This window comes from Xenopus tropicalis, chromosome 1 (assembly GCF_000004195.4).
Source record: "Xenopus tropicalis strain Nigerian chromosome 1, UCB_Xtro_10.0, whole genome shotgun sequence".
NCBI classification, from domain to species: Eukaryota; Metazoa; Chordata; class Amphibia; order Anura; family Pipidae; genus Xenopus; species Xenopus tropicalis.
In genome coordinates, this window is record NC_030677.2 from 112,920,718 (window position 1) to 113,039,222 (window position 118,505).

The 118,505-nt window shown below is 38.2% G+C and overlaps 4 protein-coding genes and 2 long non-coding RNA genes across 9 annotated transcripts; 3 read left to right on the forward strand and 3 right to left on the reverse strand.

Annotated features, from left to right (window-relative positions):
- Positions 1-22,882: 22,882 nt before the first annotated feature.
- Positions 22,883-39,682, forward strand: srp72 (signal recognition particle 72kDa). 2 transcript variants are annotated; one of them, NM_001122787.1, is given in 19 exon segments: positions 22,883-23,247; positions 26,616-26,736; positions 27,201-27,324; positions 27,424-27,567; positions 28,494-28,605; positions 30,773-30,804; positions 32,068-32,192; positions 32,273-32,330; positions 33,134-33,265; positions 34,133-34,261; positions 34,486-34,558; positions 34,856-34,920; positions 35,229-35,324; positions 36,440-36,543; positions 36,629-36,706; positions 36,915-37,049; positions 37,540-37,580; positions 38,601-38,760; positions 39,384-39,682. In NM_001122787.1, coding segments are annotated over 19 exon segments (2,025 nt in total). In that variant the 5' UTR covers positions 22,883-23,135; the 3' UTR covers positions 39,568-39,682.
- Positions 39,683-40,275: 593 nt separating this feature from the next.
- On the reverse strand, positions 40,276-47,408 carry LOC105945472. Of its 2 annotated transcripts, XR_004219448.1 has the most exons (4): positions 47,310-47,408; positions 42,527-42,602; positions 40,948-41,025; positions 40,276-40,757 (listed from the first exon to the last, which is right to left on the reverse strand). It is a non-coding gene; the product is annotated as an uncharacterized LOC105945472 (long non-coding RNA). The 2 variants fall into 2 exon arrangements; XR_004219450.1 differs by lacking the exon at positions 40,276-40,757 and having other exon boundaries at positions 40,947-41,025.
- Positions 47,409-47,543: 135 nt separating this feature from the next.
- On the forward strand, positions 47,544-55,391 carry arl9 (ADP ribosylation factor like GTPase 9). The gene is made up of 4 exons (NM_001016174.2): positions 47,544-47,816; positions 51,413-51,587; positions 53,181-53,356; positions 54,583-55,391. Exons 1-4 carry the CDS (start codon positions 47,559-47,561, stop codon positions 54,760-54,762), a joined length of 789 nt encoding a protein of 262 aa, NP_001016174.1. The 5' UTR covers positions 47,544-47,558; the 3' UTR covers positions 54,763-55,391.
- A 5,901-nt stretch (positions 55,392-61,292) lies between these two features.
- On the reverse strand, positions 61,293-76,597 carry hopx (HOP homeobox). Of its 2 annotated transcripts, none has more exons than XM_012966368.3 (3): positions 76,410-76,513; positions 66,686-66,859; positions 61,293-63,024 (listed from the first exon to the last, which is right to left on the reverse strand). In XM_012966368.3, exons 2-3 carry the CDS (start codon positions 66,848-66,850, stop codon positions 62,947-62,949), a joined length of 243 nt encoding a protein of 80 aa, XP_012821822.1. In that variant the 5' UTR covers positions 66,851-66,859; positions 76,410-76,513; the 3' UTR covers positions 61,293-62,946. The 2 variants fall into 2 exon arrangements, with proteins under 2 accessions (XP_012821822.1, NP_001090626.1); NM_001097157.1 differs by lacking the exon at positions 76,410-76,513 and adding an exon at positions 76,567-76,597 and having other exon boundaries at positions 62,134-63,024.
- A 142-nt stretch (positions 76,598-76,739) lies between these two features.
- LOC116406520 lies at positions 76,740-82,788 on the forward strand. Its single transcript, XR_004219464.1, has 2 exons — positions 76,740-76,999; positions 82,517-82,788. It is a non-coding gene; the product is annotated as an uncharacterized LOC116406520 (long non-coding RNA).
- A 10,326-nt stretch (positions 82,789-93,114) lies between these two features.
- spink2 (serine peptidase inhibitor Kazal type 2) lies at positions 93,115-116,914 on the reverse strand. Its single transcript, XM_002940600.5, has 4 exons — positions 116,674-116,914; positions 108,295-108,332; positions 95,886-95,995; positions 93,115-93,386 (listed from the first exon to the last, which is right to left on the reverse strand). Exons 1-4 carry the CDS (start codon positions 116,720-116,722, stop codon positions 93,341-93,343), a joined length of 243 nt encoding a protein of 80 aa, XP_002940646.1. The 5' UTR covers positions 116,723-116,914; the 3' UTR covers positions 93,115-93,340.
- Positions 116,915-118,505: the final 1,591 nt, after the last annotated feature.

Here is a 118,505-nt window from a genome sequence, read left to right on the forward strand (position 1 = left end):
CTCATTTGGCGATGTCACCAAGCGAGCGGATCTTCTCCCGATATCCCCCACCTACAGGGTAATTCAATCGTTTGGCCCTGGGGCCAAACAATCAAATTATAACGGCAGGTATAGGAAAAGTCGGTCCGGGGACCGCATCAACGAGCCGATGTGGTCCCCGATCTGACTAGATTTTCTAACCTGCCCAATCGAGATCTGCCCGATTTCAGGCCAGATATCGGTCGGGCAGGCCCGTCGGGAGTGCCCAAACAGGGGCGATTAGCTGCCGAATCGGTCTAAGGGACCAATATCAGCAGCTACTATTGGCCCATGTATCCCCATTAGTACAAAGTACTGTTTTATTTTTACAGAGGATAGGGAAATCATTTTTAAAAATTAGAATTATTTTCTAATAATGGAGTCTATCGGAGATGGCCTTTTTGCAATTCTGAACTTTCTGGATAATGGGTTTCCAGATAACGGATACCATACCTGTAATATTTTGAAAAGAAAAGAATCACACATTTTCAGCATTGCTCTGTCGTGCCCCTCCTTTGGTTAAAATGACACATTGTTTGCAGGTTCTGTGCAACTACAACACCATAACATATTATTTTTTTTAGTATCTATTTAGTGTGTTTGTAGCACATCCGGTTACAGAGCGCTGCAATGCAGCATGTAATTATGATTTAGAGGGGGCAGAAGAAGAGTATATAGAATACCTTCTGGCGACTAGGCAGTTTTGTGCTCAATAACACTTATATGGTTTTAGAGCAGCTCTCCTTTCAGAAGGAAAAAAAATCTTTTGCCTACTGTATTTGATTTAAAGAGTTCCTGATTCTTTGCAGGTATGTGTGTGTTTATGTGCAAAACATACACAGGAGCCAGGACACAGCGGCAACAAAGTCTAATAAATGTCCGATTCCTTATAAATAAGTGTCCTATTCCTTATAAATAAGTGTCCTATTCTCTAAAAATAAGTGCTCTATTAGAAATAGCTAGAAAAAAATAGTGCAATAAAAGCCACAAAACCAAATCCAAAGAAACTAGCCACCATATTGAAAAACCCATGACTATATCACAGCGTGTATAAAATATGAATATTACAAAAACATCATGCAGTCATTAATTCAGTAATCGATGAATTGACTTGATTCCTTTTAGAAGTGTAGCATATTGTGTAGAAAAGGCTTTTATTTACGTATGTCTCATTTTTACAGATGTCACTGTTACCCGGGAGACCAATGTCAGCATTCTTAATACTTGCATCACTAACTGCTATTGCCTGCTCTTTCCTTTCTGCAGATTTCAAGTGCTTCTTTTGTGACCTATTCCAATTAGACATAATACAATTGCACTTTTAATACCCCAAGCAGGTTTTCCAGTGATATTTCCTTTTATTTTTAGTGACAATGTCTACAGCACATGAGTGCACATAATGCATCTAAAAGATCACTGCATTAAACAGGCAAGGATATCAGTGGCATTGCATATACATTCCTTATACAATAATATCCTGCTGTTTGTCCTGCTGATATTAATTCAAAAAAATAAAGTAGCTAAGATTCCCCCAAGCCAAATAAAACAATCTCTCTACCCAATTGTGTCACATAAAATGGTAAATAAAGTGGTTAGTTTATAAAAATATAATGAACTGGTGTAATAAAAGATGAACAGCACATTTTCTTTGGAATAACTTGAAAATACAGCATCAATGCAACACACCAGAAACTGTAGAAAGGGGTTAATAACACATTTCTGTCATGCGTATATGTAAATATGTAATTGTGTGCATTGTGTATATCTGCATGCATATAAGCCACCTGCTTTAGCAATGGAATACCAATAATCACTAATCTCATAGTCCCTAATCTCTCGTGACCTTTACCACCACTACCCAGTTGGTATGGCCACCAAACCCTAGATATTGTATTTCCAGTTTAAATGAATGGGAAGATGCTCTCAGCAGGCATGGGTGTATTGATCCCCACAGTGCTCCTTGTGAGGGCAACAGTGATGTAAAACCCCTGAATGATAGAATCTAAAGTAGAGATGCCAACCTGGAGACGAGAAGTTCCAGAAGATCTTTGTTAAAAATTAGGCGTGGCCTAATAAATGTGAGGGGCGTAACCTATCACAACATCACTAGCGACATCACTGTGTATGTTTCCATTCTCACATAAATCATAAATCATTTGTGGTAGAGCAGATTTACCGGGGGTGACTAGTTTTCTAAAGTGCCATCTCCTTTAGATGTTAGGGCACAGTAAAAATCTAGACAAATGAATACATAGATAAGAAGGAAACCAGTTTGTCTGTGTTTAAGGAATCAGTTGCCCACTCCCCTTAGGCTCACAGAGGGATCCAATCTCAACATTACCTTTTTAAAATGATGGATCCTGGGACTTTATGTCCCTCTGCTTACCTGTGCATCTGGACTTGAATGGAACAACATGATAGATAAGTTGCATTATACTAAGATCAGGCCCGGATTTGTGGAGAGGCCACAAAGGCCCGGGCCTAGGGCGGCACAAATTTGGGGGCGGCATGCCGCCCCGCCACACCACAATCTTAAGCTTTTTCATCCATATGGAGCAGTGGAGACCTCTCTCCCACTGCTCCATATGCGAAAGGTTTACACCCCGCATGCACGTTGGGGAGGGGGTGGTGCCGATTGCACATTCGCAGATGCGCATGGGGGCGGTACCGATCGCACGTTCGCGCATGCGCATGGGGGGGTGTGCCGATCGTGCGCATGCGCGGAGGGCGACGGACGGGGGCGGCCTTGGGGCAGCAGGATTACAAATCCGGCCCTGACTAAGATCCTAGGGGATGTTGGGAAATGGTTTGTGTTAGTATCATGGTTTCCTTGCAGTCTGAGTAATCAGGTATATCTTTGGGAAAAAATTAATTTTTATTTTTTTTTTTTCGAAGTTCATATAGTGTTTATACACCTTTTCTACATAAAGCCAACTGAATGAGCTCATGTCAAAAAAGGGGAAATATTTTAACAACAAAAGATAAAATAACAGAGAAAGTTCCTTTTTCATCTATTTAAAATAACAGAAACTGCGTGCAGTGATGAATTCTATTCGCAGAGTCAATCAAACACACAAGGAAAACATTTCTGAGAACCATGACTCAGTTTCTGCATTTATCAGCTGCTGACTTACCCAGTTTCTACAGCGTGTCGCTACTTTAGTCAATGGTCTAAGTATAAAACAAAAATTATACTTAATTAGGCTTTAATCACAGTCTGCGTTTATACTGGTACTGAGATCAACATGCTGCATTTGTTCTGCTGCTGCAGTCAAACAAACCCTTGATTATATCTCAGTTTTACTTTTACTCCAATACTCTATAGAAGGTAAATTGCATTAATAATCAGAATTTTGACTAAAGCAAGGAACGTTCCCCAATACATGGCACCGAGTTTGCTTAAGTGCAGTAAAAACATAGCAACCAATTAATATTTGCTTATTGGCAGGGAAATCCAGCCTGCTTGTTGGCTGTGACTGGTGACTAGACCTGTAGAAAACTTTGCACCTTTTATTACACACCCCCTAGACCAGTGGTTCTCAACCTTCCTAATGCCGTGACCCTTTAATACAGTTCCTCATGTTGTGGTGACCCCCAACCATAGAGGAGCGGTGTCTCGGTTCCTAAGGTGTAAATATGTGTTTTCCGATGGTCTTAGGCGACACCTGCGAAAAGGTTGTTCGACCCCCAAAGGGGTCCTGACCCACAGGTTGAGAACCGCTGCCCTAGACCATCACTGAGATGTTTTTAGAGGTCATTCTGCCATACTTAAAGGAAAGGGTTAATAAAGCAACCCCCATAACTGGAAAGGCCTCATGTCCCTGTAGCTGGTCGCTACCTTTTTTTACCTGGAAAGCCAGTATATTGCCTGCACATTTTGATATCCAACATGGCGCTGCATAAGGAAACGCGAGAGTGACCTACTCTGCCTGAGCCACTCCTGCTTGTGAGTTGGAAAGCGCGCTCACATGGTATGTTCAATGCGCATGCATGCGCTTACTCTGTAGCTGGTCGTAGTGTCTGTGCAGGAGCGATGCATTCTGAGAGTCTTCTTTACACAGCTCAGCGTTTTTTTTCCTGTTTGGCTTCAGATCTTCTGAACAGGAGAAATATGGGGAGACTTAAGGGCACTATTGAGAGAACTGAAGGTATGCCTGCAGCTTGAGATTAACTCTTTACTAGCCTTTCCTTCTCCTTTAAGCCTATATGTATCCTATATTTTACAAAGAGCGCCCTAGTGTATTGTGTTAATCTTAAGCCACAACAAGTTTTTGAGTTGAACCTCTTTAATAGTGTGCAAACACACCATTAAAGACACAGGGTCAGGTTGCACATGCCCCAGACCTGCACCTGAAGTAGGAAGTAGTACTGACAAGAATTCTGACAGGTACTCACAAATCCTATATCCATGCATTGTAAAAGAACTGTACGTTTTATTTTAAATAATAGTTGGATATATGCTAGCCTTATGCATTTTGTGTGTGTTTTGTGCCCATGACATGCCCATGACACATAAAACACACCACATGAATCATTAGGAAGGGGCCACAAAACAACAGATGGTAAGTACAAAAAATCCAAATTGCTTAAACAACTTTCAGAATAAACAATCAATGTCTTCTCTGCAGTTCAGATCTAATTATGACACACTAATTTTTGCAACATGGCCAAAAATTTGTGAAAGAAGGCTTCTGTAAACTGTCACTAAATGTGTAATATCCCATAGATTCAATCAATATCTTGCTAAAACACTCATATGCAAAAACTTTATTGTTTTCTAGTCATAGACACACTAACATTACATCTACCCAGAGCAATACAGCCCAAGCACACACAGGATACATGCCCCCACAACACAGACAGCGGTTAAGTCTTCTGCAAACAAAAACAACATCAGTCATCACCTGTAAGGCCACTCACCGTCCACGGGGTCTCCGGCGATCTCCGGGGGAACGTTCCAGTGCGCATCGGCGCCGCAACTGACGCGGACGCGCGCCTTGCCGTATGTGTATTGACGCATGCGTATTAACGCATGTGTATTGATGCATACGTATTGACGTATGTGTATTGCCGTATGTGTATAGACACATGCGTATTGACGCATGCGTATTGACGCATGCTGCGCCGGCGTCCTTACACGGAAGGCCTTTAAAAGGCCAAAATAGATAACCATCAGTGCTCGGTTATCTTTACCAGCTACCTAGTGTTAGTACCATTTGGAAACCTGTTTATTGACCCTTGCCTGTTTCTTCGACCTGTGAACCTTGCTGCCTGCCTCGACCCGGACCCGTCTGACTACTCTTTTGCCTACTCCACGGTACTTCGTCTCTCGGCCTTCCAGCCTCTCTCCACTGCTGTGCTTCCTGTCTCATCTCCAGGTTAAGCCTCCAGCCTAGTGCGAGGTGCTTGCGGGTGACATTCTCGTCTGACCAGCTCGGCCTGACATCACCTTTTATTTCACCACCCCCAGACCACTACTGGGATTGTTTCTTTGGCTAAAGTCTATACTGACAAGGTCATGTAATAAAGGGCACAAAATTTGCTAGTCTATTATACCATTACAACCTATATGATGTTTGTTATCAAGCAACAGAGTATTAAATGATATATGATTATTACTTGCTATTAGGGATGCACCAAATCCATGATTTGATTCGTGAATCGATGAAGATTGTACCTTTTTCAGCAGCAATCGAATTCGGCCGATTCCAGGTATCTAGTTAAACAGAATCCTTAAAATGACGTGACTTTTCGTCACGTTAACACGGAAATAAAAAAACGTGCTTCACGCATATGCAAATTAGGATTCAGATTCCATTCGTTATTCAACCAAATCTTTCACAAAGGATTTGGGGTTCGGCCGAACCCAAAAATAATGGATTTGGTGCATTTCTATTTGCTTTAGGTTTCTAGACTAACAGTAAGATGCAGATTTATGAAAATGTAGGTTTAGAGCTTAATACATAAAAACTCACCATGTTCTATTCATTCCCTATGGGATTTTTAGAAGCATATTTATCAATGGGTGAAAGTTAGAAGTTACTGTTTGATAAATATGCTTCTAAAAATCCCATAGGAATGAATAGAACGTGGGTGAGTTTTTATGTATTAAGCTCTAAACTCACATTTTTATAAATCTGCCCCTTAATGTTGCAACTTATATTACATTGCCACATGCATTTATTTCATCTTTTTCGCGGACATGTTTCTAAAAATATCTTTTAACTACTCCCAAAGAACAGCTGTAATTAAAATGATTAAGACATATGTTATATTAGGTAAGTGTTAAAAATGTTGAATTATTTAATTCTTTAGATGACTCTGACATTTTTGCAGTTGCATATGGAACTATATTCCATTATTCTGCCATCTAATCATAGGATTTTGACTGCTTTAATAGGGAAGATTGCAGGCTGGGGTGATATGAGAAGGTTAATACCAAATCAACAGGCTACAGGGTTGAGACAGAACAAAGGGATTTTAGACAACTGACATTTATTAATTGAGACTAACTGAATTGAAAGGTTTATGCACACCTGGAAACATGCCCTGGAAAAAAATAGCTGCCATATTTTAAAGTTTTCAAAGCTTATACAGGTATGGGATTCCTTATCCGGAAATCCATTTTCCAGAAAGTTCCAAATTACGGAAAGCCCATGTCCCATAGACTCCATTATAAGCAAATAATTCTAATTTTTAAAAATGATTTCCTTTTTCTCTGTAATAATAAAACAGTACCTTGTACTTGATCCCAGCTAAGATATAAATAATCCTTATTGGAGGCAAAACAAACCTGTTGGGTTTATTCAATATTTAAATTATTTTTAGCAGACGTAAGTTATGGAGATCGAACTTATGGATAGATCCCTTATCCAGAAAACCCCAGGTCCCTAACATTTTGGATAACAGGTCTCATACCTGTACGATTATGGGATCTGTTATCCAGAAACCCATTATCCAAAAAGCTCAGAATAACAGAAATGATATCTTCCATAGACTTCATTTTAATCAAATAATTCAAATAATTTAATTTTTTAAAGATTATGTGCTTTTTCTCTGTAATAATGAAACAGTACATTATACTTGATCCCAACTGAGATATCATTAATCTTTATTGAAGGCAAAACAATCCTATTGGGTTAAATTGATGTTTAAATTATTTTTTAGTAGACTTAAGGTATGGAGATTCAAATTATGGAAATACCCCTTATCCGTAAAACCCCAGGTCCCAAGCATTCTGGATAACAGGTCCCACAACTGTCATTTTTTTTACTGCTCCTCTTATTTAATGAACCTCGTACTTTATATTCTGACAAAACAAACATTTTATATTTTTTGATGACAAATCATTGATGTAATTTATTATTACACTTTAATAACTTTAAACGTTAGAATTTTATTTTGTCGTAAGATTGTAGCTGAAAAGGGGATTTGAACAAATGTATACCATTAAATAAAATGATGTAAAAAAAATACATTTTAGGATATGCACAGTGATTGCATTTTGCACTTTTATAGCATCCAGGTAATTTATTGTACTAAACCAGGGATCCCCAACCTTTTTTATCTGTGAGCCACATTCAATAGTAAAGTTGGAGAGCGACACAAGAAAAATGTATTTGGGGTATCAAATAAGGGCTCTGATTGGCTATTTGGTAGCCCCTTGTGGACTGGCAGCCTACAGAAGGTTCTGTTTGGCATTATACTTGGTTATTATGCAACCAGAACTTGCCTCCTTACCAGAAATTCAAAAATAAGCACCTGCTTTGAGGCCACTGGGAGCAACATCCAAGGGGTTGGTGAGCAACATGTTGCTCAGAGCCACTGTTTGGGGATCACTGTACTAAACTATGCTCTAGTGTTCAGCTGAATCCTAAGCTTAAGGTTAGGGCAAAGTCCAGTTTGATGGTAACTGACTTTTCCAAGGATTATTAGACTTACTGATAACATTTTACCCATGTTAATATAGCTTTTTATATGCTTAAACCACTAATGATGAAAAATAATTATATTTTAATATATATTTTTTTTTATCCTACAGATGGAGGAGATTTAAATGAAGCACTGGTGTTCTACCTGCCTCAATTTACAGTGCCCTGTATGTGTCAAACTGGGAAATGGGAATGTGTTAAATCGCTTTTTATGCTGTCACCTGCTCAGTGATACCTTTATTTCAACAAAGATTTGCAAAGCTGTTATAATTATGAATTACCACATCTATTTTATCCTGATTTTTGCACACAATAAGAGAAAAATTAGTATCTACTGCACAAGTTCAATCTGTGTAAATATATATATTATATTATATCTCAACTTTGAGAAAGGCTGAGGTGTTCAGCCGAAACGTCAGTTCACTGATTTACCATTAAAAGTTTTTTATTTTTGTACTTGAGTCCTGTGAGTGCGGCTTCTTTTCCCAATTCGTAAATATATATATATATATATATATATATATAGAGAGAGAGAGAGAGAGATCCAGGCAACAGGCACTCACGTATAATATGGTCACAGAGAGCCTGGGTGCAGTATTGGAGCAGTAGTATAGAAACAAATTTGGAAGAATACCGCACTCACAGGACTTAGTGTAGAAAAAAATGGAGTAGTTTATTCAAGCTTAAACCTAACGTTTCGGCTGGAACCTCAGCCTTTCTCAAAGTTTATGTCATGGTGTTGAGAAAGCTTCTGTAAGAAAATCATGAGGTTACTTTCATTATAATTGGAAGGTAGAGAAGTTTTGGATCCTTCAAAGGAATGTCCTTTGAGTTGGGTGGTATTAATATTAAAATATTATAGTGGACAGAAATCAATTAATAATCTTGTGAGATTATCTGGAAGTTATTATTAATGGGGAATAGTTACTCTTAAGCAATACTGTGTAAATTCCTTCCAAACACACCAAGAAATGATCAGTGTCTTACATTGTCTAATTTAACCACACTGCAGAAATCCTTCCAAGGATAATGTCATACATACCCAAGGGTCAGAATAGTGCATACCTCCCAACATTTGAAAAATGAAAAGAGGGACAAAACGATTTGGTGCGCGCAGCGCGGCAAGGTCTTCACCACGCCCACTTTTGTGGCCATGCCCCAATTACCACACCCCATTTTTTTTCAAAAAATACTCCTTTTATATAGTTGAAATGGTGGGATCACACACAAAATGTGCTATACCTTCATTCTGTACTACCTGAGGAACACAATATAGCAACTCCTACATATAAAATAGAAATATAGAGAGAATAGTTATAACAATGTACCAGTTTTCCCCCCCATACACAGTGCCCCAATGGCCCAATAGACAGTACCCCCCATACACAGTGCCCCCAACTGCCCCCATAGACAGTACCCCCCCATACACAGTGCCCCCCATAGAAAGTGCCTCCAATTGCCCCCATAGACAGTACCCCCCATAGAAAGTGCCCCAATAGACAGTACCCCCCCACAGAAAGTGCCCCCAATTGCCCCAGACAGTTCTCCCCATACACAGTGTCCCCATAGAAAGTACCCCCCATACACAACACCCCCATAGCAAGTGCCCCCAATTGAGACAGTGCCCCCCCATACACACTCTTCAGCGGTTCCTCTCCATATGCGGCACCTTGCGCAGCGTTGACAGGCCCTTTTATAAGGTTGCGCCTCGTGCGTATTGATGTCACACGTACGCACGGGGCGCAACCTTATAAAAGGGCCTGTCACCGCTGTGCAAGGAGCCGCATACGGAGATGAACTGCTGAAGAGAAAGGAGCGCCCGGTTCCAGCCAGTGCGTCCCGCTGTCCCGGATAGTTCAATGAATGTATTACGGAAATGCGGAACATTCATTGAACTATCCGGGACAGCGGGATGCGTTATTAAAACCGGGACTGTCCCACGGAAAGCGGGACAGTTGGGGGGTATGATAGTGTATAAAAGAAAGTTTTTCTCCTATAGGTGAGAAAGTTATGGCTAGAAGACATGCTCATTTAAGTCAGTCGGGGCAGCTGTGGCTAGAGAGTTTTATACTGAGGTCGATTTGAGTCTAGACACCCAGGATATTTTTGAGGAGCAAACAGGGATGTGGGTGCATTAGTAAGGGATGTTTTGCAGGGTCTCCTAATGGCAGGGCAGCAGGCTGCTGGTGTTAAGGCGCAGGCCAGCATGCTGGATGAGGGTGCTACATATGATGTAGGATCTGATCCAGGGGAGGATTTTGATGATGACAGGGACAGACCCTGGGTGCCAGCTCAGGAGGATTGCAACAGCAATTCAGAGGGAGAATTGTGGGTTGTTGATAATGATGAGGAGAGCCTACCCCGCAGAGGCAGAAGACCCCACTTAGGCAGGCAAGGTGGTGGCCCGCACTTTAGCGGTGTGAGCATTTTTTACATGCCAATCCGAGGATAAGTCGGTAATGGTGTGCCAACTCTGCCAGCAGAAATTCATAGGGGGCAGCCAGAGTCACATATAAGAACTTCAGCTTTAATTTCCTATTTGACACAACATCACAGGATGGTGTTGGAGCAACACCAAAATGGTAGGAATGCCTTTTATTTAGATCTGTACATGTATTAGTCAGTGGACCTGCACTATTCCTTACTTACTACCTGAATCCAGACCTACAAACCAGAGTAACCTCCTTCTATCATAACCCTGTAACATGTTATACCTTGTTACACCTGTTACACAATCATCTAGGACGCAAAACACACCAATAGGCCTGACCAGGAACCCTACCTCTGTACCTTATCTAATGCAATGCAACCTCCAGTCACGCTCCAGGAACTTGACTCCCTGAAAGACTTTAAACCTGGGGCTAGATTTAAAAAAAAAACAAAAAACACACACACACAAAAAAAAACCCACAGAGGGCCAATAGCTGTGCATTCAAATGGACACTAATATTTTAGCTCCTCTTCTACACGTACATCTTTATCAAACATAAAAATGTTTTTATCACTATTCAATTAACACAAAAAAAGGATTCAATAAATAAAGGAATATTAATTATGGTTCCAGATAATATTTCCATAGGACTGTCAAACAATGTTTTGTTTAGATAAATTAATGACTTTTGGAGATCATTCATTTTAATCTAATGAAAGAACTTTCAGAGCAATTTTCATGAAATATACGATACAACCCTTTAAGTCCTTAATATTACTTCTGTTTTTAAGATTTTTTTCCCCAAATATACAAAACACAATAGTCTTATTTTCTAATTAAATATTGTTCTTTGCTCTTAATGATAGCTAGGACAGCTGGTTATAAATGATAAAGGCTTCAAATCAAACGTCAGAACAGCAAAGAGAAATATTGGAAGATCAAGGGACACATTCTGGAAGAAACAGACGCTCTCTCAAAGATTCTGGAGCATACACTTGTATTTACTCTTAATGAAAGTATGTTGCAGCTCTTTTATTTCTGTTTACATCAACTTGAAAATTTGTTATGGTTACATTATGAAATCAGTGTTCTTTTAGTAGTGTCATGCATCTGTTTTCTTTCCGGTTTTTTATAGCTTCTATTTTTTTAGCTTTTGGATAATGTACTGTATGTGGAAAATTTAATTTTTCTAAAATTCTCTAGATTTCTACACAAACTGGACATGTCTAGAAATTCTGCAGACAAATTTGTTATTTAAAGGTACACTTACTTAACTAAAATGCACCATTGATTTTGTAGACCATATAATTTACAGTTCTTTTCAAATGTCAGTGGATTTTTATCCTTAATACTCGCTACCCTGCCGGTTTAAACTCAATCTTTGACGTCAGTTGCTATGTTTAACTATAACTCACCTTCATTAAAGAGGGAGATTTTGTAGAAAGCCCTTTTGGCTCCTACTTTAGCAGCCACTCTTTATTTACTATATAGACGAAATGAATTTTATAATGTATTCTATTGATCGATTTATTCACTTATATGTATATTTACACATGTACTATTTATTATCTATATATGTAACTCTATTTATCAATTTTTGATATTGATTTTGTATTATATTTAAATATCTACATATACAATTAAGTATTAACCTTAGAGAGGGTGTTAGTTGAATAACTGCTAAAAGGAATATTTGTTTGTTGTTGATGTATTTCTCATGCTTGTCTTTTTAAATGTTATGAGAGGGCGTGGCTTATCTTAGCCTTACCTCCTTTTATGTCACATTGTTTGTTCTATTTAAGTTCACTATTATCCACTAACGTTTGCCTATGATTAAGTGTCCTAAAGGACACGAAACGCGTCAGGCGTTCATTTTAAACATGAGAAATAAACTTTAGTTTTTAGCAGTTTCACGAGTCCGGAGTGCTGGATGTCCTATGTTTCACTTTGGAGAATTTTCCCTTTAAGCTGCGGGTTCGGGGCCTCGAGCACCCGGACCACCACGGACTTTTGGTGAGCTATTTGGATTTCCTCAACCCCATATGATTGTGTGATCGTTTTGAACCTTGTGCTGGGCTCGGGGTTTGAACACCCGGGCCAAGTTTGATATCGGGTATATATATACAACTTTTTTCATTGTGCTATATATATTGGGGAATAAGTTTTGACTCAAATATTGAATATATCCTAATTACCCTTTGAGTTAGCTAGATCAATTTATTTACTGTACTATTTAATTTACTTATTTTTGGAATCCACGTGGGGTTTGTTTAAATTACATTCCTCCTTTATTTCCTTCGTTTTCATATACTCAGTTTGCCATAACCCTAAACACAGTAATATAAATATAAATCACTCTATGTTGTTTTACAGCTAATGGACATACCAAAAAGCTCTGTGAACAATGATTAGGGGGCTGATTTACTAAGACACGATTTCGAATCCGAATGTGAAAAATTCCGATTGGAAACGAACATTTTGCGACTTTTTCGTATTTTTGCGATTTTTTCGGCGTCTTTACGATTTTTGCGTAAAAACGCGAGTTTTTCGGCGTCTTTACGATTTTTGTGTAAAAACGCGAGTTTTTCGGCGTCTTTACGAAAGTTGCGCAAAGTCGCGATTTTTTCGTAGCGTTAACACTTGCGCGCAAAGTCACGCCTTTTTCGTAGCGTTAAAACTTAAAAGGCGCAACGTTTCGCGCAAGTTTTAACGCTACGAAAAAATCGCGACTTTGCGCAACTTTCGGAATGACGCCGAAAAACTCGCGTTTTTACGCAAAAATCGTAAAGACGCCGAAAAACTCGCGTTTTTACGCAAAAATCGTAAAGATGCCGAAAAAATTGCAAAATTACCGATCATTACGAAAAAAACGCAATCAGACGCATTCGGCCCGTTCGTGGGTTAGTAAATGTGCCCCTTAGTGTGGTGTTTTATTTTTGTGTGTAGTTTTTCGTTTCTATTTTATTATGGGCCCATTATGCTGATTTCTTGTGTGGAGCTGAACAAAAGTGGAACCATCTTTTAGCACCATCAGTGCTGGGCCCAGTGCCCTTGGCAGCCCACCGGCCACCTCGCTCACCGCCCTACTCCACTTCTATTGTTCTCCCCACCCTCACTGTCAGCGCACATTTGCACTTTCATTCCTGTGCACAAATGCATGCTGACAACGAGGAGAGGGGGAGCATGATATGCTAAGAGAAACGCAACACCTGTGCCATTACCAGTAAGGAGCAGACTGTGGGGGGGGACAAGGGCACATAATACAGGAGTAGAACTCCTGGTACTTGATTAGCAACCCCAACCCCTTCCTTAGTGTAAACCAGTTACGAGTCTGTAAGCTCTCTCGCTTTGTGTACAGTCTACCTATGTTGCTGAAAAGTCATGCAGCCACTGATGGATTAAATTACCATTTCTCTCCATCTCCAAGGTGTGTAAAACAGTGTATCATTTTGCATTTCCCATTGCAATCCTTTCACTACACCTGAGCAAACCGTTGGATTTACTGAATCTATATAAAAGTACTTCATTTAAATATGCCAGCAGTGGTAGCAGCAGCAGCAGGAAAACAATAATTCAGCCTTGTAGCCAAAAAGAATAGATAATACATAGGGGGGCATTTACCAACACTCTATTTTTTCCATTATTATTATTATAATAAATATTATTTTATTTTCATTATCCCCTTTACAATTGAAAGATCTTTCTTTGTTTTGTGGTTTTAAAAGGTTTTTGAATTTTTTTGACGCTGTCATTTGTGCAACAATATGAAAAAGTCAAGTTTTTCGTTGCATGTGTTTTTTTGCATTTTTTCCACATTTGGATATTTAACTTGATGATAAGCCAGAAACATGTGCTTACAGAGAAATGATGAAGAAGATGATATAATAGATTCAGAGCAAGGTATAAGAAACACGCAAGTCCTTTTTACCAGGCCAGTGGTCAGGGGCAGGCAGCGAGCAATAATCAAGTCCGTGATAGAGGCAAAAGATCTGGGCTGGTAGTGAACAAGGAGAGTCCAGTAAACAGGCCGAGGTCTGGGCAGGCTGAAGACAAGGAGAAATCTGAAGAATAGGCTGAGGTCCGTACCTGATCAATACACAAACAGGCAGGGGACAGGACAAGGACTCAGGAACAGAGCAGGATCTTGGGAACTCCAGAACAAGGAACAGGGCAGGGATCAGGTAAGGAAAACCACAAATCAACAGGATCTGGCTAGGAGGCTCAATGATCAAGCAATGACCTATTGCAAAGAGCAGGCTTCTAAAGCCCCTTAATTACATGATCACTGACACATGTAAGCAACGAGGTAGGCAGAGGAAAGAGAGATGCAGGAACGGAGAAGCGAAGTACCACAGCAGGCAAGCTTTCTAACCTTCCTAGTGATGTTGTAATGGCAGATTCTATTAATGCCTTTAAGAGGGGGCTTAGATGGGTTCTTGAACAAGCATAGTATCCAAGGCTATTGTGATACTAATATCTACAGTTAGTTAATATAGGTGTATATATATGTGAGTGTATTAGTTCTCTCTCTATATATATATATCCATACAGTCATACAGGGTGGCACTCTATTATTACTTTCGGTATTTTATTATTTCGGTTCCACTAGACCTTTTTCAAGACATACAAAATATTGTATTTTGTATGCCTATATGTATACATTCTCCTTTGCGACAGCACAGGACATTTTTCTACTTTGAGTGCACCACAATTTGTATTACTATATATATGTATGTATGTATGTATATATTTTTTTTTTTTGTAGAGGGGTTGAAATCAATAGACTTCTTTCTTTAACAAGAAATAAAATAAAAACTATAGGACAATTTTCATGTTGTGTTTATGTTTCTGTCGTGTAAACATAAAAACAACCAAAATATAATTTGAGAATGTAATACCATGGTCTAACTGAAACTATCCTTTTTTAAATTAGATTTTTGAAGCTCACACCATTATCTTGCATTAACAGACACAATGCCAAAATCTAAAGAAATAAACATGGTAGCACATCTGTTATCCTATAAAAAAAATATCCCGGCACCTGGTATATATTTGCGTTCAATTAAATGATAGAGTTCACGGGAAAAAACATATTTTATTTGCAGTACACGTGGGAGTTTTTGCAAGCTGCTATTACACACCGAATACATTTATAATTAATGCAATTTCAATATACTAGATGTTAAAAGATATCTGATGATTGTTCTAATTAAGTAAATTAGGATTTGTTTGCATTTGGGAAATACATTCAAGTCTGTTAAAAGTTGAAATAATAGCCATTAAGATCAGCATGTTTTCCTATTATAGCGCAATTCACAAAAAGGTAATGTTAACAATTTTGTGTTATTAACATTAGTAGACAGGATCCTTTATATTAAAGCTAAACATACATATATCTGTATAATATCTATAAATCTACATTTTCTATCTATTGTTATAGACCTAAAATCATTAAGGATCATTTAAGAGCATTGCAAGTGTGGTTGTGCTAAAATGGCCACAAATGTTTCTTACTGGTGCTGTTTATTAAAGGTACTTCCATCCAAACAAGCTTCTGTACTTTCGTTCAGTTGTATTAAGAACCAAGGCATTAATCCTGCTTCTTTTATAAGCAAGTGTGCCTATTGATGCTGGAGTACCCTGGAGCTACAACCACCCTGAGTGTTGTGGTACTTCCAGGGTTTCCACAGCAAGTTTTATCCATAGACACAGCCTACAGGCACCAAAGCAATCACAAATTAATGCTGTATTAGCACCATACATAATGCCTGCAGGAATATGGCACTTGCAGGGCTGCTCCTGCCATGAGACAAGATGAGAGCCTTGCCTCAGGAGGTAGTGAGCAGCCAATCACTGGGGGCAGCAAAAAGTTGCCTCTGATAACTTTAAAAGCCAAATTTTCGTTTTTTAAAGCGTTAATTTGGCTCTGCTAGTGCAGAGAGTGCATTAGCTCAATCACCACCTGGCATTTGGGAACCCCCAGTTGCATTTTCTTCAACACATTGGATGCAACTCCCCACGCTATGATTTTTATTCTGAAATTTTGGTTAAAAAAATACTGCATTCTGGGTAAAGCATTGCGATTTTGCATTTTGCAGGCTTCAATGCATACTTAAATGACCCCTTTAGTTCCCAAGGAGGGTGTACAATATTTATGGATATTGGTAGTGCACAGATGACGTTTTGGTCTTAGCAGAGACCTTTCTCAAGGTTTTATATATATGTTTAGTAAGGACAAGCACTTTCTTGTATTAGACTTAAAACAACAAAAAAAAAATGTATTCCACATATTACTTGTATCCAACATTTCAGTCCACATTAGGACCTTTATTTTGATACCTTTCTTGATAAAGGTATTTTTAATAATAAATAATAAAGATATCTTGTTGTTTTAAGTCTAATACAAGAAAGTGGTGGTCCTTACCAAGCATGTGAATTTTTTATACCGTGAATCTCAACAAAATGTTTGGAGATGAGCGGGCACTATATTTATATTCAAACAGAAGGACCGCTGCTCACAGGTCTTATGAAAATTAAATGTACTTTTATTTGAAACAAAGCAAGACTGACGTTTCGGCTGTTCCACTAGCTTTTCTCAAAGTAACAAATCAAACACACAATCACCCCATAAATACACAGTGTAGTGGAATAAAATAAAAGAAATGTACAAAACACAGTCAGAATGGAACACTGGTATCACACCCCTCCCGTCAAGATATCAGAGAAAGTAAGTAATTTGCACATATGTATAACTCATTTACATGCCGTCGCTGATCTACATACCGAGAAATTTCCACATATATAGATATCGGAATCACAGTAACTATTGAATAAGCATCTTGGGCATATGTGTCAACTCGAGACTAACTCCAAATAGCAAATAAGCAAATAGCGATTATTGTCAAAAGTGGAGTACATCTATGCAAGATAATTTCTGAGGAGCTTATATGATGGCAATCACTCTGTAGGTATAGTAAAGGAACAGGGAAAAGAAGGAGATAGGTAACACACCATACATGCCTTATTTCAAGTCAAGGATGAAGGGAATCTGCTACGACTGACTTACTGTTGCCTTCATCCCTGACTTGATATAAGGCACGTATGGTGCTTGGTTGACTCTGAGGACTGCACCCAGGCTTTATTTGACTACCTGTATCGAGAGTGCCTACGACCATATATATGGTCGTGTATAAAAGGGAGGTACCCCAAAAATGCCATAGCTCATCTAATGAAGAACTGAAAAGCACAGTAGAAAAGAGGAGCTTAAGGATCTTGAAGAACTAATACACCTTTGTCTTTTGGTATAGAATAGTATGAATTTTTATTTGGATAGGTTCAACAAATAAATGTTGTTGGAACTGCTGTTCTTCGGATTCTTTATCATATTCAGGTCGTTAAGCAGCAATGTCTACTTATCATATACAGCTCTCTCCTATGTATTTTACTGTACTACTTTATAATTATCATATATTGATAATAATTGATATATATGTAATTATCATATATATCTACCATATTAAAAAAGGTACACACCAAAAAAATCTGTAAATGCCTGGGACACAGCCATCACAGGACTTCATAATGAAACAAAAATAAACGCTTTATTAGTGCAGAATCTACGTTTCAGTCACATAACCTGGACCTTTCTCTGGACCTCTGGACCTTCTTAGCAACTGAAGACACTTCAGGTCTCTCCCCCCATATGAACCTGCTTGCGCATGCGCAGTTAGAGGTAGCAGGATATCTGCTAAAACTGCGCATGCGCATGAAGTGTCTTCAGTTGGTAAGATGTTGGCCAGGTGCGCTGCTGCGCTACTCTGCATTTTTAGCTAGGGGTTAGCGATAGGGACAGCGTTTAAACTTAGGAACTATGCAATAAGGGAGAGGTTAGGGGGGCTTAAGCAGTGGTAGTTCCACGGTCCAGAGAAAGGTCCAGGTTATGTGACCGAAATGTAGATTGACTGGGGGTCTAGGCAGTGAAAGTTAAGGGGGCTTTTAGCGCCCGGTGGGTATAGTTCTCCTTTTAATCAGAGAACAAAGACCCATGGCAATTACTAAAGACACAAATACAGTCTGCAAAGTGCAAAAATATGGCTGATTGCGACCCCTTTTTGTGAACTTTGTACACTGCATTCTGGTGTGAAACCCATGGGCTCTTCATATTCATGGTTATATGCATAAATGTTACAGTAACCAATATTCAGTTATACATTACCACCAACTAGGAGCTCATTATGTGGTTCATAGCCATCAAAAGATAGAATAACCTGTGACGCCCTATCTTAAATAAAAGTGAGTGAAATTTAGTCTATTATGATTTAACAATGCAAACATACATACAATTAGTGCTGTTCCAGTTTCCTTTATGGTATAGCAACCACTTGGCACAATAAATTTACTTGGAGAAAGGGCCCCTGACCTTTTTTTCTTTTTATGTTAAATATGTTAGCCACCCCCCCCAGTTAAAATCAAAAATGGCACTGGCCTTATGGTCCTTATATAGCAGCACCACACAGCAATCTTACCTATGGCTTACTCAATTTTGTAACAACAGGTAACAGAAAACCTTTATCCAGAAAGTTCCAAATTACAGGAAGGCCATCTCTCATAAACTTTTATAAAATTATGTACATTTTTAAAAATTTCCTTTTTCTCTATAATAAAAAAACAGAACATTGTGCTTGATCCAAATTAAAAAAGAATGAATCCTTACTAAAGCAAAACAATCTTATTGGATTATTTAATTTTTAAATAATTTTTTAGCAAAGTATGGAGATCAAAATTATTGAAAGATCCCTTATCAGGAAAACACCAGGTCCTGAGCATTCTGGATAACAGGTCTCATAATTGTACATGTGAAAGTTCAAGTAAGATGGTAGCCCTACTACAGAAAGTCTCTCTGCTCACCACAGAAAAAAATGAGTGATTTTATTCATTAACATATTGGCCTTCAGTTAATTAGGGCTTCCTTGTCCTTTAAAAAAGGTGATTGTACTGTAACTTACTGTATATTGTATAGCCTGTACTATGAATAGGACTCTATGTTTACCAATAGCGACACTCAGTGGTCATAAGTGCTCACTACACTATCCCTATTGTAACAGATTTACTGATAATGTCATTATTTATTGATATAGGCCCAGTGAGTTCAACAGCACTTTTTACATTCATTTATAATGAACAGGGATCTAAATAACAATTTAATAAACAAGGGTTTCCACAGTGAAAAATAAGATCAGAGGGTTCTACTTACAAGCGTTAACAATCTAAAGACATAGTAAACTATGTTTTTGCTGAGACAGCTCTCCGGTGTTTTGTTTTTTTAAGTAATAAGGGAAGCTTCACCAGTTACAACATATTTCATTTTGTTTAACAGATGTCATAATTCAATCCTGAGATCTTATTTTGTTTTTTTTAGATCTGTCATATATTTTGGAGTTTTAGAAGTAGCGATTTTTCTGTCCTACTTACTATCCATCTACGTTGCCCAGTGCTCTGTGCCACACACCGTAGCCTTCCCTTCTGATGTATACATCCCAGCCATTCTTTGTACTATCTTTCAGTGTCAGATACACCTTAGTCAACCAGATAAATGAAGAAGAATACTACAAATAAACACCAGTAAAGGGCATGGATGTAATTTTTATTTTTTCAATAGGCAAAATTATGACTAATGCCCACTTTGGTGCTAATTGAACAAGAAAGTCACTTAAGCCTCATCTGTTTGGAACTACACCCTGTTCCAAATTATTATGCAAATTATATTTTTCTCATTTACCATCAAAAACCCAAATGCTTCGTCCTCACTCACACTATCATTCATATGTGAAAGAATTATATTATGTCATATTAAGACATACCCTTAAATCCATATGCCTCCTCCTCCCCTGTGGATAGCACAGGCACAGACAGGCAACACTCTGCCTGCCCTATGCTGCCTGTGTGTGCCATACTCTGCCTGCCCTATGATGCCTGTGTGTGCCATACTCTGCCCTATGCTGCCTGTGTGTGCCATACTTAGCCCTACCCTGCCTGTGAGTGCCATGCTCTGCCTGCCTGTGTGTGTGTGCCATACCCTCCCTGCCCTATGCTGCCTGTATGTGCCATACTCTGCCTGCCCTACCCTGCCTGTGTATGCCATATCCTCCCTGCCCTATGCTGCCTGTGTGTGCCATACCCTCCCTGCTCTATGCTGCCAATGTGCCATACTCTGCCTGCCCTATGCTGCCTACACACAGGCAGCATAGGCCAGGCAGTACATACAATACCTGAGGTGTGAACAGGAGAACAATGTGGGTGATTACAGCCTGAGGTGTGAACACAATTTGAATTGTACTCTTAATAGTTGATAACATGAGAATTATGCTGACTGTTATTTACATCAATTATTTTAGTAAATGAGAAAAATATAATTTGCATAATAATTTGGAACAGGTTGTATTCAGGCGACTCCAGGGCATGATGCTGCGTATCCATGTGCAGAATACCTATCCACATTGTAAAACAGTTGCAATATAGGCACGCAAAAGCAATAAGCACTAAAAAAATAAGCATACATTCTGCACTGAACATGAATTTTATTAAAATACCACTAGATTTTAAACAAATTTATTGAAAGATAGCTACGCACAATTAGTATCAAAGACACTATTAAGCTCTTTACCTGCTGGATCTTATTGATCTTTTCACACTGCAAGGGGCCAGTTAAATGGACATAAATCAAATTGACTTTTTTTATTTAAATACTCTGGTATGAATCAAGTAAATGCGCTTTTTCGACAGGAGATTTATAAAATATAAAAGAATAGATCATTACCAACATGAAACTAGTCGACCAGGGTACAGATATCCCAGTGGGCCCTGCCATCCCAGGACTGTCGGTGACCCTGGTATGAGTCATTATGATGAGAGTCATAAAATATAAAAGATTAAATTACTTCCAACATCGAACTAGTCCACCGGGGTCCAGAGAGATATCCCAGTAAGCCTTGCCATCCCAGGTCTGTTGGGGCACAGGTTTGTGAGCAACGGCAGGCAGGGTCGGACTGGGGGGTGCAGGGCCCACCGGGACTGCATAGGGAAAAAAAACGCTGAGCTCTGTAAATTCCCATAATGCCACACTCCTGTACCAAGACCCCTGTACATGTGTAGTTTGTAAGACTATGAGGAAGCTTCCTGCTGATTGGCTTAGATCCACATTCCTAAGGGGGGGGAGGGAGTTCTTAGCATTCTTGTGGGAGGGGAGAGAGAGGAGAAAGCTGCACAGACTCTGGCACAAGAAAAAAGAAGACAAGAAATCTTTTTTTCGTTTGATAGAGGACTCAGTGCTTATGGCTGTATTTACATAGAACTTTCTGATAAAGCTTACTTAGTTTTTACCTTTCCTTCTCCTTTAAGGCAAAATTATAAATAGCATGCTAAGACAATGTTGTGATAGATGTAAAAATAGCTTTTATTTCTGGTGTCCGTATCTCTATAGCAGGCTAAAAATGCAAATATCTCAGATACTCAAAAGACAAAATTGTAAATGTAAAAGTGCTTAAAGAAGCGCCCTGAGTAAGTGTGCACCAAACCTCTTGGTTATAGCTTTAACATAAATAATATGCAAATGGAAAGCTCAGCAGTGTCTTTCAGATTTAAATTATCAAGAATACTTAAGAAAGCAATTAAAGGAACAGTAACACCAACAAATGAAAGTGTATAAAAGTAACTAAAATATAATGTGCTGCTGCCCTGCACTGGTAAAAGTTGTGTGTTTACTTCAGAAAGTCTACTATAATTTATATAAATAAGCTGCTATGTAGCCATGGAGGCAGCCATTCAAAGGAGAAAAGGCACAGGCACATAGCAGATAACAGATAAAATACTATTGTATTCTACAGAACTTATCTGTTATCTGCTATGTAACCTGTGCCTTTTCTCCTTTTAGTAGTGTTACTGTATCAAACACACTGGTTTTACCAGTGCAGGGCAACAGTGCATTATATTTTTATTACTTTAAAGCTCTTTCATTTTTTAGTGTTACTGTTCCTTTAAGTTCACCGTGAAACTCCTCCAATTTTTGTGGTATAAATTCTAACTTGAAGAAATCAAAACAGAAATATCAAGAAAACATTACTTTGCAAATATGCTTCAGATCGTCAACAACCAGACCAAAAAGGAGATTACTAATAAGACAACAAAGCGTATAACCTATTAGGTGTAATGACGACATATGAATTTCACGGATCCACCATGCTTCGGGCACTTAATCCTGCAAACACCCATGGGAAAGTAACAGGCACAGGAATACTTTCATAGAAGACTATAACTCATGGTGCCAACACTCTCACACACAGATCATCACGATACTGTTCAGTTTCTAAAAATACAAGAATGGGCGGTACATTGGGAAATGGGAGGGGCCACTTCATAAGACGTGTCTGTAAAATACCGGAAAAGGAAATGTAACTTCGGTAAGATAAGCAAAGACTCCATATTTGTAAAGGGCAGTGCGGCATATGGAGGAGATATAATAGTTTAATAAAATAACAACAGTAACTGCCCGTGGGACAGAAGGTTTTACAGGTTAATGTGGATGGTAAACGCGACCTGATATTTGCTAAGCTTGCGCGTAGCACTTTCCCGTCCGTGCTTTAGTACACTCTTCCCGTACAAACATTGAAGTCCGAAGTTGTCGCTGAGGTGACGTCATAAGAGCACGCCAGCCTCTACTTCTGCCTGGCTCCCCATTCTCGCTGTTTTGGGAGAGAGAAATGGCGAATGCTGGTGGCGGAGCTTCGGCTCCTCTGGCAACTTTGTGGGGTGAAGTAAATAAAGCCGGTCAGAACGGGGATTTTACCAGGGCACTGAAATCACTAAACAAAAGTAAGTGCAGCATGGCTTTGGCTGCGGGTTTCTTGCTATATTGCCTTAGAATATAGAGCTCTTGTGGTAGCATAGGGTTACTCATTTGCTTTACAATTAAGCAGAATGCAGTAGGACGCAGGATAATTTTATTTAATGTATTTTACATATAACTTGCTCCTATTATATGCTGTACAACAGGATTCTTAAACTGTCTCTTAATGGGAACAAAATTCTGTGATTCCACCTGAGGGACCCAAGATTTGGTTAAGAATGAATTGTTAAATCTCATTTCAATTACTATTGTCTACTACAGGAGGACACTTTATTAAAGGGGATCATGGGGATTGCATTTTGGGTCCCATAGTTTATGATTCACATTCCTGGAGCCCTACACTGTAGTGAGAGACTCCTGACCAAATCTGTCAATCTTTTGAATAACTGGTTGGGAAAACTGTAAATATTGTTAATCATTTATACAGGGTTGTGCAAAGGTTTGTGAATCCTTTCAAATTTTCTGCATAAATCTAACCTAAATGTGAGCGTTTTTTCACACGAGTCCTAAATAACATGATGACTAAAAACATAATACTGTACAGGTATAGGACCTGTTATCCAGAATGCTTGGGACCTGGGGCTTTCTGGATAAGGGATCTTTCCGTAATTTGGATCTGCATACCTTAAGTCTGTTAAAATTCATTTAAATATAATAGGATTGTTTTGCCTCCCATAAGGATTAATTATATCTTAGTTGGGATCAAGTAAAAGGTTATGTTTTATTACAGAAAAAAAGGAAAAAAATCTTTAGAATTATTTGCTTATAATGGAGTCTATGGGAGATGGCCTTTCCGTAATTCAGAACTTTCTGGATAATGGGTTCCCAGATAAGGGATCCTATTCCTGTATTTAGAAAATGATGCAAATTTACATGTTTGAGCGTGGCAAACTATGTGAACCTTTGCTTTCAGTAACAGCTGCAGTAACTGCTTTTAAATGTTTCCTGCAATCTACACATAGGGGCTGATTTACTTACCCACGAACGGGTCGAATGGAGTCCGATTGCGTTTTTTTCGTAATGATCGGTACTTTGCGATTTTTTCGTATGTTTTGCGATTTTTTCGGATTCTGTACGAATTTTTCGGATCCATTACGATTTTTGCGTAAAAACGCGAGTTTTCCTATCCATTACGAAAGTTGCGCAAAAAGTTGCGCATTTTGCGTAGCGTTAAAACTTACGCGAAAAGTTGCGCATTTTTCGTAGCGTTAAGTTTTAACGCTATGAAAAATGCGCAACTTTTCGCGTAAGTTTTAACGCTACGCAAAATGCGCAACTTTTTACGCAACTTTCGTAATGGATACGAAAAACTCGCGTTTTTACGCAAAAATCGTATTGGATCCGAAAAATTTGTACAGAATCCGAAAAACATACGAAAAAGTCGCAAAATATTCGTTTTCAAGTCGGAACTTTTCCAATTCGGGTCGGATTCGTGGGTTAGTAAATCAGCCCCATAGTATTGAAGGACTTTTAGCCAATTTATTATTCCTTCCTCTCCTTTAACCATTATTTTGTGGATTGACTTGATATTTTTAGGGTCGATGTCTTGCTGCATTACACACTTTCTCTTGAGCTTCATTTTATGAACAGATACTCTGACATATTCATGCACAATATGTTGGTACAATTAAAAATGAATATTTCTGTCCTGGTCCAGAGGCAGCAAAAGCATTCCCAAACAATGATACTGCCACCACCACATTTCACAGATGAGATATGGTTCTTATGATGGAATGCAGTGTATAAAACAAGTTTCATGCAAGGCAAAAAGTTTTAGTTTGGGCTTTTCTGTCCATAGAATATTCTTCCAATAGCATTCAGACTTATCCATGTGGCCTTTAGCAAGCAGAAGACAGGTGGATAGTAGTGGCTTTCTCCTTGCAAACCTGTGCACCATGGTTGTCATGTGTTCTTCTGATGGTGGATTCTTTAACACAGACATTTGCCAACGCAAAAGAAGCCTTTAGTTCCTTAGACTGGATATCCAGTCTATAATTCATCCAAATCAATTACAATAATTTTTTAGGGAAAAGAACAGAAATCAACAACAAAATAATAAAAACAAAGTGCCAGAGGGAACCACAAAGGAAAATGTAATTTACATTAAACTAAAAAGTATGTTTTTCCCCCAAGCCTTCCTAGGGTGTGAACAGTGATGTCCTGGAAACCCACCTGCTCCTGACCATCTCCTGCGGTGGTTAGCTTGGGTTTGTTTTTAGAATCTTTACAATATCAGACACCTTGCTCTTGTTGTGATTTTTTTTGGTTGGCCACTCCTTGGGAGGGTAACATGGGTGTTGAATTGCTTCCATTTGTGCAGCCTGACAGTGGAGACCTTTAGAAATCTCCTTTGTGTAAACCATGACACTTCCATAAACCTGTGCTGTTAAAGATGGATAGTGAAGAGCCAGATTTTAGGCAGGGCTTTCCACATTCACAACATATCACCCATTGATTGAAACACGACTTTAATTTCCCCTCTGAATGAACTGAAAATCCTAGAGGTTTCCATACTATTGCCATACACAAATATGTAACTTTATTTAATTTCCCTCAATAAATAGATGAACAAGCGTATTTGAGTTGTTTATTTAATAAATTATTTCATGTTTTAGGTCTTAGTTATGCAGAAATACTGAAGATTCAAGTTCACAAACTTTTAAGCATTATTGCATCTGCTAAACAATTTTAAGTGGTCTTATTTTTTGTGGTGTCCCAGGTGTTCATTTTCTGCAATTTGTTGGTGCAGCTCTGTATAACATCATATTTATAATACGTAGATGTTTGTGGGTCAGGTAAAATAAGAATTTCTTGGAGTATGGCCGAGGCCCTTTTGCAAGTCACATTTGTTTTTTATATTCTTTTAACCACAAGCACATTAAGTATCCTACTTATTTAGTACCTTTGTAAATAAATATGCATATTAGTTGGAACAGAAGCCCTTTTAATTTATGTGTACAATTAGTATCCTAAATTTTAATGTTGTGTTAGGAGAACACTATGGCTGAAGTATGTGTATGCTTACATGCATTATTAAGGCCCTTCATTATTATTATTATTGGTGTACTAAATCCATTGAACATTTAAAGTTATTAATTCACTGACCTACACCATACACATTTTGCTGGCAGTAGAAAGTTTTTCCATTTGGATACAATTCATGGAGATTTTGCTAGTTCTGAAAGCTAAGGTCTATAGTGTCTTCTTTTGTTAAAGTGATGCCTGAAGAAACGTCAGCTGAACACTATTGGGCACTAGTGATCAATTCTTTATTGACACATATTTTGACTGTTTTTTTAGTTATTTTAAAGAAAGCTAACTTTCTGGCTTTTAGTATTGCAGGTGGCAAAGGATGATGTCACGGCTCTTCATTGCAAGGTAGTTTGTCTTATCCAGAATGGAAACTTTAAAGAAGCCCTCAATGTAATCCACAGCAACATTAAAGTTCTAACAAGGTACATTATTACAGTAATTTAATTTTTTTATTTTATTTTTCTTGCTTAAAGGGCTTGGTAGAGCTGAATTACCTCAACACCAAGTGACTAACAATTAGATAACATATTAATTTCTGATCAGCTTTTAGGCATGAATAAAATAACCTGTGCTAAGGCTAGAGCTGGCTATTACTTTAAATGCACTTCTTTCTGCCATAGCTTTATGTACCTGTCCTCATCAGTATTTAAATTACCCTAATAAAATATCAGTCAGGTAAAGGGTTGTTTTGGTGCCAATAATTGTAACCTTTGCAGTCTCCGACTAGGACCAATTAGACAAAACTGGGCTGGGGGAAAATCCACTGACACTGAGGAAGCTCCACCCCTTAACCAACCAAGAATACTCCGCTGTAGTGAGGAGACACCACTGGATAAACTGAGTGTCTGTAGTGTGAGATTTTCTTCTTTTTTTTCTCCCCTTGCAGTGATGTCATTGCATTTGAAAAAGCATACTGTGAGTACAGGTTAAACCGAATTGAAACCGCATTAAAAACCATAGAAGGGGCTTCACAAAAGTCAGAGAAATTAAAAGAGCTTCATGGACAAGTAGTAAGTGCTTATACTATACCTTTGTTTCCTATATGTAGTGTGTATTTATGATAGAATTATTCATTGCTTGGATTCTAACATTTTTATTTTTTTTTTAAGTTATATAGATTGGAAAGGTACAGTGATTGCTTATCTGTGTACCGAGATATAATTCGAAATTCTCAGGATGATTATGATGAAGAGAGAAAGACAAACTTGTCTGCTGTGTTAGCAGCAATGAGTATCTGGGAAAAAAAGACACCGGTAATTTAGAAATGTTATTTTATTTTTTTTAATGTTTTTATTTTTTAATTTTATTCTAACAAAGTGTGGGAAGCAGTACCAGGAAGAATAGCTATTGGAAAAGGAGAAAGGGAAGAAGTTTTAAGATGTTAAGTCAATTGCTTTTATCGCTATTGTTAATAAATGCTGTCATATGTATATATAGTTCATATCGGTAAATTAACAGCACTGCTTGCCCCCTCACAATCCTTTAGGAATGTTGGCTGCCATACCTATCATACTGGAGCCACTGCTTTCGCTGAGAAATAAGTTAAGTTCAGAACACTATGTATATGTGCTGCTATCTGGTACTTGTGTTTAAACATATTTAAATAAAGAATTCATCCTCTTTGTTTATTGTCATATAGCACTGACACTAATTAACAGAAAGTGACTTTCATGCCAGGGTGAAAACCGATTTCTACAAAGTGCTTTACATTCATTACAATTGAAAAAAACACAAATGAACTTATTTAAGGAGTATACACTCCTTTTAATATGGCGCACTAAAATCATCACTGGTGCAGCAAATTTACTTCTGGTGAGTCAATATCATGGCATAATCTACATGAGGACAAACTCTGAGAAAAGGTGATTTAAAAGCACAAGCAATGTGATGGATACAAAATTTCCTAGTTATTGAATATCCCTTGGAATACAATTAAATCAGTCATTAATGAATGGAAAGAGCATGGCACAGATGTAAATCTGCAAAGTATTAATGATTTTAAGTTTGATAGTTTTGATGGACTTTGTAAATCTATAACAATCCTTTTTACATGATGTGATTTTATTCCATGTCCTAAACCTGCAGCTGGGTAGGGATTAGTGACTTCAAAAAAAAAAGAACAGCAGTACCTTGTGTCTCCAATTCACTCAGTTCTCTCATCTTTAATTTATCTTTACAGGAGGACTTTGGCATTCAGGAGTCCACATATGAACTGTGCTATAATTCTGCCTGCACATTGATAGGCCAGGGCCACCTGCGCAAAGGAATGACAAAACTGCGAGAAGCTGAAGGTATGACTTTTTAAAAATGTTTCATTTTGTTCCTTGTAATTTTGCAACCAGATTGCCCATGTATTTGTAATGAAGAGACAAATCTTATCTTCATGAATGGTGAATTAGAACCCTTTTCTGAAATGCTATGTGTCACATAGACTCATATTTACCTTTATGGACTTATATGGAATATGGGTATGACTTGATGTCCTCTCACTAGTTGCATTCATTTTTTTTTTTTTTAAATATATTCTTTGATTTTTCATATTATTCACAGAGGAAAGTAAAATAATTATTGAAAACACTGTCAATTGGGTATGGGTGACTTCATGATATCCACGTAATAAAAAATTTAGTTCCATTTAAGATAACCAGTTTGCTTTGATAACTGCTGCAGTAGATCTGGAACAGTTTGTGATGTACATCCCATTATATAATTGTTAGAGTTAAAAGGACATTTTTAACTCTAATCCACAATTTGGAAATAACAAGATCATGTTCCAGCGAGTCCATGCCTTGAAACTGTTGTTTCAGTTGTATTTTGTACCAATCATAAGGATGTGTATAGTAGCGAACTACTTAATTACCAAGTTCTTAATCCAGGTTATAGCATGCAGATTGTATCTGATTCTAAAAATGCTAAACATAAAGACCACATCTTAATGAACTGAGTAACGGGTTTTAACAAAATTTTCCTGCCAATATCCAATTACAACTGGAATGTTTGACCTAACAAAGGTGCAGCTGTATGTAAACCAAACCCACCCCCAAAAAAATAAATCCTTGGGCTTTTTCTTTTTCCAATTAATCTTAAAAGGAGAAGGCAAGTTGTCTTTCAGACCATATCCCTAAACATCAAGTTTGTTTCAGGTCCCTCCCTATTCCAGTGGTGCTCCACTTTTTCAGAGCATTACGGATAATCTGACTGTGTCCTTATAACAGTGGAGACTTGAGTATGTGTTTTTCATAACTGGCAACTGGTATGGCAGGATATGAAAGCATTTGCTTCATTCCATGCCTTCAGACAATACTATGCTTGTGGACCTGTAAGTGCCATGATGTGGGGGTCACTGCTGCATGAAATGTCCCTTATGCTTAGATGGAATTATGCCATTTGCCCTCCATGTGTGCATTTAACAATAACACATAGGGGCACATTTACTAATCCACAAATCCGAATCCCGAATGGGAAAAAATCGGATTGGAAATGAACATTTTGCAATTTTTTTCGTCGCTGTCGCAAATTTTTTGCGAATTGTCGCAACTTTTTCGTATTGAGCGCTAGTAAACGGCGGGCAAACCTTTCTGCATGATTTTGGAAGCCTCCCATAGGACTCAATGGCACTCTGCAGCTCCAACCTGGCCCAAGGAAAGTCATGATACTGAAGCTTGAATGAATCCAAAACTTTCGTACTCAACGAAAAGTTTGCGATGGCGACGAAAAAAAAATTGCAAAAATACCGATCATTACGGAAAAACCGCATTCGGACGCTTTCCGGGCGTTCGTGGATTAGTAAATGTGCCCCATAGTGTCATTCTCCCGTGTGAGTCAAAGCCCTTTACAGCAAGCAAGGCAACCATTTTAGGTGCACTGAGTATGCTGGGCAATTCACCTTAACTTTTAGTATGTTCTAATATGTCCTTTATAATATCTTTCCAGCTTTCAAATGGAGCCCAGTGACCTCCAGTCAAAAAAACTATTGTTCCACGAGGCTTCAATTTCATTTTATTTACTTATTTTTCTATTCAGCACCACTCCTAGTCTTCTTCCAGTCTCTCATTCATACCACTGCCTGGTTGCTTGGGTTTATTTGGAATTTCAGCAGAAATCTGGTTGCTAGGGTCCAAATTTGAGAGCTGCTAAACAAAATGCTAAATAACTGAACCCCCCCCCCCCAAAAAAAAATAAAGCCATTGCAAAATGTCTCTGAATATTCCTTTCTACATCATAACTAAAGTTAATTTAAAGGTGAGCTACTCCTTTAAGTGATTTGTCCAGGGTCACAAGGAGTTGCCACTGGGACTCTATCATGAGATTCAATATCATTCTCTCTAACTAAAACAGAAAGGCTAAATATTTGTTTTTTGATTTTTATAAGGTTAGCTATTAAATTTGCCCACCCTAGTGCAGCATTTATTTTATTTCAGCAGCTATGCATCTAACGTTATTTTTTATTTCCTGTAGAACTTTGTAGACAGTCCATTTCAGAAGATGCTGTAAGTATATCTAAGCTCTCTGTTGTCACGTTTAGACTAATATTATGTTTCCCATTTTCTTTTTCTGTTGGTTGTACAGTTTGCATGCTATAATGCTATATATGTTTACTTGTTTACTATGTTTACTTGTGACATTAGTATTTCTCTATTTAGATGTTATATTTATTCATATTTAATATAGTAATATTGTGAACCAAATTTCTTCCGCTACTGAATAGGTTTTGTAAGATCTTGGGAATGGTAATTCCTCAAATCTGAAAATTCCTTGTTAAGAAATTGATTGATTGTACAATTGATGAATGTTGTTATACTCCATTTTTAAGTAGCAGGTGGACTGCTATACTAAAAATGGGTTTCAGTGCATTTTATGGTGTGAACTTTTTTTTCTTTTGGAGCCTATGATTAAGTGCTGGGTAAGCATAAAATGTGTTCAGCTATTTGTATGGGGTTTAAGTAATTTTAAAGGGGAAGGAAAGGCTAAGTCACTTGGGGGTGCTTAAATGTTAAGCACCCCCAAGTGACTTGAATCGCTTACCTCGTACCCCGGGCTGGTGCCCCTATTAGGAGAAAACCGGCACCAGCCCGGGGCACCTGGGGCGATGCGCTTCCTCCTTCCTGCTCCGTTCAGCCTTGACTGTGAGTCAGGCGCATGCGCAGTAGAGTGAAAAAGCCGCCTTCTCTGTTAAAGTTCGGCTTTTCACTCTACTGCGCATGCGCCTGCGGCGAAGGAGGAAGCGCTGCAGCTACCCCGGACTGGTGCTGTTCTCTCCGTACAGGGGCACCAGCCCGGGGTACAAGGTAAGCGATTCAAGTCACTTGGGGGTGCCTAACATTTTGGCACCCCCAAGTGACTTGGCTTTTCCTTCTCCTTTAATGGATTGTAATTAGGGATGCACTGAATCCAGGATTCGGTTCGGCATTCGGCCTTTTTTTGCAGGGTTCGGTTTTGGCCGAACTGAATCCAAAGTATCATATACTAATTAGCATTTGGAAGGGTTAAATTTTAGCGAATTTGGATTCGGTTCGGTATTCGGCTAAACCAAAAAAACTGGGTTCAGTGCATCTCTAATTGTAATAAACTACAATTTGTTAATGCTATCTGTGTACGAATATACATGCAAATGGTCAAGTTTCCTCTCTTGGTCACTAGAGGGCATTCCTGCACAGTTCTATAACATTATAATATTTATTATATACTTCATGATCTCCCAGGTTATTGGCCTTGTTTACTATTCCAATTTATGGCATGTCCTATGTTTGTAGGATTTAACTGAAGAAGATATAGAGGCAGAACTGGCAATAATTCATGGTCAGATGGCGTATATTATGCAGCTCCAAGGCAAAACAGATGATGCTCTACAACTCTACAATCAAATCATTAAGTTAAAGTAAGGCTTTTTGAGAAGTCAGATTTTGTTTTCTGATATGTTTTCATATCTTCTACATTAATTCCATTTGTTTCTTCTAGGCCCACTGATGTTGGTTTGATGGCTGTTGTGGCCAACAATATCATCACTGTTAACAAGGTATATAAAGCTGAACTGATTTGATTATTTGAACATTTGTGCTGGACTAGGCTTTGTCATAAATTATGATGTGAAGTAGGTAATTCCAAGTATGGGAAAAGTATGGCTTTCCTGTCTGGCTTTTGGCATTGTGGGAGCTGTATGTTTGCTTATTGTAACTATCTACACCTTCTGGATCCCATTACTTTTAAATCTGCACTGCAGAATAGGGTTTATATGTATCGTTAAGAGGTGAAGAAAAGATATGGGTAGCACAGGGCCCCTGTATTCCTCTGTGACACCCACTACATCAACACAAAATTAACCTGTCAGTTCTTCACTGCAAGTAATAGTAGATTCCCTTTTGATGTTGGTAAAATAATTAATCAAACAAAAATGCCAATATTGAGTTTCTTCTTTTCATATTATCCCATAATAAGTCCAGTAGCCAAACCTTTATCAGTTAGATCTGGTCAATAACTGATTAGCTTCTGGCTGTCACATAAATATAAAGGCAATGTGATTTGACAGGCAATTCACTATCCTGCATTCTTTTACATGTAACATTGACCTTTTAGGGGTTTACTGAATTTCAAACTAATCATTCCAGTGCAGGAAAAAAAAAGTGTGTTAAATATGTATGGTATTGTATGTATTTTTTCATAAAGGGGTAACTTAAGTTACCAAGCTATAGTAAATAAGCTCCTCAGTGTTAGATAACAAAAACCAAAGAACCATTTTAACTTTACTGCATTTTTAGGTTTTGTTCTTTATGCAATGTAGTGGCACATAATATTCTTATTGAATTTTGATTTTTATTTCAGGACCAAAACGTCTTTGACTCAAAGAAAAAGGTGAAACTTACAAATGCAGAAGGAGTGGAGCACAAACTGTGTAAGAAACAACTTCAGGCTATTGAATTTAACAAGGCTCTGCTTTCAATGTATACAAACCAGGTATGGAAAATAGTCAACTAAAAAACACTTTCAAATGGGCATGATACTTATAATTGAGTAACTTGTGGCATAAAATGTGCTTAAGATTCTGTATAGGCGAAAGCATACTGCTCTCTGGTACAGGTATAGGACCTGTTATCCAGAATGCTCAGGACCAAGGGCATTCCGGATAAGGGGTCTTTCCGTAATTTGGAACTCCATACCTTAATTCTAATAAAAAATCAATAAAACATTAATTAAACCCAACAGGATTGTTTTGCATTCAATAGGGATTATTTATATCTTAGTTGGGATCAATTACAAGGTACTGTTTTATTACTACAGAGAAAAAGGAAATCGGTTTTAAAATTCTGAATTATTTGATTAAAATGGAGTCTATGGACAGGCTTTGCATAATTCAGAGCTTTCTTGATAACTGGTTTCAGGATAAGGGATCCTATACCTGTACTGAACTGAAGCAGCTGCTAATGTTGAAAAATACCTATAAATAGCAGTACTGTTCCCTTACCGACTTACAGTATCACCTTTTGTGAAATTAAATAAAATAATAGAGCATAGAGCATGATATTTTTCTTTGAAAAACTTTGTTTATGAATAAAAATGGTTTACAAGCCCCCAACCAATTCCATATTTATGACCAATTCAGATGCATAAATAATTCTCTTAAACAAAGACGTAAACTTCTCTCATGCCCCTGTTTCAGTTTCCCAGAGATCCCTATGATTTTATTTGGCAGGAAATAGATACTAGTATTTTGTATGCAGCAGACATTCTTATTTGAAGCTGATTTTTTGCAGTTTTATGTTTTTGTAAATGATTTTTCTAAAAAAAAAACAACAAAAAAAAGCATTTTTGTTCTTTCTCCAGGCCGACCAGTGTCGAAAAATATCTGCAAGTCTTCAGTCACAGGATCCAGAGCATCTGCTGCCTGTGCTTATCCAAGCTGCTCAGCTCTGCCGGGAGAAGCAACATGCCAAAGCTGTAGAGATGCTTCAGGTATAATTGCTTACTTTACCACAGACTTCATTTCCTCTTTCAAAAACCCTAATTTAGTGGTTCCTGCATTATAAAGAGTACATAATCTAGAATAAATGTTAGTTTATGAAGTTATTTGGTAATTTTCTCTAGCATGTATAATTGTAAACTGGTGCATTTTTGCTATTTAAATGTATTGCACCATTTTAGGGTTTAATACATTTTTTTAATTTTTTTCTTTTTAGGAATTTGCAGACCAGCATCCTGATAACGCAGCTCAAATCAAGTTAACTATGGCACAGCTTAAACTTGCACAAGGTAGGTGCATGGTATTTGAAAATAACATAAGATTTAAAAGTTGAAACAGCCACCTAGAAAAATCCTTGTGTTGGGGTTGGAACACATTCAACACTTTTAGCCAAGGTGTATAAGTCCTTCATCAAGCCTTGATAAAGGGCTAATTGCTCATATTTCAATTGAAGTGCTTCAGTTTTGTGAACTTTAAAAGCAAAATAAGGCACAAGCTAAACAGCACCAGTTTAAATGTAATGGACATTTTGTTTATTGGTTTACAAGCATAATTTGATATATTTCTCATGGCAACTTGCTTTTCAGGAAACGTGACAAAAGCTTGTATGATCCTCAAAAGCATTAAGGAGCTTGAACAGACACCTGGCATGGTAAGCTTTTTGTTTGTTTTTAGATAATCTGTTTCTGCGGTAAGGACTAAGGCACATAAATCACTTCTCATTTCGAGTGAAATAAAGATGTCAAACTCACTTGACCACATTCAATATAAATTTAGAAATGCTGTGTCTATGGCAGTTCTTATTTTATGTTCATTGTTCTAACACAATTGTGCATAAAGAGCTGTTGCTCTACCTGTCAGGGTAACTGGCCACATTTTAAACATGGTATTTGAAAACTAAGGATTTGTTTGCAATCACTGCATATAATAATGTAATGCATTTACCCTTAACTTATCTAGGTGTCTGCACTTGTAACTATGCATAGCTATGATGAAGACATTGACAGTGCTATTGAAGTATTTTCTAATGCAATCAGCTGGTATCAAGAAAACCAAGTAAGTCATGAATTGCTGTGCATAATTTTATTTTTATCATTCAAAGGTATTGGATCCCACCTAATGAAGCACATGAGTCATTTTAGAGGTGCAAGCACTGGGCTGGAACACTAATATCAGTATTAGTAAAGCCTTTTACAGTAATCACCCAAAGACTGCATTCACTAAAATTGTCCATTATTGGTATTTTTTTTATATACCCATTTTATTGTACTACTACAGCTAAAGCTCTCTAGTGGCAGACTTTGGGGCACATTTACTAACCCACGAACGGGTCGAAATGAGTCCGATTGCGTTTTTTTCGTAATGATCGGTATTTTGCGATTTTTTCGTATTTTTTGCGATTTTTTTCGGCGTCTTTACGAATTTTTCGTTACCAATACGATTTTTGCGTAAAAACGCGAGTTTTTCGTAGCCATTACGAAAGTTGCGTAAAATCTGGCGATTTTTCGTAGCATTAAAACTTGCGCAAAAAGTTGCGCTTTTTTCGTAGCGTTAAAACTTACGCGAAACTTCGCACCTTTTAAGTTTTAACGCTACGAAAAAGGCGCAAATTTTCGCGTAAATTTTAACGCTACGAAAAAATCGGGCGATTTTACGCAACTTTCGTAATGGCTACGAAAAACTCGCGTTTTTACGCAAAAATCGTATTGGTAACGAAAAATTCGTAAAAACGCCGAAAAAATCGCAAAAAATACGAAAAAGTCTCAAAATGTTCATTTTCAAGTCGGAACTTTTCCAATTCGGGTCGGATTCGTGGGTTAGTAAATCAGCCCCTTTGTGTTAGGTGATTACATTTTGGATTAACATTTTTAAATACGTAAATGTTCATTCAAATTCATGTAGGGCACACCGTTTCAACTATGTACTGGAATTCTTTGCACATATGTTTACTGCTGTTTAAGTATGTTGGATTTATATAAAGAATAATATTAATCATTACGTTTTTTTTTTTGTTTGTTTTTTTACCCTGCTTCCAGCACCTTCACTGCAAAAATGTATTGGGTTTTAATTTCTTTAGAAAAATGCTATCCTCCCATGTATTGTTGTTTGGGGGAGAAGCATTTGTATTTTTTTTTTTTTAACAATTTAACTAAATTTAATGTCTTTGACAGCCAATTTCCCCACTGCACTTGTCTTTAGTAAGAGAGGCAGCTAACTTCAAACTAAAACATGGGCGGAAAAAAGATGCAATCAGTGATCTGGAACAGTTATGGAAGTAAGTGTGAGGGTCAATTTTGGTTTGCCTCTATGATAAGCAATAAATGTTTTTCATTTTGTTTCATTATAACTTTCCTTTGCAGACAAAACCCCAAAGACATACATACCTTGGCCCAACTTATCTCCGCTTACTCACTGGTGGATGCAGAAAAAGCAAAAATGTATCCTTCTTGGTTATTACTCATGTAACTACATTTTCTCCTGAACTTATGCATTTTACAATCATAGTGACAACTTTCATATAACTTGGTTTTCTTTCTCCTTTTTATATATAATGCAAATTAGAAGAATAAGAAGAATATTTTTAACAATCTTGTGTGCTGTATAGTGTAGTATAAAGTCTTGTTTTCCTTAGTGTGGGTCATTCAGACTTAGCAAGCATTTGCCATCTTCTGACACCATGAAGCTGAAAGTAGATGTTGATGCCCTAGAAAATTCTACCGGAGCTACCTTTATTAGGAAAAAAGCTGCAAAAGTTGCTGGAGAACAAGCAAAGGAGCAAGGGTTTGTACTCACTACTGTAAACATTATATTTTAATGCCTGACTGTTCAACTAAAATGTCACTTAACTATATTATTATTAAGGCAAACCAACAGATGTGTATTCTTTCTAAAAATTTATTTTTGTAAAATCATTTTATAACTGAAATGTCCCCTCCTGCCACTGAGAAACACTTTTCACCCAATAGTTAATAAAATTTTTATTCAGGCAACTGCCTATTTTATAATATGCCTGAAACAACACTCATTTTGTTTAGAAATATAGGGAACACTGCCACAATATCTACAGTATGTAGCAGAAATCCCAGCTTAGCAGGTGGCTGTGAAAATAATTTCATAGAAAACAAGAACTTGATTTAAGTTAAAGAAAAAAAAAAAAAACAACTGAACAAAAGTGTTTTTCTTTTCAGCAGGACAACAAGAACATTTCTCATAGTTATGGATGCCACATAGCTCATTTAATTCTTTTTTTTTTTTTTCTATTAAAATGCAGGCAAACCGACATTAAAAAGAAGAAGAAGAAAAAAAAGAAAGGTATTTTCTGTTTCACATTAAACTAGTGGGGTTAATGCTGTGGGGTAATATGAATTGGGTACAAAATTGGGTGCACCCCCTTAATTACAATGGACTTTTAGAGTGACCTCTCCTTTCTTGTGCAGCATTTGGTCATGGCCCTTTAAAACTATTACAGGTATTGGATATATTATCCAGAATGCTTGGTACCTGGCATTTTTATCAGACTTTGTCTGCTAAAAATCATTAGAACATTGAATAAGCCCAATAGAATTGTTTTGCCACCAGTGTTGATTCATGCAGCTTAGTTAGGATCAGGTACAAGGTACTGTTTTATTACAAAGAAAAGGAAATCATTTTTTGAAAAATTAGAATTATTTGCTAATAAGAGCTCATAATTCAGAACTTATTCTGTACCTGTAACAATGTGCAGTCATTGTCTGTTTCAGGTATAACCAGGGAAGCAAATAGGTTTGACAACAAGTTTCAAAATGTATTTGACATTCAGGCTGGGTTTCTAGTAATATCTGCTAAGGAAAATGTGTGTTCATCCTAAATATCACCCTACCTAGCCTTTGCTCTGCACCCCACAGTTTTAGTACCTATGTACATAGCCTAAAAACTGTATTGACCTAGCTGTACCTTCCAAGGGGCAGAAGTGCAGAGCCAAGCATTTAGTTCATAACGGATTATCAGAATGGCTAGTCTTCATATAACCAATAAGGCCTATATTTCCTTATTAAAGGGAAGGTAAAATCACTGGGCAGTGCACCCCAAGTAATTCTAGTTGCTTACTTGCTGCCCCAGACTGGTGCTTCTCTTCCTCAAAAATGCATTATCCTGGGTCACTGTTACTAAGTGTGGCTCCACTATTTCTTGTCTTGGCAAATGACAAAAAGTGGTGTGGAGGCACTTGGCACACAGTACCCTGTGCTTACGTGACTTTCAAAGAAGTGCAACAGCCCAGGGTAGCAGATAATTTATATTCTGAATAATAGTCAATACTGAAAAACAATGGTTTATTTTGTTTGTTTTACATAGGAAAGTTGCCCAAGAATTATGATCCAAAGGTTACACCAGATCCAGAACGGTGGCTCCCAATGCGTGAGCGCTCTTATTATCGTGGAAAGAAGAAGGGGAAAAAGAAGGATCAGATAGGCAAAGGGACACAAGGAGCCACATCTGCTGCAGCAGCTGAACTGTAAGTATTCCCCTGCATGCTATTAGATAGAAATGTCACTTCTGTGGATACATTAACATGACTCAAACATATTTTCTCAGAAACTTATAATTAGTGTTCTTTTGGCCGAGCTGCTTTGCAGAACACTTGGTGCAGTTTTCAATGTTAGAATAGTAAGAGACTCTCGCGGTCTTTTCTTATTGAGAGGTCACAACAGGTTGGCCCACTATTAAAAGTATATGCTATACAGATTTGGGGCCCATTATCCATAATGCTCGGGACCTGGAGTTTTCCAGATAAGGTAGGAGATCCGAATTACGGAAAGACCCCTTAAGTCTGATAAAAAAAAATTTAAACCGTAAGTAAACCCAACAGGATTGTTTGTTTTTGGCTCCAATAAGGATTATTTATATCTTAGTTGGGGTCAAGTACAAGGTACTGTTTATTAGAGAAAAGGAAACCATTTTTAAAAATGTGAATTATTTGATTGAAATGGAGTCTATGGGAGATAATGGGTCAGATGCCTGTACTATTTACTTATTTTATTGTACATTTGCTTTGCTGTTACTAAAAAAACTTTCAGAAGTATCTCAAGTAATTAATTTACTCATTTAATACTAACTACTACTCCTTTTATCTCCTAGGGATGCTAGTAAAACGGCAAGTAGTCCTCCCACATCTCCACGACCTGGGTTGGTAGCACCAGGTGGCTCTTCCTCCTCTTCTAGCAATGTCATTCCCCCCAGGCATCAAAAACCAGTAGGAGCTGCAGGCACGAAGAAGAAACAGCAGCAAAAGAAAAAGAAAGGAGGAAAAAGTGGTTGGTGATGAAAAAAGTATGCAGAAAAAGTTCTACATTAATTTATGTCTTACCACAATTTTCTGTTTGGTACACTCAAGTTTTCAATTTTTAAAGGGTAAATTAAATTCTTATTGAAAAAAAGCTGTTTTCTTTTAGTATTTACTACAGCTCTCCTCCCAACTCATTTTATTTTTAAGGACCATGTTTGTTATGGAGGAGAAAAGATATGTCCATGTGAAACCTTAAGTTGTGCAAAACTAGAAAATGTGAATTCACATGTTTATTTTATCATTTAAGTTGAAAAAAATAAAGCAAGGCTCATACAATGTGTGTCTTGTTTTAATATTCATCCTCTATAATAAACTCGCAGATGTAGTGCACATTGGGCAATGATGTAGATGGGGGTGGCAGCCTCTGCTTCTGCAGACCCAGGACAGAGAGCGCTCCCACAATAAGATTCAAGCACTGTAACAGCTCACATATTCTCACTTATAATCCCCTCTCAGTAACTGGATTCTTGTTGGATTTTAATAGCTTTTAAGCCTAAAATTTGTAATTAAAGGGCAATATACTAATTATATTGATTTTTCAGTAAGAGTTGTGTGAGCTTAATGGCTGAGAAGCAAATAGCTGTATTCACATTTCAGAGATATGTTCTTTAATAAATGATCCCTTTAGCGAGCAATATCTTTAATTTTCGAGTTTGTTTTTCTAAATCGATTAAACTCACATATTGAATGCTTGCTTATTTGTGGTAAACTTGTGCAAATAAAAAAACTCATACCTCAAATTTTCAAGTTTACAAACTTAAATTGAAATATTGGCTTGACCACTCCCGTTGACTTCTATATAAACTCTCAATCTTTTAGATGGTGAAGCTTTACATTTGTTTTGGTTTTTTTTGCCAAATATCTGCAAGCAGCTATGACTACATTAAACATCACATAGATACTGTGTCTGATCAAAGACATATTACTCCCCTTATAGAAGGACCACCAATTATACCTGCTCAGCCTACAGCACTCCAGGTTGCACCAAGAGAAAGGGCAGTAGGTTGGACTATAAATAATGGAACCAAAGGAAAAATAAGTACATAACATAAGTGAAAAAAAGTAAACCAACATACACATCTATTACTACTACTACAAAAGGCATGGTATGCCCTACCTGGAAACCTGTTATCCAGAAAACTCTGAATTATAAGCATTTATTTTTCCTGTAAAACACACATGTTCCTGAGCATTAATAGAAAGAAATGAACTAGAGGGGGGAAAAGAATACTCAATTGCTCCAGGTTAAAGTGGAATAAGGGGATGACAAAGGTTTATTACACTTCAGGTAAAGGATTTATTGTAAAGAGAGGCTGTAATCACTTTGTTTTATAAATATAAAACACACATACATACCTGTTTTTTTGCCTGTCAACAAAGGAACCTTATGCAAGACCGAAACAGCAAGCCAATAGAGTAACGCCATCATAAAACCTAGGAGAAACAATAGAACAAACATTAACTTCTATTCATTGCCCATCATAGCAAAAAACAATACTATTTTTTGCAGAAATTGCCCCTAAGCATCATTGTGCCCCCTGCACCGGGAGAGAGCTCTAGCTGTAGGCAGCCATGTCCAATTATATGCGTAAACATAATTATAATGGGGCAAAAATGAAATTAATAGCTGGGGATGGGGCATCTCTTTTACTGAATATATATTTATGAGTGGTGTTGCCCTTGGTCTGGAATCAGCCAGTGACCTAAGTCTGACCAGGGGGGCAGCCATCACGGAGGTACAAATGTATGTAGATCATTAATTTATGGGTCCCTTAAAGGTAATATGAAATGATAACCTTTATGTACTTTAGGTTATGTTCAGCGAATATATCTGTACAATTAGTTGGAGCACAGTATACATTTGTTCTTCATGAAAATCTCACTAGCAGAGGTCACTGGTGCCCTTGCATGACAAAATGATGGCTGTTTTCATTCATTAAAAAAAATAAAAAAATTCCCATAAAAAGATGCCCAGTGCAGAACACTGCATGGTATTATGATCCCAAACTTTTGCCTTGTAAAGAGGGATTGAAATCATAGACCCAACAGGGCCAGGCTTACTGACTGGAATACAGGCAGCGTGAGACAAGGCAGGGAATGAAAGGACGCAGCCAGTTTTGAACTAGTAATACAGTGAGTTTTGCATATATTTTATGTAACATAAGGAAAATGAAGTGCAAACCTTACTTATAAACCTTTAACCCTTTTACTGCCAGCCGTTTTGGTCAAAACAGAACTTTGCCTAACAGTTTTTGAACATTTTGCACGGTTTTAATTTAGGGGCCTTTTAGTTTACCCAGGAAAACAATACATCATTTATTTCAGGACAACCTAAGCTTTCAAAATATGGTAGAATTTTTGTGTAATTCCAACTCTGTAACAAGAGATAGGCTTCTGTATGTCTAAAAAAAAAAAATGAAAAAAACATATTTTCCATAATATAAGCACATATATTGGAAACAAATTCTTTTATGCACAAAAATCCAACTGATTTGGAAAGTCCCATATCTTCTGATCATGTCAATACCAAAAATATATAGTTTTATGGAGATTTCTCACTTGTATAGGTCAAAAACTCCCAACAGTACGCTACCAAATTTCCAAAGCACTGCTCCAGAAAGCTGCATACTTTAGATATCAATGCCAAATATTCCACTAACAGAAGGTTTATTATTATACATTTTTGAAAAGAACAGATTCATTCTGGGGATTCCAGAATAGGTAGAACTGTCTGTCTACTCCAAACTACCAAGTTGCAATGCTTTCCTAAAATTGTTTTTTATCAAAATTTGTGAATTTTTTGAAAAATCGCTTCAAAGCTTCCAGTCTATAGTATCTTATCTCCTAGAGGTCATAAAGTAATCAAATAAAACACCCTACATATGAATGCCAGGGGGCCACTGAACAGTTTGACATCCAATATGTATAGCTTTACCTAAGTATGTGGCATGTAGGGGCCCCAATGTGAACCTTCCCTTCCATATGATCAATCATTTCTGTCATTTCAGCTCCTGCAAAATAAACACATTTACATCTTTTTATTTGGGATGAAGCTACAAAAAAGTACCCTCACCCCAGAAAGCCATGTTTTTGCAAAGTACACATTCCCATGAATTCACAGTGGGGTACCCATGTCTTTTTACTCCAAAGTACCAAGCCGAAAAGCTTTCCTAAATTTGCCTATTTTTATGACAGTTCCAAAAATCACCTCAAATCGTCCACTATGCAGCATCTTATTTTCTACAGGTCATTAGGTAGCTATATAAAGCACCCTAAATATGAACACCAGAAGTCTACTGAACAGTTTGATGCCCACTGTACATAGGTTTATCAAAGCACATGGCACTTAAAGACCCTAAAATATACCATGTGCATGCTAATTTCATGGCTTACCTTTACCTAATTCATAAACACATGGCAGTTTTATGTGGGGGTAGAAGCTGCAGAAATGTAGGGTAACTCCTGAAAACCATATATTTTTGGAAAGTACACATTCTGACAAATCCAACATGGGTAAAGAAGCCTTTCTACACCAAAGTACCAATCTGCAAAGCTTTCCTAAAATTAGTGTTTTTTTATGACTTTTCTGAAAAAAGCCTAAAATTGTTGCAATACAATGACACATCACCCTAAATAAGAATGCCAGAGGTCTACTGAACATTTTGATGCCCAATATGCAAAGCTTTACCAAAGTATGTGGTGTACAGAGGCACCAAAATGAAAATAGTGCATATGAATTTTCATTGACATTCTGACAAATCCAACATGGATAAAGAGTCCTTTCTACACCAAAGTAGCAATCTGCAAAGCTTTCCTAAAATTAGTGGTTTTTATGACATTTTAGAAATTCGCCTAAAAGTTTGCCGCATTTATCTCATACAATTTCTTGCATACAAAGGCAAATCACCACAAATAGGAACACCTGAGGTCTACTGAACAGTTTGATGCCCAATATGCAGAGATATACCAAAATCTGTGGTGTGTACTGACCCCAAAATGAAAATAGCGCATATGGATGTCTCGCCTGCCAGCTCCGCTTTTGCATACAGAGCCCCCCTTACAGCGTATTATGTGCCGTGAGACCCCCAGAAAACCATATATTTTTGGAAAGTACACATTCTGATGAATTCAAAATAGGTAAAGTTATTTTCTACACCAAAGTACCACATGGCAAAGCTATGCAAAAAATAGGAACAGACTAGGAACACTAATAAAAATGCAATAAAAATAAAATCAATGAAACAACAAAATAAGTCACATGACAGCGTAATTAGTGGTCAAAATATCTGATCCAATAATAAACAGTTTTTAGGGAAAAACTAAAAGTTGTGTGACAATATGTAAGTGTGTATATGAGTGTATATAAGTGTGCTAAAGTGTGCAGAATGAAAAAAAAGTGCGTGAAAATGTATGTAAGTGTGTGTAGCAGTGCAAATAATGGGCACTTACCTGTCCTGGAGGTAGATGGACAAACTGATCACATGGAGGGGTCCTGGAGGGTCCTCTCTGCAGAGTTCATCACGCAGAATTAAGTGAGTGGGCGGCGCTGGAGGGGGAGGGAAGGAGCAAGATGCAATTGCATCTGCTACTTGGAAGTTGGTCCTGCGACGATCGCATCGCAGGACTGACATGACAGCCCCCCTGGCTCGTTGCCCAGGAGGCTGACACAAAACCTCTGCAGAGAGAATCCTTAATCTGCCAAACAACATATGGCATACGAATATTTCTGCAAGCACGTATGCAATATGTGGTTGGCAGCAGAAAGGTTAATAAACAACAAGGAGACCCGTACGTGGCCCCAGAGAGCCATATGAGGTTCCTTTTATATCTCTGCATTTTAAACACTGATCCCAATGTGTCTTTGCACTGCTGTGCTTCCAGATGTTACCAAAACACAATAATTATTAAGGGAATCCTGGTACCAGCTCACTGTAGGCCCAGAGACAACACACAAGCTGTACATAAAGTTGCAGTTGTTTGCGGTATTTTTATGGCAGCACTCACTGCTCTGTATTCTGCCTGCATCTGCCTTCAGTATACTCAGTACAAATGGCTGCCGAAGAATGATAGAGGAAAATACTGCTATATTAATATACCCAGTCTGCTTTTCCCTTTCCCCAGTGCAATCTCACATACTGTATATTATTCATATATAGATATATTGATTGCGAAGATCAGCACTTGCACTCTTCACATACCACAAAATTGATTCCCCCACCACATATGCTGGCTAATACCTTTAAATGCTATTTGGGAAATAAAATGGCCTAGTGAGTGTTATGGGGCCCTCAAGGGATGGGAATGTGAACCATGTCTGGACTCTAAGTACACGAATAATGAGGGGAGCGTAGACACAAAAGTAATTGAAATGAGGCTTCTAGCTCTTTTATTTTTCCCAAGCTGTCTGCCCAGCTTGCAGCTTTCTCCTTTAAGATATCAGAGAGTTTGCTGTAACATTTAAACAGGTCTAAAATATTCTCAAATTTACTCTTGCTGAAATTTACTATGATGAATTTGTATTCTATTAAGACCTCACAAAAATACTACTACCAAAACAACATATATGTTCTTGTCTTGTACTGTTTGCTTTTTTTCACTGTGATGCATTATTGGCCTCACTGCAGTGACACCCTGATGACGCCATGCCTGCTACTTTCCCGCCACTTAGGGTTCAACCGGCAATGGTTGTTGTATGCTTGTCACTTTGAAACACGCTGAAACATTCGACCGATTACAATAAACACTTTCTTGTTTTTTCATAAGACCTGCGAGCGCAACCCCATTATTTTGCATCTATCTCCATTTTTGGTATCGCACCCGGGCATTGTTGTACACTTAGATGTGAATGCTGGCTAACTCCAAGATTGTACTTGTACCAATGTGGATGCACTCAAGAGAGAAGCAAATGCCCTGGTGCTCAAGAAAATTAATAAAACCTTTGAAGAAGTCTAGCACTCACAGGCCTTAAAAAAATTGAAAGTAGTGTATATTCAATGCTTCGGCCCCCACTGGATCCTTCTTCAAAATTAGATTTTTTTTTTATTGAGGGTTCTGAGTTGAGCAGAAAATTTGTTATTGCACATGCCCACACTGTGACGCCACTGGATGCGCCAGGGCACATACGTATACACAGCACAGTCTGTGAGAGAGGAGCAGAGGGGGCAGCATGTGAATATGCGCACACATCAGTGGGAGAACTGCTGTCTCTACAAACGGCTGCCAGTGGTTGGAATGTGCCTTAAGTGTAACTATATAGAGGGCACCCTCTTTCATCTGCTTCTTGTCATAATCTGTGTGCTGCTGTACTGGCTTTACTGCTTTGTGGTGAGATTACAGATCCTGAGCTGTTAGGGACTAATATTATTGGGAAAAAGATCCAAAGTGGAATTATTGTGTGTTTTTGTGAACACACCATGTTAACAGTGTCTGTGCGAATGTGTTTGTTTGTAATTGTGTCTGGGTGTAATTGTGGCTTGACAGGGTTGCCACGTGGCCGGTATTTCACTGGCCTAGCTTGTAAAATGCCAGCTAGAGCCGGTATTACTAACTTACTGGTAAATTTACAATTTACATAGCCCAACCCAGTTCTCTCCAAAATGAACTATCCCCACTTTCCTAACCCCCAACAACTCCATGTATCCATGCCAACTAAGCCAATCTTTAGCCAATTTGGTGTGGCTATGTCACATGTACAATATAAAAGCCATAGAAAAAGCTGGTTAAAGGACATGTAAACCCCACACACAAAAATGTAATCAGTGAACAGCCTCTTTGAAATCTTTCAGTACCTGCCACACTGGTTGTCCAGAGGTTAATAGTAAAGGTCCCCAAACATGGGCCGATTCTGAAAGCTGCTATTTGCTTTAGGAAAATGTGATGGTGCTGGCGCACAGAGGGGATATATGCAGTACAAATAATGCCATTTGGGTGGGGGAGACTTGCCCAACTGTAACTGCAAATGTAGGCTTTTCATGTCCTTTAACCCCAGAAAGCCATTTTTTTAACACATTGATGAATTAAAAATGGTTAAAGACCTATTTCTAGTTCAAGTGCAAGGTTTTGCCAAAGATATCAGTTTTTAAGACATTTCTGAAAAGTCTAAAAGTAATGTGATTTCCTGCAATATTTCACCCAACTTCTTACATATAAAGATAAATCACAATAATATAAACACCAGGGCTGTACAAAGATCCCTCCAGAAAGTACACATTCTGATGAATCCATTATGGGTAAACCTGTCTTTCTACACAAGATCAATAATGCAGGGCTAAAAAGGCAATACAATCACAAAAATCAAACACATTTTTGTGAATCAATGAAATAAAATAAAAGAACCAACAGCATGTTTAGTGGCCAAAATAACTGATAAGGACACAGTTACCATAGCTTTCAGTACTGCCTAATTTTAAGGATTGGCTAGGTCTTCTTAAACCAACCAAATACAATTAATAATTTCAGTCAGTCAGTAGCATCATTGCCAGGAATGTGTAAAGTTACCTGCAAACTAAAATTCAAAAGATCAGATATTCCATTCTTGTCTATTACAAGAAGTAGTTGGGAATTTATAGTATACCAGCTGGAGGATTGTAAGTGATCACAGCCTGCTCAAAAAGACTTCGGTGACTAGCAGGGAAATATTTATTTCTATATAACTGTGTATGCGTATGTTATATCATATTATACTATCATATAACATACACAGCACAATTACAACGTACCCAAGGATCTTTCTGCAGCGGTGCAGCATCTCCACGCTTATACGTATCCTAAAGCCCCATCCTGAGGTAACTCTGGCTCTCTGACGTCACATGTAAGCGCGGCGGTGGGCGGAGCAAATGTGCATCCATGGTTTATTTACTGATATCTGAAGCACTTCCTGCTTAGTCCTTCAGGCAGCTTCCTGGCAGCTTCATGTGCGCCTAGGCTGATTTAAGAAGTATTCAGTGTCTTTGTGACAAACAGGGAGGATGTCTGGTTTGCGAAACTTAGGGCTGGCTGTAGCTATGCTGGCTGCCTCTGGCGGTGCAGCCCTGGTCACCTGGAGCTACATTTTAGCTCAACGAAGGAAAGAGGAGCAGAAAGAAGATGTAGTTGCCAAAGTGGAGCAGAAAGAAGATACTGCCAAAGAGGAGCAGAAAGAAAATGTTGTCAGAGAGGATCACCTTCTTTTAGAGAGTGAAATGGCAGCTAGGTGCATGCTACTCGCTGCAAGAGAGCAGCCTCAGGTATTCATATATAGGGCCTCCTCTGTTTTCTAACAATTACAAGCAGGTTCAGATTTGCACTTTTGACTTGCTAAATAAAAAAGCTCCTGAATTTTTTAGTGTGTTAAAATATAAACCATAGATATGAGTTCAAATATTAGTTTAAAAAGTTTCACTTTATCCCGTTTTGCATGTAGCAAATTATGTCAAATGAAGTAATGTAAGTGCCTTTTTTTATCTTAATATTTATGAAATGATGCCACCTAGTGTCCATTTATTGAATATTTTATTAGTATACTATGGTATATTTCTATGCTTTAGGTTAGGGCAGGGACACTTGAGACACTTGAAGAGAGTGTCTGATATATGAATAAAAGAGAGGCTGAATAGAAAGATAAGTAATAAAAAGTAACAATAAAATTGTAGCCTCACAGAGCAATAGTTTTTTTGGCTGCTGAGGTCATTAAACATTAACATTAAACAATGAAGACCAATTGAAAAGTTGCTTAAAATTGGCCATCCTATATCATATTAAGAATTAACTTAAAAGTGGACTACCTCTTTAATGTAAATCGCTATGTAACTTGCTGGTGTTATATAAAAAAAATTAATGATTATGAATACAAAATATACAATATTATACAATATTTCAGGGTTCTCAGTTGTGGCCCCTCACTACTTATGTCACACATAACTGCATAAGTGCTGATGTGGTCCACACAGGCATTTGAGAAGAACACATATTTACACATTCTGCAGCACTGTAAAATAAATGCATATACATTAAAGATAGAAGAAAACATACAAAACAATCAATAACCAATACAAGCGGTAATGAGGGCCCTGTTCAAAAGAGCTTGCAATCTCTCATTACTAGTGGGGAGAGCACTAAAGTAAGTAAATCTATCTTTCAGGATGATTTTTAAGCTAATTTGACAAATTGTTTCTCTGAATTTGTAGATCAAAGTGTCAGTGTCATTTCTGAATCAAATTATAAAAGGCAAAATATGTCCTTTTTACAACCCCCAGGTGGGGCAGTTCACCTTCATAAAATCTATCATTTTTAAACAGTAAACCACAAATTATGACTTTTTAAAAATTGCTTTGCATTTTTTATGGATTGGGTCTGCCAGGTTTGGCTCAACCCGATCAAATCAGTTAGGGGGGATATTTATCAAGCTTCGAGTTTGTTTTCTTTCACGGTTCTAGATTTTGAACGCTAAAGCTTGCACAATTCGAATTCTGGTTCAAACCCGTTATCCAGAAAGTTCCGAATTACGAAAGGCCATCTCCCATAGACTCCATTATAAGCAAATAATTCTAATTTTTAAAATGATTTCCTTTTTCTCTCTAATAATAAAACAGTACCTTGTACTTGATCCTAAGATACCATTCATCCTTATTTGAGGCAAAACAAGCCTATTGGGTTTATTCAATATTTAAATGATTTTTAGCAGGTTTAAGTTATGGAGATCCAAATTACAGAAAGATCCCTTATCTGGAAAACCCCAGGTTCCGAGCATCCTGGATAACAGGTCCCATACCTATATCTCATATTTAAGTGCAAAAAATCCAAAAACTAGAATGTAAATCTTTGGCATCTAAAAGCTTGTGAGTTTATATAGAAGTCAATGACATAGTCCTAGGCAAAGTCAAACCATATTTTCAGTTCAAGTTTTTTGAGTTTTATTCGAGTTTGTAAACTTGCTAATTTGAAATATTCAAGTTTTTATTTTTTTATTTCAACGAGTTTTCTATATTAAAAATAAGCAAGCATTAGAATTTTTAAATGGCACTTTGTTCAAATTAGAAATTAAATTCACGGACTCGAAAATTGATAAATAAGCCCATTAGTGTATGGGCAGCTTTTGACCCTAAGGAAACTAAATCCTGTCTTCTTTGGATTTTAGTAATCTACACATCTCACTTTTATTTTTATCTTGTACCAACTGCTGCTCATTTTACTTGTTGATTACTTGGACGCACAGTTTACATCAAGGTATTTAAAAATTGCGCTGCTTATAGGTCAGATCAGGATTAGCATTACTCGTATTAGCAAGATCTTATTACTGGCGAGTCTAATTGCATTTGTCACTTACTGTCATCTAATCTAAAGTTTATAAAGCAATTGAAAGGAATTTCTATTGTTGGATGTGTTGCAATGTGTTTCTGAGACTGTTCAGGTAGAAGAACTTATAAACATGGATAAAAAGGTAAAAACAAAAAAAAAGTAGGAGTTCATTTTTCTTGCATATATACGTTAATAGAAATTGTTATATTTAATATAAAAATGGATGACACTGATTATAGTACAGGTATGGGACTTATTATCCAGAATGGTTTGAACTGGGGTTTTCTGTATAAGGGATCTTTTTTGTAATTTGGATCCTCATACTAACTGTCAGATTTTATTTTTTTTTGTGCTAAAAGTCAATGGCAGATGTCCCTTTCCTGAAAATCCTTACTTTGCTTTAAAATTTTAGTTTTTTCTGATTTTTTTGTGTGCCAATTCGGAAAAAGGTTTTCATGTGATGAAGTTGAACAATTTGAGGTCTCACTTGGGCTTTTTAATTACTTTATTACTTTTTCATTACTTGAAAATACATTTCTCACTTGGGCTTTTTCATTATTTGAAAATACATTAAGCATCAGATGCAAATCATAAATACAATTTATTAACAGTATGAAACATTAGATTTTGTAGCTTTCGATAAAATCTTGTGCAGAAGTCGAGCCATTATACTGGACCTGTATGCTTTCTACATTCTAGTAATGATAGGGCATAACCTACTGTGAGTTCCTGCAAGCACACACTGCTGCTTGACGATTGGCATATACATACATACATACATAAAAGGTCTGCAGAAGGTCTACAGAAGGTCTACTTATGCAATCAAATCAGCAGAATACTGATTCCGCTGAGCCCTATGGCTGTTATACTGATCTAGTTTGCTTAAATGGGCAAATGGAGCTTGTGCTTATACATACTTGGTACATATTATTTATTTATGACACATCTCAGGGTTTTTTTTTTTGCTTGAGCTAAATGGTAAATAGGAAAATTTAAATACCGGTATGGGATCTGTTATCCAGAATGCTTGTGACCTGGGTTTTTCCAGATAAGGAAATTATTTTGTATTTTGGATCACCGTACCTTAAGTATGATTAAAAAAAACAAACATTTAAATGTTTAATAGGATGTTTTGTCACCACTATGGATTCATGCAGTTGAATTACCATCAAGTACAATCTAAAAAATATATACTTAAGACTGTGCTCTGTAGTCTAACTTCAGATTCTGTATATTGTTAATAGTTCACTCCCACTGATGTTGATGAGTTAATGTAACAGTCAACCATTTTGACCCATTGCTATGGGTCTTCTTAGTGAAGATTTAGTTAATGATATTTTTTTTACGCAGAACCTGAAGAGAAAAAGCATTTGGTATTGAAAATGAATCTTGCATATTGAACTATGACAACACACGTCCAAAGTCCAAAAGCTTGTAGTTGATGTTCTAGTGTGATACGTACACAAACCCAGTCACTTGCTGTGGATGATTGGTGCTGGTTTTGAAAATGTCTCACATTTTACTGTAAATGTTGTTTTCTTAAAAGAAAGAACCTCAGACAAGGAAGCAGCAGATCTTAGTTCTGGGTTTAGATGGATCCGGAAAGACAAGCGTTCTTAACTCCATTGTGACCAACAGAGGGAACCACAGTACAGTACCAACAGAAGGAGTTCATGCAGTGTGCATAACCAACGGAAATTCCAAAATGGAGTTCTTAGAAGGTTAGTAAGCATTGGTTACAAAGTTAGCTTATGTAACAAGTGATTTTTCTTTTTTTTCATTTTTCTTTTTTTTCAATAACTTTATGCTAGCATCACAGCTGCTTTTATTTATGCACATCATTTAGGCATGTATTCACTCCTATTGAAGTTGTCTAGATTAAAGATATCTAATAGTAACTCTGGTTTCAGGTTGCTGGATTTTACTCTACATGCATATAGTATAAGTTTTCCCTAGACAAGCTACAGTGCCCACATGTCTGGAATTGTTTCCTAGCAAAGTCTTTGGAAGCACACTATGCATGAGTATGGTAAACGCAGATTTTCCTATAGACTTTGTTTGGAAAATGTGCCATTAAGTAGACTTATCTTATACATCTTAAAGAAGAAGCAAAGGCTAATAAAGAGTTAATCTCAAACTGCAGGCATACCTTCAGTTCTCTCAATAGTGCTTTTAAGTCTCCCCATATTTCTCCTGTTTAGATGATCAGAAGCCTCATAGGGAAAAAAAAACCACTGAGCTGTGTAAAGAAATTCCCATAACGCCTCACTCCTAGACCAAGACTGGTGTACATGCTCAGTTTGTAAGACTTTGAGAAAGCTACCTGCTGATTGGCTCAAATCCACATTCCTAAGGGGGGGGGAGTTCTTAGCATTCTTGAGGGAGGGGGGAGCAGGAGAGAGCTGCGTGTCTCTGGCAGAAGAAAATCCTGTGTTTCTTTTGACAGAGAACTCAATGCAGCATTTATGTAAGTGCTTATGGCTGTATTTACATAGACCTTTCTGATAAAGCTTACTTAGTTTTTACCTTTTCTTCTCCTTTAAAATCCACATCACAATCCTTTTATGCTTAGACAGATACAGATTCCTTATTGCTTTATATATGAAGAGATAAGTTTTTGTTTTTCACTCACAATTCACAATTATATTTCCTGTACTTGGATGACATGCAAGTTTGGTGCATCTGTATCATAAATATAATTGTTTTTCGTCCCATATAGGGTATAAAAAAGTGCACAAAGGTTCAAGCTCCATGGCTCTTATTAAGATAGAGCCAGTTGTGTATGCATCATAGTTACCAATCTGTTTCCCTTGAGTGGCTAGTAAGCAGGGCTGCTGAATTTCATATCTAAATATAATTGAGGGTATATTGCAAACTTAGACCCACAGGGTGTCCATATATTATACCTTCTACTCCACACTGATTTTTTTTTTTTTTTTGTTTATTTAAATGGAATAACATCTCTTTCTACAATTTATTGCTTAAACTGTCTATTTAGTTATTAGTAGAAGCTGCAGAAAAGCTGGCATGCTATTGCCAACCATTGGTGCAAAAGGGCATTTTAGACAACCAGAAAGTTAAAACCATACCTTTTTCTCCCTCTCTTGCACACTAATTGAGCAAGATTAGTGTTTGTTCATATTGAAACATGCTAGAAAGGCATCTTATTGTGACCTCCTCTAGAAATATAAGCTAAAGAAGAAATCAGCCCTTGCAATCAAAGGCTTAAATATTTTTCTATGAAAAGCTGTTATTGACTGTGGCTTTGTTACATTATTTATTTACCCTGTTATTTCTTATTCTGTTATTCACAGTCGGTGGTAGTGAACAATTGCGCCAGTTCTGGGAAAGATACCTTGATAGAGCCCTTGCCCTCATTTATGTTGTGGACTCATCGGATCACAGTCGTCTTCCACTTGCTAAAATGCATCTTCATCAGCTTATTCAGCACAGTTCTTCCCTTCCCTTGGTTGTCCTTGCTAATAAACAGGTAAATCTAATTCTATTTGCATTGACATGTGTTCTTGCTTTATTGTGTCCTTGTTGCATTATGCATGCAATTTGTATGTATACCTAAACCCTTTTAGTTTACATAATGTAGACAATTTATGCATTTTCATCATACAATACTTCTGAGACGGAACATAATTTTTAAATTGTGTTTTCTCAACACATTTGCCAGGTCTCTCTCTAGTTTGAGGGACCAGCTCTCCTATAAACTTTTTATTATATTTGTTATTTAAGCTTTATTCTTCTGATTATAGTATATGTTCTATACTATGCAAGACTTCTTTCTGGCTTCTGCCTCTGGAACTCTCTGCCTCATCTATCCGAATCTCTTCCTTCCAAACATTTAGACACTCCCACCTGTTTAGAGAAGCTAATTAAATGTATCTTGATTGATCAGACATACATTTATCATACACCACCAACTTGTTTAATCTTAATTATGTATCATATTTTCCCTAACCCCTTTAGATTGTAAGGGCCCTCTGATTCAATTTTTTCTTTGTAACCCTAGTTATTGTAAGACCCCTGTTCATTATAAAAGATTGTAAAGAGTTGCATAATTTGCTATATAAATAAATAATGATCATCATAATACTATATTTAGTTTAGATTTATAAATACAGCCTTGGCTTGACACATAGTTATGTCAAATTTTTGTACAGTGCCTTTAGTGCCCAAAGGTCTACAAGGCTTTACATTTAGGGTTAGGAGGTAAGTTAGCTGTGCTTGATCATTTGGCAGAAGGCCAGAGGTCTTGTGTCCATAAATTGCTCTCCGAGTGCCATCCTCTACCTAGCTCTACATATATTACAAAATGTAGTATGGCACACTCGCACATCAAAATTATCTGACCTGACAGGTCAGACATTAATTTCTCTGATTCTTAAAGAAATTGAGTGCAGCTGTGATCCAGTCATTCCACACCCTTATAACTACGACCCCATAACCAATTCTAACTATGTTTCTAAAAGCTGCCTTGTTGGACTGCACACAGCCACAGATTTCAGTTTGAGGCGCCCACAGGCCATCCCATTCTCCGTCACAAATCTGGGCCTGACTGCACTGCACTTTTTTTTTTAAAGTCTTTTGGTGAGAGTGAGGCCCTATGTATTCTACATTAGAAGCATAATAATGAATTGTGCATAACTGCCTTATCATACACTGCATACATTCCTTGTCTTTAATAACTGTATATATTCTTTTCAGGACCTTGAAAATGCATATCACATCACTGATATCCATGATGCTCTTGCACTGTCAGAGATATGCGAGAAGAGGAAGCTGTATTTAATCGGCACCCATGTGGCAACGGATGGCTCTGAATTACCATCAAGTATTGAAGACACACGGGAATTACTTGCACAGCTTCTTTTAGAAATTCACTGACAAAAACCAGACTCCGTTGTCCATGAGAAAATGCCAAATGTATTCCTCTTAAACTCCACTTGCATTAACCTCACTAGGAACAACCAATTTATATATCACACTGGAGCCCAACTAGTTACATACAGCATGATGCACTAATACTTTCTTGACATAACCCTGCCTTTAGGGCATGAAAGGAAATATGGGGGAATCCCTTAAGCATAAAGCAGAATACTTCAGGAACCTAAGTAATAGGACCTTAGATAAATGAAATTATTTTTATTAGCAACGTTTTCTTATGTTTCATTGAATCTCACATACAAGATTTTATAATGGCTGACTCCAAAATGGATAAAGAAAACTGTAAAACAATCAACATGGAAAATGTATTTACTTTTTATGAAGACTTCATAGTAGTAAGCTACCTAAAGGAGCAAATACATATAGCTGGTGATCCAGATAATGCACAAGAAGCATATTGTTCATTCTGAATTTTTTATAGAAGAGTTTCTCAGAATCTGGTACATGTTTTCAAGGGATCACTGAGACTCTTGGCAGGGAGTATAATTTCCTGGCTACTAAAAGATACTTGGAAGATCACTATTCTTCTTTAGTCTTAAAGTATATCATTGAATATAAAAAAAAAAAAATTTTTGGAAATCAAAATTATAAATACAGTATTCTTTCCAGAGCATTTTTGCCAACTGCATTGTCCTGTGTGTTTATTATTTATTTGTTTTTTTTCCTACTTGTAATAGCATACAACTTACAGAAGCCAGTTGGACCTTAATTAAAGGAACAGTAACATCAAAAAATTAAAGTGTTTTAAAGTAATTAAAATATAATGTGCTGTTGCTCTGCAAAAAACTGGTGTTTTTGCTACAGAAAAGCTACTATATAAATAAGCTGCTGTGTAGCCATAGGGGCAGCCATTCAAGCTGGAAAAAAGGAGAAAAGGCACAGGTTACATAGCAGATAACTAGTAGATAAGCCCCAAATAATGGGGGTTTATCTGTTATCTGCTAAGTAACCTGTGCCTTTTTTCCTTTGAATGGCTGCCCCCATGGCTACACAGCAGCTTACTTATATAAACTATAGTAGTCTTTCTGATATAAACACACCAGTTGTAGCAATGCAGGGCAACAGTACATTATATTGTAATTACTTTTATACACTTTCATTTTTTGGTGTTACTGTTCCTTTTAAGGGCAGTGCCAGACGGGGAGATTAGTCACCGCACAACAAATCTCCCTTGTCACGGGCGACTAATCTCCCCGAAATGCCATCCCACCGGCTAGAATGTAAATTGCCGGTGGGATGGCATACGCAGCGATTTTCCGAAATCTCCGTAGTTGCCTTGAGAGGAAATTTTCGGTGATTTCGGGAAAACGCCGCACCGCGTATGCCATCCCACCGGCGATTTACATTCTAGCCGGTGGGATGGCATTTTGGGGAGATTAGTCGCTCGTGAAAAGGGAGATTTGTCGCGGGGCGACTAATCTCCCCGTCTGTTACATCCCTAAAATGTATTTGCAGAATCAAACAATGCTCTTGTCTTCTGTAAAAAGTGTTCAATTACAGCAGGCAAGGTCGGGAAAGTTCATTTTTTTTTTTTTTTTCCTCCTGAAACCAAGTGCAGTTCCCTGCAGATGTTCAACCCTTTCTTTGTTTTGCTTTGTTTCTCTACACACTCTGATTATCTGCTGTTATCAGCAGTGTAACTAGAAGCTTATGGGAGATTGTGTTGCCCTTCAAACTTTCATCCAACAAGTTTTTCACTTTTTTTTTTTTTTAATCCTATCCAAGCCTAGCTAATGGTGCTGTATCTTGCCCCTACATGCTGTTACCTCAGATTCCTCAAGAAAAAATAACCCCACTACCCATTATATATTCCTGGCTCCCACTAAAATCCATTTTGTAGAGTCTCAGCTTAAAGGGCCTGGTAAAAATACATTTACAAATAATAGTAATCGTGCTGCTTGGCTACTGGTTGGGTAATATTAAGTTATGTATGCCACTAATTCCTAGCACACAGTTACATTATTGTTCAGAAAAAATGGCAAAGGTCAGCTGATACTGGTGCCTTTGCCCAAAAGTCTGCCGTCACAACCTAACTTGGTTATTATTGTGTGAGGAATGCTAAACTTTTATTTACGTTTATTTTGTTATTTGTTATTATTATATAATCATCAGGTTAGATTGCCCCAAACTGATTGCTTCTGAAATTGGCATTGGCAAGTATTAAAGGTGGCCATACACGTTAAGATCTGCTCGCTTGGTGAGGTTCGGAGAGAACAGCACCAGCCCGGGGTACCTGCAGCGCTTCCTTCTTCCTCTTTCTCGTGCGCGCGCATGCGCGGTAGAGTGAAAAGCCAAACTTTAACAGAAAAGTAGGCTTTTCACTCTACTGCGCATGCGCAGACCGCTGGCATTTTTGGAAAAGGAAGGAGGAAGCGCTCTGCTACAGGTACCCCGGGCTGGTGCTGTTTTCTCTGAACAGGGGCACCAGCCCGGGGTACAAGGTAAGCGATTAAAGTCACTTGGGGGTGCCTAACATTTTGGCACCCCCAAGTGACTTTGCCTTTCCTTCTCCTTTAAGTACTGTATGCAGTGCAGTTCTGGGTTCTAGTCCTTAAGAAGGAGATTAATAAACTGGAGGGAGTGCAGAGTCAGGCAACTAGTAAAGGATAATAAAAGATTTAAACTACAAGTATAGACTGTTAAGGTTGGAGTGGTTGCAACACTCTGCCACAACACCAAAGAGGCAGTCAGAGCATGCTGTATCATATTCTAATAACCATTTGTAATTATTTTGTAAAATGATGGCCAAATAAGCTACCAGCCTTGTCTGTGAACTACCTTAAACAGACCCTTGCAGCCATAGAATTGCCATATGTAAAAAGTATGCAAACATGGCCACACACGTGGCGATCGGTCGCACGAAAGATCGTACAACCGGCCACTAACCTTCAGGGCTGAAACGGCAGATAAGGAGGTAGAAACAATAGGATTTCTACCTCCTTCTGCCGATTCAGCCCAGAAGGCAGATTTTGATCAGGCGCCTTCTATGGCGCCCGATCAAAATCTTTTAACCTGGCCGATCGGCGAGTCGACCGATATCAGCAGCCTCCTGCGATATTGGTCGACTCACTGACTTACCATACACGCACCGAATATCGTACGAAACGAGGTTTCGTACGATATTATCGGTACGTGTATGGCCAGCTTTATTATTATACACCAGGGAACCATCTGTATTGTGGGGGTAACAAATGTGTCCCAAAGAAGAAGCAGCACTTGGGATTTTTTAGGTTAATATTTCTTAATTGTAAATAAGCGTAGCTATAGTCAGAACATCATAACAGATGTATTAATTCTTTTTATACCATGCTACATCCTGTGGTTAGACTGTTTAAAAATCATTTGCTTCAAGTTATATTGGACTGTTTGAGGGCTTTTTGGGAGAGGAACGGGAGTGGTGTCTGAAGAATTATTAATGTTTGGCAAGTTTATTAACACCACATCAAGGTTTTGCAGTTTTAGTTTGGAATAAATTTAGATTTCTATTTACATCTGAGGGACATGTGTATACTTCATAATTTTATTTTTAATCCATTGATTCTGACTCATTCAATATGGTAGCTGCCACAACAAACATTCAGACAGAAAATCTGAAGAAACATCTTAGGAAGGGATGAATGTGTCAACTCAGCTACTGTGATCAGGGTCACACACCAGGAAAAAACTCTGTGGGCCCCCATCTACCCAGACCAGTCCTAAAGCATTGGTGCTTCTCCGATGACCTCCCTGACTGCAGTCAAGTATAAGGTACGCTTACTCATGGGGGGTTGGGTGGTAAATCGGAGGGTGGCACTGGGCCTCGCAGACCCGGGTCCGATGCCGACTGTGTTTAAAAAAAGATTCCAGGAGAATGGATATGAAATTGGCAAGATATACAATTTACTGTGCTGCTTTTTACACAGCTCTTGATGTGTAAAACGCAATATATTCTTTATGCTTAAAGTGGCTTCAAAGTTACATATACCAAGTCAGTTTTAGTGTATGCTCTTGACATAAATCCCAGTCATTTTGTTATATGCATCATTATATTTTATAAATAGCACATCTAGGGGCACATTTACTAACCCACGAATCCGAATCCGAATTGGAAAAATTCCGATTGGAAAACGAACATTTTGCGACTTTTTCGTATTTTTGCGATTTTTTTCGGCGCCTTTACGACTTTTCGGAAATTGTCGCGACTTTTTAGTTACCAATACGATTTGCGTGAAAAAACACGAGTTTTTCGTAGCCATTACGATGCTCTCGTATCTTGTCGCGACTTTTTCGTATTGAGCGCTCGTAAGCGGCGGGCGAAACTTTCAGACTTAGCATGATTTTGGAAGCCTCCCATAGGACTCAATGGCACCCTGCAGCTCCAACCTGGCCCAAGAAAAGTCACCATACTGAAGCTTGAATGAATCTGAATCTTTCGTACTCGGGGCGAAGGCTACGAAAAAGTTGCGACTTTTCGCGCAAGTAGTACCGCTACGAATAAATCGCCAAATTTTGCGCAACATTCAGAATGGCAACGAAAAAGTCGTGACAATTTTCCGAAAAATCGCCAAATACCGATCATTACCAAAAAAACGCAATCGGACGCATTCAGCCCGTTCGTGAGTAAGTAAATGTGCCCCCTAGAGTCTTTAGAAATTTCCAGAAAAGGGGGAAGCTCAGCCTTAGTGCAAATGTCAGCTTTATTAACTGTTATGTCACTTCCCCCGAATTTGATACTTTGTGTAAAATTAAATATACACTATTAGAAATGTCTCCATGAAAGCAGCACAGTGCCTGCAGTGTGGGTAGTTCCACAATACTAATATTTATATTGTGCTGACACATTTACTCATTACAATTTTTATTGACTTGTAAAATTAAGGAAGAAAAAACAAGAAAATCGAAAGTACAGATGAGGGGGGAAAAGCAGACACTGTATTTGTCAAGATTCTCCTGATTTAAGCCCCTTTCACCACTTGCACACCTTATTGAAATGCATAAAATTTTAACTCAAAGTCCAAAGCAGTAGAGCTGGGAGTACTTCAGGGGGCAGGGTATGGGCAGAACTGGGTGGGGCCAATATGCTACAAGCACCACTTTGGTTTCAGGCTGGCATCTCTGGAAAAGTGAGATACAGAGGTTCCCATCCTAACTGGCCTAATAAGATATAGGACAACGTTACATACAGAACCTGGCAAAGCATTTACTATTTACTAAGCATTAACATGTAAGGCTTATTTTGTTGCAGTTGCCCTTAATAAATGGAATTTCTTAACTGCAACTGCAGTCCTTTCTGCCCACTCTTGTAAATCATGCAGGGGAACCCTGGAGTTACCATCACCTTGAAGTTTATGGCCCACCCACCATAGGACAATGCAATTTCATAAACAGTAAAAAGAGGCAAGATAGATTTGATTGTCCCTTAAATGCAGTCTTCCATACTTGCCACTTTCAGAAAAGGGGAGGGAACATTAAAGGGATACTGTCGTGATTTTATGGTATACTTTTTTATTATTTAATTTTTTGTTAAACAGCTCTCCAGTTTGGCATTTCAGCAGCTATCTCATTGCCAGAGTGCAATTTAACCTAGCAACCTGGCAGTGTTATTATTCAGAGTCTGGAATATGAATAGAGGGCCTGAAAAGTAATAAAAAGTAACTATAAAAAATGGATGGCCCCCTTGCCGCCAAAAAAAACTGGGTGGATAGACCTGGTTAATAAAATGCTTCCCCTAATCAAACTCACGTACGAAGCCAGAGGTCAACCGAACAAGTTTGACAAAGTTTGGGGTGGATGGTTAGAAACACACCTGATAAGATTACCATGATGAAGGTTATATACTCTGCATGTATGTAAAACAAGTGTAAATAGCAAATATGCAATGTAAAAATCAACTATAGCTGTAACCCCCACCCCCCCCCCCTTTTTTCCGCTCTGTATCCCTTGTTTATATGCAAAATCAATAAAAAAAGTTTCTTTAAAAAAAAAAAAAAAAAGTAACTATAAAAACTACATTGTAGCCTTGCAGAGTAAACAGTTTTTGACTGGCCGGGTCAGACTCCCCTTTGGAAGGCTGGAAAAAGGGAGAAATATTTTAAAAAATAAAAACAAAATGTAAAAAGTTGCTATGTAGGCCATTTGCTAACATTAATTGACCCTAAATATGCAGATTAATTGACCTTAAAAGTCTCAAGCTTTTTTTTCTAACTAAAAAAAAATCTAGAATGTGTTTTTATGTATAAAAGAGGTAAAACTTAAAAATGTCAAAAAAGCAGTAAAAAAACATTCTTGTTTTATGGTAAAACTCGAATTTTAATGTGAATAAATGTTCCGGTTTAAGCAAGAATATGTTGTCCAAAAATTATGTATTGGCAGGCAGTTGCTTGTTTATTATTTTTAATTCTGAGATGGGCCACATAACTGGATCCCCATTGGTCTATGAATATATGAAATATCCTGGTACTTTTTTTCAGAAAAGACTTAGAAAAGATTTGTTTGTTTTCTTACATTTTTATTAAAACCTCTGATAAAACTGCACACATCAGTCATTATGCACGAAATATTCACTCTATAGCTGTTGTACTTACACCAGGAATACTGATTAAGAGGCATTTATTATATATAATTAATATATCATTAGCATTATAAGTAATACATTAATGCAGCACTAATGATTGTATAAAATGCCATGTGTGCCCTTTACAGATATATTGATGATGTTTTAGGAGAATTCAGCATACGTGCATTCTTGCAATTGTCAGAGAAAAAGATATAGACAGAATTATTACAAAGGTAGAAAGAAAGGTTAAAACTAAGTAAGCTTTATCAGAAATGTCTATATAAATACAGCCATAAACACTCACAGTATTGCTGCTCTTGTGAAAAGAAACACTGCATTCCCTTGCTTCTATTGTGTACACATGGGCTTCAGTATAGGACTTCCTTCTCTCAACTCAAACTCTGTGCCCTGGCAGCCTGCCTGCACAGTTTGCTCTTTTCTCTCTCTCTTTCTCCCTTCTCCTTCCTCCCCATCCCCTTCCTGCTGTTATCTGAGCCTAGAGTTCGATGCAGTAGCAGAGGTCAAACCAAGCTAAATTGGTAGCTGCTATCTTAAATAAACAGTGAGTGTCTAGGGCTGTTTACTCCGATATGGTAAAGCCGTCTAAAGAATAAATATAGTGTACTTGGTTGCCCTATTGTGGTTAACCTATTGACAATAAATTGCCTCAGTAGCTTTCCTTCTCTTTTAAAATGACAAATTAAGTCGTTCCACTAAAGGGGCCCTGGGGCCAAACGATCGAATTATATTGGCGGCAAAAATGACGTTTTATTTCGTTTTTTTTTTTTAAAAAGAGAGAAAACATTAAACATGACATGTTCATAATAGATCAACTATGTTTAAAATCATTAATGCTGCATTAATATTTGGCATTTTTTCTCTTAGATTCTCAGAGATATAACTATTTTTTATTGTATTACTATACCAATGTTGATAGTTTCAAATACAAAAATAATTTATCTTACTATATATATATATTGGCAGATTATTTCCGTTTTTATAATTTATTAGAAATTCCTTTACTCACATGCAAATCCATGGTTTATATATTACATTGATATATTTATTAAAGAGATACTGACATGTCATAACATTGTCTTTGCATGCTATTTATAATTTTGCCATAAAAGTATTTGTCAAATGCTTTTACATTCCCTATCTGATCCCCCATGTTCGCCTATAAAGGGGGCTGCCATATTTGTGCAGCAGGAGTCTGTTAGCATTAGAAGCTATAACTGACAGGCTGAGAAGGGACAGTCAGGTTGGCAAAACAGTCAGGTTTCAGTCAGGAACTTCAAGTAACAATTACTTACGAAAGCAGCCCTATCAGCAACAAACGATCAACATGACCTATAAGTAACTTTTTATGTAGATTCATATTTTAAAAAGTTTTTTTTTTTTTTTTGTCAGTATCACTTTAACAAAGCATTCAGGTATATATTTATCAATGTTTCTATAGATGGAGTACACACTTAAATAGATATTTATTTACATAATGCTCACATCTGTAACTAAAAATAAAATGATTTCAAAATTAAAGCTGCTCCTCCAGTCCCCTAACACCAAATTCATGTGGCAATAAAGTTCATTTAGTCCATGACTGATCCACAGTGCCTAGGCAGACCTTCAGACTCTCTCCATTTGGCTAACCGCTCTTTGAACCATTTCTAAAGAAAAGAAAACAAGCACTAGTTAGTTATTGTATATATGCAAGAGCTATGGAAATATATATTGGATAATGTACCCCCTGTTATAACATATAAAGATACAGTGAGGAACATAAGTATTTGAACACCCAGCGATTCTGCAAGTTCTCCCACTTAGAAATCATGGAGGGGTCTGAAATTCACACTGTAGGTGCATTCCCACTGTGAGAGACAGCATTTAAAAAAAAAATTCAGGAAATCACATTGTATGATTTTTAAAGAATGTATTTGTAAGTTACTGAGGAGATCCATGATCATGTATACGCAGCTGGACGACAAGAGCTTTTTATACAGGTCATGGAGCTCCAAGGTGACATCCAATATAGTCATATTTTACAATAGGGAGTACAATATTTTGTAATAATACAGAAGTTTCAGTGAGTTGTGACAGAAGTTACATCAGTAAGCATTGCTTATAAGCATATAATTTATAGGCTATGCACAACTCCTGTGTGTCATAGCGGTGTAAAATGTGCTTAGAGATGTCATCCATTATATTTAAAGTTTAGTCAAGTCACTTGGGTCACATGGCTCACTGAAATGTGTGTTTTATAAAATGTACTCTGTAAACTAAATCCACTGATATTAAAAGCCACCTTAGAATTCTAGTTCTGATTTAATTAAGGAAGACTGCATATTGCAGCATACCTCCTTTAAAATCAAGCCCATGTGAAATCTATATGCCGCAATGCACCTTAGTAATCAGCTGAAATGCATGCTGAGTGGCTGTTTAAAATTTCTGTAGTGTGCAGTATCTACTGTACACACTGTTTACACTACAGCTTGCTCCCTAGTTTTAAAAGGATTTAAGTGCAACCTTATAACCAATATAACAAAACCTCTGCATTGTTCTGTGACAACCAGATGACAACATTTTATTCTAGATAACTGCTTATTAAAAACTGTTACTAAAAGCCAACTTCCCAAGTGTTCTTAGTGCTTTGAGCCAGGGATTACAGGATGCTGTATACACATACGTAAATATACAAGCATCCACGCACACAGGCCCAATACCAGATATCTTGCACATACACCTCATTGCCATCTTTGTTGTTGTTCCACGCTCTTTGATGTTCTATTTCCTTCTTTCTGGCTGACTTTCCTAAACAATTCCTTATTCCTTTCTCCTTTCCTATTTCCTTTAGCTTTTTCTGTTCTTATATACATGTCTAACCATTTTTTTCTTTACATCTCAGACATTCTTCTCTTTTTCCCTTTTTACCCTTTTCTCTTCTTAACATTCCAATTCCCCTCCTCTCCTCTTGCTTTTTTTGGGTCTTCTTTATTTGTGTTTTGGTAACTGTATTCTTTTGATAATTCCTCGTTTCTTTTGCTCTACACATTCACTCATAGAGATTCTGTTCTCTTACAAATCTCCACCAAACACTGGCTAAGTAGTACCTGAGCACTTGCATTAAACATACAAGTAATTTTATTTCTATTTGTTGCCAATCGGCAGGTATTGTATTGAGTCCTAGCTCAGCTTGACACAACTAGTTAGCCTCGATGTTGGTACAACGCTCACCCTCCAGACTATAGTCCAGTCCCTGTTTTCCTATGTTTGTAATTTTCCCCATGATTTGCTTACAATTATAGATGTCCAGCAAAATTTAAATATTTTGGTACAGGTATGGGATCTGTTATCCAGGAACCCGTTATCCAGAAAAATATTTCCTTTTTTTCTGTAATGATAAAACAGTACATTGTACAGGTATCAGATCCCTTATCTGGAAACCCATTATCCAAAAAGTTCAGAATTACAGAAAGGCCATCTCCCATAGACTCCATTTTAATCAAATAATTCACATTTTAAAAAATGGTTTCCTTTTTCTCTGTAATAATAAAACAGTACCTAGTACTGGATCCCAACTAAGATATAATTAATCCTTACTGGAGCCAAAACAGTCCTATTGGGTTTAATTACTGTTTAAATATTTTTTTTAGTAGACTTAAGATAGAAGATCTGAATTACGGAAAGACCCCTTATCCGGAAAACCCCAGGTCCCGAGCATTCTGGATAACGGGTCCCATACCTGTACTTGATCCCAGTTAACATATAATTAATTCTTATTTGATTTTTTACTAGATTAAAGCTATGGAGATTAAAATTCCTTAATTGGAAAACCTTAGGTCCCGAGCATTTTGTGTAACCAGGGCAGGTCTTATAAACTGCGGGGTCCAGTTGGGACTATTTTGACGCGGCCCCATACACAAGATGTTGCCAGCTGGCACAGGATTCTAGGGCTGGGTGGACAAATAGTCCCTCTCACTTTCTGACTGATCTTGTAACCCTGCCTTTTCACTTCCCTTTCTCTTGTTCCATTGGCCCCCAACATTTCATGGCACAATGTGACCCCCAAGCACTGGGCACTGACATGCCAAGCATACTATATACAGTGTGAGACAGTGATTATTAGCCTCAGCGCACAATAAACCATGAAAGACAGTGCATACCCTGGCGTAGCAGTATGAATGCAGTGACCACTATGTGTTTAATGTCCCAGAACACAAAGCAGCATTATCAGCAATCGTTGTTGGGGGTGAGCTAGACAGCTTTTTGTGCTTATTCCCCCTGGTGCGGGGCCCCCATGGGTGCAGGGCCCTTTTGGGCCCAATAGGTCCAATTGGCCTAAGACCAGCCCTGTGCATAACAAGTCCCATACCTGTATACAGTTTTGTGTATTATTCTAAATACACAACCCTAAAAGCCCATTGGCCAGCAAAAGATAATGATTAATATATAGAATTGTTTTGAAATAATGAGATGATTCTATTTTACTGTGTTTTTTTCGTTTATTTTTTTTTCTGCCTTTGGCATTTTCAGTATTTGCTTCACTATTGTTTTCCCTTCAGTCTTGGAACAAACCTTTCACTGTGCAATGTAACACAGTACCAAGTTCTGCATTACCCATTAATGTATCTGTTTCACTTGCTGCTAACAGTACCACAATTGATGTATTTCTGCAGCTACAAGGTCAGCCAGGGAAAAACAGAGAGGCAACAATGCCTACATTAACCATTTCTAACAATCATTATCCATAAAACACTATACTGACCCACCTATCTAGGCTACATTATGTGTTTGCCTAAAGAATAAACGTAGATGTCCAATATGTTACCTGCCTGCAGGGAATCTTAAAAGGACTTTTTTTTAACTTTGCAGTTATTACCAGAGACACCTTTTGAAGTTAAGGAATTCTTTCCCAGCAGTGAAAAGATGACCAAAAAAACATGTTAATGGCATACTAGTGGAATACACTTGGGCAACAGTTGGAAAGATTTGTGACCTATATTAATAAATTCTGAACAGTTGCAGAGATTTAGGGATTCTTTGAGTGCACAAACCCAGTAGGACCCATTTAGTAACATAGGTGGTAAATATATATATATATATATATATATTGACAGTGAAAAAGCAGATAGATTAGAAAGATATTATAGATATTTTTCCTTTAGCAATCTTTCTCTGCTCAGTGTGCAATTGAGAATGTGGATACCAGGTGAAAACAAGGCCAAGCGCAACTTGCATGATAAATAATTAAAGCAGTAGAAGTAATTGTGTTACTTTTAATAGAGCAGCATCGATTACACAGAAGCAGAAAACTGTTTAGTGTGCACTTACTTTAGTCTCTTCCTCTGTGAGTCCTGTTTCGGCAGCAATTAGCATGATAGAAGTGTTATGAGGCTGCTTGCTGACATTGTTGAAGTTATACTCAAGGACCTCTATCTGTTGATTTGTTAGTCCTGTGCTGTCACTTCCCCATTTTTCTTTTTGGTGTGAGCTCATTATTCAGGTCTAGAATGAGAAAGTGAATGAAAGAATCCAGAAATAAATTAAAGGAGAATGAAAGATAAAAACTAAGTAAGCTTTATCAGAAAGGTCTATGTACAGCCATAAGCCCTCACAGAAACGCTGCACTGAGTCGTCTATCAAGAGAAACACAGGATTTCTAGTCTTCTTTTGTGTATACATGTACATGTATTTGACTTCCTCGCTCAGAAAAATCCCTTATTCCAGGGGCCGGAGTCTGCGCAGCTCTCTCCTCTCTCCCTTCTCCTGCTCCCCCCTCCCATAAAAATTCACTACCCCTCCCATAAGAACCTATGCTACCAATAGCTAGAGCTACAGCAGAAAGCTATGAAGACCAAGCTAAAATGGTGCTGCTATGTTAAACAAAGGGAGGGAGCTTCAATGGCTGTTTACTCACTTACTTACTTACTGTCTAATTTGCCTTGACAGCTAGCAGGAATTTGCTAAATGATGTTTAGGGTTGTTACAGGTAAAGATCTGCAAGATACCTGTAAGGGAACCATTTGCCACTGATTCTTACTGGTGCTCAAAGTTTTAATCTAATTTCTTTGCCCATTTTGCGTACTGCCTTCTCTGTGCTGCATTGTTAACACAGGCTATATATAACATTCAATACTTTGCACTAAGCAGCCATTTTAATGGGGCTTACTTTTAAGTTATAAAAATTAAGTTATAAAATTGGCAATTCTAATTCTAATTGGTCTTATTTATTTTTTTATAGTTTTTGAATTATTTACCTTTTTCTTCTATCTCTTTCCAGCTTTTAAATGGGGGGGGGAGACTTCTATTCATTTACTAGTCTCTAATTCAAACCACTACCTGGTTGCTATGGTACTTTGGACTCTAGCAACCATATAACTGCTGAAACTGCTAACTGGAAATCAAAAAACGGAAATAATTAAAAAACTATAGTTAAAAGAAAATGAAGACAAGCTTTTAAATGGGGATCACTGACACAGTGTATTAAGGATGTTTCTGGCATCCCTCATACTTGTAGGATGGGTTATAACATTACTTTAATAAAGTCATTATACTGTCTTATTATAGCTGACTCAAAAAAAATCAATATTTTCTTGCTGAGTTAATGCTCATAAAAGCCAAACTCTGTTAATATAAATAATACATATTTAACATTTTATATCAGCTTGGCCACCAGAGGGTACTCTTTCTTTAATGTTTGAATTCGATCTTCTCAGCAGATTGGCTGCTTCTCTTAAAATAAATATCCCCAGATATAGATATCAATACATCTACCTCTGCTGAACATTTATAGGTAAGGCCATATTTATTTGTGGAAGGGCCTGGGAAGAAAATTGCCTCTGAATATCACCGTCGACATCATACTAAGAGTTAATATAAAGGTGAACAGCACCTTTTATGATGAGCATGCACAATCCTATGGTGTGAAACACTGCATATGCCCCAGGCCTAGGGTACAAGAATGTGTGACATAAGCAAAATAGGGGTAATGTCAGCCCATATACTATAATACAAGACTATTTACTGGAGCATTCTGCTGGTGTTAAAAGGAGGAAAAACTGGAAAAAGTGAGTTACTGTATATACAGCATAGGACTGGCCCAACAGGATACAAGGAAAACTCCTGGTGGGATCAGGAGTCAGAGGCCCTCATGCTTGTAACTATTTAGCACATTTCATGTTCATTCCCTATTTCTGTATGAGAACAAGGAAGCTTGAATATATTGATTAATAGAGTATAGTATTTATAGAAAGGAGACTAGGATAATAAAGAGTTTAAGGGAAGAGAGGAGGAATTAAAGTTTTGAGAGTGGGCCCATGGTCAAGGGTTTCTGGGGGCTCCTGCCATCTCAGTCCGACACTGATTATATATATATTTTTCCTGGCCACTGAAATGCAACAAGGTTGGGTTTAGGTTGCATTGTCCTTTCAGACCTTCTTTAGTTTTTCCACCGTGAATGTAAGCATTGCTACGTCATATTTGCATTTATCTCCAGGATATTTAAGTGAACAAATATAATATGCTAATGCTAAATACATAAAAGTTATTTACTGATCTCCAGCAGGTTCTTAGAAGCACCCAGGCAAGTTAATTATCTGCCAAATGTGAATAAAGGAAGTGAGCCAGTCTTTCTGCCTCCTCCTATCCATTATTTCATTTTCTATTCTCTCCATTACACTCTTCCGTTTTTCTGTGTCGAATTATTATCTGGGCATTTATGAATGAAAATATAAATGCAATGTTCAGTAAAGAGTAACAGTATTGCATAAAGTATTTAAAAGGGTAGTTCAGCTTATAGTACAGTATGTTATAGAATGGCCTTTTCTTAGCAACTTTTCGGTGGGTCTATATTTTTTTTCCTATATTCCTATAGCTTTCAAAATAGGGTCACTGACCCCAGCAGTTGAAAACACTATTTTTACTGCTATTATTACTTTTTACTACTTATCTTTTTATTCAGTTTATTCATTAGGCTAGATCATTACAAAAATAAAAAATTAAAACCAACTGTAAATTGTCTCCTTTACCTAACAATAATGGTTTATTTATAGGTGAACTACTCCTTTAACTTTGCTTTGACAGTTTTGACTTCTGTGCTTCTGTGATAATGGCAATTATCTGCTTTCTCACTGTTGAGATGACCCAGAGAACTTGGCAGTGCACAAAACACTATGTGAAACACAGTTCTGTAGTTCTTTGTTCATGAATCACATTTCAATAAAAAAACATATGTCTTAATGGAGTCAATGCAACAAACTGGTATACATAAAATGTAAATGTAGACATTAAGAAAATATATGTAATTGGATGATTTGGCACGTGTCATTGGCACTGGAAGTGATCACCAATACTTATGATCCTCTATAACCCTTATGACCGGATGCACCGAATCCACTATTTTGTGATTCCCCCTATTATGTAGCCAAATCCTAATTTGCATATGCAAATTAAGGCATTGGAGGTCTGAAAAGAACCGCACATGCAGCATGTGGTGAAAATGTTCAACTTCCAAGTTTATATGACAAAAAGTCACATGATTTTAAGGATTAGGATTCAGTTCGACCAGGACCTTGGATTCAGGGCCAAACTTGGCTGAATCCCGAACCAAATCCTGTATTCAGTGCATCCCTAAATATTACAGACCATTTACCCTATTCCATACTGAATTCTCTGGTGTGACATATATTGTCATGCCCACCTTGAATTCCTTCTCTCTATACTTGTAATATTAAGGGAAAGTAAAACCTCAATAAATCAATGCTCATCTTTTGCGATATAAAAAGCCCTGAAGTGACACTGTGCACCCTGCTGTTAAAGTGCTTAAGAAGAGCATTTTTCAGACTGAGCAGCTTTCTATTCACATATTGCCAGACACAATTTGGTTTGGATTCACTTGTGCAGTAACTTGGACATGTTCTTGTTAAGCAAATATTTTCCATGTGTTTTCAGCCAGCATATTACAAATACAATGGGATGTGTTAAAGTCTGTACAGTAAGTAGAGTTATTGTAATGCTCTGGTGAAATTCATACCCAGGGAAGAGGTTGTGTGCTAATATTCTAATTTAAGCCATAGTGTCTATAAATTGGTCCAGTCCAAATAATCGAGCACTTAGAAGAAGGGATGCACTGAACTCAGTTTTTGGGTTCGGCCAGACCCCTGAATCCACCCCAATGGATTCGGCTGAATACCGAACCAAATCCGAATCCTAGATAGCATATGCCGAAAAAAAAAATTCCCCCCTAACATTTAAGCTTATGCTAATGTATGATAATTAGGATTAAGTTCGCCAGGACAGTGAATTCGGCCGAATCCGAACCCTGCCAAAAATGGCTAACTCCTGGTTGAATACCGAACCAAACGGAATCCTGGATTTGGTGCATCCCTAGCACTTAGATTTGTATGCAAGTTTCATTCAGTTTGTAAACTGCTTTGTTTGGAAGCTGACCAAACCTGTCTGTGGCTTCATATATAGTAAATTAATGAGATTGCTGAATCTGGTTGTGTTAATGGGTTCAGTACAGCCTTCCATTCTAGGGCACTCCTCTAAGGCAAATGTTATTACCAGCATTAACAATATCACAGTTCTTTTCAAAGTGAAGTAAGCACAAGGATAAAGCGGACCCTGGAAATCAGATAATTGAAATAAGTGCCTACTCCAATATTAAAGGCTGCAGAGGCATATACTTAATGGTAAAAAGGACTAAAGGTATAGTGTTTGGATGAGCACAAACTGTGATAGATACACAAGCCAGTGTCAGTTTATAAAAGACTGTCTGACCTTCAGGCACCCAGGTTACTTGGACCCCTATTTTTTATCAGGAGCAACAGTAGGGGCTAGTATCTGAAATGCACAAAAAAGCACAAGAAATGCCGAATGGCTTTTTTCACCCACTTGCCCAGAAACTTTGGCAGAATCCATTTCAAAGCCCTTCAGAAGAAATGATGCAGCCAAGAAAGAAAAACCTGGGCTGGAATGGGAGCAAGATTATAAGATGCCCAGAGATCTGGTTTGCAAAAGATTTGTGCCCCTGATTTAGTCAACACAAGGTCATAGGTTACTTTTACACAAAAAAAATCCTGGAACTTGCCAGAACACTTGATTTTCTAAAGAAGCCCTTAGCAAGGGCCTCCTAAATACACTCTCTCGTAGCCAGGATTTCTAAAAGACAGAGAGCATAAAGCATGTCCCAAGGAGATACAGCAGCAGGACGTAAGTCAGTGGCACAGTGGAGGCATTTAGAAATAGTTTTACTCAAAGACTCCGGCAAGTAGCAAAGACAAATCCCAATAGTAAAAAGGCAGTAAGCCTTTTATTCTAGATATGGAGAAAGCAAAGACAAGGGCAGGGACAAACAACTGGAACTCCATTAGGATAGTAGTCCAGAGACCTGCTCACTGTGATGCTGCTCAATTTACCCTTATGGACCTAGAGTGTATTATTTTCTTTGCATGATATTTGGGGGCAGCTTTATTAAAATGTGAGTTTACAGCTTTATGCAAAAAAACTCACCTACTACATATACTTGAAATCAGTCAACTCAAAAATTCATGACCTACTTTTTGTAGAAAGAGACTCCTGCTACCTGCCCAACATCACCCCCTGCGTAAGTGAAACGCATCAGGGGAGGACATTGGCGGCCAGGGAAAGCAGCAACAGGGATCGGGTCTGGGCTGCCTGGTTTTTTCCCGGCCCAGTCCAACCCTAAATACAACTGATTCCCTGCATCTGCCCAAAAGAACTTACAATCAAATTATAGTTTTACTTAGATTGTGAACTCAGCTGCACCTTCTGAACTTTAGCCCCACTGCCCACAGGAGCCAGGGGTTCTCATGCTCTGACATTTTACTCTTGATTAACTTTGAAATATTCTAAGCATTTCTATTTTGATGGACAGTAAAGCAAACACAACTACCAAGTATGTTTTTTTAAATTACTTTGTCTAAAAAACTGTAATATTGAAGATAGATAAATACTTGGAGGTGAATCTAATCATTTTCTTTAATGCTCAAATCTATACTTTTCTTTCTAGAAAACCATCTATAATTTTTCATTGCCCCCCACTTTTCCTGCAAAAGAATTTTGTACTTAATAAAGTTAGGACACCCTACCTATACAGATAGAGAAATGTAATTTGGTCCAGTTTCAGTAGATGTCTTTTTACTGCATGCTTGAGACAATAATTAAGTTATTGTGTTGTTCTGGAAGTTTGAAAGTTCTGAAATAAATTTCTACAACTTTTTGCAATTTTTCTATCAAGGTGCCCAGGTTTCCTTCCTTTTTATGTCTGTAATGCTTGGGAACCAAGTAAAAGGATTTGCATTAGATAGATAGTTGTTGTTGTTCAACCTAAATTATGTATATTACTATGTAACAATACCTTAACACTGATTAAATTAAATCTGGTATTCAATATATAGCAGTTGCCTTTTTGCTATGATTTTAGATGTGAAACCCATGCTAGAAACAGTGTCGACAGTTATTTTATCTTCCAACGTTGCACCCCTTATCATACTTTCTTTTTATAACTTTGCAAAGTAGTTTTTAAGTGCTTTTTTAATGTCTATTTTTAAATCATTGTGCTCATTGCTTATCATTTGCACAGTGCATACCAACACTTCACAGTAATTGGCAACTGCAATGAACTCATCTTTATCAGATCTCTGCTTTATGAACAAACTCTCACCACTCTTATATAAAGACTCAACTTTTCATTTATTAATACAGGTAAAGGATCCCTTATCCGGAAACCCATTATCCAGAAAGTTCCGAATTATGGAAAGGCCATCTCCCATAGACTCCATTATAAGCAAATAATTCTAATTTTTAAAAATGATTTCCTTTTTCTCTGTAATAATAAAACAGAACCTTGTACTTGATCCCAACTAAGATATAATTAATCCTTATTGAAGGCAAAACAATCCTATTGGGTTTAAATTATGTTTAAATTATTTTTTAGTAGACTTAAGGTATAGAGATCCAAATTACGGAAAGATCCCTTATCCGGAAAACCCCAGGTCCCGAGCATTCTGGATAACAGGTCCTATACCTGTACTTTAAAAGAGAAGGAAAGGTAAAAACTAGTAAAACTAAAAGTAAGCTTTATCAGAAAGGTGTATGTAAATACAACCATACAGCACTAGCAGGAACACTGCACTGAGTCCTCTATCAAAAGAAACAGGATTTTGTGTCTCCTTTTTTGGGAACATGTTCTTCGGTATCAGACTTACTCTCTTTTAGTGCTCCTTCAGGTTTGTGGCTTGAGTCTGCTCAGTTCTCTCCTCTCTCCCCCTCCCTTCTCCTGCTCCCTCCTTCCATAAGAATGCACAAGAACTCACCCTTAGGAATGTGTAATATGAGCTTCCAAGGGCTATAACTGCAGCAGGAAGCTAAAAAGACCAAGCTAAAATGACAGCTGCTATCAGAGGGAGCTTCTAGGGCTCTTTACTCAGGTATACTAAAGCTTTCTGCTGAATAAATATAGTCTTCTAAGAGGCACTAATGTGGCAAATCTATTGGCAGTAACATGCCAAAATGACTTTCCTTCTTTAAAATTTCTTCTTTCATGGAATTCAAATTTAAATGTTTGCGCAGGAAAGAGTACCACAAAAACTAAACTTGCTTAGGTGAAAAATATGAGGATGTTGAATTTGCAAAATGAAAATTCTACAAGACTTTGTGCTTATGATTCCACCCAAGAATGCATTTAAACTTTATTTTATCAGTGAATGCAGATATTGAATGGATACAGAGAGTGCAAACATAAGAGGTTTGGTCATGGTTGGGTCTGGAATATAATATTTTGTATTATTTATTGTGACAAAGAAAATTCAAATATTGAAACTGTACAGGGCCTGGTAAGTTTCTGTAGGCATCCCTAATATTAAAGGGCAACTAGCTCTAAATTTTATTTAAATGCATCTGTACTGTGTTATGAATTAAGCTGATGTACATCAGCAAAGGGATGCATAGGGAAATATGGGTATTATTCTCATAATTATTTTTAAAACATAACACATTTTGAAAAAAAAAAATCCAATTTCAAGATTATTCCAAGTAGAAAAAAAATATTAAAATTACACATACAAATTTTGCTAAATAGAATTCTAAGGCCCAAGTGCAGGGTTGCAACCAGCGCCGATTTATAATCTGGAATGTTTGAGACCAGGGTCGGAGTGGGCTCTGGCACTCCCCGGGGCCGCTAATAGCTCTTCCCTGAGCATGCATAGCTATACATTTTGTGGGCGTGTTCAGGGGAGGTGCATGGGTGCTGATGCTGGGGCCCCTGGGGCCCCAGTGAGCTCTACACCCTCCAGTTTGACCCTGTTTCAGTTTTCTGGATAAGGGTCTTTCCAACAGTGTCGGACTGGGCCCCATGGGCCCCAGAGGGTGTTGGGGGCCTCTGCGGAGGGGGGGAAGGGTCCATTGGGGGGTGCAGGGGCCCCTGCATTCCACAGTATGGAACACTATGGCTTAAGACAACTTAAGCAACATGTTTTGAACCAACTAATGATAGCTCCGTTAAAAACAATTACAAGGATCAGATTATTAAAGAGCAAAAGCAAAATAACATATCTGGTAATTATAAAAACTACCATATTCTGGTTTTCCAGATAACAGATATCAGACTTGTACTAATGTTGGTAGTAAAAAGTATAGGAGTTAAGAAAATGTGTGCTTTATCCTGAGATATTTTTATAAGCACTATTTTTACAATAACTATACAAGTATTATGGCTTGTGTCACACATTGTTTCTTTTTGCAAGGACTTTTTTTTTGCTAAGAAATAACTGTGTCCAAGACTGTCACAGGTCACTTCCAGTCGCAAACAATGCAATCTCTGTAAATACCAAAAAGGTCTAATTTACTGAAAGCAGGTGCATGTGCGATGCATGCATGTGGGCCCTGTGTTCCCCAATGCCAACAATACTGTCAGGTCTTATGTTAATCTCTTAAATGCTTAGAAATTATATATGTATTATTACTACATTACTTAATTGTACATAACTATCTTGAACTGACTACATTGCATATTAAGTACTTTGACCCTTTGGGCTACATTTACTGATGTGCAAGTAGTAGTGCTCACGGTTCTATTATTTCTAACTTGGTGGATCTAGAGTTTATGCAAAAAGTAAAAAGGGAGTCAAAAGAACACAAAACTTGGCTGGAAATGTGTCTTTTATGACACACTTACTAAAAAAGCTGACAGGCTTCCAATGGAACATAAGGATAAAACTTGCATTTATAAGGTCCCCAGATGTTGCTGGAATACAGCTCTTGGCATGCTTTAGCACTTCACAATACTTTGGGAGGATTATTGAGGTTGTTATTTAATAAAACCTATATACCTAAAGTAGAACAACACTGCTGCTGTAATTAAAAAGCTATGTCTACAAACAGAAGTAAAAAACTATATTACGTTCCCCAGAAATACCTATCTTTTTTCCCCACTGAGGAAATTTAGCCCTCCCTAACAAAAAGGGACCCCTGACCAACAGATACAGAATGGCATGAATGGTTGATCTGTCTATTTTCAAGTTTCTATTTAATGTTGGATGGTACCTAGGAACACTGAACTCCTAGCCATTACCTCTGTGCCAAATGTACCAATGACGGCCAGACATACATAATAAATAAACTCATTTTGGACTAGTTATGTACCAGTCACATGGTTACAAATACCCTTTTTAATAATAGAACAGAGGCACAGATTTCAAGGTAGAAAGTTACATGCAGTGGAAATAAATACTCTCCATATAGTCTACATGGTACCTTAACATTACATATCAGTTTCACTGAAAAAAACTTTTCTGGTACTTTAAACAGAAAAAGAAGTATTTTTATTGAAAGCCGCATGTTTTACAGTTTCTGCATCTTTGCCTAACAATTCTGCTGAATTTTCCCAGATACTCCCCTTGACAGTGGTTTAGAAATACCCCCCCCCCCCCCTTTAACCCAGACAGCCTGATACAAAATGTTTTGGTTTTTTTCAGAGTCCTACTTTCTGCCACTTGCTAAAGAGAAGGCAAAAAAACAAAGCCGTCGTACTTACAGCAACAACAGAATATATCGCCGACAGTCCCCACATACAACACTTGCTTTAGTTAGAGACACACAAGTTAAAGCTATTGCATTTGTATCAGTACTGACAGAAGACGCCTATTTGTTTAGCGCGCAGTTGTCAACTAGAAATCAGGGAGTTCAGGTACCTGAAAAACCTGCAGGACAGGCAGGACGGAGACAGCGCGCCGTTCAGCGGGCAGGGGCAGATGCTTCTCCTCGTAAGGGCTGCACGTTTGTATGGAGCTGTTGTTCCTGTCACAGCCCTAGCTCTCCAGATGCTGCTGAAGGGGTGGGTTATATTTCACACGGAGCACACGCCTATTGAGCTTGGCAGAAGGTTATGAAAGATCTGCTAAACTCACGTGTCACTAAAGTGACAGAATGTACCATAAATTATTACGTAGTATGTAGAGAGGGATGAGACACCTACAACTTGTATGTTTCCATTGTTTCATTGTTTTTACTACGTTGTTTTTTCCACTCGGTAATTTTGTGTGGAAAAGGCCTGGGGCTCCATACAATAATGTATTTTATGTGCTAAGAAAATGTGGCATTACTTCTGTGATTCCCAGTTTTCAGGTAATGTATTAATGTTTGTTTTGTTAAAAGTATGTAAATAGTTTTATAGAGAGGAATTATGGTCAATTTTGCAGTCTTGGAAAGGTGTGCAACTTTATTATCCATCTAGTTATATACCATTTCATATTTCACAGTTATTTACAGATATTCACTCCAGGCCCTTTCCTGGTAAAGCAGCGGCTTAATGACTATGTGCTGGGCCCCTCCACAAGAAATCTTTGGAGGGGCCCGACAGTCTGCAAGAATCCCTGCCACCTTCCTGTCCCCCAGCCCACTCATGTGTGTGCAGGCCACGGGCACAAAAATTTCCTCTAGGTACAGTGACTGTAAAGGAGACTGATTGCACAGCCCGGGCCCCCTTTCCCCTAGGACCCCCGCAACCGTGGGGTCTGCTTCCTCTTTAGTTACGCCACTGCAGTGGCGTTTACAATCTAAGGTCACTGTCACATTCACACACACTATTGTTACTTTTATCATTTAATGTGCCACTATGTATTTGGGGCCTGGAAGTAAACAAGGAAGACACAAGTAGACCATACAACTCTGTATAGACCCCTGGGACCGCCTAGCTTTGAAGTAATGGAAATTGCCTTTAAGAGGTCTGAGAGAGAGCTTCTAGAAGTAAGAGGACCTACAACCCTAGGGGAATGAGGCACTCTGGCTAGCTCTTTGGTTCATAAGAAAGAACATGGAGCAAAAGCCAGCTTGGAAGCTTCGGTCACACTGAGATAGTTGGCTCACTGCCCTGGCCAAGATTGGTGAGTTGTATGGGTATGATACACCTGTACTTACCATATCCATCTACATGACCATATTCTGAGAAAGCCATAGAAACAACAAATTCTTAATTTAAAGAAAGGAGTCTCAGCTTAGTATACAGGCAAATAATGTGTGTATGTATGTATATTTTAATGCATACAGCACTGTACAGCAGAACAATACATTAATAGAAAAAACAGAGGTCAGTTCAATAATAAAAACAAATAAATACAAATTACAGTTACATTAAAGATAAAGATCTTACAATCTAAGTGTAGGTGACTTTTAGAATCAAAAAAGGATATTAAGTGAGTGCTGCAGGTTACAGTTGTTGATACTGTACTATAAGTGCCAGAACTGAGTCAGGTGTTATATGAGTGCTCCAAGAAAAAGGCTTTGTTTATTTCTGAAGAGACTGACGGAGGAGTGTCTTCAGAGAAATTGGGGATGGCATTCCAGATTTAAGGAGCAGCAAGGGAGAAAGGTTTAAAGTGGAAAACAGAGTAGTGGGGGTGCAACCAAGCGGTTGCTCTGAGAGGAGAGCAGGAGGCAGCCAAGAATGTATGGAGACACAAGAAAAGAGATGTAATGAGGTGCAAAGGAATGAAGGGCTTCAAAGGTTACCAGAAAGAGTGTATAAGTTATTTTTTGCTTTATGGGAAGCCATGATAAGGACTTTCACCAGTGCAGGGGCCTGTACTGTCTTGGATAAGAGGAGTAGAATTCTGGAAGCAGTAGTCTAAGCAGGGTAGGATGAGAGCATGCATGAGCATCATAACTGTTGCTTGTTAAAAAAAGGGACAGATTTTGGCAATATGACAGGTGTTATTTTGGTCAGAGAAGGAGAGGAAGGAGTCAATGACTACCCCCAGACAATTTGCATAGCTGACAGAGTAAATGAGAATGCCATAGTATAGAAAGTTGGTGCTGGTTTGAGTGGAAAGATGATAATTTCAGTTTTTGTTAGGTTCAGTTTGAAGTGGCATTGATTTATCCACTTGGATATTGCTAGGGGGCAGTTAGAGATTTGAGTCTAGTCTCAGTAGTAGTTGTTAATCAAGGGGTTGATAGAAATATTTGGAATATCATCAGCATACAGATGATATTTAAAGCCAAACAGTGCGGATTTCCAATTGATGTGATCCTAGACCAGCCACCTTACATTGCCCCCCCCCCCCCCCATACACATGCGCAGTTGCTCCTTTCCTCCCACCAGCGGCGCTTACGCATACTGTCTGAGCCTGGGTCGTGCTTGTAGTCAGGTCCCGGAGCACTGAGGAATTGGCATGCAGGAGATTTAAACTAATTTTACGCTGCCTTGCCACAATTTTGGCCTGGAGCCAAATTAATGTACAGGATCTCCGAAAGACAGAGTGTATAGGTAAAATAACAAGGACCAAGTACAAAGCCTTTTGGCACCCCTACATCAAGTGAAACTAGAGATGAAGTTTTGTTAGCACAAGAGAGAGTGAATGTTGGGTAAGAAAATGTAAGAAGTGAGCCACGATGCAGCCTGATTAAGAATACCAAGCAAATTCAGAATTTGCATAAGGCATGCATGGAGCTCTATCAAATGCAGCTGATAGGTTAAGGAGGATTGGAATAGAGAGTGCAGGCCAGAAAACAGATTTCTATTAATATAACATATTATGGATGTGTAGAATGTTAATATAGAAGAACTAAGTATATTACAGGAAGTAGATGGATGGATTAGTAGAAGGGAGAGAGGATGGTAATTGGAGAGTAAGGATGGGTCAGAGGTTGCCTATTTAAGAATAGGCTTGATACAGGCCTGTTTGAACAAGAGGTCAGTGAAGAATGGAAGATGTGGGTAAGAGAGCTGGAGTAAGTTTAGCAGCACAGTGTTTAAGTGGAGAAGGCACAGGGACTATGATTTCCTCCGGAGAGAATCAGTCTTTTTAATCCAAACTTAAAGACTACCTTTTGGAGCACTCACCCAGTACCTGACCTGGGAACTAGCACTTATATTGTAATGTCACCCACTGTGACCTACAGCACTTATATTTGCCTATTTGTGTCTGTAAGTTACCCTCCCATCTAGATTGTAAGCTCTACGGGGCAGGGACCTCCATCCTCTTGTGTCTTTGACTCCTCTCTTATTGCAACTGTATCTTTTATTTATTTGTGTTTATTGTAATTCTTTGTATTTATCTATTGTCTTAATACCCCCTGTTTCACCAGCACTCACCCAGTACCTGACCTGGGAACTAGCACTTATATTGTAATGTCACCCACTGTGACCTACAGCACTTATATTTGCCTATTTGTGTCTGTAAGTTACCCTCCCATCTAGATTGTAAGCTCTACGGGGCAGGGACCTCCATCCTCTTGTGTCTTTGACTCCTCTCTTATTGCAACTGTATCTTTTATTTATTTGTGTTTATTGTAATTCTTTGTATTTATCTATTGTCTTAATACCCCCTGTTTGTATTAATGTATTCTACTGTACAGCGCTGCATACATAAGTAGCGCTTTATAAATAAAGTCCGGAGACTTTAAAGACAGTTACAGAATTGAAAGTATTAAGGCAGGCATAAGGGGGATGAGGTGGGAGTAGATTGTATGTGTCATTTATTCTCCCATTTCTTAAAAGGAAAACTATACCCTCAAACAATGTAGGTCTTTTTAAAATATATTGCATAAGTAAGCTCATATGTAAAACCCTGCTTCATCTAAATAAACCATTTTCATAAAAATATATATTTTTTTATTGTATGAGCTATTGGGTACTCCTGTTCCTGTTTTTCTGTTTGAATTCAAGAATAGGGCCAACAGTTGCATGAGTTTACAATTATAATTTTTTTTATCTTATTTTATACACATCATGAGGTGATGCATTGGCTCAGGGTTCACAGAAACAATTATCTTGTCCTGACCCTTAAGGTCCCCATACACGGGCCGATAGTAGCTGCCGTTATCGGTCCATTGGACCGATTCGGCAGCTTTTCGGCCTGTGTAGGGGCAGAAACGAGGGGCCTGCCCGACCGATATCTGGCCTGAAATTGGCCAGATATCGATCGGCCAGGTTAGGAAATTCAGTCTGATCCGGGACCGCATCGGCTCGTTGTAGCGGTCCCCGAACCGACTGCCCTATTGCCGCCAATATATTGCCTGGGGCCAAACGATCGGATAATTTTTTAACTAAACGCTCCCCGATATCGCTCACCCGTAGGTGGGAATATCGGGTGAAGATCCGCTCACTTGGCGATCTCGCCAAGCGAGCGAATCTCAACGTGTATGGGGACCTTAGTAAGAGAGGAGGATATTTGCCATGTCATTAAATATGTTGTTCTGTGGGGCTATATATAAATATCTAAATATTAAATTAAATTCTTTTGTGCATCCATGACCTCAGATTTGATGACTCGCTGCAGTGCAGCCATATGGCATAGTGATATTCCTTATCAGGAAGCATCTGTAGTGTTTGCTAGACTGTTTCAGATGCAGCTGCCTTATAATATGTACTCTGTGGAAAATTTATAAGGAAGGTCTGGCCTAAGTATACTGAATACAAACAGCCTTATTCAAATGAGACAGGATGATGTGTGTCTGTTTTTTCTATTGAGTCATTTATATAAGGACGTGTAGCGGAAAAAAAGTGCTAATGGCAATGGAATAACCAGGCTGAACTAGGGGTAGGCAGACAAGGCTTCTGCTTTGGTTGCTGGACCACTGGAAGTGCAAGTTTGTTAGCCCACAACAGCCTTCTCCTCCTTTTATCAAAAAAGGAACATTACCATTAAATTCCTGCTGTGACACAATTTGGTCCTCTTACTCTTACGCAGAAAGAGATAGGTGTGAAGGAGAAGGATGCTATAGGGAAGATGCAGAAGTTTTCGAGAATGGCTTAAAAGAGAAATGAAAGGCTAAGACTAATGTCCCATGGGGAGATTAGTTGCCAGTGAAAAAGCCTTTCCATCAGCAATAAAGGGAATTGCCGGTAGATAGGCCTACGCATCACTTAATTGCCAGTGAAAAGGCTTTTTGGGTCGATTAAGTCGCCCGTGGTAGAAGAGATTTATCACTAATTTCTCAGTGGGGCATCAGCCCGATGAGGAAAATTGCAGATGGAGGGGGAAGACAGGAAAAGAGAATGGCTCACGGGGACATAGAAAAGAAGAGGATAAAGATGATGATGGAGGTAGAGGATCAAAGGTAGACAGAGAAATAAAGTTAATATGATTATAAAGATAAGGGAAACAAAACAAATATAAGAACATTGACGAAGAAAACATAAATACACCATATGTTTTTTTTAGCAGTGGGTAAAAGCATTAAGTTTAATGTTATTATCAAGAACGTATAGGGCTTGTAATAATGCATGGGAAGGTTGGCTTTTAAACGGTTAATAATATGTTTCCATCTGAGGTAACTAGGCAGAGTTGTGAATGACCCCCTTTTTCCCCCTTGCGATTGGCTTGAGCTTGTTGGCAGGGATATTAGGTCACAAGGGCAGAGTTCAGGGTCACATGAGGTCGCTTGTGGGCTATATATTGGGAAATGAATAATAACACAAACCCACAGACTTCATATTTCTATGTAAATCATTTTGCCTTCATTTACATGCTGAGATATCTTTGGTTCCTGACTATGCCTTATCAAGGTTAATCATCACACGCATTAACTGCACTTGATATCTTTGTCCTCTAAGAACCCTATTGCAGTGTTATGATTTTAATATGAGCTCTTCCTTGATGGCTGTATATACCTATAATCCTTCATTTTTCTCTTTGGCAGTCTGATCATAAAATGTCACATCTATCAACTTCATATTATTCATGAAACCTGAAGAATAATCAACATGCCAACAAGCACAGTAAGCACACTTCCTGCATTACAGGAAATGCATGATTAAAGGATCACCTCTGAACCCACCTATAAATTATACAGTTTTCAAACACAATATGTCAGTAAAAATATTAAATGTTGAATTATGATTTGAAGCACTAAGGTGTCAAACCCAAGGAGTGGCATAAGTACATATGCAATAATTAAAGGTGTACAGATTTTCTAGCTGTGTTGTTTATGTACCTCGCTAAGTTTTGCTCTCTGCCTCTGATTACTGCTAAAGTCATAGGAGTTCAGAGATCAGATAACTGACAAATAATTTGGCACCGATAACAATAGTCTTAGGTACTCCTTATTTTGACCCCAGGATGCATGCCTACCAATATTCCTGATTGGGAAGCTAGTACAATTTGTGACTGTGGCCATATATGTCTCTGAGCCACCTGAAACTGCATTTACTTGTTGAGTGCCACTTTGTTGTGTCTGCAGATTTAGTCTGCCTTAAAAAAGCATCATTGGAAGGTCAGGGAAAATATCTGAAGGCATAACTGAGTGGACACTTACATTAGGTCCTAAGGGTTAACAATCAGTGGTGTAACTACTGGGGAAACAGAAATATATGAATGCTGAGTATAAAGATCTGGAACTGATTCACTAGCATAGGTTCTACTAAAATAACATTTACATTGTAAGTATAACATCCTCTACAGGCATCTATTATAATATATGTTGGTTGAGATAATCTTTTAAAGCAGGCATATGTGGGGTGACTGTGAGATACTGCATGACTGCATGGCTATTCAAATGGATTGCTAGATCCTACTGGCCATGTGCTGATAAACAGAAATGAGAGCCATCTGCAAGTCCCTGTGACTTTTAGCACCACCAGTGATCCATGAAGAATCAACAGCAGATAATCTGAGATTACCAGATCATGGAAAACTCCAATTATCCAGCCGTAAGGATTTTACTAGGCACAGAATTTATTTATAGGATTCAGGAAGAAGCAATGAGTAGGGCTTTCTGCAGATTCTGTTCCAACAGCTCCCCTTTTCAATCAGTTCCTAACCCAGGAAGTTCAGGTTTGGGACCAACTGTTTATCCATGATCTCCATTGAAACAGTGATACAGTCAGAGTCGGACTGGCCCACTGGGATACCGAGAAAAATCCTGCTGGGCCCTGCTCACTGCACACAGCTTGTTTTCTTCCCTACTGGACCCCTCCACCTACTCCACTCACCATCACCCACAATGCCCTTTTTAGCAACCCCATTTTTGGAGTTATTCTCAGAAACAACCTCCCTTTATTACAGGGGTGCAGGATTAACTGCAGAGGGATCTCTTACATCATCTTTATCAGCCTCCAACAAATGTAACCCCTGAATCTGGAAAGGTAGCTCCAGTTTTGTCTTTATAGCCTGGGTTTCTAATGCAATTATGCTCTGTCTTTTCTTTTCTTGGCATTTTGGACACATTTTAGGCAATCTTCTGCAAATGTTGTGGTAGAAACTTTCCTTACCAGTGCTTCATATGTCTTTTACATCAGTTGGATCTATGCCACAGCACCCAATTATGGAAATATGTGGGCATTCCTATGCTTTTTTTTTTTTTTACTAGAGGGCTTAAATGTGATCTCCTTTTACCATAAGACAAAAAGCAGTATGATAGCTTTTGTCCAGTTAAATAAAACAAACAGATAAATGCATTTTCTATAAAGAATCAGCAATACCCAAATCTGTTTCATTTTGTTATTCTTCATCTTGTTATTCTTTCTATGCATTGTTAATTTCCCTTGTTCTACAATAAAATATATATAACATAACATATACAGTATATAAATACACATATATGTCTTATACTGTTTTATCAGTATTCCCTCTAAATTCTTTTTGGCTGTGTGCACAAAAAAATTATTTTGTGTGTTTCTTCATGTGCACACTTTAAAAAACTGGTGTGCACACACAGAATGAATATGTTTTCACACAAAATTCCTTGTGCTCGCCACAATTTATTGGGAGCACTGGTCTCAAAACTTGTGTGCGTGCACATGAGCGCACAGCTTAGAGGGAACATTGGTCTTAGTATACCACAAACTGTATTTGTCAACTGTATATATACTCAAATATCTGTGAATTGCCATCTCTTGTGACTTTGTGGTTCTTGTTTTCCCTGTATATTGCAAGTGCTGAAAATGTGTTTGACTTAGCAAGTTCTTTTATCAGTTTTTTGGCTTGTGAGCTCTTCCAGGCCCTTTTCTAGAAGCACATGACCCCTGTTTGTGTGCACTGGTAAACCAATTCATAGCAATCTCTTATCTATTTATGCAGATGACCAGCATGTTCTCTGCTGGCTATATTATAGCTAAATTGCGGAACAGATTCTAGCAAAGTGATTTGATTTTGAAATGTCTAACAACATCCCAATCATGACTATAGTTGTGGCTGGAAAAATTAAAGTCATGGCTTCAAGTGGGGCTAGAAAAGTAAATGGCTTTTTGTTTTTATGTATTATTATAGAGCGATCCATACTGTATATGGACACTAATAACAAACGGGGCTATATTACCTATATTGGTCAGTATTTGAATGTTATTTGCTTGATGTATACACCCTTCTATTGTACACTGATATGCATTTTTCTCTTGATTGTAGAATAATAAAATATAAAATAAGGAAGGGAGACTGACTTACTGACTTACTGTATTTGACCTTATTATCACTACAGATGTTTTCTTCAATTTCAATCCAAGTCATTCTAACTAAACCTATTTTAATTTAATTCACTAAAATATAAATCCTGTTAATCAGGTGGCTATGGCTCTTGGTTATTTGAGCCTTACAGAACATTTTTAGAACCATATCCACTAACTGACTCACAGAGCTGGGCCAATAGCTCAAGGCATGTTCCTGGGCATCACACCCTCCCCCAAATGTGACACCTCCAAAACTGCATCTGGATGTACAGGGTCGGACTGGCGGGCCCTCTCTGGATTGGGTCTGGGCTTTTTTTTTTCCTGGTGCCTCAGTGGCCCACTTTCACCCTGCAGATGTACAGGAGAAGAGTTAGAAAAGGCAGCAAAGTTATATGGTTAGGGTCCTAGCGCCACCCCCACCGTGCACCCAAGGCATGTGCTTCTGCTGCATACCCTTAGTTCCGGCCCTGCCAACTAGCATCTAAGTCATAGAAAATTATATTCTGTGACTGAGGCTTGAGAAGAAGAGCTCCTTCTAAGTTTGACTCTCATTGGCTAACAATCATTACTACTACTTATATCCTATAATTTAGGTTCTATGAGAGTGTTTTGTTAGCTTTGATACAAACATGTCCATCACATTTCCATAGCAAGACGAGGCACATTTTCTTTTGATTTTTAATTACACATAACCCACTCTACACAAATGCAAACTCAAATAAGGGAGTAAGGAATGTGAGTTCATCCATGATTATTAAATTAAAGTAAATCTATTTAGTGCTGACAGTATCCCCACCCATTAGTACAATAATAAAAAAGAGTTGATGACATTGTAGTTAGTTTCGTCTGTGCTTGTTGTTAACACAATTTAGATGTCAAATGGAGTTTCTCATTTCTACACATAATTTTACAGTAATTAAACCTTTTAGTTCTGTCTTCACACTACAAGTGAAAAAAATCAAATGTCTTATAGGTCATGTGTGAATCCTTGCCTAAGGGTTCTGCAGTATGCTGCTCGGCATGGTTCAAGGGTAACAAAGATACAGTAGATTTATTGACTGTGTACAGTTAAGTGGGTGAAATGGAAACTTCAATTGAATGCTTGCATGCACTTAATTGCCCATAATGTATTTCTGAACTGTATCTCTTTTTTAAAAATCTCGTACTAGTGGAACTGTAACACCAAAAAATTAAAGTGTATAAAATATACTGTTTCTCCTTACTGGTAAAACCTGCATGTTTGCTTCAAAAAACTTTGCTAGTGTAGTTTATTTTATATTGCCATGGGGGTAGCCGTTCAACTTAAAATAGGTCTAAATGCACAGGTTACATAGCAGATAACAGATAAGCTCTGTAGAACACCATTATAGTATAGAGAGCTTTCTATTGAATTTTATTGTTCCCCTGCTTGATATCTATTATTTCATTGTTCATCCTTCTGCTCTGTCTGAATCCAGTTTGACTAATATAGATTGAATTTACTAATAAGCACTAAAGGTCGATTTCTTGTGCACTTGCTGTCTTTACTATAAATTATCTTCTTGTAGTAAAAATGTCACTCCTAGGCTGCCTACAATATTTATATATTATGTACTCAGTGCCAGGCCAAAACATAAGACTGCCCTAGACAATCATCCTCATCTGAGCACTCAGAGCAACTGAGCACTCACTTTAGCAACAAAGTCCCCCCACCTCACTTGCTAATGAGCTGTTTTGCTGCAATGATGGTTGGAGTAAACATGGTCATACAAGGGCCAATGAAAGCTGCCAATTGTCTGAGTTAGCAGTTTGTTGGCCTGTGCATGGGGCCCTCAGATGGGCCTACCTGACCGATATCTGTGCAAAAATCAGGCATGTGGGCAGGTTTAAAAATGCCATTGAGATGAGGACCACAAACGTGTGTTGATGCAGTCCTGTATCTTAGAAATGATCGGATCAATCCAATACTGCTCACCTCAATGTGGCAAATCAGGGAAAGATGCTTTTATTTGGCAAAATCGTCAAATGAGCAGATCTTTCACTGTATGGCAACCTTTAGAGAAGGGTAGGCATATAGAAGAGGCATGTGCCTAGCTAATGATGCACTGTCTGTGACTATTTACATATTGTATCCTTTCCAATATTTGACACCAATGCACAATGTAGTGACCTTGAGCTATTTGTGATTCTTGTTGTAATGTTATCCGCTGGACTCATGCCCTGTTTTCCATAGGTGTCTAGAGGGGTCAAGGGGTTACATGCCTGCAAATAAGTTTTTTGGTCAAGCAGTACAAGGGCAAAGGACACAACACCCCATAATGGTCTACTTAAGACCTGAGCAACTGCTGATTATCTGCCTCATCTGATAATACTGCAGGCCTGCAGCCTGACATTTGTTATTGTTTGTTTTCACCCATCCTGGTCATATGATGCCACAGTGTGATTTTCTCAGATAGAAAATTCTCAGTGTAAATGGGTGATCAAGAGCTAATGGGTAGAGATAGCACAGGTAGAGAGAGAGGTTCAGCCTGCACTCTGTCTGTGCTGTCCTCTGCAGTCTGTCTGTATCCAGTACATTGCTCTGTGCTCTTAGGGTTCTGGCACACGGGGTGATTAGTCGCCTGCGACAAATCTCCCTGTTCGTGGTTGACTAATCTCCCCGAAATGCCATCCCACCGGCGAAAATGTAAATCGCCAGTGGGATGGCAAATGCGGCGGCGTGATTGCCTTGAGAGGAAGCTTACGCAATTTCACTGAAATCACGCCGCCACGTATGCCATCCCACCAGCAATTTACATTTTCATCGGTGGGATGGCATTTCTGGGAGATTAGTCGCCCGCGAACAGGGAGATTTGTCGACGGCGACAAATCGCCCTGTGTGTCAGAGCCCTTAGACTGCTTGTGCAGCAATAATTCAACAAGCAGAGCACAATGCGATAAATAGAACACACAGGAGATTGCAGCTGCTCATCAGAATCTATTTGGAAGTCTCTACATTGGTTGCTGTGATATTTCTATGTTTCCCATTTGTTTCTTTATGCTGACATATCTAAATGTTTCCAATAAACTTCAGTGAATTGGCACTGAGCAGCCAGGCCAGAACTAGAAGAGGCACAGGCCTAGGGTGCAATGCTTTAGGGGCACTAGACACATACCTCATTTCTGCCTACCCATAGTCCAAGCACTCCAGTTCCACTGATGTTCCCAGTCCTGCCTGCATCCCTGTGCTCCTCCGCTGCCTGTTCTCCTATTCACCCACACCCCACCATCATTGCCGTGCGTGCGCATACGCGCTTATCCTGGGGCGCAGGGGTTGAGTGGCCTGTTCTGGCACTGCTAAGCATACAAGTTGTTGTGAAAACCAGTGCCTTCTCTGCAATATTATTAGTTAAATTTGAACAACAACAAACAGAACATACAGGAGATCACAGCTGCCCACACAGAATTGGTCCTGAATGTGTCTTTTTTGGAAGATAGTAGTGCTGTGAAATTTTATTGATTAAATGTAAATTGACAAGCAAGCAGGCAAATTGTTTTGAAAACAGTGCAATATTAATTAGGGGACCTGTCACCCTAAGAAATACTTTTAAATTATTTTCTATTGGGTTGGGCAACTAAATAAACTTTACTTACACTATAGAAATCTTGTTCCTTGAGTCTTTTTTTGCAGGAATCACCTTGTTAAAAACATAATTTTAATTTGGTAATGCATAGTTCCATTTTATTTCACCAACTTCAAAAAGTTTGTAACCCTTCCATTTGTCCAATGATAAACATGAATTTTTTGAGGTCCCTGACCCTAATTACCTCATTAGGCCTTGAGGAGTTGTACCATGGGCTCCTTTAAGCCCATCGGAAAATAAAGTTAATTGATGTCTCCAAAGCAGGGGGAAAGCTATAGAAATACTAAATACAATTAATAAAATTGCTAAATGCTTTCAGCTTGCAATTGTCTGTAATGTCATCAAGAAATGCCAGTTAAGGTGAACTGTGGAAGCCAAGGAAAGATCTGAAAGACCAAGAAAAATTCAGAGAGAGCTGCTCATATGCTGGTCAAAAAGACAAACAACAACAACAACTTTTCAGTTCAAGATATCTTTACCTGGCACTCTGTAGTTCTTATTGCCAGGAATGCATACGCTCTGTAGTGCTGTTTGCCAGGTACGGTTTAGAAGTCAAAATAAAAGCAAATTATTGTTTGGCAAATGGCATATATAAAATATACCATCATTTGCATATTTTAAAGTAGAAATTCAAGGTACATCCCTGATTTTCCCTGTTCGCCTCCAGAGTTAAAGGAGAAGGAAGGGTATTGCTCAGTTGTATGAACCCCGGGCCGGTGCAGTTTTTACATATAGTTACATTGGGTTGCAAAAAAGAAAAAAGTTCAACCCTTCCAAGTGAACCCAGCACATACAAACCTATACTGACCCATCTATACACTCACATATATAAACTATAAATGCCAACATATTTTAGAATTGTATTTATCAATGGTTGAAAGAATTTCTAAAAGTCCCATAGGAATGAAAAGAAAGTGGGTGAGCATTTCTGTGGTAAACTCACATCTCACATTTAAATCTGTCCCTAATTGTAGATTTTATTATCACAACAGCATTGGATACTATGCTTGTTCAAGCCCCCCTTAAAGGCATTAACAGAATCTGCTATCACTAGGAAGGGCATTCCCCAACCTCACTGCCCTCACCATGAAAAACCACCTATGCTGCTTCAATGGTGCTTTCATGGGGAAAAAGGAACATCTCCTACCTGCCTATAATCCCCTCTAATGTACTTGTACAGAGTAATCATGTCCCCTCGCAAGCGCCTTTTTTCCCAGAGTAAAACAACCCCAACCGTAACGGTCTAACCTCATAGTTTAAATCATCCATCCCCTTTACCAGTTTATTTGCACGTCTCTGTACTCTCTCCAGCTCATTAATATCCTTAAGGACTGGAGCCCAAAACTGCACCGCATACTCAAGGTGAGGCCTTACCAGGGACCTATAAAGAGGCAAAATTATGTTTTCATCCCTTGAGTCAATGCCCTTTTTTATACAAGACAGCACTTTATTTGCTTTAGTAGCCACAGAATGACACTGCCTAGAAATAGACAACTTGTTATCTACAAAAACCCTCAGATCCTTCTCCATTAAGGATCCCCACCAACACCATTTAGTGTATAACTTGCATTTATATTATTTCTACCAAAGTGCATAACTTTGCACTTTTCAACATTGAACCTCATTTTCCATATTTCTGCCCAGTTTCCCAATTTTGTCAATTCGCTCTGCAAATTGCCCACCTCCAAGTCATTTATTAACAAGTTAAAAAGAAAGTGACCAAGTACAGACCCCTGCGATTAGAACCCTGGCTAACAGGACCACATGCCTGGGGTATCAGGTAAGTGATTAAAATCCTTAGGGGGTGCCTATCATGTGGCACCTCCCCCCCTCTCCAGTGATTGTAACTTTCCTGGGAATTAAAAAGGTTGCAGCTCTAATGTAGGTGAAATTTCATAAATCAAGTAACGTTGTGCTTGATCGTGGGGGTGATCTTACATTTACATAGTGCGATTATTGATTACTTGCTAGGTTATTTTAATGTACAGTAGGAATCAAAGATAACTAATGCTGTAATTATTCAGTATTTGTGCATAATTGTTTTTATTTTTTTATAATGGTTTAATGTTTGCCTATAAAAGCTGTATGTGACTCCATCTCTAAAGTGCCAAAGAGAGATGTGGTTATGTACATTTAAATATTATGATCTTTTATGGTGTCTAATCCTTATGTTTTTAAATTATACATATTATGTTTTTATATTTATAAAATGAACTTTTAATTTTTACCGCTGGCATCAAGGATGAGCATTTCCATGCCTGGGCTTAACACCCAATTTGAGGGCACGTCTAAAGCACACACATACAATCTAGCAATATCAGTAGCTGTAATGACAAGATTTAAATAAAGGTCCCCATACACTATAAGATCCGCTTGCTTTGCGATGTCGCCAAGCGAGCGGATCTTCACCCGATATCCCCACCTACGGGTGGGCGATATCGGGTAGCAAGTAGCTTTAAAAAAAAAAAATCCGATTGTTTGATCGGATTACATTTGCGGCCATGGGGCAGTCGGTTCAGGGACCGCATCAATGAGCCGATGCGGTCCCCGATCCGACTGGATTTTCTAACCTGGCCGATCGAGATCTGGCCAATTTCAGGCCACATATCGGTCGTTCAGGCCACTCGGTTCTGCCCATACACGGGACGATTAGCTGTCGAATCGGTCCAAGGGACCAATATCGGCAGCTATAATCGGCCCGTGTATGGGGACCTTTAGGCTTAAGCAGTACAAAAATAAAATCTACATTAACTAATATTCCAAAAACTACTCTTTAACTTGCATCCCATATAAAATAGTTATAAGATCTTTTCAGTGAAAAATATTTTAACTATATTAAAGACGTAGTTCACCTTCAAGTTAACTTTAAGTATGTTATAGAATGACCAGCTCATCAGCTCTTCCAGCCCTTAATTTTTTATTTTCTATAGTTTTTATATATTTATGTATTATTTGCCTTCCTATTCTCACCCCTTCTAGTTTTCAAATTGGGTTTCCTGACACACCATTGCTTTGTGAGGCTACAATTTTATTGTTTTTGTCATTTTTAATTACTTACCTGAAATTCTAAACTGGAGAGCAGCCAAACAAAAAGCTAAATTATTCAAACACCACAAATGAAAAAATGAAGACCAATTACAAATTGTCTCAGAATTTTACTCTTTACATCATACTAAAAGTTAAATTAAAGGTGATCAACCCCTTTGAAAGACTTACAAAAATAAACAAGGAAACAACATCAATTCTAGCCCGGTCAGTTTACACAACTTTCTATGTACTATGAGAGTTAAGATTTGGGAGATGGATGAGATCCAAGGAGGAGGCTGAGGGTGTGTCAGGAATGCTCATTACAAAGGCACAAGTAGTATTCTCAGTGGTTTAAGAACCTAATAACAACTTAATTGTGTAACCTTGGTTACATGAGTGCTACCATATGTAGCAATACAAATCTCCTCAGATGAACAGGAGAGGCACAGACAGTCCATCTAACCATTTGCAACTAATGAAATACAGAATGCATTGTGCTTTATATAGATGTTAGACTATTCTTAACTAATAAAACACAGGTATGATTTAAAAATTATGCCAAAAAATTACTTTTGGTTATATCATTTATAGCAGGATGTAGCTCCATGGTCCTGGAAGCAGTTAAGAGACTGCTTCTTGTAGATTATATGCCACATATTGACACATCTACACATGGTGTTTGTCCTGGCTTCCTATCTTTTTCCATGGAAGCTTGGATATGTAGAAGTTTGATAACAAGGACTACTTCCACTTTGAAGTGTATAAAGCCGTTCGCACTTCCTATTGATACTTAAGATTTCTGGTTGAGTCCTAAGGGTTGGCTATTTTTATGACTGAGGAACTGTCTTCCAGTATCATTATCACTGACTATTTATAATGTTTTGTGCCATTTTTACTCTTTAAAAGCAAGAGTACAGTAATCTATATACTCATTAGTACACACGGAAAAGATTTCTGGTTGAGTCCTAAGGAGGGTTGGCTATTTTTATGACTGAGGAACTGTCTTCCAGTATCATTATCACTGACTATTTAAAATGTTTTGTGCCATTTTTACTCTTTAAAAGCAAGAGTACAGTAATCTATATACTCATTAGTACACACGGAAAAGAAGGCTCTGACGAAATAAGCTATTTTTTCCTAGACATCAGTGGCATTCTGTTGATGTTGCAAAAAATAATAACTCTACAGCACATACAGTATAAGGGGTAATTTAAGACAAAAGACAATTTACTTTTCAGTTTTCTTTATTCTTCTTTATAAATCCTATGGTGGTGATTACATTGGACTGTTTGATAGCAATAGCTTTAAGACAAGACATTTAAATAACAAACAAAGTTTATGAAAATGAAGATTGTGAGTTTGCTCACAAGCAAGTCAGGTTACACAAGCTATATCTGCTGCTTTGACATTAAAGCCAGATTACATGTTGATTGTCTAGTTTCCTTGGGAGCATCAGCATTCTCCATTTGACGCAACCTGCACTTTCTGTGCACTGTCCCTGAAATTAAATAGAAAATCTGGTTTAAATGCATATCTTTTTGCTGGAGTATTGATATTAACACATAGTACATTCTATACAATGATTAGGGAAAATGTAATTATAAAATCTCTAGCAAGGATAAATATTCTTTATTAAGTACGTTGACACATAACAATAATTGTGTGGCGAGTTACCTAGACTTTCCATGGGTGGAAGGTTACTAAATATGCATCTCTGACACTGGCCTGCAATTGGGCTTCAGTTTGGGTTTATTTCGGTAGAGTGCTGATGGGCAAGTTTTAGCTTCTGTACAATGACTCTGTATAGATATCATTGTAGGGATCTCTTTTTTAACTGTCATGTTTACTTGCCTGTCAGCATATCAGATGTTGTTTCCTTTCAGGCCATCTACTAGTATTTTCTCTTTCCAATCTAGCACTTTACTATATACTCTTTATTACTTTATTATTCTGCGGCGCCTACCCATGCTCTACTTGTGCCTATAAAAGTGACCTCTTACATTTTTTGCATTTTTGTTTATTTCCGTTACAGAGAGACACCTTAGACTTTAACATATGTATATTATTGTTTGTTTTTTGCGCATCAGGGGATTTACAAGCATTCAATGTTGGGTGCCCAGTGTCACCCAACACTTGAGTTAACGTCATGGTTTAAATAACCTAAAACTAAATGGTCCAGAGGCTATACAGTAATACTTACAATAGCAGGAAAAGAGATTATAGGATGCAGCTTGAAAGGTTGCCCAACCTTAAGCAGGACCTTATTTCTTAATGTACCCTTATGCAGCCCAGCTGGATAGTTTTTTCAATCATCTGTTTTGGGAACAATTTCAAAGCACTTTTTCCCAGAGTGGAGACGAAAAGAATGATTTTGTACTCAAGCCCAAGAAAATGTAAGCTGACTGGTATTTGTATTTACTGTAAGGTCAGTGCTGCTGCTGCTAAAACCTGATACTCTTCAATGCCTCCTCCAGACTTCTTTCCATAAAATAATCTGTTACATTTCCCTCTTATTTCTCTTCTTCTGTGTTATAATATGAAGAGCCCTGCCCGAAAATAACATTATAAAATGACTATAATAAAGTTTAAAATGTTTGAACTATTCTGCAATTATCTTTCTGTACATACCAAAACATTTATGTATGCTTTTAAATATAGACTCGCCACTTTCGTGACAACAGGATACAAGCAGGTGATGATAAGCTCTACGAAGTGCTACTTTTTAATGATAAATTCACTTAAGGTGCTTTCTGCTTGATACTTCTCTGTATAGAGTGGAAGCCAATGATACGTCCAGGTATTCGACCTGTCATCAGAATATGTTATGTTTACCCTTTCTCTTTATGCAAATCTGTGGGAATAAAGGATTAGGACAATCCTTTTCTGTGCTGGAATAATAGAATATTGGCCCCATAGTCTAAATTTGTTATATCTATATTATGTAAATCAAGTCATTTTTAAATAATTGCATACTCATAATCTCATATTCTGTTAGCAGCATTCTCAGAAATACAGTGCCATTAGGTCCAATCTAAGGGACTGATTTTAAACCCTGGCCAATGGAAAGGTACTGCAGAAGAATTATAAATGTCAATTTTAAGGGGTAGTTTAACTTTTAGTTTAATGCAGGCAGTGGACAATCTGCTTTTTTTTCTATATATAAACAGTTTTTGACTGACAGGGAGCCTGTTTGAAAGCTGAAAGAGGCAGAAAAGTACATTAAAAATGTACAGTTCACTTCTCTCTGGCTGTGTTTTGAGGGCAGGTGGAAAGAGTGGTTTCCTGTAGCTGCACTGACAGGTACAGCATCAGCCTGAGTATAGCTACGTCTGCTATCTCAGCTACATAGAATGGAGATCAGCCCAAAAATACACGCCTTCATACTTTTCAGGCCAATCGGGCGCTGCTACCATCAGTTGAGAGACTCGGGCGACAAAAAGCCACTCCTGGTAAGAGCCGATTTTCCAGTTTTTAAAACGGAAATTCAGCTCTGCTAGTGTAGAGAGCACAATTTTGCTCTCTACACTAGTGACGCGGCCTATCCTTTACTTTAAGATCAGAGTTTTCACTACTGTTATATTTTTGCCTTAAAAAATGAAGTATTTTCTTTATTTTTTTTCCTAGATTTAAGTTATGAGGAAGAAACGTTCTTGCTCTTCCTGGCAGTAGATACAGCCGCAAGCTATTCCCTGCAGCAAGTCTGTAATATATATAGCAGATCAATATGTTTGCTTTGAGAGTAGGAAACACACACAAAAAAAACAATCAAGACTGGCTTTAAGAGTAACTCTGGACAGAAACAGTAATAAGTAATAATGATTTTCAATGATTTATAGCACTACTGGTTCTTTAAAGGCGGTGACAAAGAGAGGACAGTGGCATTAAAGAGTTAATAAGAGTAAAGCAAATGAAAAAAATATCCTGAAAGCAAGAACATATAAAATGTGGCTAATGGTTAAACTGAAGTTTTTGCAGCAATTACACTAGTTTGCCTTACTTGGTTAAGTAACATAGCATGCACTCATTGGGATAGGTTTTTCCATCAGTTCCACACACAGGATCATAATCCCGTGGGCATCCGGGTAACTGGAACTGCTCGCATCGTGCCTGAGAATAAAAATAGATTCAATAAACATAATATTCTAAAGAAGAAATTAAAAATCATAGTTAAAAAGCGCTTGCTCTCCTCATTGAATTAACTCCTATTAAGATGAAATTAGCAAGTGTAAAGTATTGTTTTATAATGATATATACTGTATATTCTAACTTCAAATAAAACATTTCCTTATTTCTATGTATGTTTTTGTTAACTTTAGCTTACTGTGCATGTGTAACAATGCTTCTGTCTTTGTTTTTACATATACGTTTACTAACATTTTTTTTTCTTGTATTTCCTTTATGTTTAATTTTCAGTTATTTAGCTTTTTGTTCAGCAGCTCACTAGTTTGGTATTTCAGGTGCTATCTGGTTGCTAGGGTCTTATTTACCCAAGCAACCTGGTAGTGGGTTTGACAAGAGACAGAAATATAAATAGGAGAGAGCCCGAATATACTCGAGTATAAGCCGATCCGAATATAAGCCGAGGTACCTAATTTTACCTAAGAAAACTGGAAAAACTTATTGACTCGAGTATAAGCCAAGGGTGGGAAATGCAGCAGCTACTGCTAAGTTTCAATAATAAAAATAAATACCGATAAAATTACATTAATTGAGGCATCAGTGGGGTATATGTTGTTAAATATTTATTTCAAAGAAAAACAGTAAACTAGCTCTGTAAGTGGAGAAGAGAGTCAACAAAAACAATATGAGTACTACCCCATGCTATTGCGCATTGGCAAACTGGTAGCAGACCCGGTCCCGGAGGACACGTAAGGGGAAATAAGTATTGCGACTGGGAGTGGGCCAGGGCATTGGACTGGTCTGGTTGTGGGGGGCCTAATTTGCACTCAAAGGACAGAGGGTGCTAGTCTGGAGGGACCCATGGCACCCGAGGGTGACTTTTTCAACACATTTTGGGTGCTGAAAAACTAGGCTTATACTCGAGTATATACAGTAAATAATAAAAAGTGAAAGTAATGATAGCCTCACAGAGCAATAGTTTTTGACTGCTGGGTTGTGACCCCCCTTTATTTGCAAGTTGAAGAATCAGAATAGGAAGGCAAATAATTAAAAAACTATAAAAAATAAATCATGGAAACCAAAGGCAAAGTTACTAGGAATAGGACATTCAATAACATAATAAAAGTTAACTTATAGGTGAACCACCCCTTTAAGTAATAATACCAAATCACATACCAGTTGATAAGCTGCACTGATTTAAATAAATGAAATACAGTGGGCGCAGACATTCTAGCTGGCTTTTTCTAAAGAAATATTCATCGTTTATCATGTTTTACCAACCTTATCATAAGGCGGTGCCATATAATCATTTCCACTGTTTATATGTTTGTTGCCAGCTTATAATAAAATGATGGCGTCATGCAAAGATGTAAATGGGCTGTCTAGGAGCCATAAAAATATCTAGGAGGGGTTAGGGAAAGGGAAATCATTTTTATACAGTGGGGAGAGGTTCCCATTTCTCCATATGTGAGCTAAAATTTGGTGCAGGTTTGGCCGCCCCGAATTTGTGCTGCCCTAGGCCCAGGCCTTTGTGGCCTCGCCCCAATGGGCTTCCGATGAGTCCTGTCATAAAGGACACTGTCATGATGAACTTATAGTTTACCCTTTTACTGTACTGTACTGTACGCTAAACTTGCATGTCATAATAGAAAATGATTAGTGCTACCCATAGCTGTTTTTAAAGGATATGTAGAGCCTAAAAAAAAATTGAAGCAGACAGCTAGAGCCGAGTTTCTATGGGAACCAGCAATGCCATCTCTTTACTGGCTGCTAGACTGGAGGGCATGTTTAGTAATCTGAGTTTAGAACAACTGAGCATGCCCACAAGCCAACAGCCAAAGCAAATTCCTGGGGGGGGGCGGGTTATGTCCTTTAAGTAAAGATGCAGTAATCTAATTGCATGTAAACCATAGCTCTAAATTTACCAAATTGCAATGCCATATCAGTACAGTACATTTTCCACTGAACTTGTGAACAATAAGTGGCATACTTAGAGGTCTATAGGCCATGTAATGGGGCCCCAGTGTAATTGTGCCCTTGTAATTTATTGCAGTTGCATGACTGAAACAACATGGATTTTAATCTTCTATGTTACCACTATTATATAGATTGATAGATAGAATAGAAGAATTTGAATGGCAACCGTATATGGAACATTAGGAAACAGGAATGACATATATATCAGGAAACAGAAGGCAAGGACGGTATTGTTCTGTAAGCAAACATGGGCAAATCGATAACACAATTAACAGATCAAAGAATATTTACACAATAGCACGGCATATGTTCAGTGAACTGTAAGTTGCTGACATTAAAGAACCAATTAGAGCCCATTAGTTTCCATGCAACATGGGCAGATGTTCAGCTGAACAATATAATGAGAATCCTCTGAGCTCAGTAACCTATCGTGTATTTGCTATCTTACAACAAGGAATCTGCGTGATAGTGATATTCTGCACATTGGTTACTTTCCCCAGGATAGCTAGTCTCCCTTCAATTGTGTTTTAAAATAGTCAGTTTCATGCATAAAACATAAAATTAACAATTCAGTTCAGTTATGGTTGGGTTGACAGGTTGTAGTCCCATGCTGCTTTTTGGGCCTAGTGGCCATACCTGCCAACTTAATTGCTTGGGCCCTTTCAGTGTACCTTCCACCTTCAGTTCTTATGTCTCACTATTAGTGCATATTTACAGGATATTCTCACACGGTGGCACATTAGTTGTTGAGGAGATTTTTGGTAACTGAATTTGCCTGGGGCTGGAACACATATGGCTTTCCATCTAAGGTGAATCGAGAGATCATTTAGATAAAGATGATTGTGTGAGCTGGCCATGAAGTGACTATGCAGAGCTCCATGTTGCCAGCCAGTGACCCACTAAGAACCTCAGCAGTGTTCTCTATCCAGTGACTGCAGGGCAATGTTAAACTCAGATTGCCCCAAATGAACATTCACTCCCTGTATGGATATATTTATTTACTTTTGCTGCTGTATGCTGTGCCTGTTTTTTTTACAGTTCCATAACATTTTTTCCATTTTCTCAACACAAAACCATTTCTACCTTTACCTATGTTTGAAAATGCTGAAAAAAAATTTTTTTTTTAAACACACTGTACTTCCTGAAATATCTCAGCAAAAAGTTTGTTTAATTCATGCAGTCACTAAAATACTGTGTAAATTGAAAAAAGTCAGAATGTTCCAAATGTAGCTTTTTAATAGAAGCCAATTAAATACCAAAATCAGCAAAAAAAAAAAAAAATCTATTAATGTTCAAACTGCTATCACAATCTGTCAAACATAAGTGGGATACAAAGAAACAATGCTGTAAAGCCATTTTTAAGCAAAGAAAACCCTTACACAAAAACATTTATTACATTTCGAAATAAATGTTTTAGGGCTCGTATTCACCAGCGCATCCAGTTCTTTCTTATGTGCCTGTACTGGCACAGACGCATCCAAGTGCCGAATGCAGGTGGAATACACCATGCTGCGTTCCACCTGCATTTGGCGCTTACATGCGTCTCTGTTATTTCAGACCTATAAGCAAAAATGGGGTGCATTTCTCCCCAGCGGTGGAACTCAGGAAACCGCAGGCGAGCACAGGAAAAACCGCTGGTGAGTATGAGCCATTGAAAACAGAATTTCGGGGGCAAGCAGTGATCAAATAAAGCTCCGCCGCGCCACCTGCTGGATTATTAAAGCAGCAATTTCTAAGCAACTCTAAAAATTCCAGCGCCTAATATTTTTTATGCTTTATATGGTGTATATAGAGTTTGAGGGCTGATAGGAGCTAAATTGCTCTAGTGCAGTTTGCTAATTGGTACCTATTGGCACCAATTAAGCATCTATGCTAGCAAATGAGCCCTTGGGATCTATAGTTGGGATGGCATGGCAGATCTGTGATGTTAATGAACTCTGGATTAGAACTGCAAGAAACTAGGGTTACCACCTGTTCCATATTAAAGCTACAACAATTCATATAAAGCAAGGACAATTAATAATTATAGTCGCATGCGGATTTCCTTTAGGGCTAGGGGAGGGCAAGCGTCCCCAAACCTATCTGACACCTAAAAGATAAAAAAAACAAAAAAAAACAAAAACCTGCTCCTTTGCTAACCATTGCTGGTCCCTTTAATCCGGGATGGAAAGCTCCGGGTTCCTTCTCTCTCACACTGAATTTTGATTGAATAGTCCTTCTTGTAGTTTATCCAATCAGAGCACAGCTATCGTTACAGACAGTCAAATACACCAATCAGGTGCAGAAGTAGGGTGGGCTGTGTATACTTTACAGCAGGGATCCCCAACCTTTTATACCCGTGAGCCACATTCAAGTGGAAAAAAGTGTTGGGGAGCAACACAAGCATGGAAAAGGTTCCTGGGGGTACCAATGAGAGCTATAATTGGCTATTTGATAGAAGGCTCTGTTTGGCATTATACTTGTTTTTTATGGCTCCAAAACTTGCCTCCTTTACCAGAAATTCCAAAATGAGCACCTACTTTGAGGCCACTGGGAGCAACATCCAAGGGGTTGGGGAGCAACATGTTGCTCGCGAGCTACTGGTTGGGGATCACTGCTTTACAGGCTGAAGGCATTGGCAGAAGTGAGACTGGAAAAATTAAGGTAACTGAGAATGTTTGAAGCAACTTCTGTTCCAGTTTGACAGGTAATACATTCATTTTGAGGACTGAGGGTCACTTACAACACTTGTTTCACCAGCTGGAGTAAAATAGCTTTTTCATGCATTATTCCCATCCCTTGCACATTAATTTACCCATTCCTTTTAAAAAAAAAAAAAAAAAAAAAGCCCTTTTAAAAATGAATTACCCTGGTAAATATGCTGAAGGTTTTGTACATGCCTTTGATTTTGTGTTTAACCTACTATTTTCCAAGAGGCTATTATATGTAAAATTAGCACTTAATTTATGCTAATGTATTTTCTGATGGTATTTCAGATACAGTTGGTACCCTGATTTTTAAGGGGTTATTATAATTGAATTATTTTTTTCCCAGGATGTATCCTAACCTTAATTTTCCACTGGCTTTCATTTCATATAATGCCTCCCTGTCTCCTACAGTATGTAATGTTCCACTACCCATTGTTTCTTATTTCATATAATGTTCCTGGTGTGAGCATTTTAATTTGAAATAAAACACCTCCAACTGCACTTCTGCATGGTTCCCAGTAGCGTAACTATGGGGGGGGGGGGTGTCCAACTGCATTCGGGCCACACCCCTTGAGGCCTACCAGAGATGCAATGGCTTCTCATGGTAATTAAAAATGCACAGGTTCAGAGGTGATTGTGCACATGTGCAGAGGGGAACTAACTAAAGTAGACTTCACAATGTCCACAAAGTGTGGATATTACTGACCTAGGTCAAGTCTTTATAGAAAACTCTTGTCTGCTCTGTAAACATATGGATACACTGGTTTGACCTTCCTAGACTTGTATCTATACAGGTATGGGACCTGTTATCCAGATTCCTCTGGGTGTGGGTTTTCCAGATAAGGGATATTTCTGTAATTTTGATCACCATACTTTAATTCTACTAAAAAATTCAATTATTAAATAAACCCAGTAGGAATGTTTTACCACCAATATGGATTAATGCCTCTTTTTGTAATTTGGATCTCCACACCTTAAATTTACTAAAAAATTAATTAAACATGAATTAAACCTAATAGGATCGTTCAATAAAGATTAATTATATCTTAGTTGGGATCAAGTACAAGGTACTGTTTTATTATTATAAAGAAAAAGGAAATCATATTTAAAAATGTGAATTATATATTACGTCTATAGGAGATTATAGGAGATTATATGAGATTATATATTACGTCTATAGGAGATATCCTTCCCCTGATTTAGGGCTAACAGAACCCATACCTACCGTATATACTCGAGTATAAGCCGATCTGTATATAAGCTGAGGTACCTAATTTTACCTAATTTTAAGAAAACTGGAAAAACCTATTGACTCGAGTATAAGCCTAGGGTGGGAAATGCAACCGCTACTGCTAAGTTTCAATAATCAGATAAATAAATAGATAACTTTAGGGAAAGAAAAATGCTACAGCAGCAGCCAAAAGCAAGTTTGGGAAGGCTAAGGAAGCTGCCATACTAATTATCAAGTACTTGGACCCCAGTGTACAAGTCCCACCACAGTACTACAATAGTAGTTACAAGGGCAAAATAATTCTTGATGCTGGACTTAGTACAAATTAAATTTTTGTAAATAACAAGTTATTGTACCAATTACTTAATCTGGCTCGTTGTGCAGATGAGATGGATGTGCAGATGTAACGTGCTCCATCCCTCCACTTGTGTCCGTTCATACCTCCCTCCCTCCCTCCACTTGTGTCCGTTAATACCTCCCTCCCTCCACTTGTGTCCGTTCTTACCTCCCTCCCTCCACCTGTGTCCGTTCATACCTCCCTCCCTCCACTTGCGTGAATACCTCCCTCCCTCCACCTGTGTCCGTTCATACCTCCCTCCCTCCACTTGCGTGCATACCTTCCTCCCTCCCTCCACTTGCGTGCATACCTTCCTCCCTCCCTCCACTTGCGTGCATACCTTCCTCCCTCCCTCCACTTGCGTGCATACCTTCCTCCCTCCCTCCACTTGCGTGCATACCTTCCTCCCTCTCTCCACTTGCATGCATACCTCTCTCCCTCCCTCCACCCACATGTGTCCGTGCATACCTGCCGTTGCGCCGACTCTGACTGACTCTGACTCGTTGAACGCGCTCGTTGTGCGCACCTTTCCCCCGAGGACAGACGTGAGTAAGTGCATGCGTGCGCAGGTACGCACGGACACACATCCGTCCACGCGGGGGGGGGTTGCGCGCAACGAGTGCGTTCAACGAGCCAGAGTCAGCGTATCAGCAGGTATGCATGGACACATATACTCGAATATAAGCCGAGGGTTACTTTTTCAGCACATTTTTAGGGCTGAAAAACTTGGCTTATACTCGAGTATATACGGAATATATATGTGTATATGTATGTATATATATAGTCTTTTAAGAAGCCGGCACTCACGTCTAAAGATCACTGGACGCCCGGGTGCAGTATTATAAATTCAGGAAGTATGCCAAGAGAAGGATACCGCACTCGCAGGACTTACTTGGAAAAAGTTGATTTATTGTTCACAACATAACACTGACGTTTCGGCTGTCTCCACAGCCTTTCTCAAAGTGAGCACAGAATACAAATCACTCAACATTTAAACCTATTATGGCGCCAAAATCCACAGATGACGTCATGCATTCCATGATTGAAACCTCCCATACGTGTATGTGACCAAAACCACAAAATCAAAATATATATAGAATAAATGAACTTATAAATAGAAATAGTGAACAGAAAAGTAGTGAAAGTATAAAAAGAAACAGGCAAGAACAGTTAAGAAAAAATTAAGAAAAAAGTGGCACGTAACCTATACTGGCTGAACTGTAACTCACCGCAACGGGTAGGTCGATGAGCGCTCTTTGAGGAAACATAGGGGGTGCTTGTGGGAGACGCCTTCTCCATGGTGGTGCCAATCATATAGCAGGCTGTGTAGTGTTTAAACGGAGCCGAAGGGGGTGGCCACGTTCCTCATAATCACCGCTGTGTTGCCAGGCTTTATGCGCGTTACTATGGTAACGGGGACGCGAGTATACACTATATATAATACTAAATCTGTGGCTAATGGATACAAAGATAACCTTTCTAAAAGTGAACGGTCTGCAATTAAAACACTGAGTGGTGACACAGGTATTGTGATCCGTCCTGCTGACAAAGGCGGCGTTATAGTTATTTTGAATTATTGTGATTATCGTGACGAGATTTTGCGTCAACTTGGTGATCACTCAGTGTATAAGAAATTGGTGACTGACCCTGGGGTAACCTTTAAGGCACGGGTACACGGGGTTGTGGATAGGGCATTTGAACAGGGTATGGTTGATGTACAGTTACGAGATTTTTTAAAGCATAATTATCCAAAATGCCCTGTGCTATACACATTGCCCAAAATACATAAGAGCCTAACGAATCCTCTGGGACGCCCGATAGTTTCTGGGCGTGACTCTTTATTACACCCTATTGGTATCTATTTAGATACAATGTTACAGCCAGTAGTTCGCAACATTCCCACATATTTAAAGGATACACCGCACTTACTTGAATGTATTAAACAAGTGGTGCTACCTGATGACGGCTCATGCTTACTAGCAAGCATGGATGTGGTTAGTTTATACACGATTATACCTCATTCTTCTGGCATTGATGCTGTTAGGCGGTCTTTGGCGGATTCAGGGGCATATGTTGGCCCACCAGTGCCTTTTATTTTGGAGCTATTGGATCTGGACTTATCATTGAACTACTTTCGTTTTGAGCATAATTATTATTTACAAATAGCGGGCACGGCCATGGGGGCGGCGATGGCACCTGCCTACGCCAACCTTTATATGCACCAATACGAGCAACATTATATTATGCCAAGATTCGGACACAAACTCCTATTCTTTCGTCGCTATATCGACGATAATCTTATTGTTTGGCGGGGTACTGAGATGGAGTTTTGTGCAATGGTGGATGAGCTGAATAACCTGGGTAGCCCGGTACAGTTTACTTATGAGGTCAGCACAACAAGAATACACTTTTTGGATGTTGAACTTATCAGAAATGGTACACGGTTAGACTTTACTCTTTTTCGGAAACCGACTGATAAGAATGTTCTGTTGCATTACCAAAGTAGTCACCCTGAACCTATGAAAAAGTCACTACCCATTTCCCAATTCTGCAGAGTCCTAAGGAACAATTCGGTTCAGGACCTAGCAGAAAAACAGCTGGAAGAGATTTGGGTTCGTTTTAGTGAGAGGGGGTACCCGGACAACATTTTGCAGCAGGCATTTAAAATTGCACAGGAAAGATGTACAGGGGCTAAGAACCCTAGGAGTAGTGAGACAAGGCTGGTCTTTAGTACCAAGTACAATCAGAGTACGAGAGCCCTGGGTAAATTTGTTCGGGATCAGTGGAATATAGTTGGAGCTGACAGCGATTTAAGGAGAATAGTCCCGGAACCACCAATGATCTGCTATAGAAGGGGCACCAACCTCAGGGACCTTTTAGTTAAAAATGACCCGGTAAAATGCTATTCCCGACAACGGGGCACTTGGCTCACAGGGCTAAACAGGGGTGTTTTCGTTGCCCTAACTGTACCTCATGCCGATACATGACCCCAGGTGATTCATTTTTGCACCCACACACAGGGAAACGCTATAAAATTAGACATCGCATTACATGTACTACTTTGTATGTAATCTATTTGATTACATGTCCCTGTGGGCTTTCATATGTGGGGAAGACGGATCAAACACTACGATTACGGATGGATGGGCATCGTTCGGCCATAAGCACGGCCTTCAGGGATGGTACAACCAATAAGCCTGTTGCCAAACATTTTCTAGAGATGGGGCACAGGTTGCCCACCTTTCATTACATTGCAATTGATCATGTGCCGCCCCTTACAAGGGGTGGTGATCGGGCCAGGCTACTTCTCCAAAGAGAGGTGTTTTGGATTAAAAAACTAGGTACTTTGGCACCGGCAGGGTTAAATGAACACTGCTCTTTTCTATGTTTTCTAGAGCAAAGGTGAGGAGATGTATTGCTGAGTTTGCTACACTGGCTACAATATTTGCCAGTTTATGGTTAAGCATTTAATGTCTTCGTTTCCTTTTTTCTTTTCTGTATTTTCCCGTACCATCTATGGTTACATTTTCTGCATTATTTGTCAGTAGATAAGTATGAACTTTTTTAACTTGGTATTTCTTGCACTACATGCTCCCTTATGCATAACAATGACTTTGTTATGCTTTAGCCTACAGGGTTAACTATTCAGTCATGTGACTGGGATGGGAGTGTGGGGCTTGGGGGAGTGTCTAGAGGTTTTATCTATTTATTTGCTGATTTTAACTGTGTATGTGGTCTTGATAATGGTCTTAGGAGGAGACCGAAACGTTGGCCTGTTTTAACAGCATGTTTAAATAAAAGTAACGTTTTAATTTTTAAAAAATATCCTGGTGTGCACCCAATTCTTGGACTTCTATATAATACACTGTACATATCTATGTATTTTGTGTGTGGGAAAAAAAGGAAAATAATTTTAAAAATGCAAGTGATCCTTCCTGTAATTTGGAATGTTCTGTATAATGGATCTCATAACTGTATATATCTCTGAGCATTATGAATCTTTATTTCCACAACATCCTATAAAGATCTGTGTTGTTTGCAACTGCTGAACTGCCTATGTCCTAATTTGATGGTAAATAGAGACTTACTAGGTCTGTGTTTTTAGCTCATCTTATTTTACATAAACATTTTTCCTGCTCCATTTCTTTAGAACAGTAAAATTAGTTTTCTTTGATACAGGAACTAAACTTCGGGTTCATATACTGTTATTTATCACCCAGTGACTAACTAAAAAAGAGATCCAGTGGTGGAAAGCCATAACCTCAGGGAATACAAGATAGAATCTTAGCATGCAATTTAATCGTTCTGAAAGCAGGTGGTGCTTTCAGTGAACTACAGTACAATAGCAGTAGGAGTCTAAGCACAGTGTGGGAATGTGGTGCTCCTTGTCAAGATATCAAACGAAAGGCAGCATTCAGAGAAGCACTGGGCACAACAGTAAGCTGGGAAGTTCTTTGAAAAGGGTTTCACAGCTACTGGTTTCACAGTTTTCCAAACCTTCTGTGATGATTGGTCTGATACCTGATGAATAACCTCTCTCCCTTTTCATGAAGTTGTATTACAGACAAAACATATAAAAGGTATAAACTTAACATCTTGGACCTCGCCCTCAAAAAATAATAAAAAAAAACACCCATACACAATTAAATGTAATAGCCTAAGCTAATTTGTTAAGTGAACATCTGAATATAAAATGTTTAATTGCACCCATAAAACGTTTTAAACTTCTAAGAGTACTATGTAATATTTGAAGAAGTTTCAGGCAAGTTAGAGGTTAGCTATTAGAATCTTTTGCAAAATGATGAGTGTTGACAGTAAATGGGAAGGGTCAGAACGAAGTTCCCATGAGAAAAATAATTTATAGGAATAGAGTTTACAAAAGAAATGCACATTTTCAGCAGTAGGAGCTAACATAATTTCAGGTTTTGTTCTGTACTTGGTTTCTACATACTTAAAAAAGGATGTGTGTATATAAATATAAATATATCATTTTGTTATATAAATATACACTATACTAAATATATACTATTATTTATCCCTGGTATTTATATAGCACCAACATGTTTCCACAGGGCATTACACATCATTCGCATCAGGGCTTGCCCCAGTGGAGCCCAGTGTCATTCACACACACACTCTTGGTCTATATTACCAGAGTACCTAGATCAGTACTCCTAGCATTTCAAGAACTGCCAAAATAAAAAAAAAAAAGAATACTTTTTTTACTCTATCTCTTTTTTAGCATTTGTAATTTTTTTTTTTTAGCAATTCTTTGAATCCTAGAAGTGCTGTCCTTGTTCCTATATATTTTTATGTACTAGGATAGGTTATGTTGCTCTATCTACTTATTTATCTATTATCTGTCTATCTATCTATCTATCTATCATCTATCTATATAAAACATGGCCAATCTCCATGTAAATCTTGGAGAATCCTGCCCGGTTTTCCATATTGGGAAAACCAGACAGGCAGTCTTGACCCTAAAAAGGAGCCATTGCATTCGCCAGGCATTCGCCTGCATAGTCAAGCAGTTTCATGCTAAAATGTTCTGATGTCCAGGTGGGTCCTGGCTGTTCTGAGGTACAGCTGGACTGCTTTATGTGCTCATATTTAACAATTCCCTGCACTTGCAGTGTTTCCCCAAAAAGGTTACAGAATAAATATCAGGTTTAACAGTAACTTAAGTAATCTAAATGTTGTAGGGATGCACTGAATCCACTTTTTTGGATTCGGCCGAACCCCCGAATGCTTTGTAAAGGATTCGGCCGAATACTGAACCAAATTCGAATCCTAATAAGCATAAGCTAATTAGGTTCCAGACAGGTTAAATGTCACCACATGTGCAGCGTCCGGTGAAAATTTTTCAACTTCCATGTTAACATGACAAAAAGTCACGTGATTTGGGATTTGGTTCGGCCAGGAGCATGGATTCGCCTGAATCTGAATCCTGCTGAAAAAGCCAGAATCTTGGCCGAATCCCAAACCGAATCCTGGATTCAGTGCATTCCTAAAATGTTGTAATTAATGCATTTAAAAGTAAACTAGAAGTACTTACAGCTCTTGCTGCTTCAGTTTTAGGGACTGACCAAATTGCTGCAATGAAAAAGAAGAACACAATATAACAAACAAAAGCATGGTTTGTATTTATTCCTCTAATCATTTACAAGCAATGAAAGTGCCTTAAATGTATTTGCACACATTGTTTTAATGTATTAAAAAAAACTGTATCCGTTATTTAAAATGGTTTAAATGTTATTTTTATTTAAAAAAAAACAAACAAAAAAACTTTTCACTTTGGAGCCTTTAGGGCTCTGGCACACGCGGAGATTAGTCGCCCGCGGCAAAACTCCCTGTTTGCGGGCGACTAATCTCCCCGAGTTGCCTACCCCTGCCATCCCACCGGCGAACATGTAAGTCGCCGGCGGGATGGCAGACGCGGCGGCGCGATTTCGCGCAAATCAGCGAAAAAGACTCGCGTGTCTTTTTCAGCGATTTCCCAAAATCGCCCCGCCGCGTCTGCCATCCCGCCGGCGACTTACATGTTCGCCGGTGGGATGGCAGGGGTAGGCAACTCGGGGAGATTAGTCACCCGCAAACAGGGAGTTTTGCCGCGGGCGACTAATCTCCCGTGTGCCAGAGCCCTTAGGTTGAAGACACACTGAGCTACTAGTAGCAGCTACATGTCACGGCTACAAAAATAGACAATGCATTTACTGATAACTGTCTCATACCTCCCAGTAGCATATTTATTGACATCCTTGTCTAAAGTGAAGCTCCACCCCCTTTTCATTTTTGAGCGCTCCCTTCTCTCTCTGCATAACTCCCAAAAGTCCTGATTTTCACAGGACAGTCCCGATTTTTACAGCTAAACTCGCAGTCCCAGATTATTTTTGAAAAGTCCCTCAATTCACTTTAATCTCCTGCACCTAATGCTAAAAATGATACAAAGTTTCTCAAACTTAATTTAAGAAGTAGGCTTTTAGCAGAGAGCTCTGAAAAGTTAACAAGCAACACCTGTTTACATGTAAAGGTAAACAAAGCTCCAGGACCGCATAGTATTCATCCTAGCATATTAAATGAGTTTAGCGCTGTGGCTGCCAAACCTCTTTACTTATTTTTTCAGGATTCATTGAGGTCTGGCATGGTGCTGAGAGACTGGAGAATTGCTAATGTGTCGTTATTTAAAAAAGGATTCCATTCTCAGCCTGAAAACTATAGGCCTGTTAGTCTGACATCAGTAGTTGGAAAGCTTTTGGAAGGGGTAATAAGGGATAGGATACTTGAATACATTGCAAATCACAATACTTTAAGTTTGTTCCAACATAGTTTAATGTGTAACAGATCTTGCCAGACTAATTTAGTTGCCTTTTATTAGGAGGTGAGCAGGAACCTCGATGCTGGAATGGCAGTGGATGTCATCTACTTAGAGTTTGCTAACGCTTTTGATACAGTACCTCACAGAAAGTTAATGATAACATTGAGGAATATTGGCCTAGAACATAATATTTGTGATTGGATAGAGAACTGGCTGAAGGATAGATTACAAAGAGTGGTGGTAAATGGAACATTTTCTAATTGGACCAGTGTTGTTAGTGGAGTACTGCAGGGGTCAGTCCTTGGTCTTTTGCTTTTTAACTTATTAATGACCTGGAGGTGGACAGTGAAAGTACTGTTTCTATTTTTGCTGACAATACTAAATTGTGCAAAACTATAAATTCCATGCAGGATGCTGCCACTTTGCAGATAGATTGGACAAAATTGGAAAACTGGACAGCAAACTGGAAAATTAGGTTCAATGTGGGCAAGTGCAAAGTTATGTACTTTGGTAGAAACAATATAAACACCAGTAGTCTAAATGGTAGTGTGTTTGGGGTATACTTAATTGAAAAGGATCTGGGATTTTTGTAGATAACAAGTTGTCTAATTCCAGGCAGTGTCATTCTGTGGCTACTAAAGCAAATATAGTGCTGTCTTGTATAAAAAAGGGCATTGACTCAAGGGATGAAAACATAATTTTTTTAAATTAATAGGTCTCTGGTAACCTCACCTTGAGTATGCAGTGCAGTTTTGGGTTTCAGTCCTTAAGAAGGATATTAATGAGCTGGAGAGAGTGCAGAGATGTGCAGCTAAACTGGTTAAGGGGATGGAAGATTTTGACTATGAGGTTAGACTGTCAAGGTTGGGGTTGATTTCTCTGGAAAAAAGGTGCTTGTGAGAGGACATGATTACTCTGTACAAGTACATTAGAGGGGATTATAGGCAGTTGGGGGATGTTCTTTTTTCCCATAAAAACGATCAGCGCACCAGAGGCCCCCTCTTTAGATTAGAGGAATTGAGCTTCCATTTGAAGCAGCGTAGGTGATTTTTCATGGTGATGTTGTGATGGTAGATTCTTTTAATGCCTTTAAGAGGGGTTTAGATGAGTTCTTGAACAAGCATAGTATCCAAGGCTATTGTGATACTAAAATCTACAGTTAATATTGATGTTGGTATATTTGGTTTATGTATGTGAGTGTATAGATAGGTCAGTATAGGTTTGTCTGTGCTGGGTTTACTTGGAAGGCTGGAACTTGATGGTCTTTTTTCAACCCTATGTAACTATATGTAACTATGTAACACCTGCACTTAGATACAGTTGAAATTAATGAGCTAAACAGGTCTCTTGGGGATACTTTTCACTTTCACAAGGGTAATTTCACCTTTTATTTTTAGCAAAACTGTAATAATACATAAAACAAGACCCTAAAGACCCCAGAAATGTGTTCAAACTTTATGTAACCTGGGATGTGGTCGCAGAAATGGGGTGGCCAAAAATGTTCACCTGTTTAGATTTTTAAATTGTTGGGAGCTATGCTGTCTTTATGTGTGTTTTAGCAGAGGCAATTCTCAGTATTGTCTATGGCAGTCTAATTTCTGGCGTTTAGTAGCTGTGAAAAGTAGCTGCCACTAAGTAACTCTGTGTGTCTTCACCCTTCACACATGAAAACATCAGCTAAACATGATGACCTGATTAAATATGACAAAAAATAGTCAAACTGGGAAAAATCAATCAAAGTAAATTTAAATAAGTGGCCAAAAGAGGGAAAAATTGCAATACTGAAAGGACTTGGTCTTTCAGTATTGCTGATTAAATATGGCTCAAAGTTAGTTCCCTACCTTTTTACAATGTCAGTTGTGTTAATTATGTTGATGACTAATGTTCATATCTTCTTTCTTATTGTTTTGTGCGTATCCTTTCTGTATCTGTTAAAATGCATGTAGAAGTAAGTGATTGTATTACAGGGGATCTGCCAAACCAGAAAGACCGGCCAACATGCACTACATGCTTCAGTTCACAAACCAAAGCAACAACATCCTTAAGTTTAGTGATCACTGCGATTTTCACCATTCCTGTGTGTTGTGTAAGTATTCAGCAGGCCCGGATTAACAATGCGGGCGCCCCTAGGCTCCCATCTCCTCGGTCATTGCCACCCCCTCTGGGGATCGTTGTGGGGCATTAATTGGGTCTCCCGCACTTTCCCAGTGCTTTGGACCCAATTTAGAAGCAGCAGCTGGGTGGCATGCCACCCCTAAAGATCTGCCGCCCTATGCCCGGGCCTTTGTGGCCTTGCCACAAATCTGGGCCTGTTAGCCAGCATGAGACTGAATGGGGCATTTCATTTATGCAACTACTAAGACTTCCAGTGATGTACAGAATAACTTCTATTGTAGACCATATAAATATTTTTTTTTTATATTTTTTTTGTTACCGACTCCTTAACTAGTGTTCATGTTTAGTACATAGTTGGAAATTCCTTGGTTAACTGGGAAACTGCAGTCTTTCCATGTGGCATTAAAAAGCTCACTTCCCCCAGCGTGCTGCACATTGGAATGAGCCACAGCATTAAAGTAGCAATACCTATTCCCCATATGTAATAAAAGACATTTAGTTTGCCTAGTTGCAATAAGCCATAGCAAGCAATCAATCAATCATAGAAGACCTTTTTTAAAATCACCTGTCTAAAGACTTAAAGGAGAAGGAAAGGTAAAAACTAAGTAAGCTTTATCAAAAGGTCTATGTAAATCAGGGCTGTGGAGTCGGAGTCGAGGAGTCGGAGTCAGAGGCAATTTTGGGTACCTGGAGTCGAAGTCGGCAAAAAATGAACCGACTCCGACTCCTACTAAATTTAAATGGGAATAAAAAAAATAAATAAAGCAAGTTTAAATGTCCCAATTCACAAACAGTCATATATAATTACTTCTCTGCTATAAGAATAAAGCCCAATGCACGCAGTGCATAAACGAACACGTTGAGTGACCATGAAGCATGCTTTTCATTGACTGTATGAATGTATAAAATACATTAGCATATTAAAAACAGAGGAGTCGGAGTTGTGGAGTCGGAGTCGTAAGTATCAGAAACTGAGGAGTCGGAGTCGGAGAATTTATCTACCGACTCCACAGCCCTGATGTAAATACAGCCATAAGCACTCACAGAAACGCTGTCCTTTGTCAAAAGAAACACAGGATTCCTTGTCTCCTTTTTTCCTGTGCCAGAGTCTGCGCAGCTCTCTCCTCTCTCCTGCTCTCCCCTCCGACAAAAACTCCCTCCCCCTACCTTAGGAATGTGTGATCTGAGCCATTCAGCAGAAAGCTTCCTCATGGTCTTACTAACTGGGCATGTACAGGGGTCTTGGTCTTGGTGCAGGAGAGTGGCATTATGGGAATTTTGTTTACACAGCTTTATTTTTTTCCTATGAGGCTTCTGATCATCTGAACAGGCAAAATATGGGGAGACTTAAGGGCACTATTGAGAGAACTGAAGTTATGCCTGCAGCTTGAGATTAAGTCTTATTTAGCCTTTCCTTCTCCTTTAATAGCAATTTACCCATAGGCAGATTTTCAATAAGGCTAGAGGAAAAACCCGCTTAGCACCTTAAAAAAAACAAACAAAAAAAAAACCTCACTCTGTTTCTGCACTGTCCTGGAAATCTTCTCCTGTTCCTGAAAGCTCCAGTTCTGCTGTAATCAGCTGTGCTCTGATTGGATCTTTCTTCTTACCTAACTCTTCTGCTGCTGATTTCATCCCACTCCCACAGGTACTATACAGTTCTAAAGACTGACCCACTAGCTCATTGTGCTTTTTTTTTTTTTTTTTTGTATTCAAACTCATTGTGCTTTTATATATTTGTTGTTGTTGTTGTTTTTTGCACTTGCTATTTTTTTTTTTTTTACTTTTGTCATTGTTTTGTTCATTTCTAGTTACAGTGGAACCAAAGTTGTGTATCAGTGCCAGTGTTATAGTGCCAGGCCTTTCTCTTCTATCTCTTTCGTGCTTACAAATGGGGGTCACTGACCATGGCAGCCAAAAACTATTGCTCTGTGAGGCTACAATTTTATTATTATTGTAATTTTTGTATTGCTTATTTTTCCATGCAGGCCCCTTAACCCTTCAAGTGCCAGCAAAATTTCTCATTTTCAGTTCCCCTTAGTGCTAGACGTTTATCATTTTAGGGGCATTTACCGGGGGGGGGGGGGGGGGTAAAGTTTAGGTAGGCAAACTATATATTGTTTTTTTCAGGAGAATCTGAGCTTTCCAAATCTGCTTTTTTGTGTATTTCCACTTCTGGAACAAGATTTAGAGCTATTTTTCATGATAAAGGAATTCATACCAGAAACATATTTTATTTTATGGACAAAAATTCAACTGGTTTGGAAAGCCTCATGTGTCCCGAACGTGCCAATACCTGATATGTATAGTTTTATTGAGATTTCTGACTTCTATAGATCAAAAACTCCCAGCAGTAAATTACCAAATTTTCAAAGCATTACAGCAGAATACGGCACACTTTGGATTTCAAAGCCAAAAATCCTGGAACATTAGGTTTACCCCAGGAAACCATATATATTTTTGAAAAGTACACATTCTGACGAGTCCCAAATGGGTAACTATGTCTTCCAACTCCTAAGTACCAAACGGCAATGCTTTACTGAATTTAGCAGTTTCTATAAAAAATTATGAAAATTCTAAAAAATCGCCTCAGATCTTCCACTTTCAAGCATCATATCTCCCACATAACATTAGGTACCAAGAAAATATGAAAGCCTAGGGTCCACTGAACAGTTTGATGCCCATTGTGCATAGGATAACTAAATCCTTTAGCTACTGAAAATTCAACAAATTAACTGCATTTTTGTGGGGTAAAAACACAAAAAAATACATTCCCATCTTTTGTTTAAACCACTACCTGGTTGCTATGGTAAATAAGACCCTAGCAACCAGATAGCTGCTGAAATACCAAATGGAGAGCTTCTGAACAAAAACCTAAATAACTGAAAAACCATTAAAAATAAAAGAGGACCAATTGCAAATTGTTTTAGAATATCAATGTCTACAGCATATTGAAAGTTAATTTAAAGGTGAACTACCCCTTTATGCTAACTGATCACAAACAGAAGTGCATGTATGAATACTTTTAAATCCCAAGCATTTTAGGGTAAAAAAAAGCACTCCAACCCTCATTTTTACGCATTATCCCTGGAAGTCCATGGGAACCTCAAGAGGTAGGTGGGAGGTTAATTTTTTACACCAACAGCCAATCCATTAAGTCTCACATTAGCTTTAGGTCAGTCAATGTATGGCCCATCTTTATCCTCCCTAAACAAAAAAGTCACCCTCCGCCTATGAATTTACCCATAGCAAACACCCAATTACTGTACCAGTGATGTAGCACACTGGATGCAACTGCTCATATGTGACTTTTCATTGCCTTTTATTATTAGATAAAATTACTCATGAGATATTTTGCATTCAGACAATGCTGCTATAGTGTGATAAAAACTAAACACAATTTGCTTTTAAGCTTTATAGAAGGTTTGCTCTGTTGATAATAAACCAACACACAAAGAAAACAATATAAGGAATTTGATTACAAATTGCAGGTTTGCACCCTTTTCAATGGTTTTGTAATATAGGCAAAAAAACCTTTGGTAAAAAAAACAGAGCCGTAGCCACTACATTGCTGCTCCTATGTATAGGTTTCAAGAAAGTCCCTTTTAGAGTTAAGACATTCAGCTGAAACAGATGGAAACCATGACAGCCGATTAAACTAAATGTAACATATAAACACATTATTACAGCTAGTTATTGTAACTATTATAGTTTATTATTATTATGGGTGTTAGCCCATAAAAAGTTTTAGTCTGTGTAAATAATTAAACCCTTAGATTAATTAAACTCTTAGATGATTATGTATTAAGATGTTTCAGTTTGTATGTTATTTAACATAGTACAAACAAGAGATGGAACGTACAACAGAAGATTTTAATACATAAACATTTTTGTTTTAATGTGATGTACCACCTACTTAATGCTGCGCAGAATCCATGGCTAAAACGGATGCTAAACTGGAACATTTTGTGTTTGTTCACCTTAGAATAAACTTTAAGTACAATGCAGAGGGTGATGTTCTGAAACAATTTGCAGTTGGTCTTTATTTTTTATTTGTGGCTATTAAATGATTTAGCTTTTTATGCAGCAGCTCTCTAGTTTGGAATCTGGTTATTAGGGTCTGAATTACCCTAGCAACCAAGCACTCGTTTGAATGAGAGACTGGAATATGAATGAAAGTGAGGACCTGAATAGAAAGAGAAGTAATAAAAACTAACAAATTCAGTAACATTGTAGCTTTAAGGAGCAATTGGGGTTTTTTTTGGCTGGTTGGGTTACTCACCCCCATTTGAAAGCTGGAAAGACACAGAATAGGAAGGCAAACAATAAAAAATGAAGACTAGTTCAGTTCAAAAGTTGCTAAGAATTGCCCATTCTATAAAATGTTTAAAGTTAACTTAAAGGTTTACTACCCCTTTAAGGAATGCACACATAATCCTTAATTACATTAGTTCCTGATTCTACGACAGTCCTATTTTATATGAGAAAGGCTCCCGTGCCTGAGGTGTGTAGAAAGCCATAAACCACAATTTGACCCCTGTTTATCTTCACTGTGATGAAACAGTTTATATCTGTTATCTGATGTGCAAATGTGGCCCCAAAAGCCTATTGGGGATTGCCCCCTTGTCTCTATAGTAGTCATTAATAAACTTAATTATAGATTCTAAAGTAAACAAACCACTGTTTACTAGTGTAAAGTAATAGTGTATTAATAGCATCCAAAACCCTGTCATTCCTTGTATTACTGGCCTCTGTAAACTAAAGGCTCTATTCTACTACTTCACAAGTATATTATCTCAAATATATAAATGTTGTATTTGATTTGGAATGTGCAGATAAATGGTGTACATAAAACAAGAAACCAATTTGGCTGTTTCACAATAAACAAGTCAAAAGTCTCTCCTGCTAACTTTTATGCCAGCTTTATAATATCAACACGAAAGAAGAATCCACATTGTCATTCTATTTCTTTCTGTCTATGATTACCAGCTGCGTGGTTATTACCTGCAGTGACCATCAGGATGATCATGGCAGAGGAAAGTGGCAGCTTCATTCTTTCTTGCTTGGCTGTCTCCAGGACTCAGTGCTCAGAACTTGTGTGTTGAGGACAGCTCCGTGGTCTGGAACAGCTTCTTTTGTCCGGCTTCTCTTTTAGTCCTGCCTGTTGGATAAACCACTGGTGTTACAGTAATAAAACCCTTTCCCAAACAAGGCGTGGGCAGTTACACAGCAGGCTGACAATTAGCCAAGAAAGGCAAAGCAGCTCAAAACAGACTGCAGTACTCTTTTCAGCATTGGCAGGGTGTGTCTATACATACCTATACACACTGTCTGGATGCTAGTGTTACAGATTTCAATAAAATTTTCAAATATGCAGTGTTTTCCCGTAATGAAAAGAGGCCTTATAGAAACAACCATGGCAAAGTTCTGCCCCTTACCCCCATTTTTAATATATAAGAGGGTAAAATACTGTTGAAAGGGAAAAACAGGTGAATTAAAGGCTACCTGCCTGTGGTGTTTGGGCACACATGCCTGCTGGTGGGCCCTTCCTCGGCAGAAAGTGTCAGTGCCCCCCCTGCTGACCTCCCTCTCCCGATGGCATCTAGGTAAGTATGAGCTATGTGCGCTGGGGGGGATGGCAGTAGGTGGATGGCCCCACACACACCAGTCCCACCCTACATACATGTTGATAGTCTACTTCTGTTGACCCCATGTGAAGCAAGAAGGCAGTCTTTGTAATATCTTGTAATCTGATGATCTCCCCTATGTGCTGGTGGGATTTTCTGTTTCCAACGGGCTGACAGCTGTATAGGCTTTTGTATAGCACAGTCTCTTTACTGCCAGATCAAAAGGCCCTAGGAGATCATGTAAAAACTGGTGCAAAGCTTTCTGTAGGTCTAGTAACCAATCAATAGGTAATATTTACTAGTTAATTTTTTTAAATCAAATCTCACTGGCTGATATGTGTTACTAGTCCTGAGTCAACTTTGTGCCTCGCACATTACTCATGTATCATAAGGCTAGCCTGGCACTATGATTTATCTGAATGGAATTCTAACAACACTTTCCTGGGTGGTGAATTTCATTTTCCCACTGCTGTAAACCACTTTATATGTTGCAGGTAAAACCACATTTCCCTTGTAAACAAACTGCTTCTTTGCTTGTGTGTTTAATATTATTCCCAGGACACTAAATTCTATATTGATGCAGGACTCTCTACAAAGTGTTTAATTACTGGGTACTTGTGGGTCATTTTTTGGTATCATGGAAAAGCTTCCATCATACCAAAATATTACCCTCATAGTAGTCTTTCTGAAGCAAACATGCATGGAAGCATGGAAGCAGTACATTATAGTTGAATTACTTTGATACATTTTAATTTTTTGGTTTTACTGTTCCTTTAAACTGATAACCTTGCGCTACCTTCAGCTACAAGAACATATTCTGTTATATCAAAAACATATATAACATGCATGTAACAGGTAGTGAGGCATGAAAGTTCTTAGGGCCCCTGAGCACTTAAAGAAATAGGTATTGTCCTGAGCTCCCCAGGATATCACTTTTCACTTCTTATTCAAAACCCCATCCATAACAGTCCAATGGGCGTATTTATCAGTTTTCGAGTTTCTGGATTTAAGTTTGTTTTTCTAAATTAAATAAACTTTCATATCAAATGCTCACTTATTTATTAATAAGGAAAATTTGTTTAAATAAAAAAACTCAATACCTCAAATTTTCATGTTTATAAATTTGAATAAAACTCGTATATCTTAAATGTCTTTGTCTAGGACGACTCCCATTGACTTCTATAGAAACTCGCAAGATTTTAGATGGTG

Excerpts from the sequence above, each read along its gene's own strand:
- hopx (XM_012966368.3), bottom strand. The coding sequence starts at position 66,850 with ATGAGCTCACACCAAAAAGAAAAATGGGGAAGTGACAGCACAGGACTA. Across the intron at positions 63,025-66,685 it reads TCACAGAGGAAGAGACTAAA|AAATGGTTCAAAGAGCGGTT; the intron begins GTAAGTGCACAC and ends TCTTTTCTTTAG.
- srp72 (XM_012961200.3), top strand. The coding sequence starts at position 23,136 with ATGGCGAATGCTGGTGGCGGAGCTTCGGCTCCTCTGGCAACTTTGTGG. Across the intron at positions 26,737-27,200 it reads AACATTAAAGTTCTAACAAG|TGATGTCATTGCATTTGAAA; the intron begins GTACATTATTAC and ends CTCCCCTTGCAG. Across the intron at positions 37,050-37,130 it reads GAACAAGCAAAGGAGCAAGG|GCAAACCAACAGATGTGTAT; the intron begins GTTTGTACTCAC and ends ATTATTATTAAG.
- arl9 (NM_001016174.2), top strand. The coding sequence starts at position 47,559 with ATGTCTGGTTTGCGAAACTTAGGGCTGGCTGTAGCTATGCTGGCTGCC. Across the intron at positions 51,588-53,180 it reads CAAAATGGAGTTCTTAGAAG|TCGGTGGTAGTGAACAATTG; the intron begins GTTAGTAAGCAT and ends TGTTATTCACAG. Across the intron at positions 53,357-54,582 it reads TTGTCCTTGCTAATAAACAG|GACCTTGAAAATGCATATCA; the intron begins GTAAATCTAATT and ends TATTCTTTTCAG.
- spink2 (XM_002940600.5), bottom strand. The coding sequence starts at position 116,722 with ATGAAGCTGCCACTTTCCTCTGCCATGATCATCCTGATGGTCACTGCA. Across the intron at positions 95,996-108,294 it reads AAACTGAAGCAGCAAGAGCT|GCACGATGCGAGCAGTTCCA; the intron begins GTAAGTACTTCT and ends TTTTATTCTCAG. Across the intron at positions 93,387-95,885 it reads ATGCTATGTTACTTAACCAA|GGACAGTGCACAGAAAGTGC; the intron begins GTAAGGCAAACT and ends ATTTAATTTCAG.